At 45.4% G+C, this 120,000-nt stretch overlaps 1 protein-coding gene and 2 non-coding genes across 4 annotated transcripts; 2 read left to right on the top strand and 1 right to left on the bottom strand.

The window, feature by feature from the left end:
- Positions 1-5,223: 5,223 nt before the first annotated feature.
- Positions 5,224-5,293, top strand: LOC122425503. The gene has a single exon (XR_006264883.1). It is a non-coding gene; the product is annotated as a small nucleolar RNA SNORD104 (small nucleolar RNA).
- A 194-nt stretch (positions 5,294-5,487) lies between these two features.
- On the top strand, positions 5,488-5,620 carry LOC122425686. Its single transcript, XR_006264966.1, has one exon. It is a non-coding gene; the product is annotated as a small nucleolar RNA SNORA76 (small nucleolar RNA).
- Positions 5,621-7,273: 1,653 nt separating this feature from the next.
- TEX2 (testis expressed 2) lies at positions 7,274-115,648 on the bottom strand. 2 transcript variants are annotated; one of them, XM_043464614.1, is made up of 12 exons: positions 115,498-115,648; positions 71,214-72,876; positions 50,733-50,933; positions 49,301-49,643; positions 47,774-48,021; positions 36,230-36,376; positions 31,498-31,597; positions 21,698-21,830; positions 15,835-15,960; positions 14,122-14,331; positions 10,563-10,683; positions 7,274-8,923 (listed from the first exon to the last, which is right to left on the bottom strand). In XM_043464614.1, the coding sequence occupies exons 2-12, from the start codon at positions 72,849-72,851 to the stop codon at positions 8,801-8,803; spliced, it is 3,390 nt and encodes a 1,129-aa protein (XP_043320549.1). In that variant the 5' UTR covers positions 72,852-72,876; positions 115,498-115,648; the 3' UTR covers positions 7,274-8,800. The 2 variants fall into 2 exon arrangements, with proteins under 2 accessions (XP_043320549.1, XP_043320558.1); XM_043464623.1 differs by having other exon boundaries at positions 15,835-15,954.
- Between the last annotated feature and the right edge of the window lie 4,352 nt (positions 115,649-120,000).

The raw sequence follows: 120,000 nt of genomic DNA, 5'->3' as shown, positions 1-120,000 counted from the left end.
CTAGTTTTCTGAATGTTGAGTTGTAAGCCAACTTTTTCAGTCTCCTCTTTCACTTTCTTCAAGAGGCTCTTTAGTTCTTCTTCACTTTCTGCCATAAGGGTGATGTCATCTGCATATCTGAAGTTATTGAAGTTCTCCCAGGAATCTTGATTCCAGCTTGTGCTTCATCCAGTCCAGCATTTCTCATGATGTACTCTGCATTTAAGTTAAATAAGCATGGTGACAATATACAGCCTTGACATACTCCTTTTCCTATTTGGAACCAGTCTGTTGTTCCATGTCTATTTCTAACTGTTGCTTCCTGACCTGCATACAGATTTCTCAGGACGCAGGTCAGGTGGTCTGGTATTCCCATCTCTTGAAGAATTTTCCAGTTTGTTGTGATCCACACAGTCGAAGGCTTTAGCATAGTCAATAAAGCAGATGTTTTTCTGGAACTCTCTTGCTTTTTCGATGATCCAGCAGATATTGGCAATTTGATCTCTGGTTCCCCTGCCTTTTCTAAATCCAGCTTGAACATCTGGATGTTCACAGTTCACCTACTGTTGAAGCCTGACTAGGAGAATTTTGAGCATTATTTTGCTAGAGTGTGAGATAAGTGCAATTGTGCAGCAGTTTGAATATTCTTTGGCATTGCCTTTCTTTGGGATTGGAATGAAAACTGACCTTTTCCAGTCCTGTGGCCACTGCTGAGTTTTCCAAATTTGCTGGCATATGGAGTGCAGCACTTTAAAGCATCATCTTTTAGGATTTGAAATAGCTCAACTGGAACTCCATCACCTCCACTAGCTTTGTTTGTAGTGATGCTTCCTAAGGCCCACTTGACTTCAACATTCCAGGATGTCTGGCTCTAGGTGAGTGATCACACCATCATAGTTATCTGGGTCATGAAGATCTTTTCTGTATAGTTCTTCTGTGTATTCTTGCCACCTCTTCTTAATATTTTCTGCTTCTGTTAGGTCCATACCATTTCTGTCCTTTATTGAGCCCATCTTTGCATGAAGTATTCCCTTGGTATCTCTAATTTTCTTGAAGAGATTTGTAATCTTTCCCATTCTATTGTTTTCCTCTATTTCTTTGCACTGATCACTGAGGAAGGCTTTCTTATCTCTCCTTCTACTCTTTGGAACTCTGCATTCAAATGGGTATATCTTTCCTTTTCTCCTCTGCCTTTAGCTTCTTTTCTTTTTTCAGCTATTTGTAAGGTCTCCTCAGACAACCACTTTGCCTTTTTGCATTTCTTTTTCTTGGGGATGGTCTTGATCCCTGCCTCCTGTACAATGTCACAAACCTCCGTCCATAGTTCTTCAGGCACACTGTCTGTCAGACCTAATCTCTTGAATCTATTTGTCACTTTCACTGTGTAATCATAAAGGATTTGATTTAGGTCATATCTGCATGGTCTAGAAACATCTATTTCTGCTTTATTGACTATGCCAAAGTCTTTGTGTAGATCATAATAAACTCTGGAAAATTCTTCAAGAGATGGGAATACCAGACCACCTGACCTGCCTCCTGAGAAATCTGTGTGCAGGTCAGGAAGCAACAGTTAGAAATAGACATGGAACAACAGACTGGTTCCAAATAGGAAAAGGAGTATGTCAAGGCTGTATATTGTCACCCTGTTTATTTAAGTTATATGCAGAGTACATCATGAGAAATGCTGGGCTGGATGAAGCACAAGCTGGAATCAAGATTGCTGGGAGAAATATCAATAACCTCAGATATGCAGATGACATCACCCTTATGGCAGAACGTGAAGAAGAACTAAAGAGCCTCTTGATGACAGTGAAAAAGGAGAGTGAAAAAATTGGCTTAAAGCTCAACATTCAGAAAACAAAGATCATGGCATCCAGTCCCATCACTTCAAGGCAAATAGATGGAGAAACAGTGGAAACAGTGGCAGACTTTATATTTTTGGCCTCCAAAATCACTGCACATAGTGATTGCAGCCATGAAATTTTAAAATGCTTACTCCTTGGAAGAAAAGTTATGACCAACCTAGAAAGCATACTAAAAAGCAGAGACATTACTTTGCCAACAAAAGTCTATCTAGTTAAGGCTATGGTTTTTCCAGTAGTCATGTATGGGTGTGAGAGTTGGACTATAAAGAAAGCTGAGTGCCAAATTGATTGGCGCATTTGAATTGATGCTTTTGAACTATGATGTTGGAGAAGACTCTTGAGAGTCCCTTGGACTGCAAGGAGATCCAACCAGTCCATCCTAAAGGAAATCAGTCCTGAATATTCACTGGAAGGACTGATGTTGAAGTTGAAACTCCAATCCTTTGGCCACCTGATGTGAAGAACTGACTCATTTGAAAAGACTCTGATGCTGCAAAAGATTGAAGGCCTAATGAGAAGGGGACGACAGAGGATGAGATGGTTGGATGGCATCACCAAGTCAATGGATATGAGTTTAGGTAAACCCCGGGAGTTGGTGCTGGACAGGAAGTCCTGGCACGCTGCAGTCCATTGGGTCACAAAGAGTTGGACACGACTGAGTGACTGAACTGAACTGAACTGCATGGTCTAGTGATTTTCACTACTTTCTTCAATTTAAGTCTGAATTTTGCAGTAAGGAGTTCATGATCTGAGCCACAGTCAGTTCCCAGTCTTATTTTCTCTGACTCTATAGAGCTTCTCCATCTTTTGCTGCAAAGAATATAATCAATCTGATTTCGGTGTTGACCATCTGGTGATGTCCATGTGTAGAGTCTTCTCTTGTGTTGTTGGAAGAGGGTGTTTGCTATGACCAGTGTGTTCTCTTGGCAAAACTCTGTTAGCCTTTGCCCTGCATCATTTTGTACTCCAAGGCCAAATTTGCCTGTTACTCCAGGTATCTCTTGACTTCCTACTTTTGCATTCCAGTCCCCTAAAATGAAAAGGACCTCTTTTTTGGAGTGTTAGTTCTGGAAGGTCTTGTAGGTCTTCACAGAATCATTCAACTTCATGGGCTTTTACCTGGCCCATGGCTGACACTAAAGATATCATTTTTACACTTACCATATTGGAAAACATATGAGCGCTTCCCTGGTGACTTAAACGGTAAAGAATTTGCCTGTAATGCAGAAGACCCGAGTTCCATCCCTAGGTCAGGAAGATCCCCTGGAGAAGAGAATGACAATCCACTCCAGTATTCTTGCCTGGGAAATCCCACGGACAGAGGAGCCTGGCAGGCTGCCTGTCAGTATCTGTACATGATAGTGAAAATATATCCATTTCAAGAATCTGTGGAATATTTATAAAAATAGATCATGTTTTAGGTCACAAAGAAAACTAATTAATTTCCCAATGTAGAAACTGTACTACAGAGCAATAAATGTTGAAATTAAAAACAACAGTTTATTAAACAGCAATGAAAATAATCATTGTAAAGAAAAAAAATGTTGCCTGCCACTCCAGTTCTACAAGGATCAAGCCATTAGCTGCTGCAGTTGCCCACCACTGACAGGGGACCTGAGGGGAATTCAGGAGCAAGAAAAACAGGAAGCATTCTATGCTTTGGATACTGGCCCCTAGATAGTTAAGATACACATCTAAAGAAAAATGTCTGCAACCCCCAGATTCTTGCATTTTCCCATATATAGAAAAGCACTAAAATCATTAACTTGAGATGGCTCTTCTTTGTGAACGGCAGTAATCTTTGATGTTCAACTATATTTGTGTGGGTTTTTTTTTTTTCCCAGCAAAAAATTCATGTATTTCTTGGCTCCTCCCTTGCTTCTTGGCAACAATTTCTCAAAGCTCTCTGTCTCCTGGCCTAAAATCCCCAGTAAGACACTGAATAAACTCAGCTCACACATCTTACACTGTGGGTTTTTCTTAAAGTCCACATCATATACAGGTTACAAAACATTCCCCAAAATAATGATTGTTTTGGACCAAAGAATTTAGAAATTTAACTAAAGACTATGTAGAAAATAAGGAAAGTACAAACACAGGCTGAAATGCTTTCATTATTACAGAAAACAATAAACTTTCCTTATTAAGTTGGGAGAAAAAGGAAATTAATTCCCAAGGAAAACATATAAAGGAAGTAATGATAACCAGATTATTGTGCCTGTGTTTTCTGTTCCCTCTTCCAGTAAATCAAACCCAGAGTGTGTGAGTGCTCTGTTGTGTCCGACTCTTTGTAACCCCATGGACCGTATAGCCTGCCAGGCTCCTGTCCATTGAATTCTCCAGGCAAGAATACTGGAGTGGGTTGCTATTTCCTCCTCCAGGGCATCTTCCCCATCCAGGGATCTAACCAGCATTCCGATTCTTTACCTGGTGAGCTACCTGGGAAGCCCAAATCAAACCCAGATTGCAAGGACATATTCTTACTGTCCACTTGTGATTAATGTGCCTGCCTCACAGTTTGATCTCAGTACTTAGAAGTACTTTCAGCTTTCCCAAAGTTAGACCTCTCCTTTCGGCCTCCGAAGTAGGCTACTTCTATTTTAGCATTTATTAAAGTAATATAATCACATAAGCCTTCCGCATCACACCGGTACTTCAAACACATGTATTTGTTTACCACTTAGAATGTGTCAGTTGATTGACATTAATGTAATCCTTTACACCACTGTTATTTTGGATTTCTCTGTTTTTCACAAATTGAGGCTCAGAAAGGCTAAATGATCAAGGTCAAAAAGCGAATTCATCACAAAGTCAGGATTTGGTTGCACATCGACCTGCTTTCAAATGCAAGCTTTTTCTGCCAGAACAGGTTACTTTAAATTCAGGGGCAAGACTAGTTTGTCACCTCAGCTCGTAGCTTAGCTCGTGGAACAGAATATCTAACAGGTTAGGCATTACTTGCACCCTACTGTCTGTTAGGTTCCGTTTTGTGTACCATAGAGAGATACACCACTCACAAGCCGGCGACCTAGGTGAGGAAAGAAATCAGAAGAATTTAGGACACTGCGCGACACAGCCTTTACTTAACGCCCATCTCTATGGTTGGCATGTAACCACTCTATACTCTGGCGGACTCAGCGAACCCGGCCAATCAGTGAGCCAGTTTACAGTCACGTGGCAGGAAGTTTAACTTGCAATTGGTCAATAGTGGTAAGGCCCGCCCAACTACATCCGGTCTGCTTCTTTAAGTAGAAACCAGGCCAGTTTCCTTTCCTTTCAGCAGCGGAGAGCTGGGCAGGTGAGATGGTGTTTGTTTTGTCACGGGGCAGGTCTGTACAGGTCTCGGGAGCCTGGGAATCGGACGGAGGGCGGGCGGCCTGCGGTGATGACATCCCAAATAAAGCACGTGTTAGACTGCTGACGCGGGTGATGCGAACTGGAGTCTGAGTCGGGCTGCCTCGGCGGCGGGGAAGAGACGGGCCTGAGGGCGCATCGCAATCCTCACCCACAGCTTTTGTTCTTGCAGATGGCTCGGAGAAGAACGTCGGATGTCATTGTCCTCCCAGCTTTTCAGTTTTCCCCCGAAGCCCCTCAATAAAACGGTTTGATTCCAGTGCTGGTGTCCGATGTTGTTTGTCGCGACGCGCTGCCTTTGAGCCCCCGCCGCGCCTGCGTGTGGCGCCGGGGGTCAGGCTGCAGCGCCAGAGCACGTGCTCGCGCATAACTGGGGTCGTCTGCCCCAGCGGCGGCGGCCCTTTTAACCGCGAGCGACACGGCCGCCCTGGGCTGCCGGGGCCGGGGGGTACGGGGGCCTGGGGAAGACGTCGGGGGTCCTGTAGTCTCTTGTAGTTTCTTGTGCCTTCCCTGAGTCCGAGTGCCCCTTTCATGGGGATCTGTGAGATGCGCAGGTTCATTTCACCGCCGTGTGGATGGCCATCTGCAGGGAGAGGAGATGAGAAATAGGCTGTGGCCTTGAGCAATTCAAGGGCCGTGGTGTACTTCACTGGAACTGCCTCCCGGTCTTGGACTTCATGAGCTTATTAACTTTTCGATAAGGGGTATTTGCGGACTACCTTAAAATAGGCTTACCTGGTGGCTCAGACGGTAAAGCGTCTGTCTGCAATGCAGAAAATCCAGGTTTGATCCCTGGGTTGGGAAGATCCCCCGGAGAAGGAAACGGCAGCCCACTCCAGTACTCTTGCCTGGAAAATCCAAAAGAGCCTGGTAGGCCAAGGTCGCAAAGAGTCGGACCCGACTGAGCGACTTCACTTTCTTTGACTTAATAGGGTATGCCTCAGACAGTGAACAGCTCACAGTACCAATGTTTCTTTGTCACAGGGCACAACATAGGCACCTACTTGCAGGTGTAATCCACATTCTGGGTGTTTTAAAAACGTGCACAAAGGGAGAGTTGAGTTTTATCATCCACTGGATGGACATGAGTTTTGAGCAAGCTCTGGGAGTTGGTGATGGACAGGAAAGCCTGGCATGTTGCAGTCCTCAGGTGGCAAAGAGACGACTGAGCGACTGAAGTTGTATTTGGGGCAAAATAAGGGCTGCAGCCCAGGAAACAGCTCTGAGAACCGCTCCAAAGAAGCAAGTCAGTACAAAAGAGATTTTGGTGAGGGAATGCATGCAATTGAGCACGTATTTCTCTAGTTTTCTGCTAGTCTCGTAAAGCTTTTGCTAGTCACAGGGGCAGTTGTCACCACGAGGTTTTCAGTGTCATCTGAAGACCTGTCTGCCAGTCCCTGCCTGGAGCACAGAGTACTTTATTACTGGTCTCCACTTGTAGGGGGTGGGTGTTGAAGGTCACCAGCTGCAGCAACACAGGATTTAATCCTTGGAGAGGTACATGGCAAGTGCCAATTTGTAGTTAAAACAGATGACAACAGTCTCCGAGGCTTAGCTGAAACGTGCATTGGTTCCAAGGACAAAGCGGCAGGTGTTGAAAGGCAGTACTCACAAATGCCATGTCTTAACTGCTTTGTTGCTTAATAATGGAGGTGACTCCAAGGCAGAGTTAGTAAGCAGTTGGTGTGAACTCGGCCTAGGAGGGCTTTGCAGGTGGTGCTAGTGAAGAGTCCACCTGCCAGTGAAGGAGATCTAAGATGCAGGTTCAATCCCTGGATCAGCAAGATCCCCTGGAGGAAGAAGGCATGGCAACCCACTCCAGTATTCCACCCTGGAGAATTCCATGGACAGAAAAAGGAGCCTGGCAGGCTGCAGTCCATAGGGTTGCAGAGTTGGACACGACCAAAGGATATACCCCATACCAAGGTGTGGTCTATGTTGGATCCTCAACAGAACAAGTCCTGTGATCACTCAAGAAACGGAAGCTGCCATTGGCAGCTGATGGCTCAGATTCTGTGCCACAGTTTATTCTGTTACCTAAACAGGATTAAGTAGAAATAACTTGGATGCTTATCTAGTATTTGACATGAGATATTTATTTGTGAAACAATGCAAGCGATTGTAAATCCCCCACATACTATTTTGATTAAGTGCAATAAGGTACAGTCATGTGTAATCTCTTTACACAATAGTGCATCTAGTCCTTTGCCTTAAATTATTGCACAAAAATTATAAGACCAGTGAAGAAGACATGCGGACTGACAGGCAAATTGGCCTACACGATGAGAACAGTACACCAACTGGAATGGTCCAATAATTAAGTCAAATGTTTTAATGGTGCAATTAAAGTAATCAAAACAGGGTTCAAATATATTCTTTCAATATATTAATTTCTTTAAAGTCATGTTCAGGCAAGGTGCTGCTGCTGTTTAAAAAAACACTATTAGCTTTGTCCACAGATGTAGTTGTCAAAAGTCACCCAAGGTAAGTCTGATGTTGAATGCAGCTTTAAACAATTAAAAATTTGTATTTTGAGTGTACTTCTCAAAGCAAATTATACAGTTGAGAGAGCCCTGAAACTTGTAAACTAAACATTCTGACACAAGTGCACAAAATAAAGTTGGCAACGTTAAATGTCACGTTAATTTTGAGATCTGTAGTGTTTGATGTTGAGCGAACTTTTGGTCTTGACTCAAGATGATAAGAGAGCAGTCCTGTTTTGGCCATCAGAAAAGGAAACTGCCCACAAAACATCCCTAGCCAATTAGGTTAACAAGGCATTTAAGATGCCTATTTAAAGCTTCCCAGAGCACAGAGGAAGTGCCAGGTGGATGGACGGTGGCTCTGGCTTCCTGGCCCCACCCCAATCCAGTCTTGTGCAGTGTTTGACATTTTCACATATGCTTGGGTCTCAGGAAAACAGGATCAGTTAGAAACCAGGTGATTGTACCTTGTTGATAGAAGGCATGGGATGGTTTGATCTCATGGCTTTGCCTAATGTACACATAAATCCCACCATTCTCGCCCCAGCTGATAGTGTGTTAAGAGTTGTATGTTCTATGGCTACTTGCTTCCAAAACACACAATTTAATAAGAGTAAGTTGCTACGCACATCTCTTTATCACCAAAGACATAGTTGACAAAATTCCACTCCCCACCCTCCACACATGGAACCACATTGATGTTCTCTGGGGCTGCCTCACACAAACTGGAGAAGTGAGAAAATGTTCTACTGCACTGGCTGCCTGAGCAAGAACCTTGGAGGCATCGAGGAGGCAAAGGGAAGCCTTCCAGCTGTGCAGCTTCGCTCTTAATGTGCTCTTTTGCTACAACAAAACCTGGTAGACTTAGAAAAGCCAGGGTGGGAGTCACCAGTAATCTCTGGATCCACTGGGATGATCCTTCCAGTTTTCCTTTGCTGAGGCAAAGCTTTGCAGCAGGCAGTCTGGACCCCAGTCTCGACGCCTCAGGGTGGGACCGGCACCGGCAGGCAGAGGGCCGAGCGTTGGCCCAAGGAAAGGCCCGTGCTACAGCCCAGATGGCAGCCGAGAACCCCACACTGAGCCTATCTCCTAGTGCGGGGAACACCAGGACTGCACCCATCACAGCTGATCAGTGGCCTCCACAGGCGGCTCTTTCAGGAGGTTGGAAGTGGAGCGAGGATCCATGGCAGAGTGCATGATGGGGATATAAACATCATCCATGTTTGGCATGACAAAAACTTTCTGCAGAAAGAAGGGAGAGACATGGAACAAGGCTCTGTGCTCTGGGAGTTGCCCTACTGTGTTCTGAGAAGAATTTTAGGCTTTAGACAAGTTTTTAAAATACATATGAAACAACTCTTCTTACACATTCCACAGTCATTCCAAATATCATTCCTCTACGATATTCAGAAAGCCTTGAGGAATCAACACCAGTGCGTGAACATGAGAACCCAATAGACTGTGAGGCAGAAGCAACTTTTGAGTTCATGTACATATAATAAAATTACTCGAGTTGATAAATAACATTAAGAAAATTGGCATAAGCTGCTCACAGGATTCCAAACTACTATATCCAGAACACATGTTCTAAGAAAATTTTATCCTAGCACTTAAAATCCTAGCAACAAAAAAGTAAGTTGATTTTTTTCCCCCAAACCAGAACCAGTTAAAGCTGCTTAGAAAAGAAATCCTACTATCATGAACACCCAAAGGATAATCAGTGATTGACAGTAATGGTGCTTTGCCTATTTAGAAACTAATCTTATGTAAGTGAATTTTGGCAATGTATTCAATTTCAGCAATGCTTTCTTCCAAAAGCAAAAACAAAAACATGTGGCCTTGGGAGAATGCAGTTACCCTTCAACTTCCCAACTTGCCTCGAAAATACCATGCACCAAAGTCTGCCCCCTAAAAGGGGTGACCCTTCTACCCCAACACTCTTAAAAGAGATGACCCACCCAAATTCCTCACGTAGGAAAAAGGAAAAGAACTAAAGGTATGAGGTTGTTTTTCCCCTAACTAGGTTCAAAGTGCTTTTTCTTTTGGAGATAAAGCTTTCCATAAATTGGTTGTTATATTACAGATATAGCTTTTAAATAATATAGTTTTTAAATAATAAAAAGTATAATTTTAAAGGCAATGACCAAAAAGCTACTACTGCAAATGTAATACGCGTCTTCTTCAGAAGGTGAAATTCATCATAAAATAGTCTGTTAATCCATAAAACCTTAAAAGTCAACTATGCCTCAAAAACCTGATAAAAATTTAATAGGAATAGCTCATTGCAAGGCCTCAGCTACACTGCTGTTTCCTGTGGTGGAAGAATGCAGAGACAGGCTTGGAGAATGCACTCTGGTTGAGTCAACTCCAGGACTACCCTAGAAGATTCACAGGGTAGGGACAGGCCTGATTCATCTTTGGACTCCCAAAGCAGGTGGTAGCTGCACATGGAATGTTTGTAGAAAGGTAAGATGGATACCACAGAAGCGCAGGAATGACTTCCCTGACCACGGCCCAGGTGCTACTCACTGGCCAATTCCAGGCCCCACCTAGGGAAAAAGTCCAAAGATGGCCCCAGCAGATGGATGACTTAACCCCTGCCAGGCCTACTGGGACATGGCAGTCATTTTGCTCTTTGACCCCAATGTTTTGAGTTTCCTCTGAAGACTATGTAATAGGGTGTGGATGAGTTACAGGGTTTCTAAAACTAAACCTGAAATTTCATGCCTGTTTGATCACATGTGTACTTTCTCCAGATAAGGGTCCATAGCTTTCATCAGATTTTTTAAGAAGGATCCTGACCCATGTGCAGTTCAGAACCTCTGTTCTGCCCAGAGTTTTTAGACTCAGCATGAAATACTAGATGACACTGCAGGTATACCTGAAACTCTTGTTCCAGTTTCTTCTCTATCCAGTCTGTCACATGAACTAAAGTCACTTCTCTCTCTCCAAGTTTTGGCCGAGCTTTCAGCTCGATATATGGTGGCTTCCGGAAACCATACCTTTTAAAAGAAGACAATAACCACATTTAGAAGCAAAGAAAAGAAGCGGATGGTACCCAGAGTAAACATTCTTCATTTACACAAAGGCTTTATCAGTACTTGAAAATGTTTTCTTCTTCTGAAAATCCCTTCTAAGAAAAAACACTTCACTGCAGCAGGGGTGAATTGTGAACTCCCTGTGTCCCTGGACCCAGGGCTGTGATGACTGGGGAACAGTTCTGACAAACCAAGACAGCCAGGAAACACCACTGGAAATGTCGATGACCTGGGCATTGTTTCTGGTTTTCGTTTTTCCTAAAATGGCGAAGATATTTTTTGTTTCTATTTTTATAAGAGTATGATACATCTGTTACAAAACCCCAAATATAAAAGTGTATAAAGCAGGAAATAACACTGTCTCTCTCTGGATCTCATAACCAAGATAGTACCACTGAGAGAAACACGATCAATTTCCCCCACACTCCTAATACGCATACACGAACAGAGAACCTTCTGTAACCTGCTTTTTCATTCCACACTCCACACTAGGATTATTACGGCTTCTCAGTGGAGCCAGCTGGCACTCAGAACTGTTGGTAAGGTATCCAGTCAAGAGACTGTGTGCTCTCAAACTAAAAACTTCTCTCCATTATGGACCAACGTTTTAAAACATCCAGGTACACCTTGGAGATATGTGGGCTCAGTTCTAGACTGCCGCACTAAAGCTAACATGCAATAGAGAGTCATGTGAATTTTTGGTTTCCCAGTGCATATAAAAGTTATATTTACACTATGTTGTACTCTATTAGGTGTGCAAAACAATGTATATACCTCAAGCAAAAAATACTCCATTGCTTAAAAAAAAAATGGTAACTATTATCTGACAACACAGGGTTGCCACAAACTTCTAATCTGTAAAAAATGCAGTATGGGCAAGTGCAAGAAAGCAAAGCATAGTCAGACAAGGTCTGCCCATACAATAAAAATGGCAAGTTGCTATAAATATTCTAAACACTCTGAATATGTATAGTTATCTTTGCGGATTAATAAGAATAGTTCAGCACTCAAGCATGCACTGGGTAGCACTAGGCTGTGCGTGCTAAGTCACTTCAGTCATGTCCAATTTTTTGCGACCCCATGGACTATCGCCCTCCAGGCTCCTGTGTCCATGGGGTTTTCCAGGCAAGAATACTGGAGTGGGTTGCCATTTCCTCCTCCAGGGAATCTTCCTGACCCAGGGTTCGAATCAGCATCTTTTAAGTCTCCTGCATTGCAGGCAGATTCTTTACTGCTGAGCTACTAGGCTAGAGGCCTCTAATTTTAATTACCATTGAGCAGTGGTGCTTGTAACTCCTAAGTCAAAGCTTGGGAGTAAAAAGAAGATATGTATTAACTCTTATTATTTAAAAAAAAAATTTTTTTTTAATAAATTTTTTTTTTATTAAGCTGCACAGTAAGGTATTATCTGGTTATTTTTGAATGGTAAAGTTATCAGTTCTTATTTTTTGTTGTTGTTGTTTTCATGTTCTTCCAGTGAAAATATTACTTTTTAAAAAGAAAATCCTAAATAGTATTTTAAAGTTTTTACTAGGAAAACACCAATATCATCATTAAATGATCAGCCCATTAAACAACCCTTTTGTAATCATTTTTACAAATCCTTCTGAACACCAAGGATGTGCAACAACATGCTGGTTTCACAGAGGTACCGTTTTCACAGGGGCTGCCCTGGTTGCTCAGGGGTAAAGAATCCGCCTGCCAATGCAGGAGACTCAGGTTCAATCCCCGGGTTGGGAAGATCCCCTGGAGAAGGAAACAGCAATCCACTCCAGTATTCTTGCCTGGGAAATCCCATGGACAGAGGATCCTGGCGGGCTGCAGTCCATGGGCTCGCAAAAGAGTCAGACATGACTTAACGACTAAACAACAACAATTTTTTTCATATGAGTGTAGCTTATGGTACAATGAGGTCTTTTATATAATTGCTATATACCCTTATGCACATTCATAGGTCTTACTTGCCAACTTAAAATTGAGATTTAGAAATAGTTGTTTTCTTCTGCTGGGATCATGAATAATTTTTTTCAGTGATTCTCGGTCCTGGCTTAGTCTCCCAACCCCGGAATCATGGGGGCTGGGCTTGGCACAGCTTTAACAAGTCCCCAGGTGACTTCGACATACAGGTAGGGTTAAAACCCACTGGTTCATTCAAATGACAACTCTTTGGGTCACCCTTCTCAGTAGCTCAGCTGGGAGAGAATCTACCTACAATGCAGGAGACCATGGTTTGATTTCTGGGTCAGGAAGATCTGCTGGAGAAGGGATAGCCTACCCACTCCAGTATTCTTGGGCTTCCCTGGTGGCTAAGCTGGTAAAGAATCCACCCGCAATGCAGGGGACCTGGGTTTGATCCCTGGGTTGGGAAGATCCCCAGGAGAAAGGAAAGGCTACTCACTCTAGTATTCTGGCCTGGAGAATTCCAGGGTCACAAACAGTTGGACACGACTGAGGGACTTTCACAATCTACCAGTTACCAAGCACATATCCTTCCTCCTCAGTGTGCAGGTCTGACCTGGGGAAGTCTTTCCTCACCACCCAGGACTCTGCTGGATGTGTGATCCCCATCTGTAAAGTGGGGCATAATGGTAGCCCTGTCTCCACAGGACGCTGTGAGGACTGGCCCGGCAGAGAATGAGGGTTCTACAAATCGCAGCTCTTCTTCCCAGTGGAAAGGGCTGGCTTGAGAGAGAAGGAAGACCTAGAAACAGCTCATCCCACAAACTTCACCTGTTGACTTCAACTCTTCCTAAGTGTGAAGATGAGTATTTTTTTTGGTTTGTTTTTATTTTTGGTTGCACCATGCAGCATATGGGATCTCAATTCTTCAACCAGGGATTGAATCCATGACCCCTGTAGTGGAAGCCCAGAGTCTTAACTACTGGGCCATCAGGGACATTTCAAAGACGAGTCTTTCTCACCATTTTTTAAAAATCTGAATTATTATTTCATAGCATAATACCACATATGCACGCTTAGTTGCTCAGTCGTGTCTGACTCTTTGCGACCCCACGGACGGTAGCCCTCCAGGCTCCTCTGTCCATGGAATTCTCCAGGCAAGAATACCAGAGTGGGTTACCATTTCCTCCTCCAGGGGATGTTCACAACCCAGGGATCGAACACCAGTCTCCTGTGTCTCCTACAGCGGCAGGCAGATCCTTTACCACTGTACCACCTGGGAAGCCCTGAAGGTATATCTTTATATGTGAATTAACCACTCACAGAAGAAAAGCAGAATCAGATTTACAACTAACTTTAAGGTTCCAAGAAAAACGTTTGAAAGTGCTTCTTCCCAGGAAGAAGGTACTTTCCATAATGTCACGGGTCAGCAAACTATGACTTTTATGATCATGCTCAAGGGGAAATCACTGGCTGACCCCAAGCGGCCTTCTACATACGAACCATATTCGATCAGTCGCAGGAGGTGGAATGTTGACTGCCAAGGTTCCTCTACATTCTTGTACTTCTACAGTTAGCAGTAGGGGTGTATTGGAGACTTCTTCAATCTTCTTTTTAATGAATTCTGTCTCTGTTGCTTTTTGGAAATATTTTGACTTGGTAATTTTATCAACAAACCTCATGATCTTGCTTGTTCTATGACCTCCAACATACCTTTAAGTGAGAGAGACAGGTAAGCGTTAGTGTCAGCTTTGTTCCTTCATAAACAGAAACTTGGTGGCTCTGTGTTCACTTGATTTTAGACCAGAGTTTCTCAACAGCAGCGCCACTGACACTGTGGCCTGGGAGATTCTTTGCTGTGGATGCCCCTCTGTATGAGATGTTTAGCAGTATCCCAGGCCTGGGCTGCCTTGATGTCAACAGCACATCTCCCAGCAGTTAAGACAATAAAGTGTCTTTGGACATCGTTAAATGTCCCCTAGGGGGAACAAAAGAACCCCTAGGTGAGAACTACTACTTCAGATAAGGTGTAGACATCAGATGGAGCCTAGTCTTGATGATGGAGAGTCAGGCCAAGTTCCCACAGTGCAGGCAGGGAATGCATCTCACCTGCTCTCCTTAATAACCTTCAAATACGGAATACAAATCTTGTGCCCTCTTAGAAAAAAATCTCACCGTCTCTATATCGCACATAAGACAACAGGGCCACAAAACACAGTAAAACATCTGCCTTTCGGATAGTGTCACACTAACTTTGAGCAGCAATTACTTGTCAAAGAGTTTTAGGAGCATCTAAAGAGAACAGCTACATCAAGATCATGTGCCTGCAGGCCAAGACAGTAAGCTTCTGTATCCGGCCATATCTACCTATGACTGCCCTAAGAAGAGAGGATATTTGTTTCTTAAAATCCTCCGCAGATCTAAAGGTCAGGAATAGTATATGTTTGTGTGTAGGGAAAAGCCGTTACTCTAAAGAAGGTCAGGTGGGGAACTTAAATAGTGCACACAAACTCTAGTGCCAACTCCTCAAACGTCTAGATTCTTTTTGTCTTCTGTAGGATTTCAAAAGTGAACAGGCTGATGTTTTCTTACAAATGCTTCTGAATCACTTGGTTTCTTTTTTTTTTGTTTGTTTGTTTTTTTTTCACTTGGTTTCTTTATCATTTCAGTTTCTTTGCTCACTGTAAATAATTAAAAGATCCTTACAGAGAAGCAGCCTAAGCACCACAGTCCAAGTAACAGGCAAAAGAAGCCCCCAAAATGAAGTTCATGATCCAAAAGGTCATCTAAGTGATCCACGTTTTCAAAATTCACCAAAGAAATCACTAGAATGTTTCAACTTTGTAGGCACTATTAACAGATGATCACTGGAGGCACGTGACCCGTAAGAAGGGAGGTAATGCTCCCCACCGACACCAGGGGGAGCTGTTGTGCAATTTATGGTCCTTGAGTTAACCACCCCTTCCATTCTCTTATTTACTCCAATGGCCTGAAAAAACCATTTTGGTCTAGACTCTCTTAATAAGGGAAAACTATTTGGGTGTTTTTGATTTGGGGTCTGGAATTTTAAGCCACTGGCTTTGAATTATTAATGCAAAAACCATTCACTCAAAGTGAAGGAGGAAGTAAGATCAGAGAGGGAAAAGGCGATGCAAAGCTCACGCCCAACTTGCGGCCCTGAGCCCCCGGGAGACCCCAGAAGCTGGATCCACTCACCCCTCAGCCCCCGGGAGGAGAGGTTTGTCTCCGGCGCTGGGCTCTGGTGCGTCATCTTCGTCGGAGGAGCCAGCACTGGAGGACTCCTCGTCGCTGTCGGCCAGACAGAAGGCCCTGGGCCTGCAACTGATCAAGGCAGAGTCACCAGGCTGCCCGCCCAGCGCAGGCTCTGCTTAGGAACAGCACGCGCTCCACCGCCACCATGGCTATGGTGGCAGCACTCCCCGCCCCCCGTCACCCGGACAGAAGAGGCCTAATCCCAGAATCCCCGGATGGGCCTGGTCCCCTGGAAGACTCTTCAGCGCCCAGTCCCAGGCAGAACCCTAGAGGACTCGCGCCGGGAGGGTTGGATTCTGCGCATGCGTCAGAAAGACAGGCGGTCAGAGTGTGATGCGGTCCACACAAAATGCAGTGATCTCGTCCACACAAAATGCAGTGATCTCGTCAACAGTGCAGCGCAGCCAATGGGAGGTGAGTGGAAAGAATGAAGATTGCATGGGTGACGGGACAACTCATGTTTGGTGACATGACCACCTCATGGATGACGAGGATGTTCAGGCAAGTCCTCTGACACTGGCTGAGTTCAAAAAATTTGTGCTTTCTGGCTTAGTCATCTCCAAGTTAGTTTTGGCTCGAGACTGCTTCCTTGTGAAATTACATACCCCCACTCCTGCCCCAGCTCCTGAAGGTCACAGAAAAAGCCAACGACTAGAGGTACAAATCTCAAGGGATTCCAGGGGGCAACTGACATGGGAAGCCAGGAACCTTTCAGGAGAAGTACTAGTTTAAAACTTTTTTAAATGAAGTAATAAAAAGCTTCACCAGAGAGCAATGTTCCTCATGAATCTTTCCAGGTGGCTTCTCAGTTTCCAGAGGCCTGGAGGGTCTGGATCACCAGCAGTGGCGAGTCATCAAGGTTCCCCACTGAGGGCACTGGGGGTTCCCGGCTGAGCTCTGGGCCCACAAAAGGCAGCTTCCTCCCTGAAGGGAGGCTTTACTTCAGAAAGGCAGAGAGGCAGAAGGCAGGGCCCATCTCAGGCTCAGAGACTTGATGGGGACAAAATGAACAAGGGGCAGAATTGTCTCTGAACATTGTTACGCTATCAGTGGTCACTAAGCAGAGGGTCTTGTAATTTTGAGAAGGACAAAACCACCAGGGCAGGGGAAGGCATCCCAGCTTAGGTCCCACCTCCTGCACTCGAAACCCTCTGGGGTCTTCCTCAGATGCTGTCCTTGGCCACCAGAAGCCCACAGGGGTAGTCATCTCTTGGCCAACAAGGGCCAAGGGCACCCAGGGGCAGAGCACACTTGCCAGTGTGGCCTTGAAGGCCCAGCTGAGGTCCCAGCATGGGGAGGAGGGCACTGAAATCTCCGCCCTGAAACAGGAGCCCGGCTGTAAGAGGACCTCCCTGGCAGGACACCCGGATCCTCCTCAACCCTGCTCTGAAACATTAGAGCCCGCACTCTAGCCAACGGGCTTGAGTGTGACGTTGAGAAGAAACTCCCTCTGCAGACATAAAGGCCTCTTGTCCCCAGCCTCGGGGACAGCACCTGACTCCTCCTCCTTCCATCAGAGGCCGGTCAGTCCAGGAAATGCTCATGTGTGTCCGCTGGTCACAAAACCATCTCAGCCCTTTCAAGAATTGGGCGGCCCTCACAGAGCTCTTCTTTTATATAAAAGGCAAAATATGATTCCTAAGAAAACTTACACTGGGGTTTGGGATGAAGAAAGTCAGAGAAGTAAATCCCCAAAGATAATATGACCTTTCTCAGAAACCTATCTTACTTCTCAGGAACATAACGGCGCCCCCTGGTTCAGACCGCGTGCTGCCAGGTACGGAATCTACACAGCACCACAGGCTGCCTCGGTGTCCTGGACCACAGTGAAGCCTGCAGGGCCACTGGCCCCTCCTGTCCCCACTGGTGTTTGTAATCTGGCAGCCTCCTGAGCTGAGGCAGAAGATGCCAAAGGCTGAGCACTGCAGTGAGCTCTCGGGTTCCTGAATTAACCCTCCGCAGGATAGAGAACGGGACAAATTTTGTGGCTTAAAGTTAATAATTTAGACAATGCCTTATCAGTTAAAATAGATCAGATGACATGAAATTCTGATTGTGGCTAAATGGTATCTCTTCTCTCTGCCCAGGGAGCTGTATTATGCAGCACCAACACTAATTACAAGTGGGGCTAAATGTTTGGCTGATTCAAGTTTATAACTGAAAATGCATTTTGTGATCTCAGACTTACGACGAATTTCAGAGAAAGACACCCTGCACATTCTTATATATAAGGCGTGCTAGTACATGATAAGCCTATTTTTTAAAACACACCTTGGAATTCCAGATGAGAGTCCTATCCTTTCTAACAGTCACCTTAAAGGGCTGATTCCAGTTTTGCTGCCTCTGCTAAAATTCTTTTTGGAAATGTGCTTGGAGTCGGACATGTAGGAAAAGCGAATTATTTTATCACTGATACTCTGTCTTAAACCAAACATTTCTTAGCCTCATAACCACTGGCACCTCTGAGTGATGCTTGGCAATTACTCAAATAGCTAATTCATCTAGAAAAAGTAGGATGATTTGTTGTCACTCAGAGTACTTAAAAGAAGGTCACAGACACCAGAGGCAGCTCTACAAAGGAGCTCCAAAGAAAGCTCCAAGTGAAGGTGCACAATTAAACAGCCCAGTGAGGTGACTGCTTGGAGGGAGCCACGCTCTTGACAGTGTTCGTTTTCTTTAACAGAAATTAGACCCATACATCTGCTACAGATACGTGTGCATGTACACCCACAGTTAGACTGAGTCACAGCGTGGATGACAAGGACGGGGTTCCCAGGACATCAGGGCCTTGGGGCGGGGTGGTAGACTTGGATACACTGAGCAGCCTAATTTGGAGGTCGGGGGCCCCCCTACGGGACTTGCACACCAGCCCAGGCTGCCGTGATAGAGCACGGACAGGCTGTGTGCCTTACAGGGAACGCCGGCCCCAATGTTCATTTAAAGAGCAGCCAACATGCAGAACATTCCTGCTTCCTGACTCATTTCATTTAGGTCCCCTTCAGGCAATTCCTAAAGTTCCAACCGCCCAGCTCACCACCTGAATTCCATTTTGGGCATCTTATGGCCCAAAGTTACCGTAACTACCATACACAACCAGAAGACTATTGGGGAAATGAAAAGACTAAAGGAAAAATGTATGCAAGCACAAAGTGAACCCACATTTCAAAGGGACAGGCCTTCACTAGACTGGAGCAACACAGACTTCTCACCGCCAGCCTTGGGGTGATGATGTGAGGACAGGAACAGACTTTCTATGATAAGTAGGACTTCCAGAGAGCTGAGCAGCATCCCCTCGGGGACTTCTCAGGGCACAGTCATTTGCATGCTTGAAGGGGGTCGGACAAAAGCAGTGAGACCAAGCAGAGGCCCTGCCAGAGCAGGACGACAGGGGACAAGCCCCCGGCTGGAAGTGAGCCTTGGACTGGCGGCCACGAGATAAAGGGAGGACCTGGGAGAAAGGCTGCTGCTGGCCCACTCTTCACACTCACGGCTCTAGGGGGGACTTCCTGAAGGAAACTAAGAATCATGTACCAGCCACAGGTGCAGGGACTCTGCCTCTCCTCTGGTACTCAGCCTCAGGGCGATTCCTCAGCTCGTGACTGAGAAGTGATGTGAGGATCACTTCTGGGATTAGGCTCTTAGCTACGGATGGGCTTTTCAGAGGCTCTCGAAGCTCCCAGATATTGTGAGCCAAGTGGTGTGTGTGGGGGCATTTTTCTGGGGCAAGGATCCAGAACTCTCAGATTCCCACTTGGGTCCTTTTTGCAAAAAAAAAAAAAAAAAGAATGGGTAAGGGTTCATTTTTCCAGGCCTTTTTCTCCCAAGGTCAAGTGCTTTGGAATTATATTTGTCTTTGCTTTTAAAATTAAATGACAGCCAACTACACATCAACATAAAATTTAACACCCTCACAGGAAGGCAAAACATACCAGACTCCACTGGGGGAAAAATGGTACTTTAGATGTATATTAAACATTAAATATAATATCATTATATTCTTAAAGCAGAGGATATTTTTCATGAAGTCCAGAGAAGCACTGCTTGCTCAGAAACATGTCCATCCTCTGATCAGCAGAGTTTTATGAACTTGAAATTGCTCCAGGAGAGCCGCATGAATAACAGTGAACGTGGGATGCCTCAGCGGCAAGATCTCAGTGACCCGTCCATGATGGGGCCCCACCTGCCCACAAGACCCCCTTCTTTCTAGTGGAGCCCCAGCAGCTTTGGGCAGCACGGAGCTATTTCCAGAAAGGGCTCCCTGCACAAATGCTCCTGATTTAAGCCTGCTCTGTCTCACTTCTGGTTAGTTAGAGCTCATTTTCAAGACCGCTCCTGCCTGCGGTGCTTGGTTTTATTGGCAGCTGTCTGCAGTTCTGCTGTCCTGAGGCTGGCCTGATGGTGCTCAGCGGGGCATGGCGCTGGGGAGGGGTAGCCGGGGACAGAAGCTGGGTTTGACTCGAGGGCTGGATCAGGACCCCGGCGATCCAAATCAAGGAAAGCCTCTTAAGTGCTCCTGATCTCAATCCTCTCAGGTCTACAAACGGGGCCTTTATGTCAGGGGACGTGATGAAAGGACAAGCTTCCTCGTGGTTGTCACATGGGTCCACACGAGACTCAGCACTGATGGGGGGATGAAATGCTACACGGAGGGCTGATCAATAGCACTCACCGGAAAACACAATCCACAGATTGCCGAATCCAAACACATTTTAACAAACAGTAGAAAGGTGAAAGGAAAATAGCACAGATACAGGTTAGATTGCATACAGCAGCTGAGATTCTCCAGTAATTAAAATATAAACATTTTCGTTAAGTCTCCTGGACAAATCAGAATCATCTCAGTGAAAGAATGTTCTGGAATGTATGATCCAACTCCCCCCATCTATTGTGCGTCTACCACAAGTGTGAATTACAAGCATTAGGGCAGCATCATAACAAAGCCAACACCTAAGAAGAGCCTGTGTCTTATGTTTATAATCAGGTGCTGGGAAGGTGGCTCCTGGTGGCGTTTCCTATCATTTTACTGCTCATTCCATACAAACGGGTTAAAGATGTGAGATGCAGGCTCTAATCAGAATTTTTCAGTCTGATAATAATTATATAATTTAAATTTGTCATCTGAAGCAGTCATTTTTAAGGTGTGTGGGAACATAAAAGGTCCCAGCTTATTCAGTCTAGGCATCTAAGGGAAAAAAAATCAACTTCATCAACTGGCTCAAAAATTGGGAATATTTACAAAATCAGACAACTCCAGGGCAGATGCAGTATCTTCTACAAAGAAAGGCATTTACTAAGAAAATCAATGTTGTATTATTTAGGGAAAATGCGTTTCAAAACATTTTAGAAGCACCCTCTTGGCTGCAAAATCAATCATCTAATTATAAATAATTCTGACACTGTGATTAAAGCAGATAGACCCCCGAAGGACCTCAGCCTGGGGTCCTGGGGTCCACATATTGCTATTTGTGGCTGTAAGTTGGAGAAGGAACTTTTTGGATGGTGATTCTTTTCACAGAGCATTTTATTGTGCAGCCTGCCCTGCTGATCTGAATCAGGGATGCTTCCTGGGTAATCAGTACTGTGCAGCCCCGAGGCTGCTGGCAGGAGGCACTGTGCAGAGGTGGGGATTCATGGTCTGCAGGGGATGAAACCAGGACACATTCCCTGAAATCCACTGTGGCCAGGAAACACTTTCATGGAAGCTCATCCAACCTTGGGTCTACTACACAACAAAGCTGCTTCTCAAGGGCTGGAGGGAGGAGGAGGTTCCCCGGGGTCGGGTTAGTAAATTCATATAGCCCCTTACCCTTCTTTGCCAATTTCGCCAACCTTCAGGGCTTCAACAAGAGGCTCTTTACCTAGTTTGGTCAAATTCATTTTGGTCTCGAGAGTCATCAGAAAGGACCCGTTGTAGGACATTTCCAAATCGATCCAGAGTCCTAGAGAAAGGGTTAAAAAAAAAAAAGTTTCTTTCCCCCAGAAAAACATGACTACGAATAACAGTATTAAAACTTATATTTTAAAGTATCTAAGTAGGTATCACATTGTAAGTCTATATATACTGCCTGTACTACCAAGGCATGTGAGAGGAGACTGTGAAATGAGAAGCTTCTAGAAATAGTTCAAGCATCTGGAAAATTGCCAGCATTTCAACACCCGTTACAGTGATCACAGTGACCTCAGCACACATTGTTAGAGATGGAAGGGTCCGGTCCTCTGGGTTCTTCTTACACTTAGTAAGAAACACAACCTCCAGGAGGAGACAGCTTGTGCCAGGACAAAGGCGGGACGATGTCTCAGAGGGTTAGAGGCAGAGGAGATGTGCAGAGACTTCACAGCAGGTTGGGCTTTTTAAAGACACAAGTGAGAACCACTGTCTTTCTTAAAATTCTCTCCTCTTGGGGAGTGGAAGTGGGCAGGGGCACAGAAAATGGTTCAGGTTTAGCTTGGTATGATAAGGATGGTGACAAGACCTTTTACAACCCTTTTCTTTCTGGAAATTGTGTAGTAATGGAAGCAAAAGAATTTATGTTCCAGCCCCAGGATTATCCAGATAAAGCTGGGTAACCACTTTGTACCTTTGCTTTAAAACCTGTTCCTTAGAAGACACTCATGTTGATGGGAGCATATCTTAGAGGCTTTTGGCTTTGTGGGATTTCACTGGGAAGGCCCATCAGAAGTGGCCACTGACCAGATGTCTAAAATGCAAACAGAGGTCATCTCATGACCTTCTACCCAGGGTCCTAGAATTCAGCAGGCAGGACAGATTGACACTCCAAGCACCACACCACCTCATGGACTTCCCGTCAAAATGTGGTCCTTCAAGTGGGTGTTTAGATGTTAATAAACTTACAGATACTCATAAGACAAATAACATCTGAAAGGAAGCAGGAAATTAATTGAAAATCAAGTTCACGCATAGCCGCATTTTCAAGTAATTACAGTAAATAACCTATTCCCTGTTTGGCCACCAAGCATTAATGGTATAACTCCTTACTAAAGGCAGAATAATTTCCATTTTGCTTTCACCAAACTCCTTTTTACCATAATTGAAGGTAATTATTTTCCATGAATGACCTGGTCTAATTGATATGCAGATCAGCTGTGAATGTCTTTGCAGCAACTCACAAAACTGCTCTATTTCTTGCTTACGTTAAACACTTAAAAATCATTAATTAGCTTGCTCTCCAAATGCACTGTTACTGGAAATAAGGGCACACCTGCTCTAATAAAGATATTTAGTCATTAATCACTTCCAAAAGAAAGGGGATTCGGGTAAAAGGCTTGATATTAATAGATTTTTAAACTCAATATAAACAGAACATCAATAAAGAAGATATTTCTTTAAAAAAAAAAAAGTCATTTGTTTTTGTGTATCTCCAGCTTTATTTAACTTGAGAATCAATAGACTCAAACTACCTGCTTGCTGTCTGTGTTCATACAGGATCATTTCCTTTGAAAACCCTACTCAGGTTTCCAATAAATATTACTAGTTCAGACTCCCTTTGAAGGTTGTCATATTTATATACATATAATGTGTATTATATTATATATTATTTATGTATATACATATACTATATATAGTATGTATATAATATGTATATATTACATTATATTATATTATGTATACTATATAATATATATACATATATACACATGTGTATACATATATATACATATATGTGTGTTATATATGTATATACATATATATGTATATATTACACATGTATATATATATATACACACACATACTTTTTTTTAGTGCTAACAAGTTTTAAAATTCCAGAGTCATACATAACTTTCCATTTGTACTTATCCTTAGCTTCCCTCTTTATTTTTTAAAAGTAGTTTATTTAATTGGAATACAATTGCTTAACAATGGTGTGTTAAGTTTCTGCTGTAGAACAACATGAGTCAGCTAAGGCTGTCATGTTAAAAGAACCAGAATTTTACTTGTTATAAAGTGGACGTGTTCATCTGTGTTTTAAATAAGGGGATATGGATAAAGGTTTGGTAAACAGCTGGCCCACACCCTGGTCATCGGGACACTCCAGCCAGTCATCTGTGGCCTGGCCCCCCTGAGCTGAGGCTGGAAGGAGGGCAGAAGAGCACATGGAGCCCGGTCACATGGACAGGGCTCGGGTTCCCCTGGAACTTTCTCGGCCTCCGGGCACCGGGCTCCTCTGCACCAGGGGACGACGCTGCTCGCACAGCCAGCGCCCGGTGCACCCTGGCAGGGCTCTTCCCTTTCTGCGCCATCGCCAGCCCACTTCCTTCCGCGACTCTGGGCTGCAGCCTAGCTTGCTGTTGTTGCCGTGGCTCCTGGGAACCAGACCAGAGGAGGCCAAGGGGCCAGAGGGAAGAGGCTGCACCGGGCAGCCAGACAGCCCTGTCTGGCTGGGGAGCGGGGGATGGTACATGGACATCTGACCAAGCTTCTGCATAGGGGATGGAGCTTGTTTTTGTATCACTGTGTATGTCCCATGATGGTTGGATGGCATCACCAATTCAATGGACACGAACTTGGGCAAACTCTGGGAGACAGTGAGGGACAGGGAGGCCTGGTGTGCTGTAGTCCATGGGCTCAAAAGAGTTGGACATGACTAAGGGACTGAACAGAGTATGTCCCATGAGACCCACCCACAGGGCCCTGTGCAGTCCTCGTTCTTAGTGAAGATATAGAGTCAAGAATGGTTTGAGAATCTTTAAATACAGACACAAAGTACAAACACTCAAATTATCCTAATATGGCGTGCTTGCGTTCAGCTGAGGATAAGATGACTATCTGACCATTAGATGCAAAGAAAAAACATGTTTCTGTGACAATGATTCAGCTGCAAAAATCGCCCTGAAAACCTTGGAGCACATACACCTGAAGCCAAGACCACCTGGTTACATAAAGAGAGTCAGGAGTTCCCACCTTGCAGAACTGAAGGATGAAATCAACAGTTACCAGAAAGGCTGTCTTCTTCCTGGGGACAAAGGTAGCGACACTGTGAAGTGGGGACACACACTGTGTCCTGAGTGGCACTCTAATCCTCGCGGGCTGCACACTCCTCACCTGGGTGAGCACAGGAACTGTTTCTTCTGGGCTCTTGACAAAGGTTAAGACTTCCTTGGGAGGCATTTCATTTAAAATGCAACTTCCAGACTCCCCTGGTGGTACCGTGGATAAGAATCCCCCTGCCAATGCAGGGGACACAGGTTTGATCCCTGATCTCGGAGATGACCATCTGCCGCAGAGCAACTCAGCCTGTGCCTCAGAGCCCGGGGACTGCACGTGCTGAGCCCACACTCCCCAGCGCCGGTGCTCCCCAGCAAGAGAAGCCACCACTGTGAGAAGCCTGTGCACCGAGACTAGAGGAGCCCCCGTTTGCCGCAACTAGAGAGAAAACCCATGTGTAGCAACAAAGACCCAGCGCAGCCAAAAAAAGGAAATTAATAATAATGAATAATTTAAAAAATTCTGCTTCCAATAATCACCTGGTCTTGGTAGCACTCAAGGGCAAAAACTAGAAGTTAAGGAGCAGGACAATTTTTTAAGACAGGAGTAAGGTGGCTTCCCCGTGGCTCAGCGGTAAAGAATTCACCTGCAGTGTAGGAGACACAGGAGAGGTGGGTTCAATCCCCGGGTGGGGAAGATCCCCTGGAGAAGGGAATGGTAACCCACTCCAGTATTCTTGCCTGAAGAATCCCATGGACAGAGGAGCCTGGCAGTTTACAGTCTGTGAGGTTGCATAGAATCAGACACGACTGAGCACCCTGAGAGGCTCTCTGGAAAGGGCGTGAACGCAAAGGGTCTCTTGTCTCAGTCTGCTCAGGCTGTGTAACAAAATACCACAAACTGTGTGGCTGAAACAACGGATACTTATTTGGCACAGTTTTGGAGGCTGGAAGCCCAAGAGGAAGGAGCCAGCCGATCCAGTCCTGGTGAGGGCTCTCCTCCTGGCTTGCAGACAGCCACCTTCACCTGTGTCCTCCTGTGGCAGACGGCGGGTTAGCTCTCTGGTCTCTTCTCATGGGGGCACTAATCCCATCGTGACATCATCTAAACCCAATCACCCCAAAGGCTTTGTCTCTACCATCTCATTGCAGGTAGGGCTGCAACAGATGGATCTGGGAGGGACACAAACACTCAGTCCATGAGGTCTCTACCACACAAGGGGTCTTCATGTTGCGAGGCTATCCCGCGGTGAAGGGTGGCACCTGATTGCCAACAAGTCCCTGTTGGCCTTTCACTGGCAACAGGGGAAACACAACTTACAATGAACATGACAAACTTCAGTCAGGCTTCACACAAGGACCTGAAGAGCTCAGAAGGGTGTTTTTCTGTTTCTCTTTTTTTATCTTTTAACATAGCTTCTGTCTTTTTTTTCCTCCTGGCTGCACTGGGTCTTATCTGCGGCACTTGGAACCTTTATCATGTCATGCGGGATCTTTCTCGTTGCAGTGCACGGACTCTCTAGTTGTGACTCCAGGGCTCAGCAGCTGCGGGGCGCAGGCTTAGTAGTTCCAAGGCATGTAGGATCTTAGTTCCCCGATCAGGGATCAAACCACTGGACAACCAGCAAAGTCCTGTTTATTGAGTTCTTGACACAGGCTATCAGAGCTCAAGATGCTAAGCTAAACCCCTATCCTCAGGAAGTTGATGCCTGAAGAATAACAACAACGGCCTGGGCCGTGGGGAGCAGAGCAGACTGAGATGCCACCACAGGTAAAACACGTACCCTGGTGTGTGTCACCCGAGACAAGTAGAACAGAGCTTCTTCCACCTTCTCCCTAGTAGTTGATTTAATAGATTCTACTAGGGCTTCCCTGGTGGCTCAGTGGTAAAGAATCTGTCTGTTAGGCAGGAGATGGGTTCAATCCCTGGATCAGAAGATCCCCTGGAGGAGCGCATGACAACCCACTGCAATATTCTTGCTTGGAGAATCCCATGGACAGAGGAACCTGGCATGCTACAGCCCATAGAGTTGCAAAGAGTCGGACACACTAAAGTGACTGAACACAAAGGCATTAAGACTAAGAAGCAGTATTACCATGTTGGTAAAAATCTAGTACTTTCACTCAGCAATTCACTGTTGTGTTTACTATTAAAATAACTAAGTAAAAAATAAATAAAATAAAATAACTAAGTGACCTCAGTCTCACTGGAACAGGTTTAAGGGGCAGGGGCAGCACAGGAGGTAAGAGGCCCTACATAAGCCTTGCTCACTGAGCCCAGCTCATGTTACCTGCTCCTCCACTTCACTCTACCCGTAACTGATGGCTGATTTTTCTCTCTGAAAGCCAACATCTGGCATCCAAAGAACAAAAGCTCTCAAAATGGAAGATGTAGTCATATGTTATCAAGAACAGACGTTTGAGCTATTCAGCTCTTAGACGAGCACATCAGTGACTGTTCTGTTCCTGGCAAACAGACCGGTGCCACGTTGCTCCCTCGGATACCACAGGGAACTAGTATTGTTCCTCGTACTTGGGTGTGTCCTTTAGGACAGATGTCATCTTTGGTTCTTTCAACCTGTAACTGTTCTCGGAACAGCTCTGCCTTTCAAGGTTGACACAGTCCCAAATCAGAGTCTCTCCTCTCCACCTCACCCAAGACCTGCAAATGGGTACATTTTTATCCTTTCTGCAGAAAAATATACTTTTTCTTCCTGCAACACCATCTGGCCAGACAGTGTATGTGCCATTCTCGTGCTGAGCCCCACAGTCTGGCTTTGTCACGGTGGTCAGCCCCGGGCAGCTGCTCTCTTGATGAGGGTGTAGCCGACAGAACAGGTAGCTCACAGCTGACTCTGGTTGCGCTCAGCTCACAGCACTGAATAAAGGCACCAGGCACCATAAATCAAGGCCCACAAGACAGTGTAGATGGTGGACCTGCCAGTCACGACGATGGGCATCTCTGGAGACAGACCAGCTTCCCATTCCTGTGGGACACACAGTCATCTTTCCAAAGAATCGGAGCTCTTTCATGCAAACCTGGGTTGCTGGTTGGGTATCTTGAAACAGGGAAAACCGGTATCACATGACACTCTTTCCATCCACTCAGTGACCATCTATCTGCAGACTTAACTCCACGTCGCAAACGTCCTGAAGACTAAATGAACTAATCTGAACCTGAGGGAATCATAGTCCATGTCCCTGGTTCATCCTGACACTGCTGACGCCCCCGCAGGCACTGCTCTGAGACCTCTGGTCCCAGGTGTGGAAGATAAAAGCCTGGCCGACGGCCGAGGGTCCCCACTGCACCCCTTCAGGAAGATTTTCCTGATCAAGCTTTGCAGCAGCGAACACCGACAGCTTCCTGTGCGTCACGTGTGCTCTCTGAGGGTAATGCAAAGCGTTTTGTCTCCACCATGACCAACAAAGGAGAAGCTCCTGCCCTCAGCACTCTGTGGATGAGGAAACCGAGGTGCTGGGTGCTCAGTAACCTCCTGAGGCCTTGCTGTGGGATCACAAAGGAGCAGGGCCCGAAGGCAGGTGGCCTGGCCCAGAGCCGGTGTGCACATGAACCTCTGGCCTGGAATCTGTGGAGCAGGATGAAGGCGAGGCTGCTGAGTGGCCTCTGGCATGTCACCCCCTCTCTCTGGGCTTTGGCGTGTGCATCTAAACAGGGCAGGGTCCTGCTAGGGAACCTCTGATTGCCTTCTCAAGTCTAAACCGTCAATCTAACCAATTCTTTAAGAGTTGGAAAAAGGAGCTATATATTTTCAATGAATTTTTTAGTTTAAACTTTTTACTTTCTATTGGGGCACAGCCAATTAACAATGTTGTGATAGTTTCAGGTCAACAGCTGTGAAGGGACTCAGTCATACATGTACATGTATCCATTTTCCTCCAAACTCCACTCCCAACCAGGCTGCCACATAACATCGAGCAGAGTTCCCTGTGCTATACAGTAGGTCCTTGTTGGTTATCCATCATTTTTTTTTTTTCCAGTTATCCATCATTTTAAATTAGTTTTTATCCATGAGAAAAAAAGCTCAGGAGAGAATGGACCGAGAATGTACCAAATGTAGCAGAAACAGTCACCCGGTTATCTCTGAATGGTGGGATGAAGGGTTATGTTTTCCTTTTTCCTTTTCTAAATATTCCAGCAGTCCCCACTTTGGGTATTCACTGGATGAATGAAGGTATAACCATTACCCTAACAGAGTTAATAAAACAACCAGAAAGAGCCTGGCCTGGTGGCCCTCCAAGGTCAGGCCCTGGGGAAGAGCAGCCGGTGGGGACGAGGGGTGGGAGGGGAAGGCTGCGTGGCCTGTGGGGAAGGAAGGAGACCAGTCCCTGCCCTACACGAGGGGTGTGTGGGGTAGGCAGGGGTCAGAGAAAGAAGGTGCACAGCCAGTTTCTAAGGGACGGCCTCTCTCCACCTTTTGGCCACCCGCCACTGGTAGGAAGTCAAGGTGCCCAGGAGATAAGGGTCCTTTCCCCTTATTTGCTGCACGAGAACCCGGCTATGTGTCCTGGAGCCAGAACAGGTCAGTGGTGACTAGGGAAGTCCCTAGAGTCAGTTTTAACAAGTCACTCCTGATTTTAATTTCCTCCAAAGCAAAGGTTTCTCTTAAGAGCAATGGAACCCAAGCCAAACCGTCCCTTCATGTTCATTTCTGTTTTACCATCACATGCATCCTTTGCAGGCTTGGAAAAATCTAATTTGATCAAAGTTTCAAAACCCACAGGCTTTACGTCTTTATCTTTCCTTTCTTTAGTAACATTTCCTCCCTTGTTACGTAAGCAGGCAGATCTCTACAATTTGCCCCGAAAGGAGTTAAGTAAGCCTCAGATGGATTAAAAACTGGCAAAGCTTTGATCTGTATAATAAAACGTCTGGCTGCAGCTCTGGCTCCAGAGGAACAGGAAAGAGACTTGAGACTGAGGCATTTAGTGTATTTCACTCAAAGCCTCACAAAGCTGCCCTGAGAGGCTGCAGAGTTCACAGCCACCGGGACGCTTCTTAAATGCTTCAAAGCCCAGCTTCAAAGCCTAGCTCTGGCCCTGCCCCCCTCTCTTTGGAAATTTCTACTAATTCAACAAAGGACAGTCCTGAGATAAGAGACTGCAAATGCATTAGAAAACACAGCATGCACACATATTATTTTATTTACTTTCTTTAAGCCCAACTCTCAGGAGGTTTATGTTAGCTGATCATTTACCAGCTTGTTACCAGCCAATTCCTAAAGAGGCAAAGGGCAACGCAGAGCCTGCTAGAGCCAGAGGAAGGCAGGCCGTCCTGGAATGCAGACGGGGCCAAGATCCGGGCTCCGCACCTGACATGTAGATAATGCAGCTTTTAAAATTTCACTCGCAGTTGACAAAACTCTAGTAAGGCCATTTGTAAAGAAACAATCCTTTCCAGCTTTACTCTTGGTGAACCAGAAATTAACGAAACCTAGGAACACTCAGCTTTATCAAAGTGTAGACATGATTAAGTGGTCACAGGTGATCTCAACATGCTATTAGATGGACCTCTGGATTTGCAAATATTTCTCTGATTTTTCTCTGAAATCGATGAGATGCTAAGAACTAGGAAATATGGGCTTCACTGTCAGATGAAATACTTGTTAGAGCTGCTAACTGTAGAGCTGGAAAAAAAAAACTCTTTGTATTTACATCAAATGTATACAACACAGAACCGGATTTCACTAAATATGTTCAGGAGTCATCTGATGGAGGCTTACAGGATAAAAGTAGATGCTAGGAGTCTATAAATTTTACAAAACATTTACTTCAAAACAAACATCACTCTCTTGAGAAGTTGTGATTATTTTCTCTCTTACTTTGTTCCCGAGCTTTTTGCGAAATAATGTAAATCTAGTTTAAGTGGAAAGAGGCTCGGGGCTTCCCTGGTGGCCTAGTGGTTAAGAATCCACCTGTCAATGCAGGGGACACAGGTTCCGTCCCTGGTCCAGGAAGATCCCATGTGCCTCGGGGCAACTCAGCTGGTGCGCCACAACTACTGAGCCCATGGACCGCAACCAGAGAAGCCTGCGAGCCCTAGAGCCTGCATTCTGCAATAAGAGAAGCCGCAACAATGCGGGAGGTGAGCGGGCTTGAAGCATAGCCGGCGCCTCTCACCCTGGCAAGGGCAAAGGCCATGCAGAGCCTGGTCACACAAAAGCTCAGCTCCCAGTAACTGGCATAGCGGCATCTTTGGGCTGGAGGAGGATCTTTAAGGATCCAGAAGACTCAAAGGACTAGGAGGGAAAGTCCAGATACACTCCCCAGCATTTTAAGGCTGTGACCATTAAGAACAGAAGACACACAACATGAACTATAGTTAAAAACACCTCCCCTAAAGGGAAAGTTGCTCAGTTGTGTCTGACTCTTTGTGACCCTGTGGACTATACCCGCCAGGTTCCTCTGTCCATGGAACCCTCCAGGCAAGAATACTGGAGTCAGCTGCCATTCCCTTCTTCAGGGGATCTTCTTGACCCAGGGATCAAACCCATTGCAGGCAGATTCTGCACCAGGGAGGCCCCAAAACAGGGAAGCCTCCAACTCTCACCAAACACAAAGCCTTGGTTTTCAATCTGCAGTGGTGGCAACATTTTAACATTCATATAATCACTCAGTTCCCCTCTGGAGCCAGTTAAGAGTTACCTTGGTGGTCAACGTAAGGCTTGAAGGCCTGCAGGATTTTTGGCACAGCTACCCCCATGTCAAGTTCCGTCAGAGTTAGCTCATTCATGAAGTACGGGAGCTGAAAGAGAGAAGGGAAAACGAAGGAGACACGTCAGTAGCCTGGTTAATGTTAGAAGTCCACAGTCTCAGAGGGAACGATGGTCCAGGCGTGGGGAACACATTTACTTAGCCAAAATTGATTAAGCACACGCCACACATGATGCATCATGTTACAGACAGAGCCGTGGACGAGTCAGGCAAGGTCCTTGCTCTCATGGGGTTTAGGCTGAAGGGGCAGAAACAGAAAAGTAGACAACCTAACTTCAGAGACTGACTGGGCTACATAGAAAACAAGATGGGTGATGGGGAGGAGGGAGGCTGGGGAGTTTTGGATGAGGTCAGCGAAGCCATCTCTGAGGGTGTTGACTGTGGAGAAGGAATCAGTCATGCTGGTCAGGTTAATAATGCCCAGGGTTGGCTGAAGTCTGGGAAAATGGACCTCTCTGAGAGGACTAGTGTGGGGAAGACAGGAAGTCACTAGAACATTGACTGTAGGCCAACTTACAACATGTATTAAAATCCTTCACGCAAAAAAAATCACGTCCTTTGACCCCTGTGCTAGACTTTTTCCCTTGCCCCCGCGGATTTGAGTTCCTCTCTACAGCCCAGGAGGCCAGTATGCGGGAACCGCACAAATGACCTCTCTTGCCCTCTGACTTCTGCCTGAGCTTGGCCAGTGGGACACACGAGTGTGCAGGGGGCTGGGAGGTACCAGGAGGGAAGTACTGTCGGGCACTCATCCCCTCCCTTTGCTCAAGGCCACAGCTCCTGCCAGACAGGCAGCACCTTCGCACAGCCAGCCTGCCTGAGTTTGGGTAACCACTCCCCGCCAGCCCTGGGGTACTGCACTAGGCCTTTCGGTTTCTCTGCATCGGTCCACACCTTCCTAAACCCTCCCTTTATTAAACTCTCCCCTGTGGCTTGTTCCATCTGAATGTGTCATGTGTTTCCCACTGGGACCCTGACTAACACGGCTGTCAGTAAGAATTTACTCTAAATGAACTAAAATAAGAGTGCTGGTATCATGCTTAGAAATTCCTACTTCATCTCCAGAGCACAAAAATTAATTCTATGCTTCCTCCACCTGGATTAATGTATGTTATGTATATTTTAAACAATATAGTTTAGTTAGTCCATTCCTAATTTTAGTGTAAGACATAAATTAGGAATTTACCTTAGTTTTTTCCCCAATGACTACTCAGGCGTCTTAACCTATTTCTAAATCTTTCCCTACTGACCTGCAAAGCCACCTTTCAATGAGATTCCCACCTCACTGGAGTCTGTATTGAGCACTGTTTCCTAACAGTATCAAAGTGCTTTCATTACTGTAGCTTTAAAATACATTTTTATGTCTGGCAAGTCCATGTCTTTTCTTTTCCCCAGAATTTTCTTAGTCTCCTTAAGTACTGCTCCAGTTAAACATTAGAATAATTTTGTAAAATTTAGAATATAATTACGAGTTAAAAAAAAATTGAACATATGCTGAACATCTCCCATAAAATGAGAAGCATCGAGCCAAGCATGAATTTCGTGCCTATTGAGCTGGACCTCTTTAGCTGTCTCTCTGCAGAGAAACTCAAGACATTTTCAGGATTCGCCAGTCAGAGAATGTCATCTTTGATTTTTTGTGGGGATGGAGGTGTTAAATAGGTTATGATGTCTGAGACGGACAAAACGTGACTACAGTATTCAAATGTGTGTTCTGAATTGGTGGTTGCTTTATTTGGAAAACCATTTTTCCAAAGCATCAATGTTATATGGTACTTGGCCTTCCAAGCAGCCTACAGAAATGCTACTTGGCCAAGAATGTAGCCAAAATCTGGCACCCCTGCCCCAGTCCTGTGTGTCTATTATTGTCATCCTAACACCCAGTGTTTCTGGAGCAGGTCAGGTTTCTATGGGAACAGGAGCCGACACCGAGACAGGGAGTGGACTGCAGACAGAGAACGTGGAGTCCCTCCCTGTGCCCCGTCCAGCCTCCCACCCACCCCCATCCTGGCTCCCTGGAGTCCCCAGAGGGCAGAGGTAGGGCCTGAGATGAAAGTGGGAACTGAAGGAGACCGAGAAAGGCTTGGTGTGGTGGTGGGCACCAATTACCAGTAAGCAGGAGTGGGGATGGAGAGCAGCCAGGCGTCTCTCCTACCCACTCACCTGAGTGCCCAACTCCAAGCTTCTGCAACATTTTTAACCAACCCCCTACCTCTCCCTTGCTCAGATCTATGATCTGAATCCAAACTCTCAGGACCAGGCCCAAGAGCAGCTTCCTTTCTGCCCTGTGGGGGCGGGGGAGGGCCAAGGAAAGGTCACTCCCCCAACAGAGACTCTCCTCTTCCCACCCAAGGGAACCCAGGGTGTGCTCTTTACCCTTCACGTAAACCCAGCTGGGGACCGGGCACTCTCCAGGTTGCTGGGGGGTGAGTCGGAAACCACTGCAATAACTGAGCAGCATCTGCTGACCTGGGCACAGAGGCCGTAACTACCGGGGACTCCAAGATAGTGCCGGAGCAGCCGGCCAAGCAGGGCGTACCTGCTGTCGGGACAGAGACTCAGCTTGTTTTAAACCCATCACCGGGCACCAGCTACATACACAGGGCTGCTCTTTCACGACGTGAGCCATAATCGCGGGTGAAGGTAACAACCCGAGCCTGCAGCCAGCCAAGAGCTGCCCGTGTGTCAGGCCCTCGAGGAGACCAGAAGACAGGGCAGAGCTCTGTCCCGGGGGCAGCTGGGGCTCCTCCAGACATTCTGGCTCCTGACTGGTCATTCACTAACACTCACCACTGGGTTTACGGAACGGCCCTGCCTAGGGAGACTTGGCTATTTGCTGATTGTAGTTCTCTTGGCAGGGGTGGTGGCAGGTTCAGAAGTGGGGTGATACCCTGCTGCTTTCCGGCTTATCCCATTGCCAGCCCCCCCCCCTCTAGTCTGCAGGGCACTTCTGGGGGCAACAGCTCAGGTGGGGGTGGGGGGTAGGAGGTGCTGGGGCTGGCAGTGTGGGGACAGCCCCCGCCTCTGAACTGCTGGTGCTGCTGGATCGGGGCCCCTTTCTCCTCCCTGACCTCCCAGTACTTTGACCTCAAAAAATGGGAGGAGGTTTAAGTCTGTGTCCTGCAAAATAGCCCACATGACCAGCCAGCAAAGGGAGAAGGAGAAAATGAGAGACTTTTCTCAACCTCTTCTGGGTTAAGGGACCCCACGGTTCTCCACCTGGGGTGGACTCCCAGCACCAGCACTCTGATACCCTGTCCCAGTCTGTTCTGGAACGTCTGTAACGGGAGAGTGGGGTCCCTCGTCACCATGACCTGTAGCCCTCCTGCTCAGGGAAGCGCCCACGACAGTCTCTGGGAGAAGAGCAGTACCAGCCCCGCCCCGCACTTCCACCCAGACCTCAAGCCCTCCATGGTTTTCCAGAAAGGGGAGGAGGCTGAGCGAGCTCCAGGGTGGCTGCTGGCCTGTCCACTCCAAACACTGCCTCCTGCTTCCCCAGGGACCTGGCCAGCAGAGCAGGCAACCCTCAACTCGCCCGGAGAACACAAAGAGGCTGACCCTTGTCCACAGAGCCTGCCCTGAACTCTGCCTCGAAACCCGCTCCCCTGGCTGAGGTGGTGCCCCTTCCTCCTCCTCAGGGCCTGGGGAAGGGACGACAGTGAGCTGCGTGGCAGGGAGAGCCTGCCTGAGTCCGGAAGGGCTCTGTTCATGATCTAAAGGAACCAAACCAAAGCTCCTCCATGTCCACAGTTTCTTCGAACACCATTTTACCTTCATTCACTGTCTCCTAACATGGAGTCCCTGAACTCTCTGAGATCATGGGCAGGATTCTGTGTCACGGTGCTTTCTTCTAGGGAAAAGATCCATATGTTTCTGCTTCTCCAAAGTGGCTATGACCCAAAAGACACTGATTCAGCTGCTGACTGGGCAAGCTCTCTGTGAGGATCTGCGGACCACGGCGACTCTTCCTTGGCAGGGTGTTCACTGGATCAAAAGCTTAAGTCTCAGTCACCTAACTCAGGTCTGCTGGTTGGCAAAGGTGGTACTAAATGAGTCACTAAGTGGCAACCATGAAGAACACTTATGCAAGTTTAGACTCACTTCCAAGCGGGCCTACAGCAGCACCGGGACTGTTCCTTCAGCAGAGAGAGAGCCCAAAATAAAAACACCATCTGGCCAGAAGTAAAGGTCAAATGCAGACACACTGAGAGCGCAACAGAGGCCTTCCCAGCTTTGAGAGGAGTTGGGAAAGAGGCCTTATGTAGTCTGGCATTTTCCTCACAGCACATGCTGTGTGGCTGGGTGAGCTCTCCCGCCATATGATTCAAGTTCATTACTAACTTAAAGGTAACAGAATTCTACATAGCAAATAGCTACAAAAGCTCACATGGTCCCAGATCGAATCCTGGATTTGATAATCCTAGACTGGATAATAATGAGGGCCACGGAAGAAAAAAAGTAAACAGGAGCAGTCACTAAATCCCCAGATGCAGTTAGTCAGATGGTCAAGGTCACAGCCCAGATGTGTTATTTGGTAAGAACTCACTACTCTCCACTTGTTCTATGTTTTCAACCCCATTATTTTTCACTTAGGACATAACGTATAAAATTTCCAGAAATTAAGACGTGATGAATTGGAACACTCTTGTGTGGAAAACAATACCTTTATTTTGCTGAGTTTCATTTGGATTTTCTTAGACACCAGATCAGACCAGTACTTCTCTCCTAAGAAGTCCCAAAACATTCTTCCAAGCAAGGCATTCACCCAGGCTTCCTGTTCCTCCTCCTCAGAGGGTGGCGCCTCTGGCAACTGGCAAAAGGAAAGGGCCCAAAATTAGCTAGAAAGCAACTGGAGAACAAGACAGGTGCTTATTTTTATAAAGTCACTGAAGGTTCCTCCCTCTCAAGATGGGGGAACCACGTGAGTCCTATTTCTTCCCTATAAATTACAAGTCCCACATTATGTCAGTGAACAAGAAAAAGAGAAACAAAAGCCACCGTCACCGATGAAAACCCCTCTTCATCTATTTTCATTTGCTACCAGTCTTCTCGTGAACCAGCTAATATTTCATACAATTAGCTCAGCCATATTACCCTACCGCACCCCCCCTCCCCACCCCCCAAATCAGCTTGGTACCAACGTTCTGACTCAATGACACATCTCATCAAATGATTGCCTATCTTTCTTCCAGTTAAGACTCCCAGGACATCTAACTGTCAAGCTGGTCTCCCCAGACAGCCCCAGAACTCTCACATTTAGCCTGACTCCTATGAGGTCACGATTCTCTTGGGCGAGGGGCAAGAGTTGCTTAGAAATACTGGTGTCTGGGTCCTTCATCTGGAGATGCTAATATGAGTGGGTAAGAGGACTTTCTGGAAGCTCTCTCATGGATGCAATGAGCAGGTGAGGTTGAGACCCACAGCCCTGGATTAGAGAGGGGAACTCTGAGCAACTCCACAGCTGTCCTCACCCATCTCTGCCCAGGTTTACCCTCCACTGGATACAATCCATCCCAAATGCCTATCATGGCCAACATGCGAGGTGGTGCTGGTGGTGTAGTCGCTAAGTTGTGTCCAACTCTTGCGACCCCATGGGTCGTAACCCTCCAGGCTCCTCTGTCCATGGAATTTTTCAGGCAAGAATAATTGGAGTGCTTTCCATTCCCTTCTCCAGGGGATCTTCCCAACCCAGGGATTGAACCCAGGTCTCCTGCATGGCAGGTGCATTCTTTACTGACTGAACCACCAGGGAAGCCTAACGTGGGAGGTGGGAAAAGAGCAAACCCTGTTAGCCTCTAATTTCCAAGGCTGAGTACTGAGCCCCAGACTCTTGGTGGGAGAGGGCCGGGGTGGGGGACAAGCAGAGGGAGAAGTGGCCACGACACCCACGGCCCCTCTGAGAGCACGGGTGATGCCTGGGGCATCCACTGACCCCACACCCGGCCCTAGGATAAGACTCCTTCTCAGGCTCCCTCATCTACATCTCACAGTACCCCAGAAAGACAGGACTTTTACTTCTATTTTAGGGAGGAGAAAACAGACTCAGCCCTGATCAGTGCCCTGCCTGAGGCCCCTAATTCATCAGCGCAGCCTGACTCACAGCCCCTCCCTGTCCCCCAGTGCTCCGTCCTGTGGGAGGAAGCAGGAGTGACTGGCCCCAGTGTGACAGCCGTGTCCTGTGCCGAGGGCTCTAATGAGATGACAGCTTCACAGAGTCAATTAGCCTTGGAAGGCAAAGGCCAAAAGAACGAGAAATGCAGGATCTGTGGGCTATTCACCCTTTCTCTTCCCTCTGCGGTTGATACAAATACATTTGGATTGTCCTCACGGCTGCCTGCAGCCATTACACGCAGCGGACGCCTCTGTGCTCCACGCGTGCAGGCTCACGCCAGTCACGGCTGTCCTGGGCAGCCCCACACAGCTGTGTCCTAGGCTGGTGGCAGAGTACACGCGTGTGTGGCCTGCTGCTCATGGACTTTTCACTTAAGAGATCTGGTGACGTGCGAGTGTCCTAAAGGTCTATGGCAGGTATCTATGTGTGACTCTTCTGAAGTCTGGAGCCCTTAGGGTCTGACCCAGTTGAACCAGTCACTGAGCGTGTGTGGAGCTTGGCAGATCACCCAGCGCCCACCTGTCCTCTACTCCTATCAGAGCATGTGCCGTCTCTCGCTTTGGGGACGTGGTGTTCACTTGCATTTCTCAATGTAATGTTACTGCATATAAGCAGGGATAGTCTATGTTTGAGGAGTCCTTCAAATTGGGATGTTTTCAAAGTTCTCCCTTATGAATGTTGATGAGTTTCATTAAAAAAAAAATTAAACTCTGGTTTAAACAATAAATACATTTCAGAAGACACGGCTCTAGCTGCCTTGTGTGAACAGCTGCGGGGTACCCTCGCTGTGCCCTTGGGCTGTACAGGCTTCCACTAGCAACCAGGGCACCTCGGCCACCAGGTCCCGGATGGATGAGCGGGAGTCTGTGTCCAGCAAGCACTGTCATGCTTCAAGTTGTATGTGGCTTTTGGAATCGCTTTTTTTCTCTGCCAGAACGTCTGCGCCCCGCCCGAGGGGAATCTGGTCTAACTTTTCCGAGGTTACTCACTGTCTCTGAGTCACATGAGATTATCCACGCAGACTTCTGAGTGAGCACTCATCCAAGGACAATGCCCTCCTCCCCTGGGAGGCCGGGCAGAGCCAAGACGCTGCCCACGCAGGACAGCGCATGTCATACTCAGATCTGTAGGCTGTACAGAGAAGAGGTCACTCTTTCCCTTCTCCTGTGGGAGGGCTGGCCCTTTACTAACCTCTCCTTACACCCGAGTTATTCACAGGAAACAGGGTTTAACACAAAATAGCAAGAAACAAAGCCTATTTCACAACTTTTGTCCAAGCCAAAGGCATATGATGTGGAAACAAATTTCCGAAATTACTGACAAGCAGGTTGTGTTTTTTCTCTTCAACTGTTCCTTTTTCTAATGCAGGGTCGCTCCACAGACTTGAGGGGAACAAAGAAAAATCCAGGAGCAGCAGAACACTGACGATGCATCAGAGCAGCTTTATGAACAAAATCTGGGTTCAACAGGCTGCTAGAAAGAATGCATTTTCAATGAAAGTCATAAACATGTAAGACCTTAAACAATAATGTGCATATACTTCCTCAGGCTGCTATTTGGCTGCAGGGAGGAATGTGAGAAGCATATTCATGTCACCATTTCAACTAAAGATGTGTATTTAGAAAGGGTAAGTTTCTAAAAATGGCTCCCAAAATAAAGTTTGGAGAGCTCAATGGCCAGGAGCTGAAGCAAGGCCATTAGAACTGTCTGATTAGCTCTTGGGAGGTATTTTATTAAAAACTAACCCACAGAAAGAAAATAGTACAGATTTACTTTGTGTGGTGTAACTTCTCCTATTATAAACAGTCAGATGAGCCCAGCTCTTTAGGGACAAAAAGAGCTTAGAGGCTTTGCTGCTAAGGTTTGGTCGCACACAATCTGGTGTCATGAGGGTTTCACGAAGGGCTGCATGGCCCAGGAGAAGGCACAGTGGGAGACCCTCCCGTGGGAGCTGTTTCCCCAATTACAAAACCAAGCATAAGTGCTATAGAAAACACCCATAATCCCACTATCCAGATTTAATTATTTAAAACATTTTAACTACATCTTCTTTCAGTCTGTTTTCAACGTATATATACTTTTAAGAATATGTAGCTTAAAAAAACAGATATATCTAACATGGTCTTGTATCCTTTTATAAAAACAAATTTATGGAGATATAATCCAGGAGGCACTACTGATAAAGAACTCACCTGCCAATGCAGGAGACTTAAGAGACTCAGGTTCAATCCCTGGGTCGGGAAGGTCCCCTGGAGAAGGGTATGAAAACCCCCTCCAGTATTATTGCCTGGAGAATCCCATGGACAGAGGAGCCTGGCGGGCTACAGTCCATGGGGTCGCAAAGAGTCAGACACGACTGAACTGACTTAGCACACAGCACAATCCACATACCATACAATTCAGCCATTAAAGAGCTTAATCAGTGGTAGCTGGTGTATTCAGAGTCGTGAAGCCATGAGCACAGTCACTTTTAGGGTATCTTCATTACCCCCAAAGAAACCCTGTATCCACTAGCAGTCACTCCCCATTCCTCCCAACTCCATCCCCACCAGCCTGAGGCAACCAATCACTCATCTGTGGCAGTGAATTTGCCTATTCTGGACATTTCATAAAATGGAATCAAACAATATGTGTTCTTTTGTGACTGACTTCTTGCACTAAGCGTGATGTTTTCAAGATCATCCATGATGTAGCACGTATCAGTACACCTATCATTCCTTCTTATTGTGGAAGAATATTCTATTATGTGCATACATCACACTTTATTCATTCTTCAATTGATTGATACTTCAGTTGTTTTCCACTTCTTGCTACTGTGAATAACACTGCTATGAACAGTTGTTCACAAGTTTTTGCATGGACACAGAGTTTCATTTCTCTTAGATGTATACACAGCAGTGGAACCGCTGGACCACATAACTCTTATGTTTAACATTCTGTTGTTGTTCAGTCGCTCAGTCTTTGCAACCCCAGGGACTGCAGCATGCCAGATTTCCCTGTCCTTCACCATCTCCCAGAGCTTGCCCAAACTCACGTCCATTGAGTCGGTGATGCCATCCACCCATCTCATCGTCTGTTGTCCCTTCTCTTGCCTCCAGTCTTGCCCAGTATCAGGGTCCCTTCGAATGAGTCAGCTCTTTGCATCAGGTGGCCAAAGTGTTGGAGCTTCAGCTTCAGCATCAGTCCTTCCAATGAATAGTCAGGACTGATTTCCTTTAGGATTGACTGGTTTGATTTCCTTGTAGTCCAAGAGACTCTCAAGAGTCCAACACTCCAACACCACAGTTCAAAAGCAGCGATTCTTTGCCACTCAGCCTTCTTTATGGTCAAACTCTCATATACATACATGACTACTGGAAAAATCATAGCTTTGACTATATGGACTTTGTGAGCAATATAATGTCTCTGCTTTTAAAAATGCTGTTTAGGTTTGCCATAGCTTTTCTTCCAAGGAGCAAGTGTCTTTTAATTTTGTGGCTGCAGTCACCATCTGCAGTGATTTGGGAGTCCAAGAAAATAAAGTCTGTCACTGTTTCCATTGTTTCCCCATCTATTTGCCATGAAATGATGGGACCAGATACCATGATCTTATTTTTTTGAACACTGGGTTTTAAAGCCACCTTTTTCACTCTCCTCTTTCATCTTCATCAAGAGGCTCTTTAGCTCCTCTTTTCTTTCTGCCACAAAGGTGGTGTCATCTGCATACCTGAGGTTATTGATATTTCTGCCGGCAATCTTGATTACAGCTTGTGCTTCGTCCAGCCTGGCATCTCACATGATGTACTCTGCATAGACGACATTCTGAGGAACCATCAAACTGCTTTCTGCAGCAGCTGTGTCATTTTATATTCCCACTGTACAACGGTTCCAGTTTCTCCACATTCTCACTAACTGCTATTATCTTTTTCATTCTAGCCATCCTAGTGGTTTAGAAGTAGCACTGCATTATGGCTTTGATTTGCATTTCTCCAATGACTAATGACTTTGAATATCTTTCATATGCTTATTGGTCATTTGTATATCTTCTTTGGAGAAATATCTGTTCCGATCCTCTATTTCTTAATTAGGTTTTTGTTATTGAGTTTTAAGAGTCCTCTATATCAGTGATCCCCAACCTTTTTGGCTCCAGGGACTGGTTTCATAGAAGACAATTTTTCCATCCACCAGGTTGGTGGTGGGGGATGGTTTCAGAATGGTTCAAGTGCATTACATTTATTGCACACTTTATTTCTATTATTACTACAGCAACTCCACCTGAGATCATTAGGCATTAGATCCTGGAGGCTGGAGACCCCTGCGTTATCTATTCTGGGCACAAGACCCTTAAGACCTGTGATTCGCAAACTCTGGGTTGTTTTTTCCCTTTCTTAATGGTATGTTTGCAGCATAGAAGTTTTAATTTTGATGAAGTCCAATTTATCTTTTTTTCCTTTGGTTGTGCGTACTTTTGGTATCTTATCTAAGAAGTTTTTATCTACCTCCAAATCAGAGATTTACTCCTGTATTTTCAGAGTTTCATAGTTTCTGTTCTAGGATCCGTTTTGAGTTAACCTTTGTATACAGTGTGAGGGAGGAGTCTGACCTCATTCTTTGGCATGTGGATGTCCAGCTGCTTTAGCACTTACTATTTGCTGAAAAGACTACACTTTCCCCCACTGAACTGTCATGACACTCTTATCTGGAGGCTTTCTAAAATTTATTTTAAAATTGGATATATGGCTTTACATTTTTTACTTATTGTATGGTAAGCACTTCGCAATTCCACTTTTAAAAGTTTAAAAAGCAGACTCTGAGGAGGGAAAGAGGAAGTCTTGGGAAGCCACTCTGCCTGTTAACATTTCCTGGTTCCTGTTTAATTCCTGTTTGCTTTGTTGAGTTCTTATCTCCTGATAACACCAAACAGGAGGTAGTCCCTTATGATCCAGTTTTTAGGTAACGAGATAGTGGAACTAGTAATAATGAAGATAGGACTCTCCAGACCTGGGGCAGACTACAGGAGCTCTAAGTAGTTTTTAACACCTTCCAGCAAAAAGCAGTGTGGCAGCGTGTGATGTGATCTGAACACCAGAGCCTCATGCTTGGAGGACTCAGAGCATGGCCTCACCGATGGTCCCCCGTTCCCAGGCAGGCTGCTCTGGGGCCCCCAGAACTAGCAGCATCCCTGGCCTCGCACCCCTCAGCAAATCCACAGGCTGCCAGTGGGGTCTCCCTTCCTGAGGTGCCCACTCCAGGTAATACTATCCCACCTTTAGACATTTCTTAAGAGCGTCCTCATTTTCTTAATTCATATCTTCTCCTCAAACCAAGGAGACTACCTCAACAAGATGGTCAAGCTGTGGGTCTCCTCAGCCAGCCTCATGGTCTCACTGTTCTACAGGGTAAGCTGCCTGAGAAGAGAGAAAATGGCGCCAAGATCACAGGGCTTTGGAGACTTCAGAGGCTGGCACAGCCTGTGCTTGTGAGATAACAGAGTCACAAGGGCAAGTCAGGGCTCAGTGGCTGACGGCTAATGGCTAACCATCTGGAGAACGAGGCCCTTCCTCCCAAAACAGTGGTATTTTATAATTCAAGTTTTGAGCTCCAAAGTGCCTTCAGAAAGCCCCGAACTTGCTTTTAATTATTGAGTGAGAATCACTAACAAAAGTGCTTAGTACTGTTTAATCCAAGTCTAGTCTATATTTACTAATTATCACTGGGTATTTTTAACACGGGTTTGGCTCCTGAGCACCTGCGGCCTCACTCACCTTCTGACCCAGCTCAGCACTGGGCAACGTGTGAGAAAGGAGGCCAAGTGTGTGGACACTGCCATTAGGCCTGGAGCCCTCCGGGTGAGGAAGGCTTTGAACATGGCCTGTCAGAGGCAGCAGCAGGCCGAGGCAAAGGTTGGAGCTGTGTCCCAAGCTCCCTGAACAGAAGGGGAAGGACGTGTGACCTGGGGTAAGCGTGCAGGTGGTGGCCCACACTGACGGAGTGACAGTGTAACCTGAAGAGATGTCCAAGGTCCCCTTGAGCCTCAGAGGCCCTTCAGTCCCTCCTGGACTCGTGATAGCAGAGGCAACATGAACCAAAGAAATACCCTGGCCATCTCGGGCAGGAAGGATGTGTACAAATGACCACATCCGAAAGGTCCACACTTGATGAAACTCTGAGGAAACAGGCATTCTTGTGACCAGTGGGAATGAACACTGGTGCAACCCTTATGGAGGGGAATTTGGCAATATGTAACAAAACTACATGTGAGTTTACATTTTGACATCCTGCTAAGATTTCATCGTGAAGCTGTATCCCCAATAACACAAAAATACACATAGCCACACAGTTACTCACTGCAGTGTTGTTTTTAACTGCAAAATATCATAAACCATCTATATGCCTATAAGAGACTGAATATACTACAGAACATTAACACAATGAAGTCAGTCTTCATGGCTGTTTTAAGAAAAAAACAAGAGGAAGGGAAGATACCTAAGAACTGATGTGGAGTGATTTCCAGAGTGTTCCGGTAAGTGAAAAAAGCATGCGAAAGAGTATCCTTAGCGTGGACACCCTCTGTGTAAGAAAGGAGGGGAAATGAACCCAGAGAGGATGAGCCAGAGACTAAGAAGACTGGTTCACTACTGGGGTGAGGGTGGGGGTAGGGAGGATGGCATGAATGAATAGGGTGGGGGAGATGGCACTTTTCTGAGTATGGCTTTGTACAGCTTTGGTTTTGGGAACCATGCGAACGCTTCACAGGCAAAGAATAGAAAGGAAAATCAAAGATGGGGTGGGGGAAGGTCCTCATTTGCTCAAATCGCAAAATTAAAGAGAAATGAAACTAGTAAAGAACTATCTCCACTCAACAGAAAAGCCTGAAAAGTAACAAGAGGAGTACAGGAATAAATACTGTAGCATATATTATTTCCCCAAAATGGTGCAATGCTCTTCTAAGAATTTGCCGCTCCAGTACTCTTGCCTGGGAAATCCCATGGACGGAGGAGCCTGGTAGGCTACAGTCTGTGGGGTCTCAAAGAGTCAGACATGACTGAGCAACTTCACTTTCACTTTTCTCTTTCATGCACTGGAGAAGGAAATGGCAACCCACTCCAGTATTCTTGCCTGGAGAATCCCAGGGACGGGAGCCTGGTGGGCTGCTATCTATGGGGTCGCACAGAGTCGGACACGACTGATGTGACTTAGCAGCGGCAAAAGGTAGAATCTATGCCCCTCTGGGCTCTTTGACTATTCTAACAGCGCAGGAAGGAAGTGACATTATTTTACTTCCGAGATTAGTCATACTTTTACTGTCATGAAAGGCAGTACAGTGTCCACCTGTCTTTTTCTCTAGGGACACTTGTGCTTAGAACCCAGCCACCACAATGAAGAAAGCCCAGGCCACAAGGAGAAGAACCGAGGCCCTCAGTCTGAACTCCCAGCCACCACCCAGCACCTACACGCAAGCCGTGCAAGCGCCATCTTGGAAGCAGGTCCTCCAGCCCTGAGTCCAGCCTCCCCATCTGTCACTGCATGGAGCAGAGAGAAAGCTTTACTGCGAGGCCTGGTGAAATTATAAATTCGTGAGCAAAATAAATCATTGCTATTGTTTTAAGCTACCCTATTTGGGGCTGTTTGTTACACAGCAATAGATAACTAACACACACACCTATACCTGTTCACAACCATCTCTACTATCAGACCACCCCTGAGAGCCAGGACATAGCCAACATGTGCTTCAGGCCAGCCAAGTAGATGTGGAAGCCCAGCACTAATCCTCCTGCACTTTCTTCAAAAGCCCCTCTTTCAAAGATAGTTGTCTCTGTTCACACAGTTCTGGTTCTTCTGTGGCTTCCTAGCTCGAGCAGATTAGAATCAGTAAATCAAGGGGAAGGGTGGGAGACGAGGATAAGCACTTGAGGAAGGGCAACTAGGACACACCAGCCAGCTGACAGCTGACAGAAAATGCTGCAGAGTCTGTGGTCTGGGGTGGCTCAGATGGGGTGAAAGGCCTGAACTAGGTGGCCTCGCCAGACCACAGGCCTGAATTTCCATGTGTTGTACTGAGTCTTTAAATCAGCAAGGAAAGATGAAATCATCCCTGCCTGCTCCGCCTAAGGGGGCCAGGAAGTGCCATGTGGTTTTTAGAGATTTTTATCATGCGCAAAAGATGAAAAAAGATCTTGGTGCCTAAGGGGGTAGCGCTAAAGTGCCTGGAAGAAAGGTTAGCAACAGCAGTGCTAGGTCGGGGCCTCGGCTGTGTGCCAGCAGGGCCTCCCACAAACCCCAGAGATGACATGAAAGAACAAGCACATGTAAACACATACTGAGGAAGCGATGTTCTAAAACTGTTAATTTACAGAACTCTTTTTTAAAAAGCAAGCATTTACTTAGTAGATCATTTTCTTATATCACACAGTTCTCCTCCTGATCCTCCTGAGTCTGATGGGGGTCAAGGCAGCTGACTACCCAGGGAGCAAGGGGACTGGGGTAGGGGAGTGGGAGTCAGTGGTAAACAGGACGTTTCTAGAACAGTTGTATATGATCCCACCTTAGCTTAGCAGGAAGCCTACTTCCCATTCTAGCTGGTAAATTAAGTCAGAGGTGCAGGCAGTGGGTCAGAGGCCAGCAAAGGCGTACAGTCTTTTTTGGCCCTGACAGAGTAGGCTGAGGGAAGTTCTGGGGCCTCTTCCATAGTGAAGAGGGTCAACAGAAGAAATAAAGGCTGAAGGCCAAAGAGGAAGGCCCCAGATGCTTCTGGTTAACAGAAACACAGTCATCTGATCAGAGTTCAAACACTTTAGCAACTGAACATGGCCTCGTCCTACTCCATAGGCGGAGGCTGTGCCTCAGAACCTGAGTGGCTGGAGGCTTGCGGTCGAGCACAGTCTGAGAATGACCCACCAAGAAGGCAGTCCTGGCAGCCAGAGGGTCTTGGAGTCTCAGATCAGGTTTGGAGCCCTCCATCACTTAGCAACTGTGAAATTAACCTACTTAACTTCTATGAGGTTGGGTCTCTCCACCTACAAAATGGAGAGAGTACTAGCTGGTTGGCAAGACTGTTCAAGGGATCAGAGTAATTCTATTAAAGGATCTAGCAGAATCTGGCAGATGGCAGCTTATATTAATCACAAATGCTCTCAAGTCAATGTCCAGCTTGTTATACTAATACTGTGCAAATAATGCTGATGGTAAACATTCAAAAGCCCTGGACACAGCTGAGGAGTCTGAGAAGTTGAGAATACAATGGTTATTGAAGAATTAGACCTCTATTGCTAATGATTTTGTGAATTTCCCGACTGATCACCCAGCTGCTCAGATCAAATGCTCAGGAGTAACCTCTGACTGCTCTGGTTCTCTCAATCCTGCATGGAATTCACCTGCAAACCCAGCCAGCTCCCTCCAAGAGCCTCCCAAAGGCAGCTGCGTCTTACCCCTGCTGTGACCCTTCAGTCTCAGCCCCACTCTTGGCTGCCACCATCACCTCCCATTAGCCACCATCACCTCCCATCCACCCTCTTCCTCCTCCGCCCCTTCTCCATGAGAGCCACGTATCTTTTTCAAACTCAAATCAGATCAACATTATGCCCTGCTCAAAGCCCTCCCAGGGCCTCCCATGATCTGACTGACGAGCAGCTGACCTGAGGAGGCCCTGCCTCTGTCCCTCGCTCACTGCCACCCACGCCGACCTCACGGTGGTTCCCTGAACACTGCAGCCACATCCCTGCTTTGGGGCCTCTGAACCTTCTGGTTCCCACACCTGGAACGCTCCCCCAACACAGATCACAGGGCTCACTTCCTCACTCTGGCCAAGGCTCTGCCCAAGTGTCGCATCCTCAAAGAGGCCCTCCTCGACCATCAATCTAAAGTAGCCATTCTGGCCACTTCCCATTCTCCCTTGTTTGGCTTTATTTTAATCCTTATCGGCACCCGATGTTTGATGCTCGCTGTCTCCCAGACTAGAGTTCCAGCTCCCTAAGAGCATGGCCCTCATCTGTCTGGTTCATCACTGTGTCCCCAGTGCCTGGAACAGGGCCTGGTACAGAAGAGGCGCTCGAAGGGCTAGTGTATGAAGACCTGAGTTTACACGTAGAACAGCCAGGCCAGGGCGGCCAGCTTTACCTTTTTCCCCGTGGTGGGGCTGCTCTCCGCGCTCAGCACAGGGCTCCTCTGGGGGCTCCGGCCTTCCTGGGGGACACACCTGGCCATGTACACGCTGTAGTCCAGAAGCATCTTTTGCCGCACGCCGCCCACCAGCTCCTTCTGCTTCGGCTGGGCCACAAGCTCATCCACGCTGCCTTTGCTGCTGCTGCGGCTGTGGGTCAAGTGTCCCGAGGGGCTGCTGTGTCGGCTGTGTGAGGGCAAAGTCCCTGGGGCAAAAAGAGACGGCTGTTAACGCAGACGAAGAGGGCAGCGGCCAGGGAAACGGAACACAGAGCGTGCTCCAACGGGTCCAGTTGAAAAGTGGCTAAAATGCTACCAATCACTGTTCAAAAAATACAATGCTATTTCCCAGCCTGAAAGACACCCTCCATTGTAATGATAGATCATTTTTTTAGAAGAATTTTTATTTTTCTTCGCGATGATTCAGAGTAACGGGAGCCATGATACATATCTGGTAGGTACCCTTTTTTCTTCCTGGTAAATTGTTAGGGTCAAATGAAGGACTGATACACCTCCCAGGGGCACATGGAAAGGGGGCAGAAAAAGCTAACTGGAACTGCCATAAGCCTGTGGATGAAAAAACACACCATCTTTCATTCATTCATTCATTCAACACGTTTTTTTAATCAAGCACTTTCTCTGGGCCAATTCCACATTAAGAAAAAGATTAAGACATACACAATAACTGCCCTTGAACTCAGGCACCCAGGCAAATAAACAACAGTTTTCTGAAATAAGCACTGTAACTGAAGCACGACTGGGAAGCATAGGGAAAGCCTCTGCCGGAGAGAGCTGAGAGGCGCTTCCCCCAGCACTGACCTCTACAGGCAGTAACCTCCGGACTGCCCCTTGAAAAAATAGTTGGCAATTTTCCCGGCCCAGGTGGGGAACAGCAAGCCAGGTAGAGGGAACAGCATATGCCAAAAGCAAAGACAGGACGCAGAAAGCAAAGACAGTGTCTTCCAGGCACTGTCTGGAGGACAGTGAGAAAGTCAGTGACGTTCCAAGCAAAGTACATGGGATAGAGGGACAGGAAATGAGCACAGGGGCCTGGTGATTGAGGCAAACGCAGCGAGTCAGGAGCCCAAGGATTTTGGCACTTGGATGGTGGTCTCGAGCATGGAGGCCATGCTGAAGGCCAGGAGCTTGAGAGCATGAGCCGCCTTCTCACCAGCCTTCTCATTACAACTAGGGTTCTGCTGCTGCTGCTTCTCTCAGAGGAGCCTCAAGATATAAAAATAAATATAATCCTTAAGGAACCAGCAAAGACAAAAAAAAAAAATCTATAAATATTTCCATCGCTGGTTAAATGTTTTGGTACAGAGTACCGCAGTGAGCAGCCTAGAAAGTAAATGACCCCTGAACACACCTTAGGTGGCAGACAGTCATCAATTCAGGGTGGGCCTCCTTCCTACCTGGGAATCTCTCTCAATTCACTCACAGGCCCTTTAAAAATACATAAGCATTTAGCACACATGTCATTACCTGGTTTACTTCCAGAGACACCAGGTGGTGGCTTCTTGGTTTCTGACTTCAGCTTAGACGCCAGAATAAATCTCCTAAACCACTCCTCTTTTTCTCGGCCAGTTCTCCCAAAGAGATAGAGTATCTGATCTCGATGGCCAGATCGTGTTCCCTCCTGAGGGTGGGGTGGCTTCTTATGGTCCTCGCCTCCCAGCTCCCGCTCAGCTGGTGGCTTCTCTTCAGAAGTTTCTTTGTCAGTCTGGGCCTTAGACATAAAGTCATCTTGTTGACCAAGCTCAATACAAATGGGGTACTTTTTATTCCAGATTCGTTTTCGAGCCAAACTTTTAGGCACAAGATAAACCTACGGAGAAAGGGAAATGATTTACATGCTAAATTAAGAATTGGCTATGATGAGCACTACTACTGTGCAGAGCACAAATGCAGACGTCATAGCCACTTTTGACTAAAATGATGAATGTAAAAGAATTGCCATCTGTCCGTAACACGACTAGAGAAACTATAATTTTTTAGAATATTTATTTATTATTTATTTGACTGCCAGGTCTTAGTTACAGCACACGGGATCTTTAGTTGTGGCATGCGAACCCTTGAAACTAGAATTTCTAGAAATGACTTTTTCTTCAAAATAAGTCCAGAAAGGAGATGTTCAAGAACTTCGACAATTACAAATATCTATGATTTTCAGGTAACAGTAGCACAATAACTATTTAGAGGATTATCATCAATTAAGTCTGAATATGAACTGAATTTAATGACCCTGGGCCAAACTTAAGCCGAGGAGGGAAAAAAAAAGAATTTATCAAAGTAGATCTTGACAGGAAGCTCAAGTTAATCAACCTCAAGTTAAGAATGAATTTATAAAAAAAAAAAACTTTTAAAAACTTCTGCAATATTGGGGAAACTCAAAGATCATGCACGAGAGTTTTAAGAAGAATAGAGAACCTACAGCTTTTTGGAATAACAAATAATTTACATTTCTCAAGAACAGAAGTATGTCATACTTTTAACAAAATGTGGTTATTTTGCACATATATCCATAATCTCCAGATTTATAGGGCCTCCATTAGTTATTAGCCAGCACTGTAACATGTGACTTTTTGTCTGACCAAAAAAAATTAACTCTCCAACTCAGAAGGGTGTATGATGCCTTTGCTTCTCAAAGTGTGGTCCGTGGATTAGCAGCATAGATATCACCTGGGAGCTCACAAAAATGCAGGCTCTCAGGGTACCCTCACAGTTGCTGAATCAGATTCTGCATTTTAAAACACACTCAGGTAATTCATGTGCATATTAACGTCTGACAGGTACTGCTCTAAATTAGACTAATACTTTAAAAACACACACAACCTTTTTAAGTGAAAAAAATACAGTAAAGCATTCAAGATTCCAAATGCTTTTCATTCATCTAAGCTTCCAAAATTAGGCTCACCTTGCTGTCCGAGAGGTCGTAGATTTTCTGGCTGATGTAGGTGACCTCTGGTTTTGTTTCATTGTAGCTCGCCCTTCTGGATATATTTTTATTGGGCTTTGAAAGTCTCAAGGTTCCACCCTCAAGTCGAACAAAGACTGAATGTGTCAAAGTCGCATGGTAAGTTTCTGGATCATAGTTGTAAATCTCATTCATCCATCCCTGATGGAGAAAAATTTCCATTAACAAAATGAGAATAAACAGACATCTGACTCAGTATGAAAACGATGGCCACTTCGGTATTCAGGACACTGAAGCCAAACTTGACAATGAGGCAAGTACTAACTTATTGATGACAAGAGACTGTTGAGACAAGTTGCTTAGCTTGAAGGATAATCAGTGCTGAGGAGTAATTTGATATGTTTTTGATAACTAAAAACCTGGATTCAGGCAGGAAAAGACAATGTCCGTTTTCCTAAATAATTAAAGGTTTCCTTCTTTTTTTGAAGCTGATAAGCAAATCAGGAAACTTAAAAGTTGTTTTGATGTAAATAGAAGTCTCTCACCCTGACCTCCTCTGGGGACGAGTGATCCCACCCAATCTGTTCTTCTTAATTAACCAGACACATCCATTTCTCAGCCGGCCTGAAAACAATCTTTGAGATTTCACAGACCATATTAACTCCTGTTACCGTACCATTCCCCATTTATATCTCAGTGAAATCATACAGTAAAGTGGATGATCAAGAGTTAGGCATTAAACAGAACTTTCCCGGTGGCGCAGTGCTTCAGAATCTGCCTGCCAGTGCAGGGGATGCAGGTTCAATCCCTGGTCTGGGAAGATTTCACCTGCCTAGCAGAACTAAGCCCATGCACCACAACTACTGAAGCTCTCACTCTAGAGCCTGTGCTCCGCAACAAGAGAAGCCCTTACTCACCACAGTTAGAGAAAGCCCGCATGCAGCAACGAAGACACAGTGCAACCAAAAATAAATAAATAAAATATAAAAATAAATAAATAAATTGCACTTATACATATGCTATTTCAAAAAAAAAAAAAAAGAGGCATTAAATAAATCACAGATACAATCAAAAATACATCAAAATTCAAAGATACACAGTAACTTTTCAAGTTGTGTTCCAGGTTCCCCCTACCCATTAATATAAGTTTAAAAATCCACATATGAATACAAAGAGCAAACATATATATACATACATGTATATGTATGTGTGTGTGTATATATATAGGCTGTGCTGGGTCTTCACTGCGGTGCTTGGACTTCTCGTGTGGCACAGCAAGGTCTAGAGTAAGGGCTCAGAAGTTTGCAGTGCAAGGGTTTAGCTGCCCCGGGGCACATGGGATCTTAGTTCCCTGACCAGGGATTAAACCCACATCCCCTGCAGTGGAAGGCAGATTCTTAACCACTGGACCACCAAAGAAGTCCCAAGAGCAAACATATTGAACTGTACAGGCAATACACAACACCGCTACACACAATAAAATTGTGCTAAAGCTGGTTTTAGCTGCAGTCAGTATTCATCATTTAACACTGCCAGCCCCACAGAACTTTTTCGGATGATATGGGTGACCCAGATCTCTTTAAATGAAGTTCTTTAGGGAACTTTAATTACTATGTTCCCACTCTAATTTCATAAATGTCTTTGAAATAAGCAGAAAAATGCTGAAGATCACTACACTGGAGTTGGGGTTGTCATTCAAGGAATAGCCATTTCCATGGTGAGTATTTGAGTCTCACACTAAAATCTTGACTTGAGATCCTTGGCAAGTGAGGGATTTTCAAAATTCTGTTTTATTCTTTCATCAATTCATCAAAACATTCACTGAATCTACCTGCCAAGTAGTGTGTCAGGAGTTGATACACAGATTTTTAAAAGAACAAGATTCTTGACCCAAAGGTACTCCCAAAACAGTAGAGAATAATTGGTCCTCATTTCACCATTCCACGATCCCACTAGAGTAACCATTAAAAAAAAGTCCTCACAAAGAGTATCCTGAGCACATGACTGGAAATAAAAACAGACAAATACACTTCTTTGTCATTGGGTGTGTGTGTGTGTATGAAATTTAAGAGCCAATTATATAGATTTATACACTTCAGATCTTTTGCATGAACTAGGGATATTTCTCCATCCTTCCAATGAGTCATTACATCTATTTAAAAAATGCTGGATGAGCAAGCAGTTGCCATGGGAAGAGGGTATAATCTAGGTGTTTGAAAAGAAAGGGCAATGATCAAAGCAATGATGCAAAAAAAGGGGACAAGTGATACGGGAGCACTGGAAGGTCTGAGGTGCAGTGTACTGTCAGAGCATCAGCTTGGGTGGGCTTATTTTGCTTAGTACAGAACTAAATGCAATTTTTGGTTCACAGTTTGTCTTTTTCTTCAGTCTATTATTAGGGGGAAGTCCATTCACTGATTTTTTTTTTTTTCATTCACTGATTTTTGAATGTTGAACAGTTTGCATTCTTGTCAAAATTATGCATGGGTCATGATGTGCTGAAGTTGGATTATACGAGCTCATGAGAGCTGATACCACACATCTTTTTCCAACTCCACATTCAGGGACCTTATGTTGGTCCCTGAACTTGCCAATTGGTCATGGTGGGAGATTTACACCATGGAAATCCATACAAAGAGGGCTTCCCCCACCAACTGGGGAGCCAGTTTACCAGCGCAACACAACTACTATGCTATTTATACATTGTTGAATTTGGTTTGCTGGTGTTTTGTTCATTTGTCCCAGTGCATGAGGGAAGGTTTATTGTTTTGTTTTGTTTTGCTTTTGCAATATCTTTTGGTATTATCTAGCCTCATAAAATGAGTTGAGAACTGTTCCTTCTATTTTCTGGAAGAGTCTGTATAGAAATAACATTTCTTCCTTAGAGGTTTGGTAAATTTGCTATGGAAGCCATGTAGGTCTGAAGTTTTCTTCATAGAAAGGTTTTAAACTATGAATTCAGTTTCTTTAGTTACTATTGGACGATCCAGGTTATCTATTTCTTCTTGCATGAGCTTTGATACCTTATAAGGAAATTTGTCTATTTCATTAGTCAGCTTCTGGGCATAATGTTGTTTGTGGTATTTCTCTCTTATTCTTTTAATTACTATAGAGTCTAAAGTGATATTCTCTCCTTCAGTCCTGATACAGATATTTCTTCCTAATATAATCATTTAATACTATTAATTTCTCTCTAAGCACTGTGTCAGCTCCAATTCTTGATTTGCTATATTTTCAATTTCATTCACTTAAAAATATTTTCTACTTTCCCCTGTGACTACGTTTGGACCCATGGCTAATCAGAAGTGTGTTGTTAATTTCCAAATATCTGGGAACTTTTCAGATATTTTTCTGTTATTGATTTCTAGTTTATTTCCATTAGAATCAGAGAATGTGCTGTGTGTAATTTCAGTTCTTTTAAACTTGTTAAGGTTTGTTTTATGGCCCAGAATATCTTCTATCTGGGGACTGGTTCATGGACACTATAAAAAATATGCTTTCTGCTATTGTTGGGTAGAGTTTTCTATAAATATATTTCTTTGTCTTTTTAAACACAAACCTTCTTCGCTAAAGATATCCTGACATATGATCCATAGTTTTCTTTTTTATCCAATTTGGTTGCAGAAAATACTTTCTTACATATAACAGGTTTACTACACTTAAAATCCTAAAGGCAACTAGATTAAAAGAAAAGTTGAAGCAGATCTGATTTTTTGGGGGCTGCTTCAGAGCCATGCTCAAGGCCAGGTTATGTTTATTTGCAATGTTACTAAAACCAAGAAGAATCCATGGAGGGAGGGAAGGATGGGCTGGTGCTTAAGAAGGTCGAATGGTCAAGGAAGGATTATGAAACTAAAATGGCAACTAGCTATCAGTGTCATTTGTGAGCCATTTGGCCACATAGTCCCCACCTGGGATTGCTTTTTCTTAAGTACTAAATTCATTACAATACTGCTTCTGTTTTAAGTTCTGTTTTTTTTGGCCATGAGACATAAGGAATCTAAGCTCCAGGAGCAGGGATCAAACCCGCACCCCCCTGCACTGGAAGGCGAGTCTTAACCACCTGACTGCCAGGGAAGTCCCTGATCATCATAATTTGATATGACAAACATTTTTGCATAATATCTCCATATAAACGGAGAAGGAAATGGCAATCCACTCCAGTATTCTTGCCTTGAGAATCCTATGGACAGAGGAGTCCATGGGGTCACAAAGACTCAGACACAACTGAGTGGCTAACACACACATCTCCATATAAAAGACTTTTTATTAGTTTCCAGTTATGTAAGATTATACTAGACATATAAAAAAGCCAATAGCATGAACATGGTTCTGAAATTTTGAATAAAATTCTCAGCCTTATAGTTACCATCCAGTTACCAGACAAAAAGTATGAAAGGAAAAAAGACAAGCATTATATTGTGAAGTTATCTCAAATAATAGGATAGTCTCTGAGAAAGAGTATAAAGGATTTTCCCTTTTTGAAACTCCTAAGTCTGGACAGATTATTTATGAGTAAGAGAAATTTAAGAATAAAAGATTTGACTGTTTCTCTCCAGTTGGGCTTCCCTGACGGCTCAGCTGGTAAAGAATCCACCTGCAATGCAGGAGGCCTGGGTTCGATCCCTGGGTTGGGAAGATCCCCTGGAGAAGGGAAAGGTTACCCACTCCAGTATTCTGGCCTGGAGAATTCCATGGACTGTATTAGTCCATGGTGTTGCGAAGAGTAGGACACAACTGAGCGACTTTCACTTTCTCTCCAATTGCTTTCATTTCTTCTTTCCTAAGTCAGAAAATGTGGAATTATCCAGGGAAGCACTCACTATCTAATGGAAATACAACATGAGCCATAAATGTGCATCATGGAAACACGTAATTTTAAAAGTGGCTAGCAGACACACCAAAAGAGAAAAAAGCAGGTGAAATTAATTTTAACAATGTATTTTATTAACCCAACATAACCAATTATCATTTCCTTTTTAAATATTTATTTGGTCTCAGTTGCATCACACAGTATCTTCCTTGCATCATGTGAGATCTGGTTCCCTGACCAGGGATCGAACTAGGGCTCCTGGCATTGTGAGTGTGGAGTGTTAGCCACTGGATCATCATGGAAGCTCCCAAATGATCATTTCAACATGTAATAAATATTAAAAATTATTTAAAAAGCCTTTTGTTTGTACTAAGAGAACTCTGTAGTAAATACTGTACTAAACATTCTTTGTTTTGTACTAAGTCTTCAAAATCCAGTGTGTATTTTAACACTTCGAGAACACCTCAGTTCAGAATAGCTATAGTTCAGTGCTCAGTGGCCACACATGGCTGGTGGCTACTCTATTAGACAGCCCAGGCCCAATTCTGGGGTTCCAGCTTTTTAAACCTAGGCACTGGGCTCAACCAGAATGGTCAAAACCCTCCTCTTTCCTCTTATGGATACTTCCATAAATGCAGGTTTATGCTGTGTGTTAGTAGGTGCTTTACAATGTTAAATGAGAAGATACTCTAAGTCATCTCCAGATGAACCATGCTATTTTAGAAATTCAAAACCCCTTTAAAAAGCTAACATCAAATACTAAAAACTCAGGAATAAGAACAAAAGTAATCTAGCTAACAGGCTAAAGTATTTAAAAGCTCCTGAAGCTCTATAAGACCATTAAAAGATACTCACTCAACTTGTGAACAAACGTACATAACATGTTTAGCGTATTCCTTTGATGTTTGGTAGAAAAGATGAGACACAGACACGCTCATGGGCTTGCTCAGGCGAAGAACCATCACTCTGCACTACCCTAGCAAACAGCTGCTCAGCCTCTGTTCCTTGCCAAGTTCTTACATTTGGTTAACGAGAGCAACCGTTTGTTTCCAGGTGCTTCGGGGACTGGTTTTAGCCGCAAAGCCAGGCTTGTGATGAAGCCGCTTGAGCTACCGCCTGAGCCCTCTACAGAGTTCCCCCGGGCCACATGTGGCCACAGCTCTGAGGTGAGATGTGGTTGTCCTCCTTCGCTGGCGGCTCTGACAGGGACAGGTCACCCTCCGCCACCCGCCAAGCTGCAGGAACACTGGAGCAGCCTGATTCTGAGGAATGCGGGGCAGTTTCAAGTCCCCAAAGCCACAGGACCCTGCCCGCCCCACTAAAGGGATGGCAGGGAGAAGCAGCGGGAGGCCCAGGGAGAGAGTCCAGGAGACGCTTTCCCAAAGCGGAGGGGCTGCCAACTCCCTCTTCTAGTTAGGACTGGGGTGGGCTTGACCCTCCTTCTCCCAACCCCCATCCTTTCACAATCACCCAAGGCTGTGCTCCAAGTACAAAGGCACCTGTGGTTTCTCCTTCTCTTTTATCTTCGTATTTCCTCCTTCCGGCACTACCGCTCTCTTCTTTGTGTTAAAAATATATCGGAGGTTAAGGTCCACAGCTGCCAAAACCGAATAAATACAACCCACAAATCAGGATTTGAACTGCATGTCTGCTGCGAACAATCTAACAAACGTTAGCTTCAGTGAGTCTGGGTCCTTGATTTTACCTGATGACATGAAAGGCTGCTGGTCCAAACACAGGCATGGAAACCACCCCACATCCATCAGCAGAATCACTAACAGCGTGGCACAGTTAGGTTCTGATCCTGGCGTGACCACTGACCGCCTGGCTGGAGGATGCTTAGCCTCAGACCCTTGGCTTCTCACCTGTAAAAGGGTCTGGCATGTCTTCCCGGCTTCATGCCTCCCTTGTCCCCACCTCCCACTAGGCTCATGCTGGAATGACTTTCTCCACACTAACAGTACATAATTTTTTAAAAAATATATACCTACTTTAAAAATATTTATTTATTTAGCTGTGCTAGGTCTTAGTTGTGGCATTCGAGATCTAGAGTTGGGGCATGTGGGATCTAGTTCCCCGACCAGGAATTGAACTCAGGCCCCCTGCATTAGGAGCTTGGAGTCTGAGCCAATGGATCACCAAGCAAGCCCCAACAGTACTTTACTGAGGTACAGTCTGCGTGCAGAAAAGGAACAAATCATATGCATACGACGTTTAAACTGCTAATATTGGTATTCATTATAAAAGCTGGCATTTCAGTTCACATTATGATCCTGGCCTTCCCATGAATTATCTCCTTCTGCCAATTCCCTAAGAATTTGCAGGTAAGGAAAGCGGTGAGGCAGGTTAAGTGATTTGCTTAGACAGTGGGTTTTTTTGTTTGTTTTTTTTTTAATTGGTCTGTGAAGCGGCAAATCTGGGACTTAAACCAAGTCTGTCTGCCTTTGAGGTCTGGGCTCCTACCCCATCTCCACTGCACCGCCCCACCTTCAGCCTGGCTAACATCTGCCCAACCCCTGGGTCACGGCGAAGATATCGCTTTTCCCAGGAAGCTTCCCGGATTCCCTAAACTCTGTTCTTGGTTACCTTTATCCTTCACTCACTACCTGCCTGGTTTACTTAACTAAAGACTCCACAGGACAACCATAGCTGTTAACAAATGTTTGTCGACTGAATACATAAATGCAGCCTAATTCAGAGGGCGGCTGTGAGTACTGAATACAATTTGTAAAGCACAAGTAAGCAGCACGGATTGGTGTGCCCGTCACGGCCTGCAGGCACAGCTGCGGCTGCTCAGGGGGAGAGAAGCAAAGGAATGAGCTGAGATCCTACTAGGTGCAGGGGCCGCAGGGTTCAGTTTGAAGTAGACTTGGTCACTGTTCCCAAAGAGGAAAATCAAACCGTAACTGCACCACAGAGCAGAGAATAAGAGAAGCAGCGACTCAGAAAGACACAGAAGAGTGAAAACTGTTAATGCTTTCCAGACTGGAAATGGAATTAGCCACTTCCCTGTTGGCTCAGATGGTAAAGATTCTGCCTGCAATGCAGGAGACCCGGGTTTGATCCCTCGGTCGGGAAGATCCCCTGGAGAAGGGAACGGCAACCCATTCCACTATTCTTGCCTGCAGAATTCCATGGACAGAGAAGCCTGGAGGGCTACAGTCCACGGGGTTGCAAAGAGTAGGACATGACTGAGCAACTAACACTTTCTAACACTTATCAGAGAAAGCAGTGTTGTGACTAGAGCCCAGGTGTCCCCACTCCCACGTAAGGCTCTCTGGAACATCACAAGCTTTGATAGGAAACCCCGAGAGAATCACAAGAGCTGCCACTTGACCCCCACTGTCAGGCATCCAGGATGCAGACTGGCCATTGGGAGGCTCAGGTCAACAGGTGGCCAGGCACCACGGCTCTCCGAGTTCTCTGTTCTGCCCCTGAATGCACTCCTACTAACCTGAATCCAGGTTACCCATGCAGAAAGCAATTGCCCAGTACAAACTCTGACTGCTTCTTTTTTGTGTGTGGCTGCCTCGTGGGGCATGTAGGATCTTAGTTCTCTGACCAGGGATTAAACCTACACCCCTTTATAGAGGAAGCTCAGAGTCTTAACCACTGGACCACCAGAGAAGTCCCAAAATAAAATATTTTTTCTTTTTTTCATTTTTATTGTTTTGGCCTCGCCGTGTGGCATGTGGGATCTTAGTTCCCCAACCAGGAATCGAACCTGCAACCCCAGTAATGGAAGTATGGAGTCTTAACCGCTGCACCACCAGAGAAGTCCCATGACTGCCTTCTGATACCAGCAATCAGCTAACTTTTTCCTGGGGCCTCACCTACTCCCTGGATGGAGCTATACATAGAATTTCCAGACCGAAGCAGCCAAATGTCCAATCTTGTGAGCAGCGCAGCAATTCCAGGGCCTTCATCGTGTTCCCCATATAGTGACCGACTGTCCACTGCTCAGCTGTTCTAAAGCTCTGAACCCTGAATTGCTTACCAAGTAAGATCTTTCTCCAACTCTGTCTTGTTATGGGACATGGGGGTGGGTATAAAGGGAAAGAGATACAGTTAGTAACTCATTTCATTTCAACAGCTCAACTAAAGAACTCAGTGGAGAAGGAAATGGCAACCCACTCCAGTATTCTTGCCTAGAGAATCCTGTGGACAGCGGAGCCTGGTGGGCTGCCGTCTATGGGGTTGCACAGAGTCGGACATGACTGAAGCAACTTAGCATGCATGCATGCAAAGAACTCAGAGACACTCCCAACCCACACTAGAGAGTCTTAGACAAGCCTTGTTTCTTTCCTGACACTGGAACTGTCAACGTGGAGACACAGGGCCAGCCGCTGGGGGGGACAATGACCGCAGTCAACTGGGCTGCAGCTGTCTGGCCCACAGACTGGTCCTATGATACCAGCTGTAAAAGGTCAGGAGTTTCTCTTCAATTCTCTGCTGGATTTAGAAGCCGTGACTGACTGAAAGTACAAACCACAATCTATAAAGGGGCTCATTTAATACTTGAGAAGATTAAAAGCTACAATTAACCTTCTGCAAAATAATAAACTCTGGAAGAACTACTATTGGGCTCACTTTCAGTTACAGTGCCAATCAGGAGGTCAAGGCCAGTGCTCTCTTCGTCAGCTTGATGTTGAGCTGACCAGAGAAATGCGCCAGCCCTTTGGCCTGAAGAAGCAATGGGGATTTCTGTCTCCAGCGTGTGGAGTGCCTGGGCCGACTTCCTGCTGTCACACAGCTGTGCTAGCCACAAGGCTGCCTGCCCCTGCATCATTCCTTCGTCTTGTCTTTCAGAGAAGGAGCAAACCCTAAACATAAGAACAGAGCCAGGACCTGAGGTCCCTGCCGCTGAAAATCATCTCTGAAGCACACAAAAATGTGGTTATTTTTCTTTTGTCCCCCAGACTAAAACATAAGCAGGATTTTCACTTTGCCAGGCTCCAACCCTTTTTGATGTATTAATGGTTTAGAACCAGAGTCATCAGTTAGAACGTAATATCATAGATCATGGACTTAGAGAATATGGCAGGAACAGTCTGCTAAACTTTAGATGCTAATTTGATTTTACCCACAAAAGACAGATAGACCTACTACGGACACAGAACTCACAACTATGAATGACAGGCTCAAGCGAAAAAAAAAAAACATTCAAAATAAATGCTGCTTGAAGACACTATCTTAAAAAAAAATAGTCCATTAAGGGAGGAAAGCACCAGCATCAATACTATCTGCATCCTCTGACTGCTGGCTTCAAGGTCACCTTCACGGCAGTGTCACCAGACACACTGGAGTCAGGGTTAAAGCCACAGTCTCAGCCTGGGAGAACGGCTGTCCTCCTAGTTTTTCCTGTCTTTGGGGGCAGCTTGCAAATTCAGGTATCTGCATTGGCAGACAGTGATACAGGTAGGAGATAACAACCATGTACATTAAAAAAATAACACTGATGAACCAATGAAATAATCAAGGTCTGATTTATGTCAATACACAATAAACATTAAATCATATTAACAAGTGTTGAAATTATAAACAGATTAGCAAGCAAATAAATTAGTAAATCAGCTTTAGCTCATATATCCTATCAGTTAAATTTTGTTGAGAATACTCACAATATATACATTTACTTGTAAACTATCAATACATACATGTTCTAATACAGCTTTTATAAAATACAGCTTTTATAAAAATTTAAAACAGTAATAAAGAGCAAAAAAAGAAATATTTAATAATTAGCCTTTTCACTAACTTAGTTATTCCTTTCTAACAGCTTTGTACTATCTTTAGCTGACACATCAAGGTTCAATATATATACTTTAGGGTGAGGCTCACTGTTAATGATAATGGATGTAAATCCAGATTTCAAACAGTCTTCTTGATAATTTCCAAGGATATTGACCAAAGGTCAACAAATGGTCACCTGCACATTAAATATTAGCAAAGCTTATTTGCTTTCTTACAGATAAAGAATAAAAATACATATGCAAATAGAAACTGTAATATTTTCTTCTTGGATTGTGTCTTCAGCAACCTATTTTGGAGACTACTGAATAGAGAAACAGAATGAAACAGTTCACAAGAGCCACTGGGGCACCAAGAAGCCAACATGCTCATATGCTGGGGCTATCTTGCCTATAATCTCTTGTCTTTGGGGGGATGGCAAAAAGTTCATTCTTAAAGGCTAATTATTGCACAGTAAGAACAATCTTCGATGGGTTTTGTATCTTACTTTACATGACACATAAAATTTGGACGTGAAAAGGTATCTAGCATTGATATTTTTCCTGGTTAATATCTTACTCTTCTAAAAAAAAAAAAACATGATTTAAGAAACTGCAGACTCATAATGCCCACGCCTCTCTCCTCACTCCATAGATGACACCTGGAAGAAAACCAAAAAGGATGGTCCTCCAGTACTGAGCAGGAATTCAGGATGCATTTTCCCAAGGAAGTAATGCTACAAACTGTAGTTACATGTAGGTGGACCAGAATTATGGTTTAGCCATGCCATAAGTTAATAGGTGAAAAGGAAAACTGGCAGAATGTTGATAATTATTGAAGCTGAATGTTGGATACAGCGGGATCCATTATACTTTTCTCTCTACTTTTGAGTATACTTAAAATTTCCTACAATAAAACATTAAGAAGTAAAAGATGAAAAAACAAATCATTCCAGGGTAGCCTGACATCCTTGCCACTGTTCCTATGCAATCAAGAGGCATTTTCCACACAGTTGCTTCTCCAACCAACTCAAAACATGGGGTAAGTGAGACAATCTGCACTGAGACACCTCACCTGACAAACTCTCCTAGCAACAAGGGGCACTGGGAAATAGCCGTGATTATAAAAGCCAGACAGAAAAATTATTTAAGTGACCTATTTCAGGGGCAGGGTATTTTCAGTTAGGTACAATGTGGGAAAAAAATTTTTTTTTTCAATTTCTTGTATTCATTGTACTGAGAATTCTGAGAGACCAACCAAGAGCAACCTTTTCCGGCTGTATGCAACAAATCTCTTTTGGCTGAATGTAATGAAGCTGTTTTTGCCGGAAGGTTTGGTCACTCTAATTTCTTAAAAGAAAGAATTCCATGAAATTGAGATTAAAATTACAACTTAGAATTTCTTCTCAAAATTGATAATGTTCTCCATACGAAAGTATTCTTTTATATGTCAAAATCACAGCCTGTATTTAGGGAACACAATTATAAAAACTTATCCCTCTTATTAGAATTGATGCTTTTGAACTGTGGTGTTGGAGAAGACTGCAGAGAGTCCCCTGGACTGCAAGGAGATCAAACCAGTCAATCCTAAAAGAAATCAACCTTAAATATTCATTGGAAGGACTGATGCCGAAGCTGAAGCTCCAATACTTTGGCCACCTGATGAGAAGAGCCAACTCATTGGAAAAGACCCTGATGCTGGGAAAGATTGAAGGCAAAAGGAGAAGGGGGCAACAGAGGATGAGATGGTTGGATGGCATCACTGACTCAACGGACATGTGTTGGAGCAGACTCTGGGAGACAGTGGAGGACAGGGACGCCTGGCGTGCTGCAGTCCGTAGGGTTGCAAAGAGTCAGACACAACTTAGCGACTGAACAACAACATACTTCTTATTAAACATCTAAATGTGACATGACCCAAGGAAAAAAGGTTCTCCAAAATTAATGGGTGAGTTTGGCAATGGTGTAAAAGTAGTATTAGTCAACCTATAGGCCATATCTTTCTAAAACAGGTTATCACTATGGAAACCAACACCCTACTGCTGGGTTCTGCAGGCGGTTTGTAAGTCTGAAGTAAACTTTACTCATGAATATAATTTACAATTACATGAGTCATACACTCAGAACCTTTGAAAATCTGTAGGAAGCATCTCATTATGGACATGTGGAAACTCTGTGTGCAAGAATGTCACCGAATATAATTGTGCCTAAGCATCCGAAGGGGGCGTGGTTCTAAGACCCCTGCAGACAATGAAATCCATAGATGCTCAAGTCCCCTTATATAAAATGGTGTGGCATTTGCATGTAACCTGTGCACATCTGCCTCATAAACTTTTTAAAAACTTAATTAATTTGGCTGAGCTGGGTCTTAGTTGTGGCATGCAGGATTTTTTTTTTTTTTTTAGTTGCAGTATGTGGGATCTAGATCCCTGATCAGGGATCAAACCCAGGCCCCATGCCTTGGCAGCATGGAGTCTTAGTCACTGGATCATCTTACATAAAATAGTGTTAACTCTATGTCAATAGTTGGAAATACAGTGTAAATAGTTGCCAGCATGCGGATTGTCCGCATGCAGCAAATTCAAGCTTTGCTTTTTGAAACTTTCTAGAATTGTATCCAGATAGTTTTGATCCACAGTTGCTTGAGTATGCAGATGGGGAACCTGAGACTATGGAGTCTGACTCCACTCCCGGTCATGAGACAAATACAGTCTTGGAGAAGAAAGAGCATCCAACGTGCTTAAGAACACTCAGCAAGGCAAACATCCCTAGTACGAATATGAGATGCCTCATTCTCCCGTTCTTTCCCAGAGCCCCTAGTTCAGGGTATCTAGCTAGTCACACAAAGTAAAACTCCCGGAAGGTTACTGCTTAGCGGCGTTGCCCACAGTCATGCCCTTGGACTCAGTGGCATGCACAAGGCCCCACCTGGAGCTAATTTACCCAGACCTCCATGTTTGTAAGTCCCATTAGCTTCTCCTAACATTTGGCTTTCGTGTGTTCACATGTCACTTTATTTGGCTGTGCCGGGTCTTAGTTGCAGGTGGCATCTTTACTTGCGGCATGCAAGATCTTTTAGCTGCAGCATGTGAACTCTTAGTTGCAGTATGTGGGACCTAGTTACTTGACCAGGAATTGAACCCAAGCCCCTTGCATTGGGAGCATAGACTCCTAGCCACTGGACCAACAGGGAAGTCCCCCACATGTCACTTTATTATGAATGCAGGTAGCAACTTTTTCCTCCTATTTTCTGCTTTGTATCAGCTATGAATTCCCATCATTAAGAAAAAGCAGGCTTTGGAGAAGGTTCTGAGAGTTATCCTGTGGATGTTGTGACAGCTCTTTTGCCACAGCTTCTGTTCTAGACAGCAAAGCTGCTGACTGGTGGGGCTTGGGGTGGGTGGCGGCAGATTATCATGAGGTCTAACCAACCCCACACCAGTCTCTGAGAACAGCTACGGCTTGGCTGCAAAGCAGTCCTTTTGGCTCACCATCCCACACACTCATCACTGCTGCAGTGTCATTTTTAAATACAAATGTCTGCAGTGTGGCTGGAATAATAAAACCACCTGGATAAAGTACAGAAAAGCTTTATTTTTCTTCTCCCTTTCCTGGTCATGTGAAGGCACCTCAAAGAAAAACTGCAGTGTTCCTTGAATTGCTTATGAAGCCAATAAAGAAACCAGGCTCTCAGTCCAGGCTGCAAGGACTTCCTGGGCCCATCAATGAGAACTTCTATGGTTCAGAGGTTTAAAACCACACTGGCTCCTAAAACAGTCCCGAGCACCGAGCTTCCTGCCTGACAGGTTTGGGGGCTTCCAGATAAAGGGCAGGCAGTCTGCAGATCAAGGGGCTGGGCCTCTGTACTAGCACATTCTATCACAGAATGATGTTTTATAGCCTCCTGTCTTACTGAATGCTTAAAAAATGTTCCATACCTGCCCTCAAGAATTGCATCATGTCCTTTATAAAAACTAAATAGCATCAGATGCACAGGAAATAAACCCGCTGATGAATCCCCGAAATCAAGCCATTTTTCAAAAAGTGACTCTTTCAACTCCCACTAGAAACAGGTTCACAGAACTGCTTTACAAAGAAACCAAGGCCCATCTTCTGCACCACTTTAAAAGCCATAAATCTGGAGGCGGAGTGGAAACCGAGAACACGCCACCGCCCCCGTCTCTCCAACGCTCTACTTGGCATGCACTCCTCATCCCTCACTCCCGTTGCACTCGACGTATGAGCCCTGGTAAGAGGAGAGCAGACTTGCTGCCAGGCGATTTCTAAGCAGCAAACATCAAGTTTCCAACCCTGTCAAAGATGGACCATCCTGGCTTTTCCACTCCTGTGGAAAAAGAAAAAACTCTCCATAAGTTGTACTTTTTATTATAATTATTTTTTATCTCCTTGAAAGATCACTCTTATCAAATCTCTTTAAAAAAAATATTTATTTGGCTGTGCCGGGCCTTAGTTGCCACACATGGGAAGGTAGGATCTAGCTCCCTGACCAGGGATCGAATCTGGGTCCCCTGCACTGACAGCATGGCGTCTTAGCCACTGGACCATCAGGTAAGTCCCTCAAATCTTATTAATTTATTTTTAATTGGAGGATAATTGCTTTACAATATTGTGCTGGTTTCTGCCATATATCAACATGAATCAGCCCCCTCAAATCTTGACTAAACATTTTTCCCCAAAAAGGCAACTGTCAGGGATTTTTTTGAAAAAAGCAACTTCCTAGGGAGATGACAGGGTCAATATTAACTTACTGCCTAAATTTTCAGATTAAAACCTCATTCATTCATCCATCCATCCATCCAACAATTACTTAACACGTGCCTAGTACACGTCAGGGGCTGAGGACACAATGATGAACAAGATGGCCATGGCCTGTGCGTTCATGAAGTTTATGGTGTCCTGGGGAAGACAGACAGTAAACAGATAACTATGGCTCTGATAAGTTCTATGAAAGTGAGGTAGAGAAGGCTAGCCGTGCCTTCAAAACTCAGGCATCTCTTTCCATAGTGGGAAGGGGCTTCCCGGTGGCTCAGAATGTAAAGAATCTGCCTGCACTGCAAGAGACACAGGTTCCATTCCTGGGCTGACCCCTGAAGAAGGAAATGGCAACCAACTCCAGTATTCTTGCCTGGAGAATTCCATGAACAGAGAAGTTCAGTGGGCTACAGTCCATATAGTCCACGGGGTCACAATGAGTTGGATACAACTCAGCGACTAACACTTTCACCCTTTCCATAGTGTAGAGCCACTGCAGAGAAGAAGCTGCCCCATTGAGTCCTAGATTTCCCAGGGCCTCTGGCATTACGGAGGGTCTGTGGGACTACTCACCCCAGTGGAATGTGAATGGAAGTGATGTGTGTCACTTCTGGGTCCAGGCATTTAAGGAGGAACATGTTCTCTTTGCTTTCTCTTTCCCCTTCTGCCAGCTGGATGCAAGGAATTCTAATAAGTTAGGGTGGGGGTCAGCAACCTTGGCCCAGGGCCTTTCTATGAAGTTTTATTGGAACACAGCCACACTCATTCATTCACATATGGCTTACAGCTCTTTTTCTGCTACAACAAGGAGCTGAGTGGATTGCAACAGAAACAGAGCCTTAAGTCTAAAATATTTACTCTGTGTGTGTGTGTGCTCAGACTCTTTGTGACCCCATGGACTACAGCCTGCCAGGCTCCTCTGTCCATGGGATTTTCCAGGCAAGAATACTGGTGTGGGTTGCCATTTCCTCCTCCAGGGCATCTTCCCGACCTAGGAATTGAACCCGAATCTCTTACGTCTACTTGATTGGCAGGTGGATTCTTGACCACTGCACCACCTGGGGTTGGGGTGAGTATCTACTACCTAGCTCTTTTAGAAAAAGTTTGCCGATCCACAAGATGGAAGGAACTTGGGCTCCTAACCAACATGGGCCCCCATCCACCTATCACCAGGAACACCCATTCTGGACTGTTAAGAAGGCAAGGAACAGACTTCTAATTTGTTACAAGAGCAAATTTATCCTATCTCATATAGAAAGCACAATGCCCAATGAGAAAATGGAATAGAAGATAGATGCTCAAAATTAGGCTCTATTATACTATCCTTTTCTTATCACAACATTGTGTCCTAAATGTAATGTCAACACTGCTAAATGTTTTAAAGTGTCTTTTTTTTTTTCCTATTTGGCTGAGTCAGGTCTTAGCTGTGACACACAGGACATTCCTTCATGCGGGATCTTTCATTGTAGCATGTGGGCTTAGTTGCCCCTTGACATGTGGGACCTTAGTTCTCAGACCAGGGATTGAACCCTTGTCCTCTGCCTTGCAAGGTGGATTCTTAACCACTGGACCACCAGGGATGTCTCTAAAGCGTCATCTTTTTAAAACGCTTCCCCAGAGTGTGATTTCCTACTCAGTAAAACTAATCAAGCCCAAAGCACAGTTGCATTTGAAATCTTCAACTTGCAACACACATCCTACCCTTCTAATTCTTGGTAGTGGCCCCTTTTAAAATAGAGAATGCATTTAGCCAGGTGCCTAAAAACAGCCCTGCGCACTAAACAAAAGACCTCAGGCTACAATGTACAATTTTCTTGAATTACAGGTGTCAGTCCATGACAGCACTGAAGTATTTGTTCTCTTGAAGGAAAATCCAAATATATTTATCACAGGGACCAAGGGTAAAACACCTTCCTTAAAAAAAAAAGAAAAAAAGTCAGTCCTGCTTGGCTCCCCTGTGTGATCTTGGGCGAGTAACTTACCCTCTCCATATCCACATCCTCATGAGCACATTACCTAACTGCAGAGGGCTGTGGTGAGGATTAAGTGAGATACAACACCCAACATTCAGCGAGCCCACTGTCGGTGCTCAGCTTTGTAGTGCTGGCTTTACTGTTTATTATCAGATCAAAGCAACCACACCGTGCCGTAACTGGCATCCTCTGCGCGGTTAGTAAATTCTTGACTAATTAGTAGAAAACTTAGTAAACTGTAGTCTCAGCACTAAAGATCGACGGATTAAAATTAAAATCTTGCCAAGACAATTAAGAGCTCAAATCAGTTTAAATAGAATACTGCAGTCAGTCATTAGGCAGTGGAAGCAATGTAAGCACCATTTTTCTTTGCTAAAGTTAGCACTAACTTACAGGGCATGCAATTCAGGCAGACGCTTAGCAGATCAGAAAAGCTTAGCAACCGAGCATAATGATCACTTTGCTCCACTTCTGATATGAGTGCTACACTTGAGTGTGTCACAGCCTCAAGACTGAGCACCAGCTTCTCTCAAAAAAGAAATACTCTCCTAACATATTGCCATGTGAAAGGGGGGAAAAAAAGGTTGAACTGCAGAACACAGGCATACCTCATTTTACTGTGCTTTGCTTTACTGAGCTCCACGGATGTTGTATGTTTCACAAATTGATGATTTGTGGCAGCCCTGCACTGTCAGCTGATGGCTGACATTTTTTCAGTAATAACTATTTAAAAAAATATATTTTATGGAAGTACAGTAGATTTACAAAGTTGGGGAGCAATGAAGTATTTTTATTTATTCGGCTGCGCAGGGTCTTAGTCACACAGGATCGTCAATCTTCATGGCACCATGGGGGATCTTTAGTTCCAGCACCACTTATCTTTTTTGTTGTGGCATGCCAACTCTTACTTGCAGCATGAAGCATCTAGTTTCCTGACCGGGGATCAAACCTGGGCCCCCTGCACTGGGAACGTGGAGTCTTTGCCACTGGACCCCAGGAAGTCTCCTGAAGTATTTTTAAATGAAGGTGCATACATTGGTTTTTTAGACAGAATGCTATTGTACACTTTACAGAGGACAGTAGAGTGTAAACGGAACTTTTACATGCACTGGGAAACCGAAAATTCGTCTGACTCCTTTATTGCAGTATTTTGTTTTATTGTGGTAGTCTAGCACTGAACCCATATCATCTCTAAGATGTCTGTATATGATCCCATTGAATCAAAACAAAAAGAGTTCATGTGTGATATATTTACTCATATTTGCAGAAATGTAGGAAAAAACAAGGATATATACCAAATATATATATGTATATATTATATACTGTATTAACTATAATTCCCTCCCACTAGTGTGATAAAGAATAATTTTTTCCTTTGGGTTTTCTGTGTTTCTTTAAACACTGATCATGCATTTTTTTTTTAAAATAAGGGAAAAAGGTTATTAAATTAAAAAATAAAGCAGAACAAACAATATTTTGCACTCTAAGAGTTCTTCCCCTGGTTTTGTGGGGTTTTTGTTTTGCAGTAAATAGAGATCATGATGCCCTTTTCTGGAGCACTCATTTAAACAAAGAGGAGGAAAAACCTGTTAATAGAGAAACCAAACAAGCTTTGAATTATCAAAAAATCAGAAAATAACAAGTGCCAGCAAGGATGTGGAAAAACTGGAACCCTTGTGCACTACTGGTGAGAACGTAAAATGGTACAGCCACTGTAGAAAATAGCATGGCAGCTCCTCAAAAGATTAAAACTAGAATTACCATACGATCCAGCAATTTCACTTCTGGGTACATAAACCAAGGAATTGAAAGTATGGTCTCAAACATCTCTTTGTACACGCACGTTCATAGCAGCATTGCTCACAAAAGCAAAAACATAGAAACAACCGAAGTGTCCATCAACAGATGAAGAAGTAAGCAAAATGTAGTTAGCGTATACATACAATAGCAGCCTTAAAAAAGAATAAAATTTTGCAATATGCTACAATGGAAGAACCTTGTGGACATTATTCTAAGTGAAACAAGCCAGTCACAAAAAGACAAATACTGTGTGATTCTACTAATATGACATATTTAGACTATTAAAAATACAACAACAACCAAGGAAGTAGAACGGTGGTTACCAGGAGCTAGGCAATAGCCAGCTTGTCTTGGCAAGATTTTAATTTTAATAAAATAGGAGGTTATTGTTTAATGGGTTTAGAGTTTCCATTTTAAAAGGTGAAAAGGATACGGAGATGCACGGTGGTGACGGTTGTATAATAATGTGAATGAATATTAAACATAATACTGCTGACCTGTACACTTAAAAATGGTTAAGATGGTAGATTTTGTTAGGTGCATTTTACTAAAATTAAAAAATATATATACCAAAAAAATGTGCTTAACTTATGACCTATATAAGCTACAGCTATGCTTTCAATTGTGTATATTATGAAACACACAGAAGCACCAGAAACTTTTAAAATACGTGGAAATAAATACAAATGGAAGTTCAAATATTTTCTTTCCAATGAATTGCCTCAGGCACCCCTCGGGAGGTCCAAATTCTAAAATCTGATGGGCACAGAAAGGTAATGCCTCCTTCTCAAGCCCAGGCCCTACTGTGCACAGAGCAGTGTGCAGCAGCCCACCCCTGACATTAAAATCGGTCTTCTCTTCCTCCGCCCCTTCTCTTGCATTCCAGAAGTCTTTAACCCTGCTCTAGGGTCTCAAAAAAAATTTTTTTTAATTATTTAGCTGGCTGTGCCAAGTCTTTGCTGTAATACACAAGATCTAATTCCCCAACCAGGAATCAAACCCAAGCACCCTGCATTGGGAGCATAGAGTCTTAACCGCTGGACCACCAAGGAAGCGCTACCCTCAAGAATATTTAATCCTAACAGACTCAGCTACCATGAATCCCCAGTAGGCAGCAAATGCCTGGCAAATTCAGAGAGAGACTGAAAAGGAAACTAAAAGGAAATGCTACTGGAAATGCTCCAGAGCCACAGAGATCCTTACGAAGCTACCTGATGAACTGGCAAAACGTGAGCTAGAATGAGGTCTACCAAACAAGTCTTTTGGATGCCTGGAGATACCAAAGTCTTAGAAACACTGCTTGAGCAAACACCTGTGGAGACAGTGAACTAAAAAGATACAGTCCGATCTACAATGAGGCTGGTTGCCAGCAAGCAGCTGCGGAGAGGCTTACCTTCAGGATCTCAGGTTCTTTGATATCCAGAGACCTTGGGCTCCAGTGTTGTAGATGTTTATGTAATCTGTGATGTTTATGAGCACTTGGTGGTGTAAAAAACCAAATCAGGCAGACTGCAGTCATGAATCCAAGGCCAACGCCCAGGAAGAGTCCGCTCACGTAATGGGGGAGGGGGAGGATGAGGTACGCATAGACGCACAGGACAAAGAAGCCTAGCGTCTTGACGGGTATTTCCAGCCGCTGAGCGGCCGAGTCCACCTCGTGGTCACTGTCCAGAGCTGGGCCATCGTCCGCCAGCCCCTCTGGCTTGAGAGGGCCTTCTGGGAGCTTCTCAGCTTTACTCTCCCCCTCCGGTTCCAGGTCAAAGTCCTCGGTGTACAGTTCGCAAAACTCTTCATCTTCTTTGCTCGCTAAGGCAGACAGAGAGCATTTCTCAAGAACCAGGGAGCCGGTCTTCGGGCCTCCCTCCTTCAGCCCGCTCCCCTGGGAGCTCCTCGGTTCCGCCTCTCTCGCGGGCTCCTCGGAGGACTGTGCGTGGTCGCTCCTGGGGCCGCCGGGGTCGCTCCCCACGCCCTCCCCCTCGGAGTCACACTCCTCCTCCTTGATGCTGTAGTTGTTATTGCTTTCCAAGTGGCCGTTCAGGCTGGACAGATTGGAGAGCTCGGAAGCACTTGAAGATAAGGCTTTGGGCCTGTGGCTGCCACTTTCTTCCCCTATAATTTTACTGAAAAGCTGAAAAGGGTCATAGATGACTTCCGAAAGGCGTCGCTTAGTGTCTTCGATCTTGGCCTCCATTTCGGGCACTTTAAAAAAGGAGCGCGTGTCGGAAGGCGACGTCAGAGGGGAAGAGGGTGCAGTTCTGGAATCCCCACCTGTGTTCCGCGGCTGCGTGAACTGCTTGAACAGGTGTAAATTCAGCTTGGAGTCGGGGGGCCTGTAGGACACGGCGTCGGACTCCTGCCGGGAGGTGTCGGTGGACAGAGACTTGACTAACGTCTTCATCAAGTGCCTGTGCCTTGGGGGGTGGGGGGATTCTTTTGGCTCCACCTCGGTCGACAGGGACTTCACGAGGCTCAGGAAGGGTTTGGCGCTGGAAAGGGTGGAGGACGAGGCGCTGGATGAGAGGATGGGCGACCGGGAAGGCGAGGACAGCGGGGAGGAAGAGCTGGTTTTCTGCTCGGACAGGGAGGACACGCTGGGAGAGCTAGCTAAGAGCCCCGACGAGGACGACCCCGGGGACAGAGCCAATGGCACTGCACCGAATACTTGTACGGCCGGAGCGGGGGGCTCCAGCCGCTTTACGGTGCTCTCGGAGACGGGCAAGACGGCGGGGGACACGGGCAGGCCATCCGCCAGGATGAGCTGGGCGCCGGGGCCGGCGGGGTCATGGCCACCCCCGGGTTCAAGGTAGAGGTCCTCCTTGGCTTCAAGCCCCGTTACAACGCCCTGGTCGTCCAGCCCCTCCTCCAGGCGCTCCCGGAACTCCTCCTCCTCTTCCTCCTCCTCCTCCCCGGACACCGAGAAGTGGATGGCGATAGTGTCTCGGGACACGGACCTCTGCACGTGCACTCTGGGGGCTGATGGTTTTGGCATGTCAAGGGTTTTCTCGGCATGGCGACCATTCAGACTTGTCATCGCCGGCTTCACAAGGGCTCAGGCTCTGTGAAAACAGCGAGAAAAACCGGAGGTCAGAAAGCGGTTTCTCCACGGGAGACGCTGTCGTGTGTGGACCAGAGCGCGGCTGAAGCTCACTTCTAAATGGTGATTATGCTTTTACCTGGCAGATGGCCACCCTTTCTCACTTGAGCAGGTTTAATGGTTTAATTTTCATCAAATAAATTCATTCCAGTGAGGCATTCTCTTTTATGAGCAAACTACCCACCCGTGTTATAAATGCCATACAACCTGTTCCTTCACAACATCTAAGTAATTGTTTCCTCCCTGTTAACTGGTCCATTTCTATCAGTAATTCCATACTGGAAAGCTTGAAAGACCTGCACAACAGTTGTTACCAGCATTAGTTCAGAACTCCCACAGGATAAAATGCAGCATCCTGGTGGTTTTGAGGATCTTGGAACAAAAATTTCACCAGTGGCTTTCCGGCTATAAAAAGTGAATCCTGGAGGGTTATGGCTTTCACTGCAATTTTCACAGCAATCCTAACAATTATTTGGCTTGTGTCTCCCACCAATGCTCATATAGCCTGCCACTGCAAATAAGTAGCAGAGTAACCAAGGGTGGCAAGCGACATCTGCAAACTAATTGCTGTGACCGGCTGGCTTACTTCCCAAATGGTAGGTACCCTGAGGCCAGAATATTTAGGCAGCCATGAAGACATGGCCATTTCTAAGACTTCAAGATAAAGCAAAGTTATATTTTCAGCTGAATCCAAGAATCCAAGGGCAGGAAAATGAAAGTCTCAATGCTGCAACCCACCACCAACTGAGAACCCTGCTAAGAGGCTGGGGTGAGAGGCACGGAGGCGGCGTCACTTAGTCGCTGTCGAGACAAGAGACACCTGAAAAGCTGGGCAGCAAGGCAAACGAAGCCAAGCCTGCCTGAGACACCCAGTGCATTACACCGTCCCCCACGCCCCATTCACTTAAGGCCCATTTACAGGGACCCAGGCATCATGACAGGTCCTACCAGAGGGAAATGAACACCACCATCTGGAAAGCATGACTATCAGAGTAGCTAAAACGTACTTGAGGAGTGACCTGCAGGCCTTCTGAGGAGGGTGAGAGCAGCGTGGGACGTAGGACACCTGCCTGCTCCTTTAAACTGATGGCAGGCTGTGGCAGGATAGGCCTGATTAGAAAGAAGGGACGAAGGCATGAAGATGAGCATGGGCATGGTGTGTCCTGACACACGGGTCTATTCTCCACGTCCAGGGTGGAGGGTGGGTGTTGGGGGTGAGGGCCAGCACGAGCGAGGCATCATGGAAGAGAGGAAAGGGCGGCCTTGGGGCCAGGAAACAAGGCTTCTGACACCTGCTCCTTCTTCAGCTGACTCGGTGGGACCTTGAACAAGCCAAGACCTCTCTGGGTCTCGGAATCTTCATCTGTCAAATGAGGGACCAATGACTTTGAGACTTTCTAAATCTCAAACTCTTATGTTTATGTTTAGAGGTGATAATACACAACCCAATCTGATACTTACCCTGGTAATCTGCCATAGACTCAACATTATGCTGCCTGATCCTTTAATTTGAAGAACTCCTATATTTAAGTCTTCTACCAAATATTCAGGTTCAAAATGCTAGCAACTGAGACTACCAAAACAAGAGAAAAAGTAAACCTGTGTTTGTTTGGAGGTGATGGGGGAGAAAAATCAAGGTGAGGAGGAGAGGGAGGGCAGGAAAAACTATTTCCTAGAAACAAGAAATAATCCAGTGATGACAAGAACTACAGTTCAAGAGCCCAGTCACAACAAAAATACATCTCAAACTACCGATTTCTACAGTATCAACACTTGAGAGAAATTACTTTCATAAAAACTTTTCAATTGAGTTTTGCCCAAGCTCCTTCATGATCCTCAGGCTCTCCTGTCCCCATTGGAGCCAAGAAAAAAGAATGATTTCTATTGATCAGACAAAACACTCAAATCCAGGAGCTGGCAGTAAGCTAGAAAGACACAGCCACGGGTCCAGGACAATCCTTCCCTGTTATCTCAAAGCCAACATGTTTGTTGGCTTAGGAAGAAGAAAAATACCAAGTACAAAACCCATTTTTCATTTTAATGGTCACCTACTTTTATAGGGGCTTCCCTGATAGCTCAGTTGGTTAAGAATCCACCTGCAATGCAGGAGACCCCAGTCCAATTCCTGGGTCGGGAAGATCCCCTGGAGAAAGGATAGGCTACCCACTCCAGTATCCTTGGGCTTCCTTTGTGGCTCAGCTGGTAAAGAATCTGCCCACAATGCAGGAGACCTGGGTTCAGTCCCTGGGTTGGGAAGATCCCCTGGAGAAGGGAAAGACTACCCATTCCAGTATTCTGGCCTGGAGAATTCCATGAACTGTATAGTCCATGGGGTGGCAAAGAGTCAGACACGACCAAGCAACTTTCACTTTTACAAGGGTAATTTTAAAATAAAATTATAGAGGTAATTTTAAAGAAAGTTTGGCTTTTGATGATTCTCAGTAGGCTGAAAAATAAGCTATTTCAATTGCTTTAATAACATAAAGGATGATCTGAAAGGCTCTGCCACTCTGAGGCTGGTAGTGAAAGTGACAGTGGGCACAGGTGCAAATACAGAGAGCATGACTGGGGGCTGAACAGGGTAAGTCAGTCATCTGGGGAGCAAGAGTGGAGAGGCTCTTCTGGAGTTGAGGTGGGATGGTTTGGGAATCTGCCAAAGTCAGGCCCAGTCCAGAAGGCCAACAATAGTGCTTCCAGAAGCTTGTGGTCTCAGCAACCAGACAGGGCCATTAGGGGCCCATCTGCCCAAGCCTCCAACACACAGTCAGGCCTCCTGACTTTACAGGAGCCTCAGCTGATCTCTGACTAGACTGTCTTAAGATCTTGTTGGGCTGCACCCTGCAGGCCTACAATGCTGTATTCACCCAGCTTCAAGACCGAAGAAGAAACAGCCCAGACTCAGTGACGGAGACAATCAATGGTTTAATGGATGCGGGAATTTACATGTCTGAAGCAAAGTTCTGGAGCAATATCCACCATGTGCAGTCCGTGGTGAGCAAGACATGGCAGCAGTCTTTGCTGCCAAAGGGAAGGGGAGACTGCTAGTTATAGGGGGAATTGACATCAGGTTTGCTCACTGGTAACCAGGGAAACTAGCAGCGGGGCATGCCCCTTACTGCCCCTTTTGATAAGAACAGTCACTAGCTGGGGCCTGGGGCAAATATGCAGGTGGGTCAGTCCTGTGAATAGGTATAAGTGAAGCAGGCACTGGAAGAGCGTGGGATGTACGGAGAGCAAGAGAACAGTCATCTTGAGTGGCCCGTGTCAGCCAGCTGGGCCTGAGCTGGGCCTCCTGAAGGGCTAGGTGCCGACTGGCTCACCACTGCTGACGTCCTTCTCTAGGGCTCAAGCACTGGCTTCAGAGGTTTGGAATAAACTCTCCCAAATTAGGTTTTACTAAAACAAGCCACACGAGGCTAAAGCAGCACTACTACTTTTTCAAAATAAGAAAATCTTACAGCCCTTTTTGCTCATCTGCAAATGAGGGGGCTAGGTCAGATAAACAAAGATTGCTTCAAGGACCCAAACTGCTGGATAACTGTATGTCCTGGAACCAGAGTCCATGGATTGGGTTCTAGACAAACCTGATCATCATGAGGCTGCTCCCTCTTCCTCCTAGGGAGTCCTCCAAGCACCCCCTCTCCATCCTTCATGGGCTGGCGGCTGGGGCCAGTAAGACTGACCTTCCTAAGGCCAAGGTCAAGGGAAAAGCACCTGACTGCTATCCAGGAACTTTACGTGACTGCTCCAGGGACACAGCGCTGAATGAGGAGGGGCGGGGGGCCTGTCAGACGTGGGCTCTTGGCACTCATGTTCTGATTCGCCACCACAGCGATCTGCCTCCTCAAGCGTGTCACGCATGCTTGTTATTCCTGCTTGTCCTGGCCTTGGTACGGCCCTCCGTGCACCGGCATGAACTGCTCTCTCAGGAGCTGAGAGCTTGGTTCTCAACATCTAGCATGTGACCAGCAGCATTGGGAAATAAGAACTCGTTATCCATCTTATAATCTAGCATCATAAAAACGTAGCCTCCTGCCCTCTACTATCTCAACTCAATTATAACCGGACTCAAACTAAATAAATGAGGACAACCTTTTCTCAAGCTCTCAGGAACTGAAATGTCAATAAAGGTCATTTCTCTCCCAACAGGTCTCCTTTTTCCAACCACCAGCACAAGACCTTGGGTTTTAACAATGATTTTGAGTCTTGTGAGGGGAGGGCCTAAAGCTTCCACTGTCAATTAGGATGATTTCCTGCCAGAGGTATGTTTAAACAAAAGTCTGATTTGGCAATGAGCAAAGTATGCTAAATATGAACCCCATCCAGCCCCAGAATGGATGGGGGTGCAATAGCTAGGTGAGGTTGATAAACTGAAGTCAGACGTCTGGTGTCTGGGAAAACAGGTTCTATTTGTCAGTTCCACCATTCTGCTGAAAACAAGTAACAATGAAATCAATATTAAAAAAAAAAACAAAACAAAACTGAAAAGCACTGAAACTTCAACAACTGAGTAAAGAATCGCAAGGCCAGCAGGAAGAAAGAACCTCAGAGAGATGAGCCCTACAGAAGCTGTTCTTGCCCTCAAAACACTGGATGATTCTGCCAAATTGGAACCTTCATTTTATTGATCTTCTGAGCAGAAATCGTAGTTCAGGGCTGGCTGAGGTGGAGCCCTAACTGGAGATTGTTCCCCAATGAGCTGGGACGTCAAAGAGCTACACCTACCTGGGAGTAGGTGAACCAGAGGCAAATGGCCCTCACTTAGATCTGAGCTTCAAGGCCATTAAGCTAAGTGAAGGTAGCCAATCACAGAAAGACGAATACCGTGTGATTCCGTTTTGTGAGCTATCTAAAGTACTCAAACTCAAATAAACAGAAAGTAGGACGGCAGTTACCAGGGGCTGGGGAGTAGGAAATAGGGAGTTGTTTTGTAATGGATATAGAGTTTTGTCTGATTAAAGAATTCTATAGATCAGTTGCATAACAATGTGAATATATTTTCGCTACTGAGTTGTACACTTAAAAACAGGATGGTAAATTTTATGTTATTTATATTTTACCATAAGACTCTTGAGTCCCTTGGACTGTAAGATCATCAAACCAGTCAATCCTAAAGGAAATCAACCCTAAATAGTCATTGAAAGGACTGATGCTCAAGCTGAAGCTCCAATATTTTGGCCACCTAATGCAGAGAGTCGACTAATTTAAAAAGACCCTGATGCTGGGAAAGGTTGAAGGCAGGAGGAGAAGGGGATGACAGAGGATGAGATGGTTTGATGGCATCACTGACTCAATGGACATGAGTTTGAGCAAGCTCCAGGAGATGGTGAAGGACAGGGAAGCCTGGCGTGCTACAGTCCATGGGGTCACAAAGAGTCAGACTCGACTGAGTAACTGAACAACAATAATTAAAAAATAACTTTAAATTCACCAGTCACAACTTTAGAGTGAAATAATATAATACTCTGAACCACTTATGCCGACTAAAACAATTCAAAAAGCTCACATTGTTCTTTAGTGTTTATACCACCATGTGGTTATGTTATAAGATAATAAATGCAAATGTATTCATTTATGCTCTCATACTTTTAGCAGGTGGGGAAGTTATTTAGAGCCAAATGCTCTCTGAACCTTAGTCAGGTCTGTTTCAAGGAAGCAGAGTATCTTGAACCATTTTGGGGATGATGAGTCTTGATTAAAGTCTTCATTGTAAGTCTCCAGTAAAGTTATTATGCCTTGTAAAGATGTTCATAGCTCTTACTAAGACTGAGAAAGCCTCTAACAAGGGCTTCTCTCCCCAGCATTGATGCAGGATCATAGTCTATTCAGTCTAAAAATAAGGAACAAATCAATGGCTCCCATCTAACCTGAATTCATAAAAAACAAAGGCCTCAACAAGAAGCTGGTAGCCAACTGCCCTCCCAACATGCCCTCCCATGGATATCACGAACTCCATGATATCAACCTCAGCAAAGTCAGTTAGAATAGCAACATCCATAAAATGTATTTTATTTCTAGTCACTCAAAAAGGTTATCATCATTAATTAGTCCACGAAAAGCCAATCAACAATAAATCAGATTGTACAATGAAAAATGAAGAACTCTTTCAAGGCTCACTGTTGGCATTTATTAACTTGGAGATAACAACCTCTCTGAATCTGATAGGTTTGTTTTCTGTGAGTTTTCTGGACTAGTTTGCTATTAATAACTGCCCTTCCTGCCTCTAGCTGTATTTGAAACAATTCAATCTTGGGATCTTACAGAGTCATGAAAAGAGAAGAGTTCCTTCCAGGCCACCCACTCATCAGCAACTCATCTCCTTGGTCCTCTCACATTAGAACAGCCAAATAGTAATGTGGCCGTTATTATCAACATCAACATTATTATTCTCATTCATATAGTAGGTTAGAGGACGTGCTGAAGGAAGGAAAAAGAGGAGGGAAATGGGCAATTGTGACTGAAAATTAAACTTGTCTCCAGATGTACAGAGCACAGTAACACAGCATCTTAAGAGGCAAGCCTGGTTTGGAATATGCCTCATTTCCCAGAAGCACCCCTAATCTTTCAAGATCATTGTGAAAATTCTTTGTCTTTGTAAAATTTGGCCTGTTAAGATATTTGCTGTCTTTGGACAAGCTTGCACTTGGACATATGATGTATGGGCACCATCTGCTAGCATGGGTTGTGTCAGTCAATAGTCTTAATTCCAAAGCATCTCTTGGCAGAGGAAAAGAGTCAAGCTGCATTGTACTGCAGACGATGTCCTAACATCTCTTATCTGTGCAAGCTTTTAATAGGATTTGGTTTTATGAAAAGTAGAGAAGGGCCTCAGGACCCGTTTTTTTCCATCTTGATGCTGCAGAGGAAGTGGTGAATCTGGTCAAGAACAACTAGTATAGGCAGGTCTGATTTAGCCTAAAAATCTCAAGTACATCTTAATAGCCATCCCTTGATTCATTTAAATTCAATGAAGCAGCTGAGAACTGCCAGCAGCCAACAGATTCTAATCTGTTAATACTCCACCTTACAAACAAAAATCAATATTGACATTGTAGATAATGAACTAGTGCTAGCCTCAGCTTCATTTAAAAGGAGAAAAGAAAGAGAAAAGATAGTACTCTGCTACCAGCACAGGCATCCTCACGAGGCATTTAGACCTTGACTGTGAGAAACCTGGAACTCCTATGCCATCAGTTGTTAGGTTCCCAGACTGACTCAGTCTCTTCCAACCTAGTAGAACAATACAACACAAGGGTGATACGATTAACACACAACAGCTTCACCCTCTGCAGCCTTTTACACCTACTATGAGGAAGCCCACCCCCCCCCCCCACCGCCCCGGGAAGAGGGCCACATCCCTGAAGGAAAAAGGGGTTCAGAAGCATCAACGTGATGAGAATTTTGCTTTATAGATTGCTGGATGGTTCTGGTAATGAAATCCAAATGCAGTAACTCTTTCAAAACCAGGTCACACCTTCAGCACAACCACATAAGGCCTATGGAGGTTTATAAAAGATAATCCCGATGCCATCCACGGGGGGTGGGGGTGGGGAGATCTCAAGGAGACAACAGATGTCATATGATGACGTCTATATGAAAGTTCAAAACAAAACAACTCTGAAGGAATGAAAACTCAGGATAGATATGCCCAAATCAGATGGCACTAATAGAATAAAGGAGTCTGGGAATTTTTTTTTAAGCAGAAAAACCATGTTATGTGACTTAGGAGGAAGAGATGTGAACAAAATAATATGCTGGATGTGAAACAGCAGCATATGGAAAGGCACTGAGATGAAAACAAGTCAATCAAGTTAGAACAAGACAGTTGCTAAATGACTGGGTTGGCTATAGATGAAGGGCTGTATTGGAGGCATGGGAGGAAGATTAATATTTGATTTTAGAGGCAGGGAATTAATTGCTCAACACCTCTGAAGCCTAAGTGCTTGGATTTATATTTAAATCTTAGGAAACAGAACCACTGTAGGTTCTTGGGAAGTCTGCAACCTGGATATAAACAGTTTTGTTCAGGTGAGTGCCTGGAACCTGGGAGACTGTGGTGCTGAAAATCCAGGAGGATGAGCAGAGGATAGTGGCTGTGGTCACAAAAGAGCACATTTTTCAAGAGCTCATCGGGTCAAAAGTTAATAAGGAAGTGAATCTGACAAAGAGTAAATGGAGTTCCTTATTCAGTTTTCATTTTTGCAACCATTTATTGATTTATTTATGGCCACACAGTGTGGCTTGTGGGATCTTAGTTCCCTGACCAGGGATTGAACTCAGCAGTGAAAGCTCAGAGTTCTAACCACTGGACCAACAGGGAACTCTCAAAACCATTTAAAGTCTGAGATTATTTCCAAATGAAAAACAACAACAACAAAAGCAGTGTCCTAACTACTGTTTGGCTTTGGGTCTGTTGTCATATATTGCTCCCTCCCTCTGCCAATGGGCCCTTCCAGTCAGAGTTATCAAGCTCAGTTACAGGAGGGAGCCCAAGTTTTAATACTCTCTGAATTTTTTAAACTTTATTTTGAAATAATTATAGACTCTCAGGAAGTTGCATAAGAGAAGTCCTGTATACATTTCACCAATCATTCCTTATATTTTAAAATCAAACTTTTTTTAAAGTGATGCCGTGAGGCATGCAGGATCTTGGATTCCCGACTAGGGACTGAACCTGCACCCCCTGCAGTGGAAGCACAGAGTCTTAACCACTGGACCACCAGGTCAAACCTTAAAGGCAAATTCCAAATGGTTAGGAAGTCAAGTTTTAACCACAGACCACGAATTCATCCCTGTTAAAAAAACGTATTCCAACGGGCAGAGTGAAACTTCCGCTTATAAGGACTTTCTAATAGTCTTGCGTAAGGTCTTCAACGGTCAACTTTAGGAAGACATCATCAGTAGATACTTCACAAGTACAGGAACAGCCAATTCACCTGAAAGTTCAAAAGGCCAGTAACAAAAAAGCTCAGCTGACCAGATACAACAAAGAATCAAGAAACAAATCAATGAAACAATTTTGGTCATCAAATTTCATCATTAAAATATAACATGGGATGACGTCAAGGGCATGTTGAGACAAACCCTCTATTATATTGGCACATAATCAGCAAAAACTTTTCTGAAACCAATTCTGCAGTAACTATTAAGTACCTCAGTAATGTTCACACCTACACACACCAGGCAAAAAAAAGGACTGGAGGGGCATTAATGCTAGTTTTCTCCATGTAACAGGCTTATGGGTAATCTTTATTTTCTCCTTTTTAGGTATTTCCAAATCCTATTAATTAGGTAATTCCAAATACTTTCGTAATCTGGGGGGGGGGGGGCGGAATTACATGTAATAAGTGTATGTCAATTTCAAAAATAAAACATTAATTTCAGAATATCTAATTGTATTAATACTAGCTGCTCATCCCCCACAACTTAGCCATGAGAAAACTAAGACACAGAAAGATTCATTTTTATAAAACGAGTCACACCATATGTATGTATGTAATCTGTTTTTATACTCAAGAAGTAATCTAGCATCTGGAAAGTAATCTAATATCTGGGAATCAGCAAGACCTTTGTGTTCAGTTCTACTAACGTGGTAGAATCTGACCCTCAAGCAAATGTATTTACTCTAACCAAGCCTCCATTTCTCCATCTGCAAAATGGTAATGACAAAAGACAATTCAGAAGATTAAATAAAACAATTTATATAAAGTACTGAACATGGTCCCTGAGCATGGTCCCAGAGCAAGCATTTCTAAAATGTTAACTGTTCATATGTAAGTATTTCCTCAAGTCAACAGATTCTTTCACACATGACTTTAGCTTTATGAAATGAATATTCTATAGTGGAACCATTTCAACACGGGCTACTACAATATTTTTTGCTATGACACACAATGCTATAATGCCATACATACCTCTGACAGCTTCTCTGATTATTTCCTTGTGTGTCTATGTGTGTTTGCTCAGTCATGCCCAACTCTTTGTGACCCTATGGACTGTAGCCTGCCAGGCTCCTCTGCTCATGGAATTTTCCAGGCAAAAATACTGGAGCGGGTTGCCATTTCCTTCTCCAGGGGATCTTCCTGACCCAGGGATCAAACCTGCATCTCCTGCGCTGGCAGGTGGGTTCTTTACCACTGTATCACCTGGGAAGCCTGGTTATCCACTTAGAAAATATTTTTAGACGTGGAATTACAGAGCCAAATAGCATATATAAATTTTCACTGCAGCTTAAAAAAAACCACACAATTTCAAGTTCATTTTAAAAAAATTTCCAAAAAACAGATGTATGGAGAGGAAAAGTGAAAATTTTTCCTGCTTTTCCCAAAAATTAATTGTTTACAATGTACCCTCTGTCCTTCTATATGTATTTATAAACACACACAAACACACAGAGCTATTTTTGTTTTTAGTCTTAAGTCATACTATACATATTGTTTTGCACTTTGTTTTTCACATATTTCCTGGACCCCTTCCTAATGCCAATACATACAAATCTACAGGCACACACACTTTTGCTTCATGGTATGGATATACCATCATTCATTTAATCATTCCTTTATTGACAGAAATTTGAGTTTTTTCCAGTTTTTACACTAAAAACAACGCTGCTTTGAAAAGTTTCCTATGTAAATCTAATGCACAGAGCAAGTCTATCATAAAGTTTCTACCTTGAACCCCCATCATGACTGAACATTATTTTTAATTATTACCCATCTGATGGATGGGGAAAAGGCACCTCAATGCTTTGAGAAGAAGTTCATGTTTCCCCGCAGCTGTTTCTCTTCTTTTAACTGGCCGTTCACTTTTCTTGCCCAAGGATTTTTCTTAATCACTTTACGTATCATGGATAATTAACGCTTTGTCTACTGTATGTGCGGGAAATATTTTTCCCCATCTCTGACTTTTAACCATTATGGTCCTTTTAAAAAAACATACAAAGTTTTATATTTTTAGTGTTGTACCTCTCAATCTTGTCTTTATATTTTCTTAGTTTTTACTTCCTGAAGAAGCCTTCCTCATTCCATCAGCATAAAAGTATTACTCTCTGAAATCATTTTAGAAAACACTGACAATAACATATATAACACATGTAACGTTCTCTGTTCCCTATACAAGAATTAAATTTTGACTTTGGAAAACTGACCCATTTGGACAATCATATTTTCCAGCTATAATAAGCAATAAAGTACTTGAATTTTTCCTCTCCAAATCATACTAGTCAACCAGAAAACCTAGTCTACATATCTGAATCCACTCATATCTATTGACTGTTTAGTCACATGCAAAAAGTATTTTTGATTAATTCTTCATAAGTTGAAAAAAAGTCTCTGAGAACTTAAAGAAATTAGCCTTTCTTTTTCAGTGAGAAACAATACTTTTCATACATGCATCAATAGACTTAATCTTGATAAAGGGCAGTAAAATCTGCTTAAGTGTATACTTACATCAGAATTTTATTTACAAGTAAAGAATCTGAGGCCTGAAGAAGACAATGTTCTAAAAATCAGGTTTAAGAAGTCTGTGTGACTGTGGGTGTAGGGGACAGCAGTGGGATTGAAAGGAAGTGGAGGGGAGGAGATGAGAGAAGGCGGCAAGAAAGAGGGCTTCCCAGGCGTGGGGTGTGTGCTGGCCCTTGGAGGTTGGACAAGCTGACTGCAGAGACCAGGTGGAGAGTACGTTCCAAGTGAAGGATGGAGTGAGGGTAAAGGGAAGGAGGCAACACATCCAAGGCCACATTCAACACCTGCAAGAAGGCCTGGAGGTACTGGGTTCCTGGCAGAGGTCCTGGATGGCCATCTGTCCACACTGTGGCTCCCTCTGAAGAGAACCACTTGCCCACAGGCCCCCTGAGATCTCCCCCATCCCACTCCACCACCACTGAGGATTGTGACCGGGAAGGACTTTAACTGAGAGCAGCCCTGTGATACGAGCCGGCCCTGAAGTCCACCCCCAAGTGTGAGATTTTGACAACTGCTCCGTTGGTAGTGGAATCAGTCACTGAAAACGCAGACCAAGGGAAGCCATGAGGCGGCAAGGCTAGGAGCCCTGCGGAGGACCAAGACCCTCAAATGACGGTGACGGGGCTCACGCCCTTCACCTCCTCGGACCTTGGGTTCCTTCGCTGTAAACCAGGGCGAGGGGAGGGAGGGTCCTCCGTCATTTTTAAGGAATTTTCCAGAAAGCTCTAAATTTTATCAGTCTGTGAATCTATAAGTCAATTTCCATGGCAAAGAACCTCCTTAGAGTCCTACTTTTTCATTTTGCACCAGAGAAATTCTTGGCCAGTGCTCAAATCAAGCTAAGTACACTTGGACTAATGTGCCTAAGGCAATTAAGTCCAAATACTTTTCTAATAACATTCCAACATTTCATCTCACATTAACAAACACTTCTAGACCTTCCGGACTGGTCTTGCTTAGCCCAGCTGTAGAAACATCCCTTATCTCTGGTTACAGGTGGAGAGTGGGCTGACTCTGCTAAGAATGTGATGCAGATTAGCAGCACCTGGGTGTTCTGGGGCAACAGAGGACATGTGTCAGTCTGGCTTCCTCAGCCATCCCTTATCCGTCCCCCTCCACCCCCACCTCCCCAATGCCACACTGCACAAAAGGGCTGCCTCTGCGCCAGCTGTGGTAAGGACAGAACTCCCATCAGGCCCTCTACCCCACCGCTTCCTTTGTTCTTACTTTGCACAGGCGTCCCTTCGAGCACCACCTCTTGGCTCTTCCCTCCTGTGGATTCATCCCACACCAGCTCCATGTTCCCACCGCCCTCACTTCTCCAGTGCCCTGCAGAGGCCCCCAGGGACACAACTCCCTGCCTCTCTCACAAAACACCATCTGCCTTCTATTCTGCCTGCCCTTTTTTTTTTTTTTTTTTTAATGGAGAGGAAACCAAAGTAACAGAAGGGCTGGCCTCGTTTTCAAGACTAAACCACCATCTGTACTTTCAGACCAAACCACCATCTACACCACCCTCTTTAAGTCATTAGCACTGCTATCTACTGCCTGTGAGACATCCACACCAGGGCCGGAGTCACTCCTGCTGCCAGGGATCTCGACCCCAGCCAGGGAGGGTACGGAGCTGGGAGGGTAAGGGGCAGGGGGGAACTGGTTGCTGCAGACCCCGGCCAGGAGGCGGCTGTGGCATGCAGACCTGGCCTATGTCCTTGCTGCTTCCAGGAAACTCCTGAATTAGCGCACTGATTTCCTAGTCAGATCCCCCACAGGTGTGATTCCAGGCCTTGTCTCTCATCCAGACCTCCAATTTTGTCTCTTTCCTTTCTCCTTCTGAGCACATGGCCTTGCCCCCAACTCACCAGGAAGGCGGTATGAGTTGCTATCTTGTCTCCCATATCCATCTATCCACACCAATCACTATTCCCATTCCCTGGGGAGGGATTCTTCCACCCATTCTTACCTCTTCTCCACCCACACACAGACTCTATCTGGGACCAAAGAAGTCTAATTCTAAACCCAAGGGACCCACCTCATTCCTGCCCACCCCACGCTGGCCCACTAAGTCCCTCTCATCCATCAAGGAACCACTGCTCTTCCAACTGAGGCCCCAATCAAGAGGGTCTTCTCTTCTTTACCCTCCAAACCTCTTCTCTTCAGTTTCCCAAGTCCTGTAGACTCCCACCTCACACCTCAGCATTTCTTTCTGACTTCACCCCTTGCCCCCAAACTGGATATGCCTTCCCCTCTCTCCTCTGACTTGTCATATCCTAGCATACTCCATGAAGGCAGTGACGCCTGAACTGAACCCCCTACTTCCTTCTGGACAGCTCTATCCCCTCAGGCGACCTCCTACAACATTTACACCACCCAAATAACCAAAGAAAGTAAATCCTCAACCAGAAGGAGACTGAGTTCCAAAAGTTCATCAGTAAGTCAATTGTCTAAAATTCCAAATCCATTTATCCTGAAGGACAATAAATGGGAAATAGGTTCATAGGCCCACAAAACTTATGAAGTCCACAATATAACCTCTATGGTACAAGTTTTCCAAACTGTACAGAACCGCTATTTATAATTCACTCAAAAGACTGAAGGCAAAAGGAGAAGGGGGGTGGCAGAGGATTAGATGGTTAGATAGCATCACCAACTCAATGGACACGAGTTTGAGCAAACTCTAGAAGATAGTGGAGGACAGAGGAGCCTGGCGTGCTGCAGTTCACGAGGTATGAACTTAGCAACTGAACAAAAGAAAAACACATTCTGAGCTCAGATAACGTCAGGGCCCTAGAATGAGGGCCACACTCCAGAAAAAGACAATTTTAGAGACTAGGAAGCCAAAGGCCCAGGGGGTAAATCCAGACACTTTGCACCCCTCTGCCCCAAGAAGTCTTCTAGAGTCTGAACTCCAGTTTCCAATCCTGCCCAAGGACATGAGTGCTTTAATTCATGTGTGAAATTTTCTCATTCAACAGAAGCAAGCCCCTGGAAAAGTACAGAGGAACTGGGTCTGCGGGCCGCAGACACACAGGAGTCCAAGTGACAGAGGAACGCCTCCTCCCGGGACCACTGCAGGCAGGAGAAACTGCTGCAAGGACTTCCACGCACTGCCATAGGAAACAGCATCGGGGAGAATGTGGGAAACTTGTTATTGTGTCTGGAGAATGGAGCAGGGCACACAGATAACGTCTAATTTTAGCATGCGTAGGAATCTGGTGGCCACTCCCAGGGGGACTAGATTTTAAGGTCAGGGGAAAAAAGCTATAGCCAAAATCACCCCGAAAGCAAATGCCCAATGTGGATGGGAGCATCTCCGGGGCTCCTTCTTGCCTGCAGTGCTTACTTCATGTTGTTTTAATATTAAGCCTCTATGACTCAAGTACACATTAACGAAAGTATTTGTTGTGAGGATTAAGGTGGAAGGTGGTTGGTTTTCTGAAGTGAGCTGAGAACTGGATGAGCCCCATGGAGCACAGAAAAACCTGGTTGAGAACTTTGGCACTGGAGAGACCCAGCTTCGGGTCTCAGGTTCACTGCTTCTTACCGCCGTGTGACTGTGGACAAGTCACTGCAAAAAGCCTCTTTTTTCTCATATGTGAGTAAAATGGTGACAATAGTGCCTACCTCACAGGAGCTGCTGGGAAAATTAAGAAATAACATTCACGGGACTTCCCTGGTGATTCAGTGGTTAAGACTCTGTGCTTCCAATGCACAGAGTAGGTTCGATCCCAGGTCGGGGAACTAAGATCCCACATGAGGTGCCACCAAGAAATTTAAAAAACAAACAAAAACAAAAAAAAAGAAAGAACACTCAGCATATGTAAGCTATTATTTTCAGCATCCCAGCAAGCATGAGCACATCTTTGTCACTCACAAAGACTTGGCTGGAGTTGACCCCACCAGCCATGGTACCAAAGATCAAACAGACAGACTTCTCAATCACTTGAGCTAGACTGTCTGGTCTGACCTCAGGTTTATTTCAGGAAGCTGTGACCATTAAAAATGACAAACACAGGAGCAAAGCAGAAAACTGGGAAGGTCTATACACTACAATACAAAATGAAAAAGCAGAATTTGGTATGATGTGTATATATCAAACATATCTACGCAAAAAGTACATACAACCAACAGGATCCCAGGAGGCTACGGAGACTAAGTATTAATAGTCAGTGCTTCACTGTAAATTATCTTAGCTTTTAGTGCAAAGCTGGTTAAAAGGATCATTTTTAAAATGAGGGCACTAAATGAGACCTGCTGTTTTACTAACCTTTTTTTCTGTCCCTTCCCCAGGCTGGTCACAAGAGTCTAATAAATGATAACAGTAATTGATCAATTCCATGTACTACTGTTCCATTTCAATGCGGATCCAAATTTTACCCAAAAATCCACATTTACAAAGGGTTCATAATAATATTATGAAATCAAATCATTGCTACAGGTGAGATAATGATAAGCACAGCTAAGTAAACAAGAAACAACTGGTTGCTTATTTGGACACTAAGGGCACTCGTATTCAAGGTCAATCTCATTCTAAAGGTATTGAGCACGTTTGGTTTGGGGAGTGATGCCTGATGCCAGGCTCTAGTAACAATGTCTAGAGTCAGACCAATCCTGTCTCAGAAATTCCTATTATGTCATTCACAGCCAATCAGAACTTGGCATTGGCATGAAACCATACAGACTAGCAATTCCCAACAAAAGCAAGGAAACTTGATGTTTGGGTAGTTTGTGTGTCCTCTCCCTGAGTAAAGGTGTAGTTTCTGTGAAGCCTTTTGAAATGCTGACATGGTGCCCTGGCTCCTGTAGATTCCTTCGCAGATCCAGGTTGGAACCATCACCTCTGTCAGTCGAGCTCCGAGCAGCAGTGTGTGGTAGGACAACTGACCAGCCAGCCCTGAGCACCTTCTTAATCCCAGCTCTCAAAGGGCAGATGCACCTTGGGACGGGGCAGAGGGGAGCTATGCCGGAGAATCCTAGGGGACATCAGCATGCAGATGACTCAGCCATTCCTCCCCATCTTGGGGTCGAGCACAATGGAGGAGGGAATGAAAGACATTTCATTTGAAAAACTTCTAAGTATGCATGCGTGCCCACCCCAACCCCAGTATCTACCATGGAATTGAGACTCACTGGTCTAAATCAACTCAGAATATCAGGAATGCACTACATATACTTAAATACACACACACGTACATACACCTGCACAGAAAAAGGTGATGGATTCACCAGAAACTAAGTTGGAGACACAGTATCAGCTATTCCTGGGCACCAGGAACTTGTTAATCCAGTCTACACAGAATGCATCACCCTAGGGGCAGGTTGCTTTGTAAGAGATTACTGCTGTGTATCAACAAGAAAGCAAAAAAAAAAAGGCCAAGCTCCACCAAGGCTAATCAACCAATCAATTCAGATATTTTCAATGAGGACTCACAGGCGGGCCCACTGCTTCCGCAGGCACAGGACACTATCAGACCCGAGTTTTGCTCCTGATCTTTAACTCATCTGCCTTCACTGTTTGCCCCGAGAGTTGTGGCCACATCTCCTGGGGCCGGTCCCACCTGCCCCAACCCCCATCCCCACCCCTATCCCAGACCCCACCGTCAGGGCTTCCAGAGCTGCCCATTCCTGAACATCTGTTTCACTGCTGTCTAAAGGCCTGAAACAGGACAGAAGACAAAAGACAAGGAGAATGGAAAAGAAACTTGGAGGCACCAAGTAACACGAGAAAAAAGGCTACTTCTCAGCCAATGAAGGAAAATAAGCGCAAGAAGCATTTCATAACCAGAAATATGAGTACACAGCATGGAATCATGCTGTCTAATCTAATTCTGGAGCACTTTAAACCTGACGGCCATACTGAGGCTCCATTTGACGTTTCAGAGAATTGAACGCTGTAAAGTTGTGATCGTGATATTTTCCTCTTCACAGGTCCAATAACTGCCTAACAGCAGTGTCCAGCCCTTTCCCAGATGAAGAGTGCTGAGTTCGTTGTTGGGTTTTTTCTTCTGGCTTATGTGGGTCCTCAGATAGTCCTCTCGGCCAAAGCGAAATGCCAACACAGAAGCAGAACTTTCTGGCCATCCTTGAGCAATTAGGAGCCCATCAAATCCCACTCAGATAACTCAACGCCTAAAAGTGCACTGCCTGGGCCAGCTGAGGCTCCCTGGAAAGAATCTCCGCTAGGGAGAAGCCTCACTGGGTCAGGGTTTTCTGATCCATCAAATGAGGTTCATGATGGAGAAACCCTCCCCCTCAGATTGTTGGGAGAAAGAATAAATAGACTAGCCCTTCATAAACTGGAAACTTTGGGCACATTAATTAACCACACTGCACTCTCCCCCTGGATACAGCAGAGTAAAGTATACCAAGGTAATATCACCACTTGTTCTCAAAATAACCTGTTTGCCTGATATTCTACTTAAAGATGTATCATGGTTATTCTTCTCTTGAGAAAATTCAGGGTTTTTTCCCCTCCAAAAACTTTGTGACAGTCATTTACATTTCTGTAATAAAGAGTATCATTTATGTATAGAACAGTACTTGCCCCAGGCAACTAAAAAGCAGGAGAGTTATTTCTGGGAGGAAAGGAGGGCCATGAGCCACAGAGATCCAAGAGAGACACGAACCTGAGTCAATAACAGCAGTTCACTTTTACATGGCTCTAAATACCATACCAACAATACCTCATTTAAGTCTGACGAGCCACTGAGGTAGGTACTAATACTATTTCCACGATTTACAGGTGAAGGAAAAGACTAGAAGTGGTTTCCAAGATAACAAAGCTACTCATTAGCAGAGCTAGGACTCCAAGGCCATGTTCGTCACCACTGTACTACACTGCCTCGCTCAGCTTTTTGCAGAGACCAACTGATTCCCGGTCAACAGAAGCTTTCCACAGGTGCTCCGAGCTTCAAGAAAGAGTTCCATTCAGTCAATGTTCACTGAGCGCTGGCTCTAGACCAAGCTCAAGAGCTTCACCCTATCTGTCCAGGGAGTATCCACCCCAGGTTGTGTCTAAAGACAACTTAGGAAAGCGTTGAAAAGTGCTTAAAAACAAAACAAAAAAACACTGCAATAATGCACAGAATGGGCTATAAAATATTCTACTGTTCTAGGTTCCTCAAAGCCTGTCTGGGATAACAATTAACTCATTAAGGACATATGTTCCATGGTGGAGAGACTTTCCTGTGGTATAACAAACTACAGTTTACAGCAGAAAATAACCAAGCAGGCCACAAGAGCTTAACTCAAATGGTCAACCAAGGCTTCTATATGTGCTAACAGGAACACAGTCCTTACAAATGGCAAGTATGTAAGGACTATAGAGAAATGGGGCAATATGGAAATAGAATCATGATAAGTGAGGGGGAAAATGCAAACTAGTAACTACACTGTGTGTGTGTTAGTCGCTTCAGTCACGTCCAACTCTCTGTGACCCCATGGACTGTAGCCTGCCGGCCTCCTCTGTCCATGGGATTTCCCAGGCAAGAATACTGAAGTGGGGGGGGCTTTTCAAAAAAAAAAAAAAGAATACTGAAGTGGGTTGCCAGTCCCTTCTCCAAGGGATCTTTCCTACCCAGGGATCAAACCCAGATCTCCTGCATTGTAGGCAGACTCTTTACTGCCAGAGCCACCCGGGAAGCCCCACAATGAAAACACACAGCTTAAAAATTGTATGTTTGAGATGCTAGAGTGATAGAGAGTTTCTCTCTCTTCTATGGAGATAAATACAGATACACACACACACACATACATACACACTACATATGTACATAAATGTGGGTGTATAATGTGTGTATAAAGTTTGTCCCAAATATTTTAAAGTCTATTAATCCTCCAGGTACCTGAAACAGCGGCTCTTCTCAATGTGGCACTCCCGGCCCAGCTCATGACCCCCGGCCTAGCACAGATTCAGCTGGGCCACTGGCTCAGATGCTGGGCAAAGTGATGGAGGCGATACTGAAGAAGAGGAGGGTGGTGGCAGAGTTACAAAGGGAAGAAGGAAGCAAGGGGCAGGTGGCCTCTGGCCGGGGAGGCAGGCACCATGTAGGGTGGGAAGAACCTGAGTTTCCACTTCAGACTGTGTGCAAACCCTAGCTCGGCCCCTCACCAGCTACGTGACCTCAGCCAGGTTACATGATCTTTCTGAGCTTCAGTTTTTCATCTACAAAATAGGAAAAAGTCGACCTCAGAGCATCTGTGTGGGGAAGAAAAGAGTTCTACACTAGCTCCTGCACAGGCTTCTTCTCAAGTGGCCAGACCCCCTCCTTCCCTGACCAGAGTCAGTTTCCTTGTCTGCCAAGGGGCAACAGTAACCATAGGGTGTCTGAGGACTAGTGGAAAGCTTTTAGCAATGGATCTGTCCATGGTGGCCCTAAACAAACACTGGTTATCAATGTACCCTGGGTATGTGGGGTCACAGGAACAACTGTGGGCTTCATTAACATGTCACGTGTGAAAAAATGTATCAAAGGGTGGGAGCATCACTGGGGGGCCTTCCCAGGTGGTGGTAAAGAACCCACCTGTCAATACAGGAGACATAAGAGAAACAGGTTCAATCTCTGGGTCAGGAAGATCCCTTGGAGTAGGAAATGGCAACCCTCTCCACTATCCTGGCCTGGGAAACCTCACAGACAGAGGATCCTGGTGGGCTACAGTCCATGCGGTCACAAAGAGTCAGACACAACGGAAGCACCTTAGCACAGCATCACTGGCAGAAGTGTTGTTGCCGTTTAGCTGTTAAGTCATGTTCAACTCTTTCTCAACCCCGTGGACTGTAGCCTGCCAGGCTCCTCTGTCCATGGGATTTTCCAGGCAAGCATGCTTGAGTGGGTTGTCATTTCCTCCTCCAGGTGATCCTCCCGACCCAGGGACTGAACCCATGTCTCCTGCATTGGCAGGCAGATTCTTTTACCACTGAGCTACCTGGGAAGCCCTGGTGGAAGTATACTGCTTCCTAAAAAATTGTTTCATAATTTTGTGATTCAATGCTTACAAATGATGTTCAGGAAAAAACAGCCTTAGGCCAATGGCTGCCATATTTCACCCTATAAACAGGCCCCCTGTGTCTGGGACTAAGGGCCAGCTCAGGTCATATGGTGTGGCGAACATCCTAAGGAAAGAAATCATGTGGTTAGACCTCTGAAATGACAGGTGAAGAAGTCAGTTCATACATTTTATTTTTACTTTTATTTTTAAAATTTCCTAATTTTTCTTTTTTTTAGTATAGTTGACATACAATACTATGTTAGTTTCAGGTGTATAGCAATGATTAGACATTTAAACACATTATGAGATGACAGCCATGATAAGTCTAGTAACCTTTTATCACCATAAAAAATAATTACAATATTATTGACTATATTCCTTATGTTGTATATTACATCCCCATGACTTAATTTATTTTATAACTGAAAGTCTGTACCACTTAATCCTCTTCTCCTATTTTGCCCATCACATACTCCTTTCCCCTCTGGCAACCACCAGTTAGTTTATTTTCTGTATCTATTTTTGTTTTATTTTGTTTGATTTGTTAGAGTCCACACAAAGTGAGATCATATGGTATTTGTCTTTCTCTGACTCATTTCACTTAGCATAAAACACTCTAGGTCCATTCATGTTGTTGCAAATGTCAAGATTTCATTCTTTTTTATGGTTGAGTAATATTCCTTTGTGTGTGCATGTATCGCTTACAAATATCTCCTCCCATTCAGTAGCCTGCCTTTTCATTTTGTTGATGGTTTCCTTTACTGTGAAAAATCTATAGATTTCATGCAATCCCTATCAAAATATCAATGACATTTTTTCACAGAACTAGAACAAAAAAATCCTAAAATTCATATGGAAACACAAAAGATCCCAAATACCCAAAGCAATCTTGAGAAAGCAGAACAAAGCTGGACGTGTCACATCCCCTGATTTCAAACTGTACTACAAAACTGTAATAATCAAAATGGTATGGTACCGACACAAAAACAGATACAAATCAATGGAACTGAACAAAGAGGTCAGAAATAAACTAACACCCATATGGTAATTAATCAACAACAAAGGAGGCAAGAATATACAATGGGGAAAAGATAGCCTCTTCAACAAATGATGTTAGGAAATCTGGCCAGCTACATGAAGAAGAATGAAACTGGACCATTTTCTTATACCAAATATAAAAATAAGCTTCAAATGGATTAAAGACTTTAATGTAAGACCTGAAATCATAAAAGTTCTAGAAGAAAACACAGGCAACACGCTCTTTGATATTAGTCTTTTAGATTCGTCTCCTTAGGCAAAGGCAACAAAAGCAAAAATTAACAAATGGGTTCACACATTTTAAAGACTGCTGGGCACAGATAACATCAGAAAGCCAGGTACAGTGGCAGAGCTCAAAGCCAACTGGACAGCAAGCAGGGAGATGCTCAGTCTGCTTTGAACCTCGGCCAAGAAGTCAGCAGCAACTTCATCTCTCCTCCTGTTCTTGCCGCAAGAAAACTGACAATAAGGAAAAGAGGGCACCAAACCAGATAAGGCCAGATCATTCCCTCAAAAGGTCACTGACGCCAAAGTCCTGACTCTTCAAAAGGTCCTTCAAATTAATCACAGTCTCTTCAGAGAAGCCTCATGAATTCCATGGCCTCAAAGACAACTGTTATTCCCCAAAATTTGTGGCAGTAAAAATAAGGGCAGGACTCCTCTGAAATGCTTCCTCCTCAGAAAGACCTTCTCCAAGAACGTCTCCCCGTCCCTTTAGTCTCTTTATTTTTCAGAACACTATGTTATATGGCTACTAACTTCTTCCCCTCACAAAATACATCTCTATGTAGGCAGAAACATAGTTTATTTGCTGCTGTGACCCCAGTTTTGTACAGAGCAGACACTTAAAATATTTACTGGTTGGTTGAATGAATGAATGAACACTACATACAATACCTAAGTAACTTGTTTATATCCTTTTCAGAAAATTCCATACAGTAGAGAAGATAAGCCTGTCATTTACAGTTGAGTATATTTTTAGAAACTGGGCATCAGGTTTTAGCTTCTGAATGTAACATATTACAACTGTTGTTATGAACAAGTGAGATCTAATTTAAAACTCAGATCCTCTTTATTCAGTAATACCCTCCCCAGGAACACAAACCTTCCTAACTGAAGACTGTGGGCATGGTCCCTCTCCTTTCACAGGACCACTCTGTACATTGTTTACGCTCAGAAAATGCATTTCTTTTAGGGAACTGAAATTCTAACTGGGTTGTTGTTCAGTCACTAAGTTGGATCCAGCTCTTTACGACCCCATGAACTTCAGCACGTCAAGCTCCTCTGTCCCTCACTATCTCCTGGAGTTTGCTCAAATTCATGTCCATTGAGTCAATGATACTATCTAACCACCTCATCCTCTGCTGCCCCCTTCTCCTCCTGCCCTCAATCTTTCCCAGCATCAGGGTTTTTTCCAATGACTCAGCTCTTCGCATCAGGTAGCCAAAGTATTGGAGCTTCAGCATCAGTCCTTCCAATGTATATTCAAGGCTGATTTCCTTTGGGATTGACTGGTTTGATCTCCTTGCCATCCAAGGGACTCTCAAGAGCCTTCTCCAGCACCACAGTTTGAAAGCATCAATTCTTTGGCACTCAGCCTTCTTTGTGATCCAACTCTCACATCTGTACATAACTACTGGAAAAACCATACCGTTGACTATACAGACCTGGATGCTATGTCAAAGATAAGGATCCTTCAGGGACAAGGGGTAATCTTCTTGAGTGGTGCTGAGTTCTTAGACCTCAATGGCATAAATAAAGCCTCCTCTGCAAGTCACCATCCACTGAGGTGGCGGGAAGGGGTCAGAAGTGGAAACTAAAGAGCTGCTGCTAACAACGGGACTCCAGACCTGTGGCTCCAGGGCCCGCCCTTGTGTCAGAAGCACCTGACTCCCTGCTTGCCTCATACAGAAGGCTGTTGGAAAGCACAACAGATGATCTGAAGCCAGGACACAAATCCAACAAACGCAGTTTTCTCAAGGTACTTTCTTAAACACATATTCTCAAATGGGAGAACTCTGAAGTCATGTTATGCCATAATAAGGCAGGCAATGCCTCCTTTAAAACTGATATAACAAGTGATTTACCTAGCAAATTAACTTCGGGCTCTAAAAACCCACTGGGTCAAAGGCTGTATCTGTCTTTCCACTCTAAGGGAAAACACACATAAATAATTAGGGAAATAAATGCAGAGTTGGTACTGCTTTTCTACATAATTTGCCTTTAGACAAAAAGAACCTTCTCCCCAAAGTCCCTAATGGGAAATACTGGGCCCAGCTCTGCAGGGGAAGGGAGCTACACCTTCCAGAAGCATTACTCTCAGGTCACATGACTTTCTCGGAATGAGGCCTGGCTGCAGCTCCCAGCCCTGCTCAAACGTACTGTCCAACAACCCACAAGGTACATTTTCAAGCCACAGTCTGAACTCTTCAATGAAAAATGGTATAATAACAGCAAACTCCCTTCTAAAATTCTCTCCAAAAACTTTCATCTTACTGTAAATCAAGGATTTTTACGTCTACATGCAAAATTGATCTGTGTGTACATGTGTGGTTTTCTAGAGAGATCTCATAGTGTTCAGAGGATCAAAAGTGCATGGCCTAAAAGTAGTTAAAACACTACTCTTAAAGGGCAGCAGAACTTTTTCCTTTGGGTTATTTTGGGAAACCAGGTTCCCTGATGGCTCAGTGGTAAAGAATCCACCTGCAGTGCAGGAGACTCAAGAGATGCAGGTTCAACCCCTGGGTTGGGAAGATCCCCTGGAGAAGGAAACGGCAATCCACTCCAGTATTCTTGCCTGGGAAATCCCATGGACAGAGGAGCCTGGCGAGTTACAGTCCATGAGGTTGCAAGGAATCAGACACAACTAAGTAAGCATGCAAAGTTTCTCAGAGCCACCTCTGGTTTCTAACAAGTTAGGACCTGCCTAAGGTCAAATACTTTTTCCCAAGAAGTATACTAGGAATCGGCAGTACTAGCTACCATACTCCTTTTGTGGTGCGCATCCCCCACATTCCTGGGGATGCCCGACGACGGCCCACCGGACCTCACAGCTATGACAGCCCCTGAAATCAAGATGATGAATCAGCGAGGTCTGCACTTAGGATGCTGACTCCTGAGTTTGCTTTGGACTCTTGGATGTTGACATTTCCCACTGCAAGCCGGTAACACGTCATAATAACTTACTGGTTTTTTGTTTCTTTTTTTAACTCAGAAACACACTATTTTATCCAGCTTCCTAAGCAGATCAAAATTAATGTTGAGTCTTCAATGCTTCAGTACATCACTTAAGATACAGGACACATCTCCATAGAAACTTTCCTCCCAGGCAAGTTTCATCTTTGACTGAGCATTTCTACATCAAAATGTAACCCTAAAGTAATTGTTTCCACTGGTCTCTGACCCTTCTCAACCCACTGTGTCCTGGATATTAAAGAATTTTCAACATTCTGTAAGAATTAATACATGTACATTTGCCCTCCCATTAAAAAAATTTTTTTTTATTTTTGTTTTAATAAACTTGCTCTCTGTGAGGTTTTTCTAACATGGAGATTTAAATATACTACAGATTACATAAACTCTCCACTTCCATCAATCCCAAATGCTGGACCTGCTGATCACACACCCTTTGTTTCTACAAGCCATGGAAGAAAGTGACTTTGTTACTCTAAAATCTCACTCTCATTTCATGTGTACCCAGTTACCAATATTCTTTCACACAAAGGGCAATTTTTGGTTTTCTTCCAAAAATGTGACCAAAGGTACAATGAATGGCTGAAAATGACTGCTTTCTGCTTTTTCTCCTGGACTACCATCTCCCTCTAGCATTTCTTCTAAACCAAAAGATACTATTGTATTTGGAAAATAATCAGTTTTTAGAAAAAGGTACCTTTACACTATTATTTCCAGAATGACTTAGATACACGGAAGGGGAAATTACAATCTGCTGAGAAAATTGCAAAATAATTTCTAATTCTATTTGCTATAATTTGACAATACTATCTTAAATAGTCTAGTAAATGTACCATTTTGAGATGTCTCAAAGCCATTATCCTAATTGAAATCTATTTAAATGGACTAGTCAGTTTCTTTTCAAGTCACACAAAAGCACACACAGACCAGAGATCCTGCCTATTAAATCAAGGGGGGCTGGTAAGCCTGTAAAGTACATGTCACCAAAGGAGTAGAGATTTTAGCCTCAAAATACCTCAGCCATCTCTCATGGCATAGATAGCGGTGGTCTAGAGAACTTCACATGCTGACATACATATGAAATGAAGTATTGAACAGTCCTCCTTTTTAAAAAATCGAAGTCAGGAAAAGCAGACATGTTCTATTCATCAGGCTGGTTTTCACTCCCAAGTTTTTGTTTCCTACGTTTTACTGTTTTCTTTAAACAGCAAACAGACCTTTCACTTCTCTGCATTCATAGAAAAGTGGAATGGATAATCCCAAACAACTGACTTGGGAATGCACTGCACTTTTTGGATAGCTTTCCATTAAAATGGGACAGAGGAGGAGGGAGGTAAACTGACTGGGGTCCCAGGTACAATGGGGAGAAGGAAAACTTAGGGGCTGGCGAGAAATAATTCACCTTCAGAAAACTGAGAGCCAGGGCCATAACTTCCTCTGTATTTACAATCCACACTGCTGACTCTTCATTAATTTGAGATGAGTTTCACGGTAGGTTTTTTGTAATTACCAACAGCTTGCATTACTAGCACAGGAGCTGGCTCTATCAATTAAGAGATCTGGTTTCCTAAGCAGAGCCTCCCGGATCACATGCCCACCTTCACATGAAGGTGTATGCTGCCGGGGAGCTACTGAATCCTCAGAAGTAGCAAGAAAAGAAGACCTTCCTCCAAGACCCCTTTCAGGGCCAGATCCCTGACCCCCCAGGACGCTGAGGGAGAAATTCAGAGAGGGGAAGAAACTCAAACTACCAAAGGTAGATGATGATCACTTTGACTGTATATGTAACAGGGTTCTGTTATAATAACACACATGTCACCAGTGCTGTCTTATATATTGGTCTGCCCCTGGAAGAATGGTCTTTTTTTTTTTTATTTGGCTGCACCGCATGGCATGGGGGAATCTTAGTTCCCCAACTAGGGATTGAACCCAAGCCAAGCTCCTGGTAGTGGAAAGCACAGCGTCTCAACCGCTGGACCGCCAAGGAAGTCCCAAGAACGGTCCTTCTGAAAGCAATTTCTTCTGTCTTCTCTGCCTCTAGCAAAACTAGAACAAGGAATATAAAACAGAATCATACTTTCATAAGCAGAGCTCACATCCTAGGACACACATAAGGTCCACAAGGAAAGAAGGGAACCAGTGACAGTGAGGGCAGATGTGGGTTCCTGACCAGTTAGAGGCTGCAAGAGTAGATTGCTGGACTTCAGGCTAGGAATGGTAAGCTAAGACCCCAAGGGGCAGAGTCAAACAAGGCTGCAAGGCTCAGACTCCCAGTTCTCTTTCTACTTCAGTGCCCCCTTTCTGGCTGCAGACCAAGAATCACCAGACCCAACAGAAAAGCCCACAAGAGGGAAAAGATTAACTTAGAAGGCTAAAAACAGAAGGAAGAAAAGGTGGTATAAAAGAGATAAACCCAAGAAAAGAGAAGCCCTGTGAGAATTTAGGGGGTTGAGGGGGGAGACTGGGGCACTGATCAAAAGAAATTGATTAAGGAAACCAAGAAGAAGATATCTTGGTATAAGATACCTGGTTCAGAGGACAAATTTATCCAGTGCTCTCTCACAAAGGACATTTTAAGGATCTGAGGAGGGCAAAGAGGCCAGTAGTGAGGAAAGAGAATCTCAGGGGTCTAGGCTAGCCTGGCATGACTGGTGAGGAGAAGCCAGGCTTGCACGCACAGACTTCCACCCACTGGGACCCTGGAGACTGTTCCAGGTTCTCCCTCTACTGTGAATTGGTCCCTCCTTTCCAAAAACCTGGCTTCAGAGCTTTTTAGACGAAACAAAAAGGAACTTTAGAGCTGGAGTTCTTCCTTAACCTAGCCTGATGCACGTGAACACCCCAGCCCACCACCACTGTCACTCGGCCAAACGCACATCCACAAATACCCACAAGATTTCACATTCAACTTGTGAGAAGACAGACTTCTCCCTTCCCCAGCCCAAAGTTAAAAACCCTGACTAAAAAAACTCGGTGCATTGTTTTTAGTAAGGGGGGGGGGGGCAGTAGTGTCTTGATCCACACCCCTCTGGATGGTAGATGCATGCTCTATAGGCCGTCTGAGAAGGGTGAAGTTCTGCTCCAGGAAGACGACACTGGTCTAGCGCCTCCCAAAGCGTCGCCAGGACTTTTACTCCTGGAACCAAGACCTTACTGGGAAAAGAGCTGGTTACTTTCTAGACAAGACCTTACTGGGAAAACAGCTGCTTACTTTCTAGACACTCCACAAATAGCCCCAAAATAGAAAAACAAATGAAAATTCCAAAACATACTTTAGTTAAAAAAGAAAGAGAGAAAAACTGGCACGTTGGCTTATAAAGTATTAACCTGGGAAAAAAGAATCTAACTAACCACTTTATAAGGCTTCCCTTGTGGCTCAGCTGCTAAAGAATCTGCCTGCAATGTGGGAGACCTGGGTTCAGTCCCTGGGTTGGCAAGATCCCCTGGAGAAGGGAAAGGCTACCCACTCCAGTATTCTGGCCTGAGAATTCCATGGACTGTATAGTCCATGGGGTTGCAAAGAGTCAGACACGACTGAGTGACTTTCACTTTCAACCAGGTTATAATTAAGAATTTATCATGTTTAATTGCTATTCAAATACCTGCTTTAAGATTTTTGAAATGCCATCTTAAAAAAAAGAATGGCAAAGCAGGTAAGGACTTCCTTTAGGAGAGTCACAGAAGACGGACACTCACTGAGAGCCCAGGCCCGCCCAGTGACAGTCCCCAAGCACAGCCACTGGCTTCTGAGCAGTGTCATCTGCTGACTGCTCAAGGGATCCTTGGAGGATCAGCCCGCACTAACTCAATATGGGGATAACCTATTTGACAAGCCGTTTCTCAAGCCTCAGAGAATCTGACCTGAAATCACCACGGTGGTGGGAGGAGGCCTTCTGAAGCCAGTCTCCAGGCTCCCCACCTGTCTGGCCGGACCCCTCGGTCCTCAGCAACAGCATCACACCACTGAGAGATACTAATGTGCCCTCCACAACCGCAGGCAGGAAGAGGGGCCGACAGGGCTGACCCGCGTACCTGCCCCTGTCTCACTGTGGCCAAAACAAGAAACCAGAAACCTCTCATCGTGCTTGAAGTACCAATTTGTTCACTTGTAGAAAAGAACTCCTAAAACAGAGAAATGTGGCCAAAAAAATACTCCTTTCTTCCTGAGCTTGAGCACCCATCTCACTCAACACTAACCAATTACCGGACCCACCTGCTCTGTGCTCACTTAGCGCAGAGGTGGGCAAGAGGCCAGGAGACCCCACTGCAGCACTTGGGAGGAGCCCAGGGGAGGCAGGACGGCATTTCTGGGAAGGGAAATTGAAGTTAACAGGTCAACAACTCTGACAGATAACATAGGAAGGTTAAAATTCTCATCAAGCCCCAGTAGAGGGAGGTTTTAGAAAACAATTAAGTCGGCAGTTTCTGGAAGATTTCTTCTTAGCTGCAAGTCAAAAATGTACGTACTTTAAACATGTCTTACATTTTAATTTGTGAGATTAACACTCTGTTAGTTGGAAGAACCTCTTGACCATCCACCCGAGAAAACCCTGGGCCCTGTACTTGTTCCCTGTGCTGCCAAGAACGACTCTTATCACCTAATTCAGAAACTCAAATCATGCTTTTTTCCTTCTATGAGGTTTTCGTACCACAAATCAGACCTCATGAAATAAAATTTCACTGTAGGCTATTAAGCCTCTGCCAACACCCCTCTCAATCACAGTCAAGCCTGAAGACAAAAGCTCAAATGGTCAAATGAGTTTGGTTTCAGGCTCACAGCATGATCAAAAGTCATTTCTGTTGGGAGTTTTAGCCTTAAAAAAAAAAAATTAATGTTCCTGCTTTACTATAACCTACCCCATCAGGATCGAATACCACTCATCACCTCCCCACAGACATTAGCCTACCCTGGGAAATTAAAACAAAAGCAACTCCTTTCCCCTGGGCTTTCCACTACTCTTGACTTATTTTTCACTTCGATCTTGCCTGTGAACTTGGCCAAAGCCCGCAGCTCAACCTTCCCTGAGGACGGCTCCCTTAGGACTTCCTAGCACAGGTACTAGGAGACCCCACTATTTCTATTCTGAACCTGGGTGGGGGAATGGGAAACCGAACAGGGGCCACATCAGACTAGTCACTGCCCTGAGCTAAAGTTCCACAGGTCACTTCTAACAGACATCTGGACACTGAGGACACAAGGATGGCCTCCCTTCCAGCTCAGGCAAGGAGCAGGTCCCTCAATTTGATCAGAGGAAGCAACAAAATGAAGTAGGAGATGCTCAGCCCAGTGACTGCAGGGTGGAGAGCAGGCACCGTGAAGCCAGCCTCCCCTACCCCGAGCTCTCTGCCTATTGCTGGCCGCAGCCACAGGTCCCCTTGATCTCTGCATGGCTTCCCCTGTCCTCGTTGTCAACTGGCTTTTCCTCATTTGTCACCGTTAGGTCCCAGCAGGACCACAAACACACAGATATACACACTTCCCTTTACCTGCTCTCAGAGGTAAAATGATCAGCAAGGTAGGGTTGGAATCTATCACATGGTCCACTCTGAATGGAATTCACCTTATACAAACATCTGCTTGGTCCACTACACCTGCCAGGAGGAGTGTTTTAAAATCTGTCTATGAAAAAAAAAAAAAAAGCATTGCCCCCTCAGCCTGGCAGGCAGAGTTCTACAGTGACATAACCTGCCCTCTGCTCTATTGTCATTGAAACGTTTCCCTCCAGCCTTCCATGATCAGGGCACACATAATGAATCTCACAGAGGGTTTTCTTTTTAGAGCCAGGTGTACCCACACTAACTTGGCTCTATTCAAATCCTCCCTCCCACCAGATCACAGTTACCTGGCTGAGCTGTTAAGGTTTCCAGGGCATGGAGGCATCACCTGCTCACCCTCCACCAGTGGCGTTCTCAACCAGCTGATGCCAGTTCCCACTTGGAGTTCCTGGGCACCACTTCGGTACCCGCGCTGCTGCGAGGTCACACAAGTCTCTATAGTCTCTGGTTCTGCCATTTTCCTGGACTCTTTTCTGTCCCCTTAATACTCAGCTTAAAGCCTTCTTATAACCAGACTTGCAAGACTCCTGAAAGACATATCACTCTGGTCTTCATGACCTCTCTGGTTATTGGAGGCTCTGGTTCAGGGAACCAGTCCCTTCCTTCCAAAAATAAAAACAAAAACACACAATATCTAGGAAACCAGCTAGTGACATCCCATCAAACTGAGAAAACATCCCAGTTTTCTCCTTCAGAATCACAGAAGTTATAGAAGAAATGTAACCACCATCTCTGTCAAGTCCTTCCATTTCCTAGTTAGAAATGCCTAGTTTTGGTGAAGATCCAGGGTTCCCCTATGAGTCTCTCCCACGTGACAAGAGGGTCTGAGGAGCACCGGCAGGCTCCTCCCCTCAGCTAGAAGTGGCCCAAGAACAAGGCGTCTCCTCACCAGCAGGGTCAGGACTGAACACCGCTGCCTTCCGTTCTTCCCAGTGGCTGAAGTCTCTTCCCGGACAAGGCACTAGAATCCCCTCCCACTGCTGCCAAGAGCGCTTCCCAGGTGGCTCAGCAGTAAAGAATCCGCCTGCCAATGCAGGAGACAAGGGTTCGATCCTCAGGTCGGAAGACCCCCTGGAGGAGGAAATGGCAACCCCTCCAACCCACTCCAGTATCCTTGCCTGGGAAATCTCACAGAGAGAGGAGCCTGGCGGGCTACATACAGTCCGTGGGGTCGCAGAGTCAGAGGTGACTGAGGACAACACTGCCAAGAACTCTCTTAGGACCCACCTGGCATGATTCTGGAGTCGCGCCACCACCTGTGGAGCAGAGCCCAGGGGTGCCAATGGGAATAAGAGCCACGGTGGAAAGCGAGGAAAGGGAGACAAACATGAACAGGGCAGAATCCCGACTCTAGAAAGACAGGAAGACTACTACATCCCTGTCTGTGGGTTGTATATGGTAGACTCCAATCGTGAGTTCTCAAATTGGAGCCCAGTGCAACTAAGCATATGTTCAGTGAGAGTGATGCCCCCTGAGGGCAGGGATAGGAAGTCAGACAGGAGGGCCCCCCTTAACTCAGCAGGCAAATGCTTTTCAAGCGTGGGTCAAGACATGTTTCTCCTGTAAGACAGCACTAAACCCACCAGACAGCGCCAACCACGGATTCCCACGGACTATCCCTCCACCCTCCGCCCCCAGCCTGGCCAATTCCCTTCTCAGATTATCCTGCTCTAAAAACCATTCAATCCTTCCAATAAATCCAAGTGTTAAAGAGCATTCTTCAAGGTCCCCCCTGTGCCTAATGTGCTTACATTCATTCATTCATTCACTCACCCAGCAAACATTTAAGAAGCTCGTGCTGTGGGTCAGATGCTGAGCGAGGCACTGGGTATACGATCGTGAGCACAATGGACGAGGTCCCTGCCCTCCTGGAAGAAGTGGGAAAGCAGATGTCTCCTAAAGAATACGTCACAACAACAGCGAGAAGTGGTGTAGACAAGAGAGAAAAAGGGAGCGAGGTGAGGAGGCGGAGCTGCCTCCTAAAGAGGGAGGTGCAAGGTGGTTCAGTTCTGAAAGGCTGAGCTCCCTTCCAGCTGGGAAGAGAAGGGTCGTGGACTGTAATTAACTGAGAGGGGAGAGGCCTGGGCCCAGGCTGCAGCGGAGGCGGGCAGGGGGCGCGGAAACACACACAGGACTTTGCAGACCAGGTTCAGAATGTGGCTCTTACCCTCAGAGCAACAAGAAGCCTTCCTAGGATTGGGAACAAGGACATGGTGTGATCATATTAGGAATATTTAAGAGAAAGAGACCACTCTGGCTGCAGAGGGGTGAGGAGATTAGAGCGGAGGGAAAGCGGCTGTGGGAAGAACGGGGATGGCTGCTGCCGCCTTCGAAACCAACAGAGTTGTTTAGACTACAGTGGTGGCAGTGAAGCTGAAGAGAAAGAGAACCGTTCAAGAGATGTTAAAGAGATGAAAATAACAGCACCTGGTAACGGACGAGATAAGAGCCAGCTTGCATTTGCAGTGAAGAGAAATGTCAATTACCTCCGGCAGCAAATATTGGCTGTATACACTCTGCGGCTCACTGGTATTACACTTACTTCCTTTGGCACCTATTTTTCAGAATTTCTAGACAAATTTAAAGCTCTTCTCCTTACTCGCTCTTAAATCCATTCTTAAAAACTGTCATCCGTTTTGAAACATATTTGTTAAGCATGTACTATGTGCTGGGGAGGAAAAAGGTACCTAAGACAGCCCAGGCCCTTGGCATGTGTCCTCTGAACCTCTAAAGCCCCTGGCAGTGAATGCAGCTACCAAGGGTGAGGTCACCCTACCACCTGAAACCTTTATATGAGCCACTCAACAGATTCCCGTCTACCTCTTAGAAATCTTCTGTGACACTAGAGCAGCACAAGCGCTTTGCGTTGGAGAGGGTCATTCCTTATTTCATAAGATCTGAGCCCTGGAAGACATCCCGCATTAAATCTAACCTCTCAGGTTACTGAGCTGCCAAAACCGTGCTCTTAGAGGAAGACCATGAACCCCAAGAGGCAGTTCTTCCTTCTACATAATCAAACTCCTTTTCTCTAAAATGTACTGAATTTGGGACCTACACAAGAATTGTGCTCTCTCATTTGTTGTCCAAATTAGTTTCTGCAGGATTTTTCTTATCGCAGAGATTGAACAGTGTAGCTCCAGGGTTTATGACACCATCAGTGCGGCCACATGGAGCTATTTAACTGAGAATTAAGATTAAAACATCATTATCTCAGTTGTACTAGCCACCTTGCAAGTGTTTGATAGTCAAGGCAGCTAGAGGCCACCATATTGACAGCACAGATGGGGCACGTTCTCAACACTACAGAAGGGTCTGTCGGAAAGAGTTCCACAGAAGGGCTACTACAAGGTTCTCTGCAGGTTTGAATTCTTCTTAAAGAACACACAAAAGCTTAACAGATAAAGACTTTCAACATATAGCTGTGTCCTCCTTGATTTTATAAGTGAATGCTATAATCTGGACTTAATATACACCAAACAATAGTGCTTTTTAGTTAGTCTCATAGTTTGGGGTTTGTGTATATTTTATTTGCCAGGAATGTTGAAAATAAACATGTGATTCCTTGTGAGGAAGAAAGGGACCAGGATTTCACAAGCCACTGTGAAGACTGTCTTATTCTGTGTGTGTGTGTGTATGTGTGTGTGCGTGCACACGCATGCACATGCTCAGTTGTGTCTGACTCTTTGTTACCCCCATAGGCTGTAGCCTGCCCAGGCTCCTCTGTCCATGGAATTTTCCAGACAAGAATACTGGAATGGGTTGCCATTTCCTTCTTCAGGGGATCTTCCTGACCCAGGGATTGAACCCGCGTCTCTCGTGTCTCCTGCATTGGCAGGCAGATTTTTTACCACTGCACCACCTGGGAAGCTTCTTTCATATATATTTTATACATTGCCCAATACAGTTGATATTCTCAGTAAATACACAAATTATTTGGCCATCTAATTTTGTGCCTACTTTTCATAAGCAAGTCTATAAGAGGCTTGCAAGAAATGTTCATTTCAGGTTTGGAATGGCGACCACTAACACCAGTCCTGTAATTACGGTGGTGCAGCATGCAGGAATTTTTTCTCTAGGACCATATCTACCATGTGATTTTATATCCCCAAGACACATTTATACTGTGACAGGAAATCCACCAACAATGCTTCAAATGTGAAACTACCTGGGAACAAGACTGGAAAATGTTGATAATTGCTCAAACTGAGTGACAGATACAAAAGGCTCATCTTTTCTTCTTTACTTTTGTGTATTTAAAATTTCTCTCCCGAATAATGGACTTTTTTTTTTCCAAGGAACTAAGGCAATTATACACAAATTCAATCTGTATTAACACATATTCTGGAGGGTAATCATAAACTTTGATATGGTTGGGTGCATAGCATTTTACCAAACCTCTCAAGCCAGGCCAAGAACCAACCTAGCCAGTGACCTGTTTTATGAAGTTCTCCTCCTGCGTGATCCTGGGCTGTGGTGGGCGTTAGGAAGCACCGCGCTGAGCGTCTTCAGAGGCCGGGTTCAGGTGGGTTCTGCTCTCAGCTGCTCGGAGCCGTCATGCTTACCACCTGACAATAAGGCCACTGTCTGCCTCATCTTATAGGAAGAAAAGGCTGATAATCAACTTCCCTCCCCATCCCAACACTAACGCAGATGCCTGCAGACTGAGGAACAATGCTTCCAGTCCACCCCAGCTTTCAGGTGAGCCCTGCCGGGCACTGCAGTGGCCCCACGGCAGGCACTGCCCAGTGGCGGGGCTGTGGTTAGCACGTGGCCGCCCCACACCAGGCCACGCAGGGATGCCTCCAGTGGACATGCGCAGGAGCCATTTCGGTCCCACCTGCTGCCCTCTGGCTACTTTACACCCAGGATGATGGAAACATGGACCCAGAAACACAAGCTCATCCCCTCCCAGGCCACGTAAGTCAGCAAACCTCTCTAAGACATTCCCACGGTGCCTCAAGTAGTGACAGGCTCGGAGTCCCAGCCCTTCCCCTCTGCTCTCTGAGGCACCTGCCTCTCCTTTATCCGCTCCTCTTGGCCCTTCCTCACCGCAGCCACACCGGCCACAAGCCACTCCCTCCCTTGAGGCGCCTTCCCAACACTGGCTCCCTCCTTTTATTCTTTCTTAGGGCCTGTTTTCTTCCCCCCCTCAGAGGAAGGAGACTTCCAACTTCTCACAATTTAATGTACACAACACACACGTCAGTTGACTTGTTTACTGTCTAGACTACATAATGTGCTATGTGCCAGCAGGGAACACATCTGTTTCACTCCCCATTGGATTTCTTTCCAATGCTAAGCACAATGCTTGGCTCCAGCAGATAGATACTTGTTTAATGAGTGATGATCGCTGTTCAGTCAGTCCTTTCAGTGGTAAGATTTTTAAATTTTGTATTTCCAGCCCCAAATGATACATAGAACCATCTTGAGGAACACTGCTTAAAAGACAACATTAAGTGTAAGAAAGGACTTAAAAATGAGAAAGAGAACAGGCTGGCTTATGTCAGCTTTAAGTAACAAACGTGAAATGAAACTTAAGAAATGCATATTGTGATTCTCAAAGGTTATTTGCAGGAATAATCCTACAAGGATTGGGGTGGCGGTGGTTTTAAATCTCAAAACCTAAACAAGTTGAAGAGGGCTCCTCTTGCCCTGTCCTGGTCTCAACTGTCAGGATAAGCCCAGGAGGGGCTCAGTTTGTCCAATCTTCTCTTTGGGGGAAAGCCCTTAGAACCAATCTTCTGGGCAAATCCAACAAAGGTCACTAGTTGTTTCAAAGCCCACCCATCAGCCATTCCAGCAGCTTCTTCACAGAAAGGCCAGATTCTTCTCTCAACAGTCCTATCTATGCTCACAGTGACCTGGCCTGTGGCTTTTGTTCACCAAAGAAAAACCAAAGAGGACTTGAGTCTTCTGCAACTCCCATAGGGTTCGTCCTTAAACTTAACAAAGTTCTCCCAATACACAGCAGATGTTCTAAAGGAGAACTCAGAATTTAAACTGGGGTCAGTACACAGTAAGAGGCTGGGAATGTATGACCCCAAAGCAAAGGGAAATCTCACTTTTTGAACTGAGAAAACTTCCAGGGCACATGGCTTAGAAGATTTCAAAATGAGGCAGGGTCCACCTGAAACAACCACAGAACTCACACTGGGAGCAACGTAAGTCTGAGCTCTAGCCCCAGCCATACGCCCTTGTCCTCGCTGCGTGATCTTGAACACGTTACTTAACTCTGAACTTCGGCTTTCTCATCTTAGAACAAGATTGATACTAGGGTCTACTATTCATAAGGGCTTCCGAGGTGGCACAGGGGTAAAGAATCCGCCTGCCAATGGAGACAAATGAGACTGGGGTTTGATCCCTGGGTCAGGAAGATCCCCTGCAGTAGGAAATGGCAACTCATCCCAGTATTCTTGCCTGGAAAATTCCATGGACAGAGGAGCCTGGGGGGCCACAGTCCACAGGGTCACAGAGTCAGACACGATTGAGCATAAGCAATCAGAGGATGATGTGAGGTTGAAAAGTGGGAACAGTGCCTGGCACACAGCAATTCTCCATGAATGACAGTTACTCTTCTTGTTATCACCTACACAAGTTTTCTCATTACAAAAGCACTAGCACAAACATCCACCTGAAACTTCAGGAGCCCTTTCCTTTCAAACATTTAACTTCTCAGATCCTTCAATTCATAAACTCACATAATCAATGACACTGTATTGGAGGGAGCGGGAGGAGGAGACTAAGAAATCAAGTCCTCACTTTGAAGAGAACTTCAAGGTCCAGAGTGGGGAAATGAAGTGCCCAAGACACACATAATAACTGAAGAAACCCCCAGGACGGCCAATGGGTCTCTTAATACCAACTGCAGTGCTCTCTGCACCTCACTCAGAAACTCAGGGTTTCTGTACTTGCCTCCGAGCACCACTCTGATGAATGGGGCTGCACAGACACTTCACACAATGCAATTAAGATCACAAGGAGCTTGGCCAGAGGCAACATGGAATCCTGCACAAAACCCTGAGGTGCTTTAAAATTCACACATAAGAGTATTCATATCAGCCCAGGTTTCCAAACTTCTCATAAGGATAGTTACTTTTAACTTGGGATTTGAAGTTGAAAAAGAACTTAATGAATAGGCAGAAAGCTGTCTGTCCATGGCTGGTTAGCTTCTGAAGTTAATGCTTCTCACGGGGACAAGAGTCAGCCAAAGGACAGAGCTTTACACAAACTAGAAAATGTTCCTGCAGCCCAAAGATCATGGATTACTGCCTGGGCTCCGAGTGGCAAATCTTACAAGATGCTCCCTAGCTTTCCTCCAGAGCCACCTACCAGTTAACCTTATGTTCTGTCATTCGACAGCATCACGTGTTCCTGGCTCACGCTGTGCCAGGCACACAAATGACTTCGTGTAATCCTCACAACTACCAACAGAGAATGCACTAGCATGGTTCATCTGACCTAGGACCCCACTTCAGTTCAGTTCAGTCGCTCAGTCATGTCCGACTCTTTTCGACCCCATGAATCGCAGCACGCCGGGCCTCCCTGTCCATCACCAACTCCCGGAGTTTACTCAAACTCATGTCCATAGAGTCAGTGATGCCATCTAGCCATCTCATCCTCTGTCGTCCCCTTCTCCTCCTGCCCCAATCCCTCCCAGCATCAGGGTCTTTTCCAATGAGTCAACTCTTCGCATGAGGTGGCCAAAGTCTTGAAGTTTCAGCTTCAAAATCAGTCCTTCCAATGAACACCCAGGACTGATCTACTTTAGGATGGACTGACTGAATCTCCTTGCAGACCAAGGGACTCTCAAGAGTCTTCTCCAACAGCACAGTTCAAAAGCATTAATTCTTCGGCACTAAGCTTTCTTCACATTTCACCCCACTAGGACACCATTATTTTATGTACGAAAAAAGGAAGTCCTGCCAACTACAACTGTCAGACCTCATAAATTTAAAAGATACTTTGGCTTCCCTGGTGGCTCAGACCATGAAAACATCTGCCTACAATGCAGGAGACCTGAGTTCGATCCCTGGGTGGGGCAGATACCCTGGAGAAAGAAATGGCAACCCACTCCAGTACTCTTGCCTGTAAAATCCCATGGATGGAGGAGCCTGGTAGGCTACAGCCCATGGGGTCACAAAGAGTCAGACACAACTGAGCAACTTGACCTTCACTTTCTTTTCTTTTCAGAAATGTTAAGATGAGACAAAGTGTATTGTCTTACGTTTGTGGAAATGTGAACATTGTCCCATTTTACAAATAAAGAAACTGAGGTATACTGAAAACAGTTTGCCCAAGGTCACAGAGCTAGTAAATAAAAGCACTGGGATACAGACCTGATAAGTCTGGTCACCTTTTCATGGCAGTAAACTCAGATTTCCCAAGAGTCATATGAATTACCCAAAAACACACCTGGCAAAGAGGCAGGACACAGGGTGCTAACACCTGCTCCACCATGAGCACATTAACTGTGGCAATTCTCTGAACATCTCTGAACCTGACCTTTCATGTGTCCAAGAAGGCACTGTGCTAGACTATGATAAACTGCCTTTCTTCTTCTGGAAAAGCAACGCGATATACTATAGGAAAAAGTACATTTAGAATCAGAAAGTCCTAGACTGAAGTTCTTGTTCCAGGGAATTCCCTGGTGGCCCAGTGGTTAGGACTCTGCTTTCACTGCCGAGGGCCTAGGTTCAATCCTTGGTAAGAGAACTAAGATCTGTTCCACCAACTACCCAGCTTATGCCCTGGGCAAGTTACCGAACTGCTCTCAGCTTCCTCTCCTGTAAACTGAGACTCTGCGTGTGTGCGCCTGCGTGCACCTGCCCGCTCAGTCACTCAGTCATATCTCTTTGCGACCCCATGTACTGTCCTGCCACGCTCCTCTGTCCATGGAATTTTCTAGGCAATACTAGAGCGGGTTACCATGTCCTACTCCAGGGGATCTTCCCAACCCAGGGATCGAACCTGCATCTCTTATGTCTCTGGCATCGGCAGGTGGATTCTTTACCATTGCACCACCTGGGAAGTCCAACATTGAGGCTACCAGCATGTCTCCCTTAGAGGGCTGCTCAAGGACAAAAGAGGATATATTGGGTTGGCCAAAACGTGCGTTCAGGTTTCTCCATAAGATGTTATGGGAAAACCTGAATGAACTTTATGGCCAACCCAATATACACAGAGAAAGCAGCAATGGCAGAGCTGGAATTCAGCAAATGCTCTTTCTATACCAACCACCTTTTGCTTTGGGACAGAATTAAAGAACAAACAATTCCCTGTGACCTCAGCAATTCCCCAGGGGGACACTGGTGAGAATAAGAATCAGACAGAAGAAAGCTGACTCTGAGGGCTACTCAGGCAAAGAAAATGAGCTGGAAGCACCTGGAGGGCAGGGACAGCTGACCGGCTTCCAAACTTTCGAGTAAACTCACTGACAGAGGGAAAGGTTAAAAAGAACTTAACACCATCAAACGGAGAAGGAAATGGCAACCCACTCCAGTACTCTTGCCTGGAAAATCCCATGGACGGAGGAGTCCAGTAGGCTGCAGTCCATGGGGTCACTAAGGGTCAGACACGACTGAGCTACTTCACTTTCACTTTTCACTTTCATGCAGTGGAGAAGGAAATGGCAACCCACTCCAGTGTTCTTGCCTGGAGAATCCCAGGGACAGGGGAGCCTAGTGGCTACCGTCTATGGGGTCACACAGAGTCGGACATGACTGAAGTGACTTAGCAGCAGCAGCACCACCACCACCATCAAAAGGCACTGATCAACAGATATGAGGATGAAGAGATACCAAATCTGACACAGAAAAGCAGTCTTGGAAGATCCAGTTTGATACCAAAAGTGACCTACAGTGGGATTTCCCCACTGTCCTGTTTCGTTCTTACAATAAGTAATATTCTGTGCATTTCATCTCTTTCTTTCTTCAAGAGCTTCAGAAAATCCTCAGAAGTTATGAGCTTTGGGAGGGAAGGTGAGTCATATGGATGCAGAAACAACCTGCTGACCTGCCTTTTTTCTCCATCATACCCAGAATGCCTCAAAGTTTCTGGCACATGGCCAACTCTCAACAAAAATTAGTTGAGTGAATATTTTTTGACTACATGCCATTTCACTGGGACCAGAACTCCCAAACATCCTATGCATTTATCCTACCTAAAAGACTAACAACAGTCTTTCCTGCTTCTTTTCCAGACGCATTCCAAAACCATAATCTCTAATGTGCAAACGATACACTCGGCAATGCTATTTCTCCAACCCTCTCACGTGATGACTTCCTACTTGCCCTTCAAACCTCCAACAAGTCCCGGTCCCCTTAGTCCCACCAAAACCCCTGCACTCTCTCTTCCCCTTCCTCTGTCCAGCCCTTGGGCTACTCGGCAGTTGCCTCAATTACCGCCATCATCTGATCTGAATCGGTTTGTTAATCTCCTTCCTCTCAGGCATAGCACCTTTCCTGGAGATAAATGCAGGCAAGTCCAGTTCACCCACAGCTCTCCACAACCCCCAACCCTGAGGCCCATGTGAAAAAAAGAAACCATATGGCAAAAATCCCACTCTACCCTCATCATCTCAGGAGGCTGTTTGTTTTACATAAAGTTTAGCTCAATCACCAACTTTTAGAAGAATCTGAAAGAATGCTGTAATGATTTAAGGGTTGGCTAAGAGCTGACAGGGCTTCCCTAGGGGCTCAATGGTAAAGCATCTGCCTGCCAATTCAGGGGACTCAAGCAGTTTGATCCCTGGGTCAGGAAGATCACCTGGAGAAGGAAATAGCAACCCACTCCAGTATTCTTGCCTGGGAAACCCCATGGACAGAGAAGCCTGGAAGGCCACAGTCCATGGGGTCGCAAAGAGTAGAACCCGACTCAGCAACTAAACAACAACAACCAGAGCTGACAAAAATGGCACTTTTGCTCTTTCAATACCTCCCTGGAGATAAGCTGCCCTGTGTTACCCAGCTCAAAATCCACAAACCCAGACTTTCAGGAATTCCCTGGCAGTCCAGAGGTAAGGACTTTGTGCGCTCACTGCCCAGGGCCCTGGTTTGATCCCTGGTCCCAGAACTAAGATCCCATTAGCTGGGTGGTCAAAAAAAAAAAAAAAAGAAAATCTAAACTTTGCAAGCACTCCCCATTCCAGAGTTCAAGGACCATTTGCGCCTCTGTTTTTCCTTATTGGTTTCCATATAAAAGTTACTCATTGTTTTCCTTCCAGCTTACATCAGGCTCCTGAAAGGACTCCTTTAAAGCCTTTGATGAAAACCATCAAAACATGCCAAAGGCTGGTTCTTTTCAACGTCTGTGCAGAGCAGCCAAGGTGTCACAACCTAGAACTTCAAACATGAATATGGCAGCACTCCTGCCTTCATGGAGCCCACGCTTTTCCTCCAAATAAAAAAGTATGCCCTCCATGGGCAGCGTCTCTTAAAGACGGTAGTGACAAAGTACTTCTCGGCTTTGGAGGAAGAGCGAGGGTGGAGACAGGCTTTGCCCTTACATTGGATGCCCTGTAACCATAACAACCGATGGTTTCAGTAACCATCAACCCACCGAGGGGCTAAGTTTTCCAAAAGGCATTTTCAAGAGGGGAAATCTCCCCTGCACCGACTCCCGCGTCAGCCGAGCGTTCTGGGGAGCGGTTCAGCCCATCTCTGGTCCCACCGATTCGTTCCTGCGCTCGCCAGCAGCACAGCCTCCGCCGTCACACCCCGCGCTCCGGGCAGGGCACCTGGCGTTAGGCCTCAGCCCAATGTCACTTGTTAACCTTCCAAAACCCCCGGCGTTCGGAACGCGGTCGTCTCAAGTCTAAGGCACGCGAACCACCACTGCCACCCGCGATTTCCAAGAGCTGGCGAAAAACAACCGGAGGAGCTGAGAACCTCTGAAAGGATCCACTTAAAAGTAACTGCGGTTGTCGACTTCCAGGCGTTTCGCGACGTGAGCGCCGGGGGAGACCAGAACCTGGGGCCCCATTCATAAAATTACAAGCTGTTTTCCCTCAGTTTGCGTGTGGACAGTCCTCCCCGGCTGGGGCAGAGTCCGGAGCCCGTGGACAGCAGGCTGGGGGGCTGGCCGGCGGGCACCTCTGGCGGGGTCAAGCCCACACCGCCCCACACCGCCCCCAGAAGAAAGAAGGGTGCGCCCGGGGGCCTTGCGGGTAGGTGTCCCTGTCAGCTTAACCGGGACCGTGACAGCGGGGAGGGGCCTTGGGGGACCGGACCCCCGCGCCTAGCCGCGCCAACGGCCGCCGGCCCCCGGACCCTGAGGAGCCGGAGCCTCCCCCAGCCCCGGCCTTCTCGGTGGGCGCTCCCTCCACCGCTCCGCCCGGCCCCGGGAGCTCTCACCCCGGATCCACTGGCTGCCTCATTGTACTGTGCCGGCGCCGGGGCTTCACGGCCGCCGCAGACCCCGCTCCGTTTCGGGCTCGGGCTGCCGTCCTGCCGCCCGCCCGCACCCGGGGCACCGGCCGCCCCGCCCCGCCGGCGGACCCGCCCCGCGCCCGCGGCCGCCGCCGCCAACCAGAGGGCGGCGGGGGCGGAGCCGGCCTCGCGCCAGGCCCGGCCAATCCAGCCCCTACCAGCACGCCGGGGAGCGGCCGCGGAAATGGGCGTGCGATTGGTCGGGTCTGTTAAAGAGGCCGCCGCCCACGGGGCTGGGGAGAGGGGCGGCGGCGGGGGTTACCTGGAAGAGCCTGGGGTGAAAGGGATGAGACCTTCTCTTCTCTCCTAGTCCAGCAGCCTCGCTCTCCCCAGCATTTTGCATTTATTAATTTCCTCTTCCTAAAGTCTAGCAACAAGTGGGGGCAGAATCTGCCTCTGTCAGAAAGAGAAACTGAGGTCCCCAGGGTCTCCTCGCTTGGCACATTGACTCGAATTTGAGTTTCATAGGGCCGTCAGACACATCTGTTCCCGTCCAGTCCCAGAAATTGGCTTAAAAATTATCCAGCTTCACCCTGGAGAATTTTGTAAAACATATTTAACACACATTCCGTGTGTCTGAATTGGGACTGGGGAAAATATGTATTTTTCAGCGTCCGTCCCCCGAGGTGATTCTGATGTAGGTGGTTGGTACAAGAGCTACATATACAGGCAGGCATTTATTATTTCAAGTCCTTCATGGCAATGAAGTTCAAGTGCAACTGCCATAAATAAAGATAAGCTCTTCTTTATCCTCAAAAACAGTAATATGGTTGCGAGATTTGCTAGTTTGGCTGGAGGTCGCCTACTGAGAAACTCAGGACAGTTCCCTGAGTGGGTCATGCCAAGAACTGAGTCTGAAGGGCACCGGGCTGGGCTGAAGCAACAAGGCAGTCTTGTTCTCTGACTCCCGAGACAATGCTTAAATACTTAAATGGCAAAACACACCCTTCCTTGTTGCCATCACCAGACCCAGTCATAACCCCAGGAAGGTGCCTGGGTTCCAACGCCATCCAGCCCAGCCCATTCTCCCAAACACATGCCTCTCCTCCTCCCGGTGTCCCAGACATCCATCTGACCCAGAAGTCCCTGCCTGAAAGTGAGCCTCTTCTGCCTAGACCCCTCCTATGAGAAGCAAACTGCCTCCAAAGAACAGCCATATCACTGTTGGTGGTGGTGGTGGTGGTGGTGGTCATGGTGTTTTGGCTGGTTGTTCGTTTGTTTTGGTTTTTCTGTGATTTCTGTGGGTGTTGTGTTTGTCAGGAACAGCTCAACACACACATTCATCAGCCTCATCGAGATTAAGTCTCTGGGTTGCAGACATCACTGCCTGGGAACACTATTTGCTTCCCTTGGCCCTCCCAAAAGAAAAGGAATTCTTGTTTTAAATGCAGAGGGTTCCAGCCTTGGGTATCTGGAAATGTGCAACAAAGGCAGTTAGCACTAGAGAAACAGCCCAAAGTTCATCTTGGCCACACCTTAGAACCTCCGTGATTTGGTTGGGGTGGAGTGGGCAGTGAAGGTGGTGGGGGGGGCCTGGAGCTGTACCACTGCCAGGGTCCAGGGGAAGCTGGCATTGTGTATCTCAGAGTGCCCGCCCCCACCTTCCTTGCCCAGGCAAAACGCTACATAAATATTAGGTTAATTAATATAGTGTCAACCTAACCTCAAGCTGGAGGCCCATAAGGTCCAGCATGAACACTAAGAAGGAGCTCTTCCTTTTGAAAAGTGAGGAATTTGGATGCTTTGAAAAATAAACAAATGTATCATAATATTAACACTTCCTCCTACCTTTAAGAGATTACTCTGGGCCAACACTATGTCAGTATCTTTGCACGCATTAATTCATTTGAAACCTTATAAGGACCCTGTGTGGTAGGTCTGGCTGTTATTTTCTCCATTTTACAGATGCCAAAATGGAAGCTCACAGAAGACTGGTAGTGTGTCCAAGGTCACAAGACTAGCCTAAGAAAGAGCCAGCCTTCATGACCTCCTAACTGCCTGTTCCAGTGTTTGCCAAAGTGCCCTTCCTTCTTGCCAGAAACAGGATGGCTAACTTCAAAAGGCAAAAGAAGCAAACACCACTGCACTTCTCCAGAAGACAGTATAATTAATATAGCAGCACTGCCTTGGATTTGAAGTTCCATTGCTCTAACATGCCATCTCTTTGACCTTGAACAAGACATATCATTAAATCCCTTTGAGCCTCTGACTGCTCATCTATAAAAGGGGATAATGGTAACAAATTCTGCCTCCTTGGACTGGCATGAAAACCAAATCAGTAAAGAATATGTATGAATGTACATGTACTTTGAACTTACAAATGAAAACAGTGATTTTAGACCTTGGTATCTTGACTCAGTAAAGTGAACAAGGACAAAGGCCAGGGTTTGTGATGCTAAATTCAAATATCAAACAGGATTCCTTACTTTGTCCCCCAAGTATCTATAGGAATAGTATGTACAAAGTGAACTAAATTTTTTCTACCTACAGAAGAGATAGAAGTCACAGAAATTCAAATCTAAGTTATCAGTCTGGCATCTGCCTCCCTTCACCCCCGCCCCCCAACCATCACTTAAGTCTCTCTCACAACCCAGGCTTCAGTTTAAGCCTACAGATTCCAGTATACTTGAATTATTCCCAATTGTGACCTTTCAAGACAATCCTTATTTTCTCATGAAACTTAAAAAAAATGCTGTAAGATTTTTACTGCAATTTTTTGACACTGCACTTCTGTCTTGGCAGGAGAAATGGTTATGAAGTACACAAAAACAAAAAAGTTAATCCACATATACATCGAACAAAAAGGTTAGGGTCCCATTGTGCCACAAGCTGCACCATTAATGAACAATTACTGAGAGCTCCGTAAGTACCAACCGGTGTACTCAGCATTGGGGATGAAGACAGTATTTTTTAAGTGCAAAAATTGTGAACTTTTGGCACTAAATCTAGCAGAGAAAGACTGACGTATTGATGGACCATTATTGGCCTCCACAAAGTTAAGCCCAAGAGCTATGGGAGGTAGAATAGACATTTATAACCCGTGGGGAACCCCAATAATGTTTCATTTTTTAAAAAAAACTTTCATTGTTGCTAGCTTATATATTTATTTTTGTGGCCATGCTGCAGGACACGTGGAATCTGTTTCCTGACCAGATACTGAATCGGCACGCCCTGCATTCAGAGTGCAGAGTCTTAACCAGTGGACTGCCAGGGAAGTCCCTGATAATGTTTTAAGGGTGACCAGATGAAGGCTATTGAAAAACCAGAAAGGTAATAAAAACCTAAGGAAGAGTGTTGTCTGCAGGGGTCAAGTGGGGAGAGATCTGAACGTATACCTTGGGATTTGGAAATTAGAAGGTTACTGACTGTGCTCAGATGCTCAGTCACGTCTGTTTGTGACCTCATGGACTGTAGCCCTCCAGGCTCCTCTGTCCATGGGATCCTCCAGGCAAGAATACTGGAGTGGGTTCCCATTTCCTCCTCTAGGGGATCTTCCCAACCCAGGGATCAAATCCGCTTCTCCTGCATTGGCAGGTGGGTTCTTTACCACAAGTGCCACCATCCCAAGCCTAGGAACAACTGCTTCAGAAGGTTACTGAGGCCGCTGACAAAAGCTGTGCGGGTGGGGCTAGAGATGCAGACTCTCGCTAGAGCTAGACTGAGAAGAGCTAAGAAGAGAGAATGAAGAAGCCAGGCAGGACAGGACCGATGGGACAGGGTCCCAGGAAGCCCACAGGGACAGGGAAGAAGGCCTCGGTGAGGAAGAGGGTCTGTTCTTCCACTTAAGCTGGATGTAGATAAGAATGGGTGTGGGTGCAGATTCATTCATAGATGGAGGGCAGGAAGTTGGGGAAATTCCTGTCTTCTGGTTTCTATTATTTTCACTCTAAAGTGAGAAACAAGTCTTCTCTTGAGAGTGGGTGGGAGGTGGTAACCAGGCCTTGAGGAAAACAGTGAAGAACTGGAAAAGCCACCGAGAGGAATGGAAGAGGGAGCTGCCAGATTGAGAGGGAAAGTTCCTGGCAGCCGTGAGGGCCCATGCATTTGAAGCACTCCCGTGACAGGAGTCAGATGGATGGTCACGTGGGGCTTGGCAGCTGGGTCCTGTGTGGAGAATCCAGAGTGAAGAACTTACAGGGTCAGGAGCAGGAGAAACCCAAAACAGTGCAAGGTATAGACAACAGATGGGTCAAAGTGATGGATCATGGGTTCTAAGTTGGATGGAGATAGAAGGAAATCTGCGGCGGTGGAGGTAGGGGGGCTGCCGCTGGACTGGAAGAAATATGTGGGGCAGGAGAGATGGGAAGAACCAGACATGGTGTCAGCTTGGAGTGGGATGGGTTAGGTGAGGCGTTCAGAGAAGAGCAATTCCGAGTGATGACAAGGTCAGGCCCAGCCATGGAGTTGGAGTTTCTAAACACACTTAAT

This window comes from Cervus canadensis, chromosome 1 (assembly GCF_019320065.1).
Source record: "Cervus canadensis isolate Bull #8, Minnesota chromosome 1, ASM1932006v1, whole genome shotgun sequence".
NCBI lineage: Eukaryota > Metazoa > Chordata > Mammalia > Artiodactyla > Cervidae > Cervus > Cervus canadensis.
This window is presented reverse-complemented; position numbering and strand designations above follow the sequence as displayed.

Bases quoted from the DNA above. Each gene is read 5' to 3' on its own strand.
- TEX2 (XM_043464614.1), bottom strand. From the start codon at position 72,851: ATGACAAGTCTGAATGGTCGCCATGCCGAGAAAACCCTTGACATGCCA. The intron at 48,022-49,300 runs GTAATGACATGT...TTTTTGCCCCAG, and splicing joins TGTCTCTGGAAGTAAACCAG to GGACTTTGCCCTCACACAGC. The intron at 31,598-36,229 runs GTATTGTTTTCC...TCTCTCTTTCAG, and splicing joins TGAAACTCAGCAAAATAAAG to CTCCCGTACTTCATGAATGA.